Source organism: Saccopteryx leptura, chromosome 7, assembly GCF_036850995.1.
Source record: "Saccopteryx leptura isolate mSacLep1 chromosome 7, mSacLep1_pri_phased_curated, whole genome shotgun sequence".
In the NCBI taxonomy this organism is placed as follows: domain Eukaryota; kingdom Metazoa; phylum Chordata; class Mammalia; order Chiroptera; family Emballonuridae; genus Saccopteryx; species Saccopteryx leptura.
Genome location: NC_089509.1, coordinates 7,881,260 through 8,003,155, shown reverse-complemented (window position 1 = coordinate 8,003,155; position 121,896 = coordinate 7,881,260). Strand labels below are relative to the sequence as shown.

The window sequence follows — 121,896 nt, the reverse complement described above, 5'->3', positions numbered from 1 at the left end:
AGGAGTGGGTATCCACTGAGCGGCCATTAGTCACTTATTCTTGTGTCTGAATGAGTCTGTGAGACCCATTACTGAGAAGATGATGAGAGAGCAGGAAGTGGAGAGGGAACACAGGGGACTGGAGAAAGAGAATAGCAAGATGGCCACAGTGCTGAAGATGAACTCCATTTAGTTTTGCTGTTTACAGATCTTTTTCATAAACTTCAGTAGGCAAGAAAGCCCCCATCCCCCATCATCTATAGATTGGCAGCCTCCTTTATTTTCTCATCAAGTATCAAATGCCGGACTTCGTCAGATTCTTTCTAGTACCATCTACTTACGTAATACTGCCGGCTCATGGAGGGAAGTCCCTAATGCAGCTGCTGGCTGCTGTTTTAGGAAATTGGTCCGCTGTCCTCTATATACCCTCCCCCATTCCTGCCTGGCTTTTGAGCCCTCATCTCCTTGGGATCAAAACACCTCTGGGGTGGGGACAACCTCCAGCCGTGTTTCTGCTTCCTCTAGGACTGGGCAGGGGACCCCTTGGGTTAGCTGTTTCTTGTGCTCTCTCTTGTCCCTGCAATCTCCTCAAGTCTCCTGTTATCTCTCTGTGCCTGATTCTAGCTCTGGCCCTGTGGACCCCACTTTGCTTGGACCCCTGGAATAGCCTCCTAACCTCCATTCTCACATTTGCTCCTTACAGCCCACTCTCCACATGGCAGCTAGAGTGGTCTGTTTTAAAACCTAAATCAAATCACAACACCCTCTTGACTGAAAGCTCCTCAGCAACTTCACATGTAGACTAATCTCCTTATTATCACCTGGAAGCCCCTGCCTGCATAACCTGGCTCCCACTCCCTGTCCCTCTCTTGTGGCCTCTCTCCCCTAAACTGGCACTCCATCCAGGCCTCCTGTCTGTTCTCCAGAGTATCTAGGAGTTTGTACATGCTTGTTACACTGATGGGATCATTCTCCTCTCCTTCTCCTCACTCCCAACTTTTTCCAAAATTGATTCATTTTCATCCTTCAAGTTCTCGCTTATAAACGTCCCAAGAGACCTTTTTGATCACCCAGTCTCAAGTAATTTGCAATGACACAAATTTTAATTATAGAGTTGCTTGTTTACTAGTTTATTATCTGTCCTTTTGTCTGAATTGTTCACCACTGTGTCCCCAGCTTGGCACACTTTAGAGCCCTGTATCATCAGAGCAGGCTATGTGGCTGTTACAATTTCCAAATCGTAATGCCTTCAAACCACAAAGGTTTGTTTCTTAGTCATGCTAAATGTCCATCACAGGCTGGTGGTGTTGGAGGTGCCGAAGAGCACACTGTAGGTCCTGGGCTGCTGGAGCAGCCACACTCCCAAACTCTCCCCGTGGCCTTCCCATACAAAAGAGAACTCTGCAGGGTGTTGCATTGGCACTTAAATTCTCCAGTCTACAAAAGATTTACGTGTCACTTCCAGTCACAAGTCATAGGTTAGAGCTAGTCACATAGCCTCACCCAATAGCAGGGAGCTAGGAAGTTCGATCCTACCCAGTGCCCATGATCCTGTTTCTGTTCCCTGAACCACTCATTTCACTTAGATGAGCTGCTGTAGAATTTTGATCAGCTTGGCTTTGATAAAGTGGGACCACCACACCAGGTTCTTTCCACCAGGATGCACACAGCATTGGTTGCACTGTAATAGTTGCACACTCCCAGATACAATGGGCCCTGGAAGGAAATGCTGCCCCTAGGGTGGTTATAACACCCTTGATTGTGCGTCATGGGCAATCCCAATTAAAGCTAATGTGTGTTGTGCACTCTCCAGGTTCCTAGCACCGCACCACAGACAGCGTTACATGTAATTTGAATCTTCATACCTACGGTGTGGAGGTGCTGTTCCTATTGGGCAGCTGGGGAAACTGAGGGCCACTGAGGTTAGGTAACTTCCTAATTATGTAGATGCTAATTATAAGGTAGAGCCTTCCCTTAAACCTCTGCTTCCTGATCCAAACCTGTGCACTTAAGCATTACTCCATAGGAAAAAGTTTGGGTCTGATTTCTTTTCTAGGTTAATAAATATCAGAGAGCTTCCTTTTTGAGAAGCCTTCTATCTCTTCTCCCTAGCAGAGTTTCTGTCATATAATTGGCATGCAATAGAAGTCTTTAATGTATTCAAAAAGGGTAAAAACAGAATACTTAAGATAGTAGATTAATGCTAGGATAATCTGATTGCATTTTTTTGTTAAGCCTGTTAAGACTAAAGCAAAGCTTCTTTGCTTTTTGATACAGCTGTTGGTGGAGGGCCTGGATCCGTTAGTTGCTTATACATGATCTAATCAAGGCCCAAAGCCTCTCATGTAATATACATCTATTCTAACATATAATTATCATCAACAAAAGAATTAATTACATAGTGCTAGCTGCTGTGGATATCAAATTGAACAAGAACTATAGTAGTTTCCTTCCTCAGAGATTACAGAGGCGGATATTTATTTTCCTTTTTTCTTATTTTGAGAGGTGAATATTTAAACAATTAATTGCAATAGGGCGTTGTGCCATGAGGTCTGTGTAGGGGTGGGGGGTAGGGGACACAAATCCCGCGGAGGCGGTGGGGGGAGGATTCGGCTCTAGGAAGGGACGGTTAGTTGAGAATCAAGCCGAGGTGAAGCCCTATATGGATAGTCACAAGTTCCTGGGCTTTGGAGGACGAGGACAGGGGCAGGTTGTGGGAGGAAAACTTGCTGGCCTTGGGTTTTCCCACTGCACTTCCTGCCTCGAGGCTAGGGCCAGGGTTAGAATTCTTGCACTTGTGACCTGGGCAAAGTATTGCTAAGAATTGGTCAAGTAACCCCATGACTGCTCCTGGGAAGTCACTAGCCAAGCGAGCCTTGGAGGCAGGCAGTCCCTCCTCAGGACATCCCCGCAGGCATCCTGACAGCCCAGCCGCGCGCCGCATCTTACTTTTCCTAAGTTTTCTGCCTCATGACGGCCCTTCCCTTTTGCTTTCCGCGACTTTGGCTTCGCCCTTACCTAGACCCTAAACCCACTGCGGGCGCGCCCTCAACCAGTTCACACCCACAGCCCCCAGACCAACTCCAGACGCCACTTCAGCATCCGTCGCGTGCAGCACTCCCCGCTGCGGGAGGAGGAAACGGAGCGGGGGGGGGGGGGGGGGGGGGGGGCAGGCGCGCCGAGCCCGCCCCTCCAGCCTGAGGCGGCTTAGCATTGGCCAGGCGTACTCCTCGGCCTCCCGAGGCTTGGAAGCTCCGCTTCAGATTGGCTAACAGGCACTAAGTGGGCGTGGGCTCCAGTGGTGGGAGCGGAAGGGAGGGCGCGCTCTCGAGAGGCGGGGTTGCCTACGCGACGCCGGGGGCGCGCTCAGGGGTGGGGAAGTGATATTCCGCTGCTGAATGACAAATCGGCAGGGGATTGCTGGGGTCCGGCTCCGGGTGGAGGTGAAGGAGAGGGCCGCGCCGGTTTAAGAGCGGTGCGCGCGTTGCGGACCGCCGAGGCGGTGCCGGACTGTCCCAGGTGAGTGTCCGGGCCCTGGCAGGACCCCCCTGGGGCGGGGTGGGGCGCGGCTGGGGAAGTGGGGTGCCCCACCCGGCGCTCCATGGCCTCCTGCACGCGATCTCCCCGTAGGGCTGTGGCCGGCAGTGGGACACCTAGCGCCTCCCGGTAGCTGCGGCTCTGTGGGTCCTTGGGGGAAGCCTCCCGGCCTTCTAGACCCGATTGGAGCTCAGGAAATGGGGGCGGCGCCCAGCCACACTCTTTCCGCCTCTCCTAACCTTTTCCCACAAATGCTTCCACTTCCTGCCCTTTCCGATCTCCGGCCTGAGGGCAGTCCACTTCCTCAGTCCCTTAGTTGCCACTGTGGGGCAGGGATGGTCAACCCTTTTATACCTACCGCCCACTTTTGTATCTGTTAGTAGTAAAATTTTCTAACCGCCCACCAGTTCCACAGTAATGGTGATTTATAAAGTAGGGAAGTAACTTCATAAAGTTTATAAAGCAGAGTTACAGCTAGTTAAAGCATATAATAATAATTACTTACCAAGTACTTTATGTCGGATTCTCACTAAGTTTGGCAGAATAAATCTTTATAAAACAACTTACTATAGTTAAATCTGTGTTTTTATTTATTCTTTGGTTGCTCCCACACTAGTGGGCGGTAGGGACCAGGTTGACTACCACTGAGCTAACGTGTTGCAAAAACTCAAAAAGTACCTTAAGAACTTGACTGAACAGAGACCATGTTCCGAAAGTTGTTTGGTCCGGTTTCGATCTTGTTTTACAAATGAGCATGAAGTTGTTTCTCCTTCCCCTGCCCCCTCCTGAAGTTTCTTACTGATAGGGACTGGCACTGAAAGTGTCTGCTGATAGGAACAAGCTGCATGGACTCGAACTGTGCGTGGACCAGGCTTCAACATCTTTTTCTTGCCTTCTTATTGGTATATGAGTTTATCCGTGGTTTGTTCAGAACTGTTAGTGGCAGAGATAGAGGCGCCCGGGCTGCTTGTTCCAGCAGTGTCCTTTTTGTGCTAATTTTCAGGTGAATACTGGAAACATTGTAGCTTTGATGTTAATCAGGTGAGTCGACTGGGGAGAAGTTCTTGTGTTTGCGGACTGATTTAGAGTTGCCAGTGGAAGAGGCTTGGCTGATTGTTCGAGTCATCTGTGCCTTGATTTCAGCCCTTGTAGAACAGCAAACTTTCTGCTTTGTCCTAGTTTCCTAACCTCATTTCTTTCTGTTAAATTTTGGGGATAGATAGTGGGCTCTGATAATCAGAAGGGACAGCGTATCTTTTTTTTTTTATAATTTATTTATTTATTTTTATTTTTTTACAGAGACAGAGAGTCAGAAAGAGGGATAGACAGGGACAGACAGACAGGTACGGAGAGACCGCGGGCCTTCAGCAGACCGAGTAACCCTTTGCTGGAGCCAGCGACCTTGGATTCAAGCTGGCGGGCTTTTTGCTCAAACCAGATGAGCCCGCGCTCAAGCTGGCGACCTCGGGGTCTCGAACCTGGGTCCTCTGCATCCCAGTCGGATGCTCTATCCACTGTGCCACCGCCTGGTCAGGCTAGCAGCGTATCTTTTTGATGTGTAAATGAGACATGTTCTAAGCAGAGCAACAAGATTCTTGGATGTTAAAGCTTGAAACAGGTTGTCAATTTTTCTTAAACCTGGAGCAGCAGAAGTAGAATACCGAAGATCCCAGAAATGGGATGACTGTGAATGGTACCATTGAATATTGGGGAGATCTGGAGGGCAGGGTGTGAAGACCTAGGTTTGATGCTGGTTCTGAAAATGTATTAGTGAGTGATCTCGAGTATGGCTTTCACCTCTCTGGGCCACAGAGTCCATTGCTGTAAAAAAGTGATACTAGGTAACCTGCTTGCTAGGATTAAATAAGGAGTGTTTAAGGTGTTCCTTATAGTAGTGGGGGTGGGAATAAGGCCAAAAATACACATCTTTTGTGTGTGGTTTTAGTCCAGTGAGTTAGTCTACTTCCTTCTGAGTGCAACTGGGTCTTCCTTTCCTATTCACTTTATTTCTCACTGGAAAAGTGGGTACTCTAATCGAGATGTCAGCAGGGTTTCCTTATGCCTGAGGAATAGAACCTTTCCCAGGAATTTGTGTGGAAAAAGTGGGATATATTATTAGATATCTTTGGGAATATGGGACCTAGACACATGAAGGTAGGAAAACAAGAATTGGAGCCTCATCAGGATCTAAATGGGTCTTGGTAGAAGGTGGGACAAGTTGAAAAATTTTAAATTGCTGCCTTAATTCTTCAAGGTTCTTGCCTTGGCTGAAGATAGCTTGAGACTGAACATTTTAAAACCAGAATTAAGATAATCCTTTGTGCCACATCACCCAACCACACAATACCTCTTTGCATTCAGTTACTAAATTCTTATCCAGTTAAGAAATTTGGAAACATCATTGGAAATCTTTTCTGAAAGCCAATTTTGAGACACTATAACAACCTAGAGGTACAGTGTTGAAAGAGATCTTGGTGTACTCTTCTACCATTTCCAGTTTCTCTGTCACTTTTCATTGGCTCCAACTGCTACTAAACAAACCATCCTGCTCTTAGATATGCAAGACACCTGGATTTATTTATTTATTTAGTGAATTTCTGCAGCTGAGGATAAGTCTGAATCAGAGCACCAGAATACCAGAGGAAATGGAACTCACCTGGAAGAGGCATAGGGTGGGTAAGGAGGAGGGGGGGGAGCTAATGTTTATTGAGCATCAGCTGTGTGCTTGGCACAGACCTGCTGCTAATCAATACCAGATAAAAATCTGGCCTTGAAGATGGTATTTAACCTTGAGCTGTCTCCTTTAGCTCCTCAGTTCTTTTTTTTTTTTTTTTTGGATTAATTTTAATGGGGTGACATTGGTAAATCAGGGTACATATGTTCAGAGAAAACATCTCTAGGTTATTTTGACATTTGATTAAGCTGCATTCCCATCGCCCAAAGTCCAATAGTCTTCCGTCATCTTCTGATTTTCTTCGTGCCCCTCCCCTCCCCCAACCCCCTCCCTCTCCTCTCCCCCCACCCTGTAATCCGCACACTCTTATCCATGTCTCCGAGTCTCATTTTTATGACCCACTTATGTATGGAATCATATAGTTATTAGTTTTTTCTGATTTACTTATTTCTCTCACGATAATGTTATCAAGGTTCATCCATGTTGTTATAAATGAACCGATGTCATCATTTCTTATCGCTGAGTAGTATTCCATAGTATATATGTACCAAAGCTTTTTAATCCACTCGTCCACTGACGGACACTTGGGCTGTTTCCAGATCTTCGCTATTGTGAACAATGCTGCCATAAACATGGGGGTGCATTTCTTCTTTTCAAACAGTGCTATGGTGTTCTTGGCGTATACTCCTAACAGTGGTATAGCTGGGTCAAACGGCAGTTCGATTTTTAATTTCTTGAGGAATCTCCATACTGATTTCCACAGTGGCCGCACCAGTCTGCATTCCCACCAGCAGTGCAGGAGGGTTCCCTTTTCTCCACATCCTCAACAGCACTTATTCTGTGTTGTTTTGTTGATGAGCGCCATTCTGACTGGTGTGAGGTGATATCTCATTGTGGTTTTAATTTGCATTTCTCTAATAATTAGTGATGTTGAGCATTTTTATCATATGCCTATTGGCCATCTGTATGTCCTCTTTGGAGAAGTGTCTATTCTTTTCTTTTGCCCATTTTTGGGTTGGATTGTTTGTCTTCCTGGTATTAAGTTTTACAAGTTCTTCATAAATTTTGGTTATTTATTAACCCCTTATCAGACGCATTGTCAAATGTATTCTCCCATTGTGTAGTTTGTCTTTTTATTCTGTTCTTATTGTCTTTAGCTGTGCAGAAGCTTTTTAGTTTGATAAAGTCCCATTTGTTTATTCTGTCTTTTATTTCACTTGCCTGTGGAGACAAATCAGCAAATATATTGCTGCAAGAGATGTCAGAGAGCTTACTGCCTATGTTTTCTTCTAAGATGCTTATGGTTTTACGGCTTACATTTAAGTCTTTTATCCATTTTGAGTTTATTTTTGTGAGTGGTGTAAGTTGGTGGTCTAGTTTCATTTTTTTGCAGGTAGCTGTCCAATTTTCCCAACACCATTTGTTGAAGAGGCTGTCTTTACTCCAATGTGTGCTCTTACCTCCTTTGTCAAATATCAGTTGTCCATAAAAGTGTGGGTTTATTTCTGGGTTCTCTGTTCTGTTCCATTGATCTATATGCCTGTTCTTATGCGAGTACCAGGCTGTTTTGAGTACAATGGCCTTGTAGTATAACTTGATATCCGGAAGTGTGGTACCTCCCACTTTATTCTTCCTTTTCAAGATTGCTGAGGCTATTCGTGATCTCTCTTGGTTCCATATAAATTTTTGGAATGTGTGTTCTATATCTTTGAAGTAAGTCATTGGTATTTTAATCGGTATTGCATTGAATTTATAAATTGCTTTGGGTAATATAGACATTTTAATGATGTTTATTCTTCCTAACCATGAGCGCGGTATATGCTTCCACTTGTTTGTATCTTCCCTGATTTCTTTTATCAATGTCTTATAATTTTCCGAGTACAAGTCTTTAATCTCCCTGGTTAAATTTATTCCTAGGTACTTTATTTTTTTGGTTGCAATGGTAAAGAGGATTGATTCCTTAATTTCTCTTTCTGACAGTTCATTGTTAGTGTATAAAAATACCTCTGATTTCTGAGTATTAATTTTATATCCTGCCACCTTGCTGAATTCATTTATCAGGTCTAGTAGTTTTTTGACTGAGACTTTAGGGTTTTCTATATACAATATCATATCATCTGCAAATAATGATAGTTTTACTTCTTCTTTTCCAATTTGGATGCTTTTTATTTCTTTTTCTAGTCTGATTGCTGTGGCTAGGACTTCCAGAAGTATGTTGAATAAGAGGTGGTGAAAAGGGGCACCCCTGCCTTGTTCCTGATCTTATGGGGATTGCTTTTAATTTTTTCCCATTGAGTGTGATGTTGGCTGTGGGTTTGTCATAGATGGCCTTTATCATGTTGAGGTATGTTCCTTGTATTCCCACTTTGCTGAGAGTTTTGATCATGAATGGGTGCTGAATTTTATCAAATGCTTTTTCTGCATCTATTGAAATTATCATGTGGTTTTTCTCCTTCCTTTTGTTTATGTGATGAATCATATTGATTGATTTGCAAATATTGTACCAGCCTTGCCTCCCCAGAATAAATCCCACTTGATCATGGTGTATGATTTTTTTCATATATTGTGGGACCCGGTTTGCTAATATTTTGTTGAGGATTTTAGCATCTACATTCATCAGGGATATTGGCCAATAATTTTCTTTCATTGTGTTGTCTTTGCCTGGTTTTGGAATCAGAATTATGCTTGCCTCATAAAAGGAGCTTGGAAGTCTTCCTTCCTCTTGAATTTTTTGAAATACCTTGAGAAGGATAGGAGTTAGTTCTTCTTTGAATATTTGGTAGAATTCACGTGTGAAGCCATCAGGCCCCGGACTTTTCTTTGTTGGGAGTTTTTTGATAACTGTTTCGATCTCATTCGTTGTAATTGGTCTGTTTAGGTTTTCTGAATCTTCCAGATTAATTTTTGGAAGATTATATGTTTCAAGGAATTTGTCCATTTCATCTAGATTGTCTAGTTTTTTGGCGTACAGTTCCTCATAGTATTTTCTTACAATATTTTGTATTTCTGTTGTGTCAGTTGTTATTTCTCCACTCTTGTTTCTAATTGTATTTATTTGTATCTCTGTTTTTTTTTTTGGTGAGTCTGGTTAAAGGTTCATTGATCTTATTTACCTTTTCAAAGAACCAGCTTCTGGTTTCATTGATCCTCTGTATTGTTTCTTTGGCCTCTATGTCATTTATTTCTGCTCTGATCTTTATTGTTTCCCTCCTTATACTAGCTCTGGGCTTTACTTACTGTTCTTTTTCTAGTTCTTTTAGCTGTAGGGTCAAGTTGTTTATTTGAGCCTTTTCTAGCTTCTTGAGGTATGCCTGTAATGCTATGAACTTCCCTCTCAGGACTGCTTTTGCTGTGTCCCATAAATTTTGAGTTGTTGTTTGCTTATTATCGTTCGTTTCCAGGAATTTTTTAATTTCTTCTTTGATCTCATTGTTTACCCATTTGTTATTTAATAACATGCTAGTTTCCAAGTGTTTGAGTATTTTTCAGTTTTTCAGTGGTTGATTTCTAGTTTCATGCCATTGTTATCAGAGAAAGTGCTTGATATGATTTCAATCTTCTTAAATTTGTTGAGACTGCTTTTGTGCCCTAACATGTGGTCTATTCTAGAGAATGTGCCATACCATGAGAACTTGAAAAGAATGTATATTCTGCTGTTTTAGGGTGAAAGGTTCTGAAGATATCTATTAAATCGAGTTGATCTAGTGTGTCCTTTAAGTCTGCTGTTTCTTTGTTAATTTTCTTTCTTGAGGATCTATCTAGTGATGTTAGTGGGGTATTGAAATCCCCTACTATTATAGTATTGCTGTTGACCTCGCCCTTTAAATCCATCAAAGTTTGCTTTATATATTTAGGTGCTCCTATTTTAGGTGCGTAGATATTTATAACAGTTATATCTTTCTGTTGGATTACTCCCTTTATCATTATGTAGTGACCCTCTTTATCTCTAACTATAGTCTTTGTTTTAAAGTCCATTTTGTCTGATATAAGTATTGCTACCCCAGCTTTTTTTTCATTTCCATTTGCGTGAAATAGTTTTTTCCATCCTTTTATCTTTAGTCTACGTGCATCTTTTGTTTTAAGGTGTGTCTCTTATAGACAGCATATGTATGGGTTCTGTTTTCTTATCCATGTAGCTACCCTATGTCTTTTGATTGGATCATTTAATCCATTTACATTTAAGGTTATTATTGATATGTAATTGTTTATTGCTATTTTATTCTTTAAAACTGTATTCCTCTTTTGCTATATTCTTTTTCTCCTTTGATCTGTTTACAACAGGCCCCTTAGCATTTCTTCCAGCCTTGGTTTGGTTGTAGTGAATTCCTTGGGTTTTTTTTTTTTTTTTTGTCTGGAAAGCTTTTTATTTCTCCTTCAATTTTAAATGATAGCCTTGCTGGATAAAGTAGTCTTGGTTGTAGGCTCTTGTTCTGCATTACTTTGAATATTTCTTGCCATTCCCTTCTGGCCTCAAGTATTTCTGTTGAGAAGTCGGAAGTCATCCTTATGGGGGTTCCTTTGTAGGTGATAATCTTTTTTTCTCTAGCAGCTTTTAATATTTTCTCTTTATCATTTAGCTTTGGTATTTTAATTATGATGATGTGTCTTGGTGTTGATTTCTTTGGGTTTCTCTTTAATGGAGTTCTCTGTGCTTCTTGAACATGTGAGGTGCTTTCCTGCCTTTATTAAGGGAAGTTTTTAGCTATGATATGCTTGAACGAAGTCTCTATCCCTTGTTCTTTCTCTTCTTCTTCAGGAACCCCTATGATGCGGATGTTATTTCTCTTCATGTTGTCACAGAGCTCTCTTAGAGTTTCCTCAGATTTTTTGAGTCTCTTTTCTTTTTTCTGCTCTGCTTCCATGCCTTTATTTATCGTATCCTCTAACTCGCTGATTCGATTCTCAGTTTCATCCATCCTGCTTTTAATTACTTCCATTGTGTTCTTCATTTCTGATATTGTATTTGTCATTTCTGACTGATTCTTTTTTATTATTTCAATGTCCTTTTTTATATTTGCTATCTCTTTAGGTGTTTGTAATGACCATTTATTGTTGTTCTAATATCTTTGAGCATCCTAACAATCATTATTTTAAACTCTGCATCTGGTAATTTGGTTATATCTGATTCATTCAGGTCCTTTTCTGGGGATTTCTCTTGATTAATTTGTGTTGCATTTCTTTACCTTCTCATTTTCTCTGTGTAAAGGAAAGTTTTGGCCACTGGAGTTCACTGGGTGTGGCCACTGTTCCCTAGGTATGGTCTGTCTGCAGGCCCGCCACCCCCTCTGCTGTTGCTGCCTAGGGCGTTTGGGTATGGGCGTTGCTGTTGCTGTGGTTTCCGCCTCTCCTTCACGGGAGTGGCTGTGATCACGTGCTCGGGTGTATAAGCCTTGGTGGCATTGGCCTTGGCCTTTGCCCCGCCCCCGTGGGTGGCGTTATGCTCGGCCCGGAGGGCAGTGGCGAGCACCTTTGCTCAGCTGCAGGTCTCTGCCTGTTTCTGGGCTTTTGCCCTGCCCTTGCAGGAGGAGCCCGTTCATGGGACCGCTGCAAGCCTTGGCTCCACAGGCCAGGCAGGAGTGCGTGTCCATGTTCAGTAGTGGGACTCCTCCTGTTCTGGACTTTTGACTCCCCCTGCGGGAGGAGCTGGCTCCCAAGTCAAGCCACATGTCTTGGTTCCGCAGGCAGGGCAAGGCTGTGCTCCTGCACCCTTGCTCAAGGGCTGGTTTCCACCCTTTCCGGGGTTCCTGCCCTTCTCCCACAGGCTGGATTACCGGCTGCCTGCAGCTGGGCTTGACCACTTTGCACGCCCCCTCCTCCCCAGCCGGGCAAGACTGAGCTCACGCCTGGGCCCAGTGGTGGCCAGCCGGCTTCTGCTCTTGCTGACAGAACTGTTTTCGCGTCCTGCCACCGCCTGCCCTCCAGCGAGCCCTCAGCCGTGTGGGTGTGGGCCCTGCAGCTCAGACCCTAAGACTCCCTACTGTAGTCCCGAAAGCTCCCTCCTTCTAAGCAACTCTGCGCTGAGTGCTGCAGGAGAGCTTGTTTGGCTGGTGTCCTGCTTCCCTTTGCTGGTATTGCTCTTTCCAGGGGAAATATTCACTTCAGATTTGGGGAGTGACTCGGCCCAGGGGTTAGGGTGACTTTGTCTCCCAAAATGTTTCTCCCTGTGCCTCCTAGATTACACTCTCTTCCTGCTACTCCAGTCCTTTCCTCTCTCCCCATCCCCCGGAGCCCCGGGTGAGTGGTTGTGAAAGAGGTGTTCTGCGCAGTCCCTTTAAGAAGAATCCTGGGTCTGAGAGATCAGTTTCTTTCTCACAAACACCATCCTGACTTTTTTCCAGCTAAATACTGTCCATACGCCTCTTCTAGGCTCTGGGGCTGCAGGCTGGGGCTTTGTTCCTGGGGCTCAGGACCCTCCCCTCTCTGCTAAACTCACTTCCTGCCACGTGAGTCTCTCCCGGCTGCTGTTCGCTCTGGGGAGCTGGGCAGCCCTCTCCACATTTCTGCTTTTCCTACCAGTCTTGGTGTGGCTTCTTCAGTGTTTCTTGGTTGAAGAGTCCTCTTAGTTTAGTCCAAAGTTGATTTTTCCAGATGATAGTTCTTAAAAATTAGTTTGTAATCCACTTTGGTTCTGGGAGGTGGATGTTGGTACATCCGCCTACTCCAGCGCCATCTTGTTTTCTCCTAGCTCCTCAGTTCTTTTGGTACCTAGGAGTACAAGTGTGGGTGTGTTTATATTCTTAAATGCTTCAGAAGTAGAGGGGCCATTAGGCCAGAGGGTGATGAGCTTTGGATGGGTGAGAGTGGAAAGAAAGATGGAGAGTGTGGAAGCTGATTATCAAAACCACAAAGTATGTGGTTACTACAGCAACTCCAAAATGCCAACCAGGTCTCAACTTCAAGTTTGTGTTACTCTTTAAAATAGTAACTGCTGCTCTGGCTGGATAGCTTGTTGGTTAGATAGTTGCCCTGATAGGCAAATGTTGCCAGTTTGATCCCTAGTCAGGGCACATGCAGAAACAGATTGATGTTTCTGTCTCTTTCTAACCCCCAACCTAAAATCAATAAATAAATTTTAAAAAATTTAAAAAGTAAAGACTTACAAATTTCCTGAGTGTTCTTAGATGTAGGTGAATTTTTAGTGATTTCTTTTGCCGTTTTAGAAATTCAAATCTAAATGCAGAAGAAGGTGCTATTAATTGGTGATTGCTAATATATATTGCTCATAATAATTGGGATATTTTGTAGCTTCATATTTATATTTTGAAATATCCCCTAATTTTTATGAGCAGTATATTATTGTCATTGTTGCTTTTGTCATTGCTTTGTGGGCAACTTATATATAGTATCTTTTAGGTCCACTAGATTGGGAATTGACAGAAAATAATTAAGTTAGATTGCTAATCCATACCAGATAAACACCAATGAAATTAAATAACCCAAATTAAAATAACCCATTATGAACTTTTACGTAGCATATGGCATGAGTTAAAGGTATAGTAGTTTGGTCCTCTAATGTTTATCTGTCTTTTGAATGAATTTTCTATTGCCGTGTAATACATTATCCTGAATTTAGCAGCTTAAAACAACAGGCATTTATTATCTCACAATTTCAGTTCAGGAGTTTGGAGCAGTTTGGCTGGGTTCTTCTGGCTCAGCATCTGCCCGTACAAGGGGAGCTTGAGGATCATTGGCATCCTTGGATGCAAGCTCTCACAATTTCTTTTTAAAAATTTAGACCAGATATTATTGAGAAAATTTGTTTTAGAAGCTTACTAAAGTATGTACTGTAAGAGATTAAAATACAGCCAGAGTGGCCCTGGCCAGCTGGCTCAGTGGTAGAGTGTAGGCCTGGCATGTGGAAGTCCTGGATTCGATTCCTGGTCAGGGCACATAGAAGAAGCGCCCATCTGCTTCTCCACCCACCCCCACTTCTCTTTCCCTCCCTCTCTCTCTCTTTCTTTCTCTTCTCCTCCCCTCCTACAGCCATGGCTCAATTAGAGTGAGTTGACCCCAGGTGCTGAGGATGGCTTCATGGTTTCTGCCTCAGGTGCTAAAAAAATAGCTGCAGTTGCAATGGAACAAGGGCCCCAGATGGGTAGAGCATCGCTCCCTAGTGGGCTTGCTGGGTGGATCCTAGTTGGGGCACATGGGGGTGTCTGTCTCTGGCTTCTCTCCTCTCACTAAAATTTTAGAAAAACTACAGCTGGAGTTTTTGCCATTCGAGAAACTTTTAATATTATACTTGAAACTTTATGCTCTTTGTTCTGGTTCTTCATTGTCAGATGCTAGAATTAATCAGCTGAATATGCAGCAGGTATGGAAATTAGCAATTTGAATCTTGCTGGTTTCTAAACCAAATGGAATAGCTGAGTTGTTTTTTTTAATCCTAAAACAAATTGGTGAAAAATTATTGCCAAAATGAACTCCTTGATGAACAGCTTAAAATTAGTCATTAATTATCCATAATTTTAAAAAATAAAAAATAAAACTTACTGGCAAAGTAACTGAAGAAATCTTGGCAAAGTTAAATCAGAGCCCTCCACCCCCAGTTATTTTAAATCTTTGGACAATATTTATTTGCTTAGCAGTTCTTCATTTTTCTTCTGGATAGAAGGGCTTTATTCTTTTAGCTTCTCTAAGTTTCCTTCCATCACTAAAAACTCTATGCCTCTTTTTTTTTTGTATTTTTCTGAAGTGAGAAGTAGAGAGGCAGAGAGACAGACTCCTGCATGCGCCTGACCAGGGTCCACCCAGCATGCCCACTAGGGGGCCATGCTTTGCCCATCTGGGCCATTGCTCCATTGCAACCAGAGCCATTCTAGCACCTGAGGCAGAGGCCATGAAACCATCCTCAGCGCCTGCGCCAGCTTTGTTTCAGTGGAGTCTTGGCTGTGGGAGAGGAATAGAGAGACAGAGAGAAAAGAGAGGGGAAGGGTGGAGAAGCAAATGAGTGCTTTTGTGTGCCTTGGCCGGGATTCGAACCCTGGACTTCCACACGCCAGGCCGACACTCTACCACTGAGCCACTGATGGTACCTTGCTTCCTCTGGCCAGGTCTTCCTAAAGGCAATGCTACACAAGAGTAGAGCGTGTAGAAGGGGTGGAGTACTTGGCACTCTCATGGAACTGGCAGAAGACTTAGCTGGCTGGAGAATGGTCAGGGATGGCCTTGCAGGCCATGGTGAATAGAGGGCTTGGATTTTACTCATGGGAGCCATTCAAGGGCTTTCACACACTTTCTTTTGCATTTGTAGGAAAGTCACTGTTTGGCAAATAAGTTTAATGTGATTTTTTTTTTCTTTTTTCATTTTTCTGAAGCTGGAAACGGGGAGGCAGTCAGACAGACTCCCGCATGCACCCGACCGGGATCCACCCGGCATGCCCACCAGGGGGCGATGCTTTGCCCCTCTGGGGCTTCGCTCTGTTGTGTCCAGAGCCATTCTAGCGCCTGAGGCAGAGGCCACAGAGCCATCCTCAGTGCCCGGGCTATCTTTGCTCCAATGGAGCCTCGCTGCGGGAGGGGAAGAGAGAGACAGAGAGGAAGGAGAGGGGGAGGGGTAGAGAAGCAAATGGGCACCTCTCCTGTGTGCCCTGGCCGGGAATCGAACCCGGGACTCCTGCACGCCAGGCCGACGCTCTACCGCTGAGCCAACCGGCCAGGGCCAGTTTAATGTGATTTTTATGCTTACTTTTATTGTTAAAGATGGCACTGCCTGTGTGGGGCAGCTGATAACCTTCATGCTTGGGAAGGGGTTTGGCTATGCTAATGTGTGCTGGGGGAGGGCTTTTGTACCAAAAAGTTTTAAAAGGAGGAGCTAGGAGGCCTTTTTAGGAGAGACCATGTGGTTGGAGCAAAGGAGGAAGCCAGCAAAATGGAGGCGTGCAGAGGGGACTGAGTGAGACTATTGGGCCTTTGATTCTAGGAGAAAACCGGAGAAAGTCAGTGGCTTTGGGAGCCCTGAATGGAAAGGGAAGTGTTTTCCCACTGTGTGTATTTCTTGCCTGCCAGGTGCAAGCTAGGATTAAAGCTAATGGCCCACCAGTTCTTGGCTCTGTTGTTTTATTACCATCTGTCCAAATCAAATGGGAACCTGCACAGGCCAGGCAGCTGTGGTGCTGGCCGCAGCTACTGGCCATACAGTCACCATAGAGGCTATGTGGAGGGCAGATTGATGAGAAGCTGAAGTAGCACTGAGAAGTCAGTCAGGAAGCAGTAGCTGTTCAATGGCTGGTGGTTGGGACTGGGGTGTGACAGAGGGGATGAAAGAAGCAGATGGATTTAAAATGCATTTTGGAGATGGAGTTAGTAGAGTTGTCATTGGAAAGGGACCAGGAGTGAGGTGGGTCTGTCCCAGCATGATGTGGAATGACTGGGTTCTTGACTTCGTGCAGGAAAATTTTTGTGACACAAGTCCAGGTGATTTTGAGGGTGTGTGTATTAAAACAAGGGACAGTGAAACAAAGGAAGGGCTTAAGATAGAAGAGGTAAGGTCATAACGATAGAAGTGAGCCTAGGTAGAGCTGCCTTAGTCCTTTAGAAAGAAAGTCACAGAGCAGAAGAGAGGCCAAGCTCTTCGATAGGTCATCCATATGAACATAGAAGTCACTGAATAAGATGGAAGGAGTGAGTAGAAAGGAAGTCTGTGAACCAGCCATGCATCCCATCAGTAAATGAGGGAAGTGATGAGGAGGTCCACAGATGATAGCAGCAAGGTGGAGGAAAGGGTATTAACCAAACCCTAAAGGTACAGGGCTTTTGCAAAAGGAAGGAGATTATCGGACTGGGTGAGAGAAGTACTGAATTGGAAATGTCAGTGGGGAAAGAGGAAGGACTCGTATCACCTCTTGGCCCAGAGGTACATGGCACGAGAGGAAAAACAGCATTTGCTTAAGCTTTGATGTCCCCAGGGCACATCCAAGTCTCAGAGAAAGACAGAAGGTAGAGGAACATTCTTAGAGGTGGCCAGTCTTGAAGAATTTGCTGGTGTTTCCAAGGGCTTGAGGCTGGGGTGGCAGTGGAATTAGTCATTTCTGGTGATGGATGCAGTTCTGTTGGTATGAGAACTTCTCTTTGTAAGAGGATGCCTTAACTTCTGTTGGTGACTCAATAGAGGGGATGTTTCGCAGTATGTGGCCCTCTTGGGGAGTGGTGAACCCTGTTCTAGAACTGTAATAACGGAGTCTTGGCTGGATAGGTGGTGGTTTCCTCGGGCTGGGTCCTTAAGGCTTTGTACCGACACAGCAGGGAAGAGAACAAAGTTTAAGACTTTCTGTTAGAGAAATTTGTGGACCTGCTTGGTGAGATATAGGGCAGTTTATGAAATGCCCATCAATAACGACTCTGAAGGCAAGCGACATTGTCTTTTGAGGCAACAGAGAAGAAAGAAGGGTCTAAAGCAGTGTTTTTCAACCACCAGTCCATGGTGCCGGCCCATGAAAGAGTTAACCAACTCTTAAAAAACGTTTTATTAGTCTAAACGGCAATGGTAGTCAACCTGGTCCCTACTGCCCACTAGTGGGCGTTCCAGCTTTCATGGTGGGTGGTAGCAGAGCAACCAAAGTATAAATAAAAACACAGATTTAACTATAGTAAGTTGTTTTATAAAGATTTATTCTGCCAAACTTAGTGAAAATCTGACATAAAGTACTTGATAAGTAATTATTATATGCTTTAACTTGCTGTAACTCTGCTTTATAAATTTTATAAAGTAAAGTTACTTCCCTACTTTATAAATCACCATTACTGTGGAACCAGTGGGCGGTTAGAAAATTTTACTACTAACAGAGATACAAAAGTGGGTGGTAGGTATAAAAAGGTTGACTACCCCTGGTCTAAAGACTTCTGTTGATGATAATACTGTTACTCTTATTTTCATTTTGAAAATGCTGTCAAGGTTCTCAAAGCCTTTAGTACTATTGAAAAGAAACAGATTCAAAATGAAGTCACTTTTGCTAGGCTCTTCCAATACTTAATACCTAACCTAGTTGAGTTTCAGCCTCCCAGGAATGTGGAATTTTAGACCAATCAATCTAGAATTCCCTGGTAAGCAGTAGTGAGGTCATCTGCCTGCTAAGACCTCTGCCTTCCCCTAAGTGAAAGTGACTTTGGCCTGAAATAATCTACTCTTTTCACTTTCTTGCCTACCTTCTTTCTGCCTATAAAAACCTTCCATTTTGTACAGTTCTTTTGTGTGCCCTTCTAGTTGTTAGACGGGATGCTTAATGCAGCCAATTAGGTCTTCAGGTTTACTCCATTGAATTTGTTCTTGAACAGTACATTCCCATTTGCTCGTCCCCAGTTATTCTGTGAGATGAGCAGGGCAAGTACTGTCTCTGTTCTTTGGGTGCAGAATTGAGGCTCTGTGGGGTAAAGTGAGTTGCCTCGTCATTATAGTGAGAGGCGTCATCTCAGCTGTCAGGGCAAAGAAATCTCCCTTGCCTACATCTTCCATTTAAGGACTTGCAGCTCATCCTGCCTTAACATGACTTTGACTCCAATTTCTTCCTCAAGACTTTCTAAACTATCAACGTGACATTAAAAAGAAATTAAGTGCTTACTCAGAGCCCGATATTATGCTAGGTGTTTTCTTATTTCGTTTTCATTGTAGCCCTGAGGATATAGGTATCTATTTCATAGATCAGAGTGAGGCTGAGGAAAGCCACTTCAACAGGTCATTGGTTTCCTAATAAGCGGACTCTAGACTTCAAGTCAAGTGTTTTCCCTCCCGTCCCACACTACAGTGGGTATATAACTACTTTTTAAAAAATTTTGTTATACACAACATAAAATTTTCTATTTTAACCGTTTATAAGTGTACAGTTAGTTTAGTGGCATTAACCCTTGAACAGTACAAATGTTCATGTATGTCCTGTGCCTCCTGACCATTCAGAATACAATCGTAACAAAAGTTTTTATTTTAAAAATGTGTAAGACAACATTAAAAAAAGGCAAAATGTATGTTCTTCTTGTTTCCATAAATTGGTTATCAAACAAACATGATTTTAAGTTAATAAAACTGTAACTGGAACTAATTTTATTTTTTGAAAATAAACTCACTCCCGGGGGTCAGTGAGCATGACAAAAACTACTCAAAGGGTTAAGTACATTCACATTGTTATACAATCATTAACTATCCCATCTTGAAACTCTGCCCATTAAACATGAACTCCCCGTCCTCTCCTCCCCCTAGCCCTTGGCGCCCACTATTCTATTTTCCATCCCTGTGTACCTTATGTAGGTGGAGTCATGCATGGTATTTGATCTTTTGTGTCTGGCTTATTTCACTTAGCATAATGTCCTCAAGATTCATTCATGTTGTAGTATGTGTCAACATTTCATTCCTTTTTAGACTGAATAATATTGCATTGTATAGGTATTCTGTACCACAGTTTGTTTTCCATTCATCCATCAGACTCTTGGATTGCATCCGCCTTTTGACTGTTGTAAATAATGCTACCATGAGCATGGGTGTACAGATATATGTTCACGTCTCTGTTTTCATTATTTTGGGTATATAATATAACTGCTCCTCCTGCACTTTTCCTCCCAGGTCTTTGTCTGAAAACTTGTGCTTTAGTTGCCTGTGCATTTCTTTCTCTTAAATGAGCTTTCTGATTCATAGTTCTGTGTCATTGATACAAATCCCAGTATTTCACACCAAGTTTGAAGGTCTTTTCCCCTAACCCCACCACAATCCATGAAGGAGCAGCCCAGTGTGTGTGACCAGGGATCAAACCCACGACCTTTGTGTGCTGGGACAATGCTCTAACACAGGGGTCCCCAAACTTTTTACACAGGGGGCCAGTTCACTGTCCCTCAGACCGATGGAGGGCCGGACTATAAAAAAAACTGAACAAATCCCTATGCACACTGCACATATCTTATTTTAAAGTAAAAAAACAAAATGGGAACAAATACAATATTTAAAATAAAGAACAAGTAAAGTTAAATCAACAAACTGACCAGTATTTCAATGGGAATTATGCTCTTCTCACTGACCACCAATGAAAGAGGTGCCCCTTCCGGAAGTGTGGCGGGGGCTGGATAAATGGCCTCAGGGGGCCGCATGCAGCCCGCAGGCCGGGCCGTAGTTTGGGGACCCCTGCTCTAACACAACTGAGCTATCCAGCTGGGGTGATATTTACTCTTCTTTAAACATTTTTTTCCATTGAAAGAGAGAGAGAGAGAGAGAGAGAAGCATCAACTCGTTTCACTTAGTTCCATTTAGTTGTGCACTCATTGATTGCTTCTCATACGTGTCCTGACCAGGGCTCAAACCTGCAACCTCAGTGCACCAGGACAACACTTTATCCACTGAACCACCCAGCCAGAGCCTTTTGTTTTTCTTTTTAGTTAATTTAATTTGTTAATTTGTTATTTTTTTCTTTTGTTGGGAAAACAGTTAAAGAGACATTCCTTAGGGAACAGAAATGCCTAAAACAAATTTCCTTAGGCACATGGGGTCACTATTTGAAATTGTTTTGCAGATTTAATTTTAGAAAAAATATATTGGAAAGGAACCTAGACCATTTCACTCAACTTCCTGACTTTTATAGGCATGGAAACTGATTCATACATGGATAAGAATATAAAAATATTCTATTCTGGGTGCTAATGACAATAGCAGCTATACAAGGGGTGGGGAAGCTTGCCCATCCTCTTTTAAGTTAGTGTGTGCAGGAAGGGTTGAGTAAGCAGGAAGGGCTGAATATGCAGAAAGAGACACTCTGAGAACTGTTATAACTTTTTCTTGCCAGGACTGTCGCTACTGGAATGCCCCAGCTAACAAAAAGCAATAAAAATGTACAGATTTACCAAACAGAGCAGTCAAGGCCAAGTATCTCTACCTAATGGAAAGATCTACAGGTTCAGTAACAGCCCTACCAAGTTTGTGCCAAAGATTGTTTGCCAACCGTACAGTCTTCTCTAGGTGACCAGCAGGACCTGGAGCCAAGGGACTCTGAGCCACTGTCATGTATTCCCACTCAGGTCCGGCTGTCCATGGCGAGAGCCTCTGCTCTTTTATAAGCGATGGTCAGTCAGAAAAATCACTAACCATTTAATAACAACCAGATGATCTGAAATCCTCATTTAAATCAGTAGGTAAAATGATAGATTCTTAAAAAACTTGGTTGCTGTAATATTTTTTTTTCTTTTTTTTTGACAGAGAATCAGAAGGACAGACAGATGGGAAGGGAGAGAGATGAGAAGCATCAATTCTTTGTTGCGGCATCTTAGTTGTTTCGTTGATTGCTTGTTTTATCGATTGCTTTCTCATATGTCTCTTGAATGGGGCGGGGGGGGGGGGGAGGCCTCAAGCCAGTGACCTTGAGCTTCAAGCCAGCATCCATGGGGTCATGTCTATGATCCCAAGCTCAAGCTAGTGACCCCACACTCAAGCCGGTGAGCTCATGCTCAAGCTGGATGAGCCCGGCGACCTCCGGGTTTCGAACCTGGGTCCTCCAATCCTCCAAGTCCCAGTCCGACGCTCTATCCACTGCGCCACCGCCTGGTCAGGCTCAGTTGCTCTACATTTCAAAGAGTTTTTACAGTAAGACTGTAGGGACTTTGCATATTGTGTTGAAACACCAAACCACTACGGCTATAGGATTTTGTTTACTCTGAGACTTGTTTAACAAATACCCTTTACTTGATGATCTGGTAATCTCTGTTTTAAGGACCCAGGTCATAACTATTGATAACATCACAATAAGTTTAAACAAATGTTTAAGTAACAATCTTCATAAATTCAAATTATTTTTTTTAAAGACTTTATTCATTTTAGAGAGAGAAGAGAGAGAGAGGGAGAGAAGGGAGGAGGAACAAGAAGCATCAACTCTCATATGTGCCTTGACCAGGCAAGCCCAAGGTTTCGAACCGGTGACCTCAGCATTCCACGTCAATGCTTTAAATCCACTGAGCCACCACAGGTCAGGCCGAGATTCAGATTCTTTAGTGGCAAATTTTCAAAGCTTAAAAAAATAAAAATTAAGGTTATCGACTTGTCAAATTTTGGGTTTTTTTTTTTTTTTTTTTTTTTTTGTATTTTTCTGAAGTTGGAAACGGGGAGGCAGTCAGACAGACTCCCACATGCGCCCGACAGGGATCCACCTGGCACGCCCACCAGGGGGCGATGCTCTGCCCATCAGGGGCATCGCTCTGTTGCAACCAGAGCCATTCTAGCACCTGAGGCAGAGGCCACAGAACCATCCTCAGCGCCCGGGCCAACTTTGCTCCAATGGAGCCTTGGCTGCGGGAGGGGAAGAGAGAGACAGAGAGGAAGGAGAGGGAGAGGGGTGGAGAAGCAGATGGGCGCTTCTCCTATGTGCCCTGGCCGGGGATCGAACCCGGGACCCCTGCACGCCAGGCCGACGCTCTACCACTGAGCCACCTGGCCAGGGCCCCAAAATTTGTTTTTGAAGCAAGAACATAGTGGCTTAAACTTTATAGGCTTTTGACCATAAGTAATGGAAATAAGATATGGATGAATCCAAGTGTTAGTTTACACTGTATACTAGAGTTTATGATGACCAGAGTTCGGGTAACATTAATGTTCTCTAGGTTGCTGCGTGGTTTATACAGTCCTAAGGGAGAGCAGTCATGCAGGAGGGAAAAGGTGGACCTGGTGCCGGCCCTCATGGAGCTTTAATTGTAGTGGAAGAAATAAGTGAAAAGCAGAAAAAGAAAGGAATTGCAAGTAATCGCAGTGAAAGAAGCAAGGGGCTGAAGTGGAGGATGTGGACTGGGGCTTTATTGGGGTACAGGGTGCGGGGAGCTTCTGGTAAGAAGTAATGTTTAGGATGAGCCCTACAGGAGACAGCATTGTGCTTGTGAGTGTTGGCTGTGGAAAGGGGTGGGTTGGAGCGGGCAGTGGTTGGGCACAAGCAAGAGGCCCTGAGGTTAGAGAGGCGAGGACTGTGATAGATAAAATTGAGATCTGGAGACATCATCTGAGTTCCTGAAGAAGCTTTGTTCCCGGACATATGGTTACGTGAACCAATAACTACCCTTTTTTTTTTTTTTTGCTTGAGCTATTTTCAATTGGGGTTTCTTTCATTGTGGACAAAAGTCTTAACCATACAAGGAGGCAAAGTGTGTGAATTTTCTGAAAACACCTTTAGCTGGAGTTGGCTATGTAGAGTTCAAGCTTTATTCATCCATAAGGGAGTATTTTTGTGTCATATTTTCCCCCTTAGTCCTACGGGGGTCTGATTCTCTGGACTTGACTCATATGTATACTTTCAATGCCCTAAGTCAGTGTTTCCCAACTTTTTTTGTGCCATGCCCCACCTTAACCTTTCTTTTTTTTAATATGATATAACTGGTAACCAGTTTTTTTTTAAATTTTTTATTTATTCATTTTTTTTTTTATAGAGGAGAGGGAGAGACAGAGAGAGAGAGAGAGGAGAGACAGAGAGAGAAGGGGGGGAGGAGCTGGAAGCATCAACTCCCATATGTGCCTTGACCAGGCAAGCCCAGGGTTTCGAACCAGCGACCTCAGCATTTCCAGGTCGATGCTTTATCCACTGCGCCACCACAGGTCAGGCCCACCTTAACCTTTCTAAAATTTTTATGTCCCCCCCTATGTAACATACATAATTTTTAACATTAAAAAATTGATTTGTTCACTTAATAAATATAAATGATAGGTTCTAGGAAGAAATCACTATGAAATTAACAAAACACAGTAAGTAAAATTTCAAAACATATAATGAAAAACAAATTTAAATTCCAAATAATTTTAATACAGATTTTTCTATATTAATTTAGTGTGATCCTTGCGCTTGATGCTTGCTGCACAGAGATTTTATATTAGGTTCCAATTTGGTTAGCTTTAGTCTCAAGTCTCCACGTTGTGTTATATCCAGCCGATTTCTTTTTTTTACCAGTAAATCATTTACAGCACTAAATCCATATTCAGCTAAAAATGAAGATGGAAACGGTAGCAATAGTTTTCTTGCACATTTGGTTGAATTTGGGTATTTGATTTCTGTTTCCTCACAAAGCCATGCCATCGCTCCTTTGATATTAAATAAAGCTTTAACTGACTCATCATTTTGCAATTCTGCGAGTTCTTCTTGATACTGCATATTTGATATATCAGACAAATCCACTAACATTGGCTGTATCATCCATGTTGGGAAATCAATTTGTTTTAAATCAGAAAATCTTTCTTTTAAATCAGCTGATAGAATATTCAAATGATTGACAATAACAAGTAAAGCAATATCAGTTACTTCACATTTTTGGAGCCAATGAAACTGTTTAAAGTTTTTGTTGTTAATATGTTTCTGACATAACTCAATATTGGTAATGAAACCAAATATCTTTGCTTTTGCATCGACAAGAGTTTTATTTGTTCCTTGAAGTTGCTTATTTAATATATTTAATTTTTCAAAGATATCGGCTAAATAACTCACAAATGCTTTACCATCTATTGTTAACAGATACTTCATTTCAGGTTTGTCACTTAAAAAATCACTAAGAGTATCAAACAGTTCCATAAATCTTTTCAAACAGTTTCCTTTAGATAGCCATCTTACTTCAGTATGAAGTAAAAGTCTCACATGGTCTTCATTTTGTTCTTCACAAAATAGCTTGAAAAGACGCTCACATTTGGCACTAGCTTTAATAGCATTAACACACTTTATTACTGTATGTACAATAATACTTCATTCAGAACAGGCGAGATGTTTTTAGCTACCAAGTTTTCCCTATGAATAACACAGTGCACAAGAATCAGTTCTGGATTCGCATCTTTCATCAATTTTAAGCAGCCATTTTTCTTGCCCATCATATTGGGAGCACCATCTGTAGCACAAGATGTTATATTTTTCATTGTTATATCATTGACATCTAAGTAGTTTTTTAGCTTATTATATATCTTTGGAGGTAGTGGTGCTTTCTAATCTTTTACAGAACAACATTTCTTCAGCAAAATGTCCTTTATCAATATATCTTATGTAAGTTATCAATACTGCCTCACTGTCTCTCAAAGTTGATTCATCCATTTGCAAGGAGAATTTTCTTGTTTCCAGCTTTTCAATAAGTTGTTTTTCAATATCCTCACTCATGTCTAGTCTTCTGCTAACAGTATTGTCACTGAGTGGCATAGCTTTTACATCTTTGTCATCTTTTTCAAGAACCGTTTTAAGAAATGCTGATATTGACGGTTTTATTAAATTCTCTCCTATAGTGTGATTTTCTCCAGTTTTAGCGATGAATAAAGAAATTTGATAACTAGCCTCAAGAACACGATTATTAGTTGAAGTATGAGCAGTAAATAGAGACTTTAATGTTGTTCTTTTTTCAAAATTTTTCTTTAAAGTTTTAAAGTAACTCAAATCTGAATTTATATGAGCACTATGTTTTGCCTTCAAATGAGCCTCAAGACGACCTCGTTTCATTAATTCGTTGGTCAAGCATTGCTGGCATAAAAGACAAAAAGGAATCCGCTCATCATGAACAGCGGGTATGAACCCAAATTTTAAATATTCCTCCGAATATTGACGAGTTTTTTTCTTGCTTGCACCACTCATTTTACTATGGGCTATAAGAAATAAAAATAAGATCAATTAAAAACTAATATTAAAATATGTGTTAAAATATATTCAATGTGACATAGAGTAAGCGTATACTAAAAATTTATATTTATTTAAATGTATATAACACATTTACTACACTACCACCGCAAATCAAAAGGTATCTATATTTTTTCCACTTGACAAAATTTTCTGGAAAGTTATGCTTCTAAAATTAAAATTGTCGTGCATGCACTATTATAGCCCCAATAATACTTATAAAATATTAGTGCTTTCTAGCCCCGATGCAAGAAGTACTTAATAAAGAGTTTAATATTGATAAAAATAAAATCAAATACTTACCAATTATATCTTTACAATATATATATGTATATTTATTAAATCAATGAGCTTTTACAACAGTTTTGACTGACACTTATTTCAAATTAACACCAACTGAATGATGTGAAACACTACAGAAGTTGCGATGGGCCAATTAGGTGAGAATAACTGCGTTGTTTAGCGAGTTTTTAAAACGTCCGGGGTTCCCTGCGGCAGACGGCACGCTCCATGGTGAACCCAGGACGAAGTTTACTTGACGACGCCAATCACCCAGTTGATATTTTGGTCTCGTCAAACGAAATTATACTTAATAATTATTTACCGCAATTATTTAAGAATTGCATTTTTTGTTAAATTTGGCACCGATATCTAGCATTGCATTTAAATGGCCCGGGGCGAAAGAGTTAAAGTCGTGTTGAGTCCATTTTCAAATTGCCCCCCTTAACTATTGAATTGCCCCCCTGTGGGGCGTGGGCCCCACGTTGGGAAACACCGCCCTAAGTGCAGTCAGTTGGGACTCCCTTGGATGGAAGTCATGGAAACGTGGGGTAAGTGAGCTCACACCACACAGGGGGATTATTGGAAGGATACCAGTATATGTCATTGACTCAGAGGAGAAGTAAAACACCACACCAAGGAAGGGGCCGAGGATGTGGCTAGGACTCAGAAGCAGCTGGAACCGGCACCCTGAATGCTGCCAGGACTGTTGCATTGTTTCTTTTCATGTCCTGATTCTGTCTTTCTTGATGTAGATCAGCTCTTACTAGCTGGCTGAAAATATAGCTGCCAGCTTGTGAAAATGAGTGTGTTGTAGACGTGATTTGTTTGTTTACAGTGCTTTAAAAATTGGTTTAGGCCTGACCAGGCGGTGGTGCAGTGGATAGAGCATCAGACTGGGACACTGAGGACCCAGGTTCGAGACCCCGAGGTTGCCAGCTTGAGCGCGAGCTCATCTGGTTTGAGCAAGGCTCACCAGCTTGGACCCAAGGTTGCTAGCTCGAGCGAGGGGTCACTCGTTCTGCTGTAGCCCCCCAGTCAAGGCACATATGAGAAATCAATGAATGAACAACTAAGGAACCACAAAGAAGAATTGATGTTTCTCATCTCTCTCCCTTCTTGTCTGTCTGTCCCTGTCTGTGCCTCTCTCTGACTCTGTCTCTCCCACAAAAAAAAAAAAAAATTGGTTTAGTTATTTAACTTTTAGAAGGGGAGATTTCACATGAAAATCCAAATCCCTGGTGTCTCTTAACTCAAGAGTCTGACATTCCTTTCAGAAGGGCAGTGTGCTGTCTGCAGGGCCACAGCAGTCCTCATTTATTTAGGCTCCCTATTTCTGGAGACTTTCATACTGTATTGTGAATATATGGAAATGATTGTACTTGAATTCAGAGAACAGAAGATAAATAGAAGACTGTATGATGAATAAGGTTCTGTGGTAAGGAGGTCAATATGAAGAAGAAAGCATTCACTTGATGGGCTGAATGAAAAATAGACTGTCTCTAAGAATGGCATCAGGAAGTTGAGTGATGATACTCATTATCTCCATTTAGATACTAGAAAACTCACACAAGTGAGAGAGGAGAAACCAGAATAATTCAGGAGAGGGGGGCCTGCAATGTCTGTGATCTTACACTCAAGCCAGTGACCTCAGTGTTTCAGACTGAGGGAGGAACGGCTGACTGAGAAAGTTTGAAAAGTAACAAACCACAGCTGTAGTCCCTGTTATCAGTTCCCCGAAATAAACTTGCAGCACCAGTAAGAAGAATGAGATATGTGAACAGTCCAGGACAGACAGTCCAAGCCTCCTCTCTTACCCCCTCCCCTTCTGGAGACACAAAAATCATGTAGGTCTGAAGACAGAGAAGTCAAAGAAATCAGGCACTTGTCACATGAAAACTAAAACTCCGAAAAACGAACTTTGGGGAGCCTGTGCTTTGGTGCTACTAGTCTCACGTGCTCCACTGGCTACTAATAAATCCTTCTTCCTCTATCAAGTTGTCTGGACGTCTTGTTATCCTCCCTTTGTGGCTAATTCCTGCTGCACAAGTAATTTTGAGTCAGGTTGTGAAATGTGAATCAGTTCTGTTTTGTTTCTTTAACATGGCCCTTGTATTGTAGAAACAAAGGTCAGTAGGATAGTGTGAACTGTGAGACTGTCGACTGATATTTATTAGAAAATAAAAATTCTATTTGAACTTGGGTTCATGGTACCATCCAGAATGAATATTCTATCTCTTATAGAATTAAGGTGAGAAAACAGTATGGTCGCTGGGCTTGGTAGTGGGTGGAACAGCAGTAACAAAATACAGAATCTGTTCTCAAGGAGCTTCCAGTCCAAGGGAATGGTGTTCAGTCTATGTGTGAACTAAAATCATCGGGACAGCCCACGAACACGGGTGCCAGGTCACCATGTTCCTAAATTGGGATCTTCAAGAGAGTGGGACCTCAGCACCTGTATTTTTGTCATTTTTTATAACTTTTTTAGTGTAGAAAATTTCAAACATACACAGAAATACAGAGGATAGTATAATGAACTATCTTATACTCATCAGTCAGCTTCAACAATGATCAGTTTATGACTAATCTTGTTTTATTTATATCCCTACTCTCTTCTGCCTTGATAACTTTGAAGCAAATCCCATGTATCATTTTTTAAAATTATTTTTTAATTGATTTTAGAGAGAGAAACATTAATCTGTTTCTATATGTGCCCTGACTGCAGATCAAATCAGCAACCTTTGCATATCAGGATGATGCTCTAACCAACTGAGCTATCTGGCCAGGACAATTAAAAAATTTTTTTTATTGATTGATTTTAGAGAGAGATAAAGACATAAACATTAATTTATTTCTGAATGCCATGTATAATTTAACTTCATTTGTAATGAGGTTAAATTAAGTCATCTGACATTTTCTTAAATAATAGTTCCTTAATATTTTCCAGTCCAGTCATGTTCAGATTTCCCCATTTTTCTTATGTTTGTGTTTATTCAAATTAGGATCCAAATAAGGTCCATGTGTTTTAATCAGTTGATATATCTGTCTCTTAGTTCTCATAATTATAGGTTCCCTCTTCATCTCCGTTTTTGTTGAAATTTACTTGTTGAAGAAACTGGTGGCTTATTTTTAGAACTTCCTACAGTTTATATACTGCTGATGGCGTGTCTGTGTGGTCATGTTCAATGTATTGCCTCTGTCTTCTGTACCCCAGGAATTAGATTTATAAGTTTGTTGTGGGTTTTTTTTGGCAAGACTACCTCATTGTTGGTTGTGTCTTTTTCAAGATGCTCGTAATGGTCAGGTTGCCCCCCCCCCCACCCCACTTTTTATGTCGTGTTAGCAGCCCTTGATGCTCAGTGCCTGGATTTCGTAATTCTTGAGGAGTTACAGAATGGTGATAGCCCAGCTCTCATTCCTTGATGTGTTAGAACATTTTGTAAAAGGAAATTTGCTTCATCTACTATTGGGTTGCCCTACGGTTTAGTATGTACAGAAGAAGCAAGATACAGTTTTATTTTTTTCCCTTTATTTGCCAGTTTTTAAAATAATGAATTGTTTCACAAGACCTTCAAAAGTGACCAATAAAGTGCTTTTTTAAAAGTATCATTGTGGCCCTGGCCGGTTGGCTCAGCGGTAGAGCGTCGGCCTAGCGTGCGGAGGACCCGGGTTCGATTCCCGGCCAGGGCACACAGGAGAAGCGCCCATTTGCTTCTCCACCCCTCCGCCGCACTTTCCTCTCTGTCTCTCTTCCCCTCCCGCAGCCAAGGCTCCATTGGAGCAAAGATGGCCCGGGCGCTGGGGATGGCTCTGTGGCCTCTGCCCCAGGCGCTAGAGTGGCTCTGGTCGCAATATGGCGACGCCCAGGATGGGCAGAGCATCGCCCCCTGGTGGGCAGAGCGTCGCCCCATGGTGGGCGTGCCGGGTGGATCCTGGTCGGGCGCATGCGGGAGTCTGTCTGACTGTCTCTCCCCGTTTCCAGCTTCAGAAAAATGAAAAAAAAAATAAAAATAAAAAAAAAATAAAAGTATCATTGTGAACAAATGTGATGCATTTGAAGCCATTGAAGTTATTATCTTTATATATCTTTAATGTCCATCTTTGACCAGTCTCTTCAGATTGGCTCCTGAGTATGTGCATGTGTATGTGTGTGTAGTTTTTCTTTTTTTTGTTTGTTTGATTGTTTTTTTGTATTTTTCTGAAGCCGGAAACGGGGATGCAATCAGACAGACTCCCGCATGTGCCTGACCAGGATCCACCCGGCACGCCCACCAGGGGGCGATGCTCTGCCCATCTGGGGCGTCGCTCTGCTGCGATCAGAGCCACTCTAGCGCCTGGGGCAGAGGCCAAGGAGCCATCCCCAGCACCCGGGCCATCTTTTGCTCCAATGGAGCCTCGGCTGTGGGAGGGGAAGAGAGAGACAGAGAGGAAGGAGAGGGGGAGGGGTGGAGAAGCAGATGGGCGCCTCTCCTGTGTGCCCTGGCCGGGAATCGAACCCGGGACTTCTGCACGCCAGGCTGATGCTCTGCCACTGAGCCAACTGGCCAGAGCCTACTTTTTCTTTTTTTAAAAAAATTTAATTTATTGTGTTTACATAGATTCTAGTGTCCCCCCGAATACATCCTCACCTCCCCCATGTTCCTCAGTACATCTCCCCCCTCCCCCCTCCCCATAACGCTCTCCCCCTTTCCCTTCAGGATTTGCTTTTATGTTCTCATCCCATCCTATCACCCTATCACCATCTTTCCCTCTGTCCCCTTTCCTTCTGGATCCTTTGATCCCCCCTCTGTCTCTATTCCACTCCTCAGTTCATATTGTTTGTCTGATTCCTCATATGAGTGAGGTCATATGATAGTTTTTTTTCTCTGCCTGGCTTATTTCACTTAACATAATAGTTTCCAGGTCCATCCATGTTGTTGTAAAAAATAGTATTTTCTACTTTTTCATGGGCCCATAGTATTCCATTGTGTATATGTACCACTGCTTTTTTTTTTCCCCTGAAGTTGGAAACGGGGAGGCAGTCAGACTCCTGCATGCGCCCGACCAGGATCCACCCGGCATGCCCACCAGGGGGCGATGCTCTGCCCATCTGGGACGTTGCTCTGTTGCAACCAGAGCCATTCTAGCGCCTGAGGCAGAGGACACAGAGCCATCCTCAGCGCCCCGGAGCCAACTTTGATCCAATGGAGCCTTGGCTGCCAGAGGGGAAGAGAGAGACCGAGAGGAAGGAGAGGGGGAGGGGTGGAGAAGCAGATGGGCGCTTCTCCTGTGTGCCCTGGCCGGGAATCGAACCTGGGACTCCTGCACGCCAGGCCGACGCTCTACCACTGAGCCAGACGGCCAGGGCTTACCACTGCTTTTTAATCCACTCATCCACCGTTGGACACTTGGGCTGTTTCCAGATCTTGGCTATTATAAACAACGCTGCCATATACATGAGGGTGTATTTCTCCTTTTGAATCATTGATGTGGTGTTCTTGGGGTATATTCCTAAAAGTGGAATGGCTGGGTCAAAAGGCAGTTCGATTTTTAATTTCTTGAGGAATCTCCATACTGTTTTCCACAGTGGCTGCACCAGTCTGCATTCCCACCAGCAGTGCAGGAGGGTTCCATTTTCTCCACATCCTCGACAGCACTTATTCTGTGTTGTTTTGTTGATGAGCACCATTCTGATTGGTGTGAGGTGATATCTCATTGTGGTTTTAATTTGCATTTCTCTAATAATTAGAGATGTTGAGCATTTTTTCATATGCCTATTGGCCATCTGTATGTCCTCTTTGGAGAAGTGTCTATTCGTTTCTTTTTCCCATTTTTTGATTGGATTGTTTATCTTCCTGATGTTGAGTTTTACAAGTTCTTTATTAACCCCTTATCGGATATATTGTCAAATATGGTCTCTCATTGTGTGGTTTGCCTTTTTATTTTGTTCATGTTGTCTTTAGCTGTGCAAAAGCTTTTCAGTCTGATATAGTCCCATTTGTTCATACTATCCTTTATTTCTCTTGCATGTAGAGATACATCAGCAAATATATTGCTGCGAGAGATGTCAGAGAGCTTACTTGCCTGTGTTTTCTTCTAAGATGCTTATGGTTTCATGACTTACATTTAAGTCTTTTATCCATTTTGAGTTTATTTTTGTGAATGGTGTAGGTTGGTGGTCTAGTTTCATTTTTTTTGTAGGTAGCTGTCCAATTTTTCTAACATCATTTTTTAAAGAGACTGTCTTTACTCCATTGTATGCTATTACCACCCTTGTCAAATATCCATTTTCCATAAAGATGTGAGTTTCTTTCTGGGTTCTCTGTTCTGTTCCATTGATCTATATGCCTGTTCTTATGCCAGTACCAAGCTGTTTTGAGTACAATGGCCTTGCAGTATAACTTGATATCAGGAAGTGTGATACCACCCACTTTATTCTTCTTTTTCAGGATTACTGAGACTATTCATGTTCTTCTTTGGTTCCATATAAAATTTTGGAATATTTGTTCTATATCATTGGTATTTTAATAGGAATTGCATTGAATTTATAAATTGCTTTGGGTAATATGGACATTTTAATGATGTTTATTCTTCCTAACCATGAACACGGTATATGCTTCCACTTGTTTGTATCTTCCTTGATTTCTTTTATCAATGTTTTATAATTTTCTGAGTACAAGTCTTTAACCTTCTTGGTTAAATTTACTTCTAGGTACTTTATTTATTTTGTTGCAATTGTGAAGGGGATTGTTTTATTAATTTCTCTTTCAGACAGTTTATTATTAGTGTATAAAAATGCCTCTGATTTCTGAATATTAATTTTATATCCTGCCACCTTGCTGAATTCATTTATCAGGTCCAGTAGTTTTTTGACTGAGACTTTGGGGTTTTCTATGTACAGTATCATATCATCAGCAAATAATGATACTTTTACTTCTTCTTTTCCAATTTGGATGTCTTTTTTTTCTTCTTCTTGTCTGATTGCTGTGGTTAGGACTTCCAGAAGTATGTTGAATGAGAGTGGTGAAAGGAGGCACCCCTGCCTTGTTCCTGATCTTATGGGGATTGCTTTTAATTTTTGCCCATTGAGTATGATGTTGGTTGTGGGTTTGTCATAGATGGCTTTTATCATGTTGAGATATGTTCCCTGTATTCTCACTTTGCTGAGAGTTTTGATCACAAATGAGTGCTGAATTTTTTTTTTTTTTTCTGAAGCTAGAAACTGGGAGAGACAGTCAGACAGACTCCCGCATGCGCCCGACCGGGATCCACCCAGCACGCCCACCAGGGGGCGACGCTCTGCCCACCAGGGGGCGATGCTCTGCCCCTCTGGGGCGTCGCTCTGTCGCGACCAGAGCCAATCTAATGCCTGGGGCAGAAGCCAAGGAGCCATCCACAGCGCCCGGGCCATCTTTGCTCCAATGGAGCCTCGGCTGCGGGAGGGGAAGAGAGAGACAGAGAGGAAGAAGAGGGGGAGGGGTGGAGAAGCAGATGGGCGCTTCTCCTCGAACCCGGGACTTCTACACGCCAGGCCGACGCTCTACCACTGAGCCAACCGGCCAGGGCCGGGTGCTGGATTTTATCAAATGCTTTTTCTGCATCTATTGATATTATTATGTGATTTTTCTCCTTCCTTTTGTTTATGTGATGAATCACATTGATTGATTTGCAAATATTGTACCAGCCTTGCCTCCTCAGAAAAAATTTCACTTGATCATGATGTATGATTTTTTTTTCATATATTGCTGGATCTGGTTTGCTAATATTTTGTTGAGAATTTTAGCATCTAAGTTCATCAGGGATATTAGCCTATAGTTTTCTTTCTTTGTATTGTCTTTGCCTGGTTTTGGAGTCAGAATTATGCTCACATTATAAAAGAAGCTGGAAGTTTTCCCTCTTCTTGAATTTTTTTTTTTTTTTGTATTTTTCTTAAGCTGGAAACGGGGAGAGACAGTCAGACAGACTCCCGCATGCGCCCGACCGGGATCCACCCGGCACGCCCACTAGGGGCGACGCTCTGCCCACCAGGGACGATGCTCTGCCCCTCCAGGGCATCGCTCTGCTGCGACCAGAGCCACTCTAGCGCCTGGGGCAGAGGCCAAGGAGCCATCCCCAGCGCCCTGGCCATCTTTGCTCCAATGGAGCCTTGGCTGCAGGAGGGGAAGAGAGAGACAGAGAGGAAGGAGGGGGTGGGGGTGGAGAAGCAAATGGGCGCTTCTCCTATGTGCCCTGGCCGGGAATCGAACCCGGGTCCCCCGCACACCAGGCCTACGCTCTACCGCTGAGCCAACTGGCCAGGGCCCTCTTGAATTTTTTGAAATAGCTTGAGAAGGATAGGAGTTAGTTCTTCTTTGAATGTTTGGTAGAATTCGCCTGTGAAGCCATCTGGCCCAGGGCTTTTGTTTGTTGGGAGTTTTTTGATAACTGTTTCAATCTCATTTGTTGTAATTGGTCTATTTAGGTTTTCTGATTTTTCCAGAGTGATTTTTGAAAGATTATATTTTTCAAGGAATTTGTCCATTTCATCTAGGTTGTCTAACTTTTTGACGTACAGTTCTTCATAGTATTTTTTTACAATCCTATGTATTTTTGCTGTGTCCATTGTTACTTCTCCACTCTCATTTCTAATTTTATTTATTTGAATCCTTTCTCTTTTTTTCTTGGTGAGTTTGGCTAAGGGTTCATTGATCTTGTTTACCTTTACAAAGAATCAGCTCTTGGTTTCTTTGGTCCTCTGTATTGTTTTATTAGTCTCTATGTCATTTATTTCCACTCTGATCTTTATTATTTCCTTCCTTCTACTTCCTCCAGGCTTTACTTGCTATTCTTTTTCTAGTTCTTTAGGTTGCAGGGTTAAGTTGTTTATTTGAGCTTTTTCTAGCTTCTTAAGGTATGCCTGTAATGCTATGAACTTCCCTCTCAGGACTGCTTTTGCTGTGTCTTACAGATTTTGAGTTGTATGCTCATTTTCATTTGTTTCAAGGAAATTTTTGATTTCTTCCTTGATCTTATTGTTGACCCATTCATTATTTAATAACATGCTGTTTAGTTTGAGTGTTTTTCAGTTTTTCTATTGTAGTTGATTTCTAGTTTCATGCCATTTTGGTCAGAGAAAATGCTTGATATGATTTCAATCTTAAATTTGTTGAGACTCTTTATGCCCTAACATGTGGTCTATCCTAGAGAATGTACCATGCACACTTGAAAAAGAATGTATATTCTGCTGCTTTAGAGTGAAAGGTTCTGAAGATAGTTATTAAATCCAGTTGATCTAGTATGCCCCTTAATTCTGCTGTTTCTTTGTTAATTTTCTCTCTTGAGGATCTATCCAGTGATGTTAGTGGGGTATTGAAATCCCCTACTATTATAATATTGCTGTTGATCTCGCTCTTTATGTCAATCGAAGTCTGCTTTATATATTTAGGTGCTCCTATATTAGGTGCATAGATATTTATAATGGTTATCTCTTCCTGTTGGATTGCTCCCTTTATCATTTGTAGTGACCTTCTTTATCCTTTACTATAGTCTTTGTTTTGAAGTCTATTTTGTCAGATATAAGTATTGCTACTCCAGGTTTTTTTTTTCATTTCCATTTGCATGAAATATTTTTTTCCAACTTTTTACTTTCATTCTATGTCTATTTTTTGTTTTGAGGTATGTCTCTTGTAGTCAGCATATGTATGGGTCCTGTTTTCTTATTTTTTCAGCTACCCTATGTCTTTTGATTGGATCATTAATCCATTTACATTTAAGGTTATTATTGATATGTAGTTGTTTATTGTCATTTTTTTTCTTTAAATCTACATTCCTCTTTTACTAGAACCCCCCCCCCCCCCGCTTTGTTCTGTCTACGGTAGGCCCCTAAACATTTCTTGCAGCATTGGTTTGGTTGTGATGAATTCCTTGAGTTTTTGTTTTTGTCTGGGAAGCTTTTTATTTCTCCTTCAATTTTAAACAATAGTCTTGCTGGATAAAGAAGTCTTGGTTGTAGGTTCTTGTTCTGCATTACTTTGAATATTTCTTGCCATTCCCTTCTGGCCTCAAGTGTTTCTGTTGAAAAGTCAGTGTCATCCTTATGGGGGCTCCTTTGTAGGTGATTGACTGTTTTTCTCTTACAGCTTTTAGTATTCTTTCTTTATCTCTTAGCTTTGGTATTTTGATTATGTTGTGTCTTGTTGTGGGTGTCTTTGGTTCTTTCTGCTTCTTGAACCTGTGTGACTCTCCTGCATCAATTTAGGGTAATTTTCAGCTATAATTTCTTCAAACAGATTCTCTATTCCTTGTTCTTTCTCTTCTCCTTCATGAACCCCTATTATGTGGATATTGTTTCTCTTCATGTCACAGAGCTCTCTTAGAGTTTCCTCAGACTTTATGATCCTCTTCTTTTTGCTGTTCTGCTTCTGTGCTTTCGCTTATCTTGTCCTCTAAGTTACTGATTCGATCCTCTGCTTCATCAGCCTGCTTTTAATTCCTTCTAGTGTAGTCTTCATTTCTGATATTGTGTTTGTCATTTCTATCTGGTTCTTCTTTATGATTTCCGTGTCCTTTTTGATGCTTCTTATAATTTCTTTATTGAGGTGTTCATTAAGTTCATCCATTGTTGCTTTGAGATCCTTAAATATCCTAACAATCATTATTTTATACTCTGCATCCGGTAATTTGATTACTTCCATTTCATCCAGATCTTTTTCTGAGGATTTGTCTTGTTGAAGCATAAGACTTAAGTTTCTCTGTCTTCTTATTGTTTCTGTGTGTGGCTTGCAAGCTTGTTCTAGTTGTGGTCTCCTTACCTAGTAGAGCTGCTTGTAAAGTTTTGATTTGTTTGTTTTTAGTGTACTTAACTCAGTGGTGGGCTTGTTTACTGATCTCAGCAGGGGGCTTATTTGAAACTATCCAGGAAACTTTTGGGTGTGAAGGTGGGTTCTGCCAGCTGCTCTCTAGAGGCGGAGCACTTTCTCAGCTTCAGTAGGGGGAGGTGTATCTCAGATCTCCCTGGAGGCCTGAGTTATTGCCCTCCCCCCCACTTCCTGCTTTCAGCTGTGTCTTTCTTGCTGATTGGAGCTGGAGAGCTTTCTGGAGGTGGGTCATCCGGATTTACTTTAGGCTTGTGCTGTGTGGAGAGATCAACCCCTTCCCCAGCTATGGCGGCCTCCACACTGGATGAGTCAGCTTCTTAGGTCATCCCATGCATTCCTCTGCCCGTCACTATCTGTCTCGCTCTCTTCACTTTTCTTTTGGAAGACAAGCCTGTCCTCTCAGCCCTCCTCACCCCCAGGGCCTCAGGCAAGTGGCTGTGAGTGATATTTTCTGCTCTGCCCCTTTAAGGCACCCCTGCTGCTTCTTACACACAGAACTTTGCTCTTCTCCCCTCTCAATGCTTTTCGTCTGTCTCCTCCAGTCCCTGGATTTCTAGGCTGGGTCTCCGGTTCTGAGACTGAGGGCCCCAGTCTCTCAGGGTCTTTTTCCTTGTAATGAGAACCCTTCTGGGCTCTCAGCCTCAGCCTCCCCTTGCTCCTGGTGAGGGGAGCCCCCACCGCGCCCCCACACTCTCTACCAGGATCAGTGTGGATTCTTCTTTGCTCCTTGGTTTTTGAGATCTGTTCTTTTAGTCTAAAGTTGGTTTTTCATGCTGATTGTTTCTAAATTAATTTGTAATTCAGTTTGGTAATGTGAGCTGGGAGTCTGTGCATCTGCCTACTCCGCTGCCATCTTCTCTCTCTCTCTGTATTTTTTTTTTAAAGGTGACTAACTTTTATTTATTTATTTTTATTCATTTTAGAGAGGAGAGAGAAAGGGAGAGAGAGAGAGAGACAGAGAGGGAGAGAGAAAGAGAAGAGAGAGATAGAGAGAGAAGGTGGGGAGGAGCTGGAAGCATCAACTCCCATATGTGCCTTGACCAGGCAAGCCCAGGGTTTTGAACCGGCGACCTCAGCATTTCCAGGTCGACGCTTTATCCACTGCGCCACCACAGATCAGGCACTCTGTGTATTTTTTAATTATTATTTTTGTAGCTAACAAATAGCATTTATTGTTAAACCACAAAAAGAACCCCTGGGGAGGGATTCTACTTTAATGGCCTATCTTCTATAATCGTTATTCACAACAGAACATTCAAGAGACATTTCCCTTATGGAACTTTGATGAGAAATGTGGTGTAGTATGCTATGAAATGTTGTTTGATATATGTCCTCATTTTTATTTCTTAAAACTCTTCCCTCATCATTCATTCATTTCTTTATTCATTCTCTGGGCATTTCCAGGTCTCTGCTATGCAGTAGGTTGGAATTGTAGGCCCTGGAGACACACACTTAAATAAGATACTACTTCTCTGCCCAAGGAATGCATGTGAGCCTATTCACAGATAACCACAAATTTGTGTTGTGTCATTAAAATGGCAGTGGTGAGGTTGGACATTAAAGGGGAAGGGCAGGGGTCCCCAAACTACGGCCCGCGGGCCGCATGCGGCCCCCTGAGGCCATTTATCTGGCCCCCGCCACACTTCTGGAAGGGGCACCTCTTTCATTGGTGGTCAGTGAGAGGAGCGTAGTTCCCATTGAAATACTGGTCAGTTTGTTGATTTAAATTTACTTGTTCTTTATTTTAAATATTGTATTTGTTCCCGTTTTGTTTTTTTACTTTAAAATAAGATATGTGCAGTATGCATAGGGATTTGTTCATAGTTTTTTTTTTATAGTCTGGCCCTCCAACGGTCTGAGGGACAGTGAACTGGCCCCCTGTGTAAAAAGTTTGGGGACCCCTGGGGAAGGGATTAAGCAAGTAAGAAAAAACCTTAATAGACACAGCAGTGTGGGGACTGTAGGAGGGAGGAGGGTGGGGGAGGTGGAGGAAGTTAGAGGGGCATAGATGGTGATGGAGGGAGACCTGGGTGGGGTGGTGAACACACAATGCAATGTACAGATGATATATTGTAGAATTATGTGCCTGAAACCTGTGTAATCTTCTTAACCAACGTCACCCCATTAAATTTAAGGGAAAAAATTTTAAAAAATGACAGTGATATAGGGAGTCAATGCAGGAAGTAAGGTGCTGTCAACTCATTTCAGACATACACCAGCACACTCATTTATATACTTCCTCAGTTAGTTTATTTTGTCACAACTGTCGAAGAATTTGGTGTTAGATGCTAAGAAGTAAGACTCCTTGTTAATTTTCAGTATGAATGAAAATGATGTCTCCTGAATAGACAGTATTCATTGTGATTTACATTTTCATCATTCAGCATTCACCCTCTGTGATCCATCTGTTTCCTGTGCTACTTTGTAGTTGAGAGAACTGTTTTTTGGAGGGGAGTGGTCCTTCATGACTTTAATTTAGATCAGATTGTTCCTTATTTGGATTGTAATTGGAAGTGGGATGAATAGTTGGGATATACCTTGACACTTAGTATCACTATACTTAGCTGCTTGTTGAAATGCATATTCTGATTCATAAGGAATCTTTGGAGACACTTCAAGACCATGCAGATACTTTGTTCCACATCCAAATCTCCCCTTTAGATATAGCATCTATTCATGATTCTTGCCTGAACCAACCTACTATAATGCTTGCAAAGAGTTGATTTTCTGACTCAGGTGTTCCCTCTACATTTATCAGTCTGCCTGTGGGGTTCTGTAAACAAAGAGCCTCTCTTCTCCCTTGTTTATATAATACTTATAGGTATGGATTCATAAATTCCTGTTTTTAATGATTTTCTCATTACTGTCCTTAATTATTTTGGCACTTAAGTAGTCTCAGATTTGGATTGTCTTCCTTTTTTACTGTTATTTAAAGGATTGAAAATATGGATATTGTTTTGGGAGACTCCATATTGTGACTGTGGCCTATTAATAATATTCAGATTAACTTCAAGTCATAGTATAGGGAGAAAAGTGCTAAATGAAATTCTTTGTATGTGTGTAGAGTTTGTAGTGTTCCATGTGCCTTTGTGTACCGTAGTGCCCAAGACACTTGAACTTTATAGAGGGTGATTGGAGTAAGTTTTCTTCTTCATTTCTTCATTTTCAAATTCTCATTTGATTTTATTTTTCTTTTTTTGTATTTTTCTGAAGTGAGAAGCAGGGAAGCAGAGAGACAGACTCCCACATGCGCCCGACCAGGATCCACCTGGCAAATCCACCAGGGGGTGATGCTCTGCCCATCTGGGGCGTTGCTCCACTGCAACCAGAGCCATTCCAGCACCTGAGGTGGAGGCCATGGAGCCGTCCTCAGGAGCCAGGCCAACTTTGCTCCAATGGAGCCTTGGCTGCGGGAGGGGAAGAGAGAGACAGAGAGGATAGGGAGAAGGGTGGAGAAGCAGATGGGTGCTTCTTCTGTGTGCCGTGGCTGGGAATCGAACCCGGGACTTCCACATGCCGGGCCGATGTTCTACCACTGAGCCAACTGGGAAAATAAAAAATATTTGATATTCATAACAACCCGGCGATACAAAGTAGCATTTGAACTCTACCTACCAACTCATTTTCTTCTAGCTTAAGTTTAACAAAAGACTGATGACTATATTAGCCTGCGAGACTAGGTTCAACAGAGACAACCCCACTCCTCCTGACCCTCCTTGTATGGTTTATATACTGTGATTTGTTTTCAGAATTTTACTTCTCAAATGAGTATGTGTTCTGGTATTTGAATTCTAAATGGTAGAGAGCCCTATCTAGTATTAATGTATCATAGAATATAACGTAAGAAGCATTTCCCAGCTTTTGCCTCTCTGCCAAGCCAGCTAAATGAAGCTTTCTTAGTTTGAAGTGTCTTGTTTTTCTGTATGAAAGGATATGTATTTATTCTTATCAGTCCAGTGTTTTACAAGGTAAGTTGCTAGGATATATTTCTTAAAACAGCCTTGTAGGCCCCTTTGTAGATGAACGTGTCCTATCTTTTGAGATCGCCCAGTCACTGCCCCAGCTTACCTTACGCGTCAGGATTCCGTGTGCCTGGACCCACTGTGATATTCAGGCCTTTGTTGCTTTGCATGTGCTCTCTGTGATGTGTGGGAAGCTTCCTCTCACCCTACCTGCTGTGCGAACTCTTGTTTAATGTGTGCCAACCCACAGCTTGGCACAAAGTAGCATTTAAGTGTTTTGGGACAAAAATGAATCAAACTGCAGAGGTTCTCTGTTGGTAAGTAGAGACGTACTAAAGAGTGTCTGTTGGTTGGTATGTTTCTCAGTTACCCTGTAAAAGACTTCTGTGACTCTATAAGAACAATATCAGGACTTGGTCGTATGGGCTCAGGTCTGTGTTGTGGCTTTCAACTATTGGCTAAGAACCCAAATAGTTCATTGAAGAGATCAGGAGGTTTGCAAGCTTCCCTTAGAGGAGTTCTGAAATTGTTCGCTAAGGCAGTAGGGGAATTATAATTGCTTTGCCAAAAAAAAAAAAAAAGGTTATATATGCTGAAGTTAAGGATGAAATGTATTGATGTCTATAACTTACATGAAATGCATCAGAAAGTAAGACGATTGGTGAGTCAGTAGAGGGATGCCAGATGACTGGGTGTGAGAAAGCAAATGGAGAAAATGTGGATGGTAGTGCCCAGTGGTGCATTATGGGTTCACTGTGCAGTTCCTTCAACTCAGAGTTTGAAACTTTTCATAATAAAATGCTGAGGAAAAGGATACTTGTGTTATTTTTAAGAACACATATATTGGCTAGGCAGATCTATAATAAACATAAATCATCAACATGAACTTTAAGCGTTATTGATTATTGTTCTTTCTGGTGTTTCTCCTCCTCTCTTTATCTAGTCAAATTTCACTTAGTATGTTGTTGCTCCCTTAAAATGTCCCTGCCCTTCCAGCCCGATTCAGATGTTTCTCCTGCATTCCCAGAGCACCCCTTGCATATTTCTGCCATAGGATTTACAATCCTGTCCTGTAGTCATTTACTAATCTGCCTGAACCACTGACTTTGAGTTTCTTGAGTGCAAGGACTGCTTCTGCAATGCTTTCGGTACAAGTAAAAACAAAAAACAACAACAGTAAATGGACTACCGGAGTTGAAACAAATGGGGGCTGACTACCCCAGTGACAGGAGTCTGGAGGCAGCATCTCCAGTTTCCAGGACGGTTCAGGGTGCGCCCTTGGCTGGCACTTCCTCCTGTCGTGCCCTCATCATGTCAGGGTGACTGAAATGTGGGTGGGAAATATCCACTGTGGTTATTTCATTTTTTGGCAAATATCTGTGACTTTGTTGAGTAGTCTTCAGTTTGTTTATTATGGTTTCTTCTAGAAAAATTGATTTTGTGTTTTTGAAAACTTTTCAGAATTACAAGTGTTTATATAAACACTCCCACCCTAGAAAATTGTGGCTCCATTTTTATACAGCTATACTAACTCATAGAAGCAAGGTGGTCTCACAGACATTGTGCGGCAGCAGCATGGAGTCTGGGGCTGCCAGCTGAGCTCACCAGCCTCACTCGCCAGCTTTGCCCACCAGCCTCGCCCACCAGCCTCAGCTCTGTGGGAAATGAGGCCGGAAGCAGCTTCACCTTCCTCAACTACAGCCTTTCTGGGAGGCCCACTCCTTATCCCACTTATTCTATTTTAGTCACAACTCTAGTGCACTTAATTATCTAGTTAATTGCTGAGAACACTTATTAAAAAGTGCATAATTAGAAAAGGGGGGAGTGAAAAGAAGCCCAAATAGGGAAATAAATGGGTGGGAGTGGAGGGGAGGGCGGGCAGATGGTCTCCCACAGCCAGCCCGGCCACTCTCCTGATTCTCGCAGTGATGACGAGCCTGAAATCATCAAGAAAAGGTTCATTTACGCTCAGTCTGCTTTGTTCAATAAGATGGACAGATAAAAAGAGCGAAAAAACATACAAAACTGCATAAATACGATCTCATAGGTTTTAAATATAGGACTATATAGATTAAAGTACTGGCAGGAAGTATACTGTTAGGAGTGAATGTCTGTGGGTGGCAGGACCATAGGTGATTTTTTTGTTGTTTTTGAAAGATAGTTTTCTGTATTTTGTAAATTTTCTATTCACCATTGAAGGGGTTGAATATGCCACCCCACAACGGCCACTTTGGCATACAGGTCATTTTGAACTAAAGGCAATTGAGAAAGTAAACAGACACAGAAAAACTCTATTCTCCCTCTTTGCCAGGAAGGACTAGATGAGTCTTACTCACCCGAGACGACTCTAGACTCAAATGAGCGCAGAGAAGGCAGCGGAGGACTGCACAGAACTTACTCACCGGCCCTTACCTTCCATGAGTCTCCCTATTCATTTTCTGCCACCCCGACAAGTGCCAAGACCCTCTCCTGTGTCTTGTCACTTCTCTACAAAATGCATTGTTCTTATATTAAGGTGCTTCATAAGCCCAGGTTCTAACTGCCCCCTTTATGAGTCATTACTGTGTTCTCCAGTACGTGTGCAAAGTGTGCGAGAGGCCGCGTTAATGAGCTCTCTTTGTTTCTTTCTCGGTTTTCTCATCAATGTCTTCTGTTAGTCTAATTTTGGAGCCTCTGCCAGTCACCTAAGATGGGTTTGTTTTTCCCTCCCCCATGTTTTTACTACTTTTCATTTTAAATACTTGAAAAAAATATTTTGGACTTTAGACATTCAGTGTGCTTCTTGTTCAATTCCTGGTCTTTTGATAATGTAATTTTTCTCACATTTTGATTTTGTGTTTGTTAAAAATGATCAGCTTATACTTCTTTTAGAGTTGTCTGAGAAGTTCTAGTTGTTATGTACGCTGACTGGTGTGGAATGATTTTCTGAGGTGTGTGTGTGTCATAGGTTCGAACCGTGGGCTCTAGCACTGGGACCAGCCTGGGTTGCTTTTTTTTTTTTTTTTTTTAATTTTTAAAAAAAATTTTAGGCCCTGGCCGGTTGGCTCAGCGGTAGAGCGTCAGCCTAGCGTGCGGAGGACCCGGGTTCGATTCCTGGCCAGGGCACATGGGAGAAGCGCCCATTTGCTTCTCCACCCCTCCGCCGCGCTTTCCTCTCTGTCTCTCTCTTCCCCTCCAGCAGCCAAGGCTCCATTGGAGCAGAGATGGCCCGGGCGCTGGGCATGGCTCTGTGGCCTCTGCCTCAGGCACTAGAGTGGCTCTGGTCGCAATATGGCGACGCCCAGGATGGGCAGAGCATCACCCCCTGGGGGGCAGAGCACCGCCCCTGGTGGGCGTGCCAGGTGGATCCCGGTCGGGTGCATGCGGGAGTCTGTCTGACTGTCTCTCCCTGTTTCCAGCTTCAGAAAAATGAAAAAAAAAAAAAAAAAATTTTAAAAATTCTTTTTAGAGAGCCTGACCAGGCGGTGGCACAGTGGATAGAGCATTGGACTGGGATGCGGAAGGACTCAGGTTCGAGACCCCAAGGTCGCCAGTTTGAGCGCAGGCTCATCTGGTTTGAGCAAAAGCCCACCAGCTTGAACCCAAGGTCACTGGCTCCAGCAAGGGGTTACTCGGTCTGCTGAAGGCCCACGGTCAAGGCACCTATGAGAAAGCAATCAATGAACAACTAAGGTGTTACAACATGCAATGAAAAAACTAATGATTATGCTTCTCATCTCTCTCCGTTCCTGTCTGTCTGTCCCTGTCTATCCCTCTCTCTGACTCACTCCCTGTCTCTGTAAAAAATAAATAAAATTAAATTCTTTTTAGAGAGGAGAGAGGAAGAGAGAGAGACAGAGAGGGAGAGATAGGAGAGAGAGAGAAGGTGGGGAGGAGCTGGAAGCATCAACTCCCATATGTGCCTTGACCAGGCAAGCCCAGGGTTTCGAACCGGCGACCTCAGCATTTCCAGGTCAACGCTTTATCCACTGCGCCACCAGAGGTCAGGCAGCCTGGGTTGCTTCTTGTTATTTCTTGGCTTTGGAGGAGTTCTGTGCTTACAGATTTCATCGTACACTTTCCTGCTGTCAGGGCACAAGCTTTCTTGTCATCTTTTCCTATGGATAGATGTTTTTCTAGCCCATTCTCTACCTGAAGATTTCTCCTTCAAGGGTCTTGGCTTCTCAAATCTCAACTTGGAAAAGGTCTCAGTTCAGAGTGCCCCCTGGCACAGTCTGCTAACCCTGTGTGTTTTATTAAATCCTAAATTACCAAGAATAGCTGCCGTCCAGGAGTGCAGATATGTCAGCTCTTACCGCTGCTTTTCCTCGCAGTCGGGACTTCCTACTTTCTTATGAGCCTGCTGTACCTTTAAGACGATCTTCACCTTGGAGGTCTAGTGCGGTCTCTGTGCTCCCAGCCAGCCGCATCCCTGACCAGAGACATCTGCCAGCTCCCCAGCAGTCCCACCGTGTAGCCAGTGAGGCTGTTACCTAACGATGTGTGTTTGTTGGTGAGCTGCATTTATGTACTTTTCCGGTGGGGATGTTTTCAGTTACTTTGTCAGAAGTAATGGAAATACGGGAGGATATGTTGTAATTAGAAAAAAGTCCTCTTAAATTTGGGTAGGAAGGAAACAGCCCTTTATTAAGTTCCTGTTGTACTCTAGGCACGGGCTTTGGTCTTTCGCATGTGATCTCATTTTAATTCTCGGAAAAATCCTACAAGGTAGCTGGTGGTTTATGAGTTTTTGCGGATAAGAAAACTGGCGTGGAGAAATTGAATAACTAGCTCTAGGTCCCACAGCCCACAAGTGGCAGAGCCAGACGCGGGCCCACGTCCTCGTCCCTTCCTCTGTGGTCAGTGGGAAATAGAGATTTCCCCACACAAACTAATAAAATAACAGTCGGCACTTGGGTTAGAGTGAATTGTAGATAGTATCTGAGAAGTCTGCTTATTCAGAGTGCCTTACTGTTCCAAGTTCCAGGGGGACGCTCTCATTTTATCTCACTCAGATGAGGTTAAACTGATGTTGACTAATAAGATTGTTATTTTTAGAAAAATGTAACTCATTTTAGTTCCTCACTATAAATACACTTGAAGTAAATAATTTAATTCTCCTTTTACCTCTATCCTCTGTCATGAAAGGGTAGTTATTATTTAAAAATACACATACTTACCCTTTTCACATGACCTGCAGTCTCAGAGGGCTGTGTGGGGTGTAGGGAGTGTGTGACAAGAGGGAGAGGGGCAGGGAGGGTGGACAGAGGATACAGAGAGTGAGGACCCGAGTCCTGGTATGCCCTGTGGCGCCAGATGACTTGGGGTGGGTAGGACACTGGGACGCAGGGTCCCTCCCCTCGGGGAAGCAGTGCTGAGGATGCGTTGACCCTCAGGGCCAGGTTGTTGCCCCCCTACACGCCCCTGGGACACTGCCCGTCCCCTTGTCTCCTCTCCTGGCTTGCCCCTGCACAGCCCGTGCTGTGGTGAGGACTCCAGAGTTGCTGGTGGGCTCACATCTGCCTGGACCCTGGAACCTCTGCTCTCTGCAGGAGGGGTTGCATGGGGCTTTTCTGGACTCCAGCTGGGAGAAATGAACCACCTCTTAAGTTCTGTCTTTCTCATTGGCAGTACTTCAACTGGCTCTTCTGTCTGTACGTTGCAACTTCAGAAGACCAGCAGGATGGCTGCAAACAAGAGTAAGAGCCAGAGCTCCTTGGCCCTTCACAAGGTGATCATGGTTGGCAGTGGAGGGGTCGGCAAGTCGGCCCTGACACTGCAGTTCATGTATGACGAGGTAAGCCACCTAGGCCTGGGCTGCTGCCACGGGCTCCCTTCTGCGGCAGGGTGCATGGGCCCCTTCCCCGTGTACATAGAGGATCGTAACAAGAATGTGGCACGTTCTTGTTAAGGTGCTTTCTGGATAGTTTTATAAGGTGTCTCAGCAGCATAGGCTCTGGATTGCTGAGCTTTGGTAAGTAATTTCAACCCCAGCAGGGATGTGAGGGGCCCCTGCGTGCATTACTCCCATTGTTTCCTTTGAGCTGTCTTTCTGACAGGAGCAAGAGAGAAGAGTGGGTTCTTCGTACAGGTATTCTAAAGAGCAGGTTCAATACTTAGCTTTATGACAGTCAATTTGAGGAGCTATTGAAAGGGAGAGCTAAGTTGTCCTAAGACTTAATTTTTTCTCAATTGCTAGACATCAGGCTCTCCCTGCAGCGAGGCCAAGCTTGCACATCCTTGCCCAGTACTCCCTTCACTTGATGTGGGTAATGTAACTGGTGCTGAGTCCCGTGGGGCAATGCAGTCCTGATTCCTGTGGCAGCGAATGCTCCTGCCTGGTGGCCGTTGCTGACCCTGCAGACAGAGTCTTCAGGTCAGAGCTTGACCCTGGGGACCTCTCATATCCATCCCGTCTCACATGGGATGTGCTTTCCAGAATTGTGACAGGAAGCTGTCAGACCCAGTGGTTAGGGTCTTCATTCCTTTCACTAGACTTCCGTCTGTCCAGCCTCTTACACTGGGTGGTGGTGTGGTGACCTGGGCGTTTGGGGATGTAGCGAGGGGAGTTGAGTTAAGGATATGTTTAGTTAGGGATTAGTGCTATGTATGTATGAGGTTTGGAGTCACTTGGGCCCATGGTTGTTTTACCAGCCATCCAGTGTAGGAATGGCTTCCAGGGATGTTTCGACTGCCCACTGCACTGACTAACTGGCACTGTGACAGGAGGTGCCACACCAGGGGTCTGTCTTGGCAGGGCCTGTCCTATGATACTGGTGCTGAATGAGTGGGCAGTGGAGGAGAAACAAGGGTTGAGATGTGGAGCTAGACCCTGGCCTGGAAAGTTCTTCCCTGTCTTAGAGGAAAGCTCAGTAGAGGCATCTTAAATGTGATAGCAGTCCTGAAGGTTTCATTACTCGTAGTGCCAAGTAGTTGTGAGGCTGAAAAAACTTTTCTAAACTATCAATAAAAAAAGAAATTTGGGCCTGACCTGTAGTGGTACAGTGAATAAACACGTTGACCTGGAATTCTGAAGTCATCAGTTCGAAACCCTGGGCTTGCCTGGTCAAGGCACATATGGGAGTTGATGCTTCCTGCTCCTCCCCCTTCTCTATCTCTCTTTCCTCTCTAAAATGAATAAATAAAATCTTTAAAAAAAGAAAAGAAATTTGGATCAACTAGACTGTAGGAAAGACGAAATTATTTTCTTATTCTCTGTGGGACATATTTCAAGCTCATTGGCATGTGACAAGATAGTCAAAGAATGTACAGCCAGAAAGGAAGAGTATTCTAGAAGCACATCAGGCAGTTAATAAAAAAATATGTTATTTTGTGGAGTTTGTGATGTAAGTGGTATTAGTATTACTTTCCTATTGCTTTATAACAAATTACCACAAATTCAGCAGCATGAAACAACACATATTTGTCACCTGCCATTTCCAGGGGCCAGGAACCTGGCACCTTGGCTGGGAGCCCTGCTCGGAGTCCCACCAGGCTGCAGCGCAGTGGCAGCAGTGGCTGTGCACTCGGTGGAGGCTCTGGCCCTCTTCCAGCCACCCTGGCTGCTGGCAACATCAGCTGGAGAACCACAGCTCCCAGAGGGCCCTGCTGCCGGCCTTCTCCATGGGCTGTTCAGACCGCAGCCACTTGTTGCTTCAAGGCCAGGAGGAACGTCCAGTCTGGTCAGCTGAGCCAGTCTTACATAAGGAAGTATATAATCATGGCGTGATCTCTTTCACGCGCATTGCCGTATTCTGGTGCTTAGAAGCCAGGCAAAGGTTCCTCTGAATTCAAGTGGAGGGCAGGCGTGTTCACTGAGGGTCACCTGAGGGTGTGTGTGTGTTTGTCCATTTAAAATTGTATAATGGGTTTTGATTTCTCCTTCTAGATATTCATTTTGCTATCCAACATTATACATATAAATTTGTATTTTCTTAAAGAGGGGCCCCAAAATAAACTTAAGATCAATACCTTGATCTCTCCTTGATCATATTCTGCTATATCTTATAATGAGAAACTTTTTTTTCTTTTTTGGTGAAAGGAGGGCAGATAGTGAGGCAGACTTCCACATATGCCCGACTGTGGTCCACTGGGTAACCCCTTCTAGGGCCAATGCTCAAGTACCGAGCTATCCTCAGTGCCTGAGGCTGACACTCTCTGATGGAGCTATCTTCAGTGCTCAGGGCCATGCTCGAACCAACCAAGCCACTGGCTGCTGGAGGGGCTGAGAGAGGGAGTAGGGAGAAGCAGATGCTCACTTCTTTGTGCCCTGACTGGGGTCAAACCTGGGATGTCAGTTACTGGGCCAACGCTCTATCTATTGAGCCACAAGCTAGGGCCAAACATTTGATTTTGATGCTTGCTTTTCTTTGTCTTATACTAGGGGCCACAGTGGGGAAATCTAGCAGTATCTGCCTATTTTACCCATACATTGTTGCATACAAAAAGAGTTGTAAATTTTGAAGTTCGAATCTTTGTTTTTGCTTCTTAACCTGATTTTCTCAGGAAAAATTTCTTTTTTCATGGCAGAGACTGGGGAAGAAGGGAGGGTGAGGAGAAGAATTAAGAGGAAAGAGAAAGGCTTAGAGGCATAGTTTGTTAATGAACTGAGGGAAGGGGATTTTGCCCCCCCTAAAGAATGAATAACAGACAATGTCACGTCTTTTTGATTGTCACACCTAGGGCACAGGTACTGTTAGCACCTAGTGGGTTGAGAGGCCAGGGATGCTCTTAACATCCTACAGCGCGCAGGAGAGAACTGTCCCGTCCATAGTGTCCGTAGTCGCGCTGTGGGAGCCCCGGATCAGAGATGGAGCTCTGAGAGTAGGATCCTTCTGCCCAACATGGCTACACGCCATGGGGGGACCAGTAGCCTCATCTGGATTTTTCATTTTTAGGATGTATGCTTGTATGTATGGTGAGAGGGAAGGAAAAGACACATGCAGAAGAGTCCACAATGTCTTCTTTCACTTCTTCAGAGAAGCAGAGGAAAGCTGTGCTTGCTATTAGGCTATTTTTCTCATGGGCTAATGTATTTGAGGACTAGAAGGTAGTTAAGGTAAAATAAAATCAGTAAGCCCTGGCTGGTTGGCTCAGCGGTAGAGCATCGGCCTGGTGTGCAGGAGTCCCGGGTTCGATTTCAGGCCAGGGCACACAGGAGAGGCGCCCATTTGCTTCTCCACCCCTCCCCCTCTCCTTCCTCTCTGTCTCTCTCTTCCCCTCCCGCAGCAAGGCTCCATTGGAGCAAAGGTGGCCCGGGCGCTGGGGATGGCTCTGTGGCCTCTGCCTCAGGTGCTAGAATGGCTCTGGACGCAACAGAGCGACGCCCCAGATGGGCAAAGCATCACCCCCTGGTGGGCATGCCGGGTGGATCCCGGTCGGGCGCATGCGGGAGTCTGTCTGACTGCCTCCCCGTTTCCAGCTTCGGAAAAATAAAAAATGAAAAAATAAAAAAATAAAATCAGTACAGGAAGGATAGAGATGAAGTGATGTGTGTTTAAGGACATTTTAAACTGATTTCTATACAGTATTATCTAGTAGAACCTTCTGCAACAAGGACAGTTTCTATATGGCTATTGTCCAATACTGAGCTAGTGAGCACTTGAGACGTGGCTGATGGCTACTATGTTGGACAGTACAGTTCCAGAATCATAATTTTGGAGCTTGAAGACACCTAAGCAGTGATTCCCAAACCTACTTGATCATAGAATCTCCTGGGGGATCTTTTTAAAAACTATCTTCTGAATAACATTTCTGTAGTTGAGGACTAGGAATCTTTCTTTTTATAAAGCCCTTTGGCAATTGTGACGTGTGACCAGATATGGTGACTCCCACCCGAGAGAGCAGCTAGTCAAATCTGATTTCACAGTAAAGGAAACCGAGTCCAATGCTTAGGGATGCTAGTGGCCTCAAGTTTCATGGGCCATTCAAATGCTTTGTTCTTGGTCTCATGCTTTGCCCTTAGTTTAAAAGAAATTTTAGCCTCTATGTTGTAATTGCCATGAAAATTGAATTATGGAAGGACCCACAGTCCCAGAATTCTTTATTTAGTCTAAATCAGTGGTAGTCAACCTGGTCCCTACCTCCCACTACTGGGCATTCCAGCTTTCATGGTGGGCGGTAGCAGAGCAACCAAAGTATAAATAAAAAGATAGATTTAACTATAGTAAGTTGTTTTATAGAGATTTATTTTGCCAAACAGTGAAAATCCAACATAAAGTACTTGGTAAGTAATTATTATATGCTTTAACTTGCTGTAACTCTGCTTTATAAATTTTATAAAGTAAAGTTACTTCCCTACTTTATAAATCAGCATTATTGTGGAACCGGTGAGCGGTTAGAAAATTTTACTTCTAACAGATACAAAAGTGGGCGGTAGGTGTAAAAAGGTTGACTACCCCTGGTCTAAGTTCTGACCTTGAGAAAAGTTAGAGCGAGATTTTAACCTTTTTATCCTTGGCCTAACATGCTTGAAGACGTTTTTAAACTATCTGCCATTTGTGGTGAGCTGAGGTTGGGAATGGGGAGGCACTGGTGGCCACCACTGCAGACTTTCAGTGGCCGGCACAGTCAGCGTAGACGGGGCTCAGTACATGGGGTTGTGTATGAAACTAGTCTTAGATTTGGGCATCTTGGGCATCTGGCACTGACTCGCACACAGCCCTGCAAGGCTAGTGGTGTGGTTCATCTTAACAGATACCAAGACTTCAGGGATTTCCTATTTCTAGTGGGAAAATGTATACATCAAGGCTGTAATCCAGTGTTCTAGTGATAATACAATTTTCTCAAGCACAGGGAGAGAGGTATGCAGTCATATCAGGACCTTCTGACTTCTTATACCAAAGGAGTCAGTGGAACTCTCTCTCTTTAAAAAAATTTATTGACTTTTAGAGAAGGGGGTGAACAAGATCATAGTTGCTTCATTTTAGTTATTCATCAATTGCTTCTTCTATGTGCCTTGACTGGGCAAGCCTGGGGTCTCAAACTGGGGACCTCAGGCATTCTAGGTCGACGCTCTAACCACTGCACCACCATGGGTCAGGCTCAATGGGATTCGTAGTGTTAACCTTGAAAGGTCAGAATTATACAGTCGAGATGCTTTTTGGAAGTATTCAGAAATTTGCACTGTGGGTATGGGGGTTGGCCATGCATTTGTCTCTTTGAAAAGGAGTTAAAAGGAGGACACTGTTATGAAGCATAGGCAAATTTTCACATTTTCTTTATTTTAACAATTATTAGGATGAATATAAGAGAACATAATACTAAAAGTCTTAGAATTTTTATTTTTAGATATAAAGTTATTTCTTCAAAGTGCTCATAAGTTTGTGTTGATATTTACAATTAAATTTTTAAATCTTTTCTTTTTTAAGGAGAGACAGGAACGGGGGGGTGGAGGGGAGATGAGAAGCATAAACTTGTAGTTGCTTCACTTTAGTTGTTCATTGATTGCTTCTCATTTGTGCCTTGACCGGGGGTCTCAAGTTGAGCTAGTGACCTCTTGCTCAAGTCAGTGACTTTAGGCTCAAACCAGTGACCTAAGTTAGAGTTTTATTAAGATATAATTCACACACCATGAAATTCACCCTTTTAAAGTTTAATGATTTTTAGTATATTCATTCACATAGGTGTGCAGGCATCACCACTTTATAAATTTAGAGCCTTTTATCCCTCCTTCTGCCCAGAACACCCTACACATTAGCAGTCCTTCCTCATTACTGCTCCCCCTCCCACCTCAGACCCTGACAACACACTTTCTGATTTTATGGATTTGCATATTCTGGACATTTTACATGAATCGAATCACTATATATGACCTTTATTTCTGCCTTCTTTTACTTAACATAATGTTTTGAGAGTTCATTCATATTGTAGCAGTATTTTATTTTTAAAAAAGAATTGAGATATAATTCATATACCATAAAATTTACTCTTTGAAAATTTATTTTTATTTTTTAAATTGAGTTTATTGGGGTGATACTGGTTAACTAAATTATACAAATTTCAGGTGCACAGCTGTACAACACATCATCTGGGACTTGTGTGGAATAGATTCCTAGAAGCAGGAGGGCTAGGACAAGGCTAGGTGCTCCTCTAGTTCTGTTAGCTGTCGCCTTGTCTTGATCAGGATGGCATTGTTCTCCCCGTCACGGGCAATGCCCAGGAGCCTCTCCCCAGTCTGTCGTCAGGCTTTGGGAGTTTTGCCATTCTGGTAGGTAAAATGTGGTATCTCAGTGTAGCTGCAGTCATTTTCTTTATTAGTGAGGACAAACATCTTTTCATAGGTTTAATATTATATGTATTTATTTTTCTGTTAAATGTTTTTATGTCCATGGCCACTTTTTCCCATTGGATTGTTGACCTTTTATTCCCCTCCCTTTTTGTGGAGACTGTGTATAATTCTTTGTGATACGGCTTCAAATACTTTTTCCTTGTTTGTCATTTATTTTTGTTTATACTGTATTATGCCAAACAAGTTTTTTTCTATAGTCTAATTCAGTGATTTTCAACCTTTTTTGAGCCGCGGCACATTTTTTACATTTACAAAATCCTGGGGCACACCACCTACCAAAATGACACTCTAACACAGTACATATTATACATATAGTTAATAATATAGTTTCTAAATGTATTTATACTCAGTGTGAAACCTGGGCCTGTTTCAATGAACACAAAAGGGATATCCTGGCAGGAATGGTAGAAAGACACACACGAAGCTCTTCCTCAACAGTTCTCAGTCTCTCTCTGTTTTTAGTTTTTATTGCAGTCAAGCTTGAGAAGCTCAGCTCACATAGATATGTGGTTGAAAACGGGAGCAATGTCAAAATAGCTTTGTTGGCCAGAATGGGGAACTCCTTGGCATCAGATAACCAAAAACTGTCCAAAGGAAGATCAGCAAACTTTAGCTTTAAAGTTAGATAACATTGTGATGCATTGTATATCACCCTCTGCGGGGGCCTCTTTTAAAAAGAAAAAGGTCAAATATCTATATACACCATCAGGATAGACATAACCAGCTGAGGCTGAGGCTTCATCTAGTGGTGGCAACATTTACCTCCAGTCCTGACCAGGATTAGAAATCGGGACCATGGGGAGGAGTAGCAGCTTCAACTACTTGCCGCGGCCACACAATGACAAGTGCGCTGCATCCCAAGCGGGGACCTTCCTGGGTGTGGATGAGAGGCGGCCTACTATTGGTTCATCGCTAGTGGTCGGGATGAATCCTAGAAGGTGATTGGTCAATGAGCGGTCCCTGTGCCTCTGCTCTTCCTGTCGCTGATAGCTGGAGGGGTTGTGAGGGGAATGTTTATGTTAGGATGGAGGTGGCTGGCGGTGGGCCGAATAAAGAGCCTCCGCGGCCATATCCGGCACACGGGCCGTAGTTTGGGGACCCATGTTTAATTTCCCCATGGCTCACCTGACCATGTGTCACGGCACACTAGTGTGCCGCAGCACACTGGTTGAAAAACACTGGTCTAATTTATCAAATTTTTTTTTACCTAGCTTCTAGATTTTGAGTCATAGTTATAAAAATGCCTTCCCTTTGTAAAGGTAATAAAGGGATTTTACCCACATTTTCTTCTAGTAGTTGAGGTTTTTATTTTTTGCACTTAATCTTTTTTGACACATTTGGAGTTTATTATGTTGTATAGTTATTAAGCCTCTTGGTACCTCTTGTCAAATTACTTTTCAGATGAGATTTATACTTCTGTTGATTATGAATAGGAGATCCTGTTCTTCACCATTGCCAGTGTTTGTGTTATAATTTTATACTCACAGTGAGATCGCCCAGGGTTCTGTCCTATGCTTGGCTCACTTATCAGTAAGATGGGAATATATCTGCTCTTGTTTAAAAACAAAATTTAAAAATGGTGGCACTGAGCCATATAAAGAACAGAAGTGCCATACAGGAAGCCATCTTTATTTTCTAGTACCTGCACATTGTGTGATAATGACAGGCATGCAGTAACACTTGGTGGCTTATGAATAACGTGCTCATATTTTGACATTTACTTTTTGGTAGATTTTATCTTCCTTGAAACTTCATTAATCACTGATAATGTTGTTTATTTCCTCAGTTTGTAGAAGACTATGAACCCACCAAAGCTGACAGTTACAGAAAGAAAGTAGTTCTTGATGGAGAAGAAGTCCAGATAGATATTCTGGACACTGCTGGACAAGAGGACTATGCAGCCATTCGGGACAACTACTTTCGGAGCGGGGAGGGCTTTCTCCTGGTGTTCTCCATTACGGAATATGAGTCCTTCACAGCAACGGCTGAATTCAGGTGTGTTTGAAATGGCCCTCAGCCTCTGGGCAGCTTTTTTCCTTCCTCTCATATGTCTTGGACTTAGAAGGAATTTGGGGATCAGAGTACTAGTAGAGGGTTGAGCTTGTAATTAGGAAGAATCTGTCTAAAGAACTTTTTGGGGCTTTTTGCATCTTGACACATTATAATTCTCTATTTGTTATAATCTCTATGGGCTTCCCTATTTTATAGTATTTTCTAAATATAAATTATCTTAAGAATCTGTTGTCCCTAAGAGGGACAAAACCATTTCATACATTCAAGAACCTGTTGTTTTGTTTTTGTATAAATCCTGAGATACTGTGATTGATGAGAGTTAACTATATCTTTTTTAATAATTTTGCTACAAAAGTAACAAATTTGATCTGTTTTGAGGTTTGTGAAATATTGTCAACAGAGTGAAAGATGTGAGTTGGAGTGGCCATTTGCCACTACAGTAAGGACAGAGCACAGCTGAGTAGAACTCAGCTTAGAGTCAAGCAGCCGGGGTCTGACCCCCCTCACGTACCAGGTCTGTGGCCCTGGGTGCGTGTACTTAGCATCTGAGAGTCTGCTTCTTTATGTGAAGATACTCTTGCTAGTTGATGAAAGGGAATGATATATTGGACAGTAAATTCTGTAGGGCAGGAACTGTGGCCACCCTTATTGGGTTGTATCCCCAGGTTTTCTTACAGTGTGGTCATGTGGTCCTTACATAGTGAACGAAATAGTCACTGTTACAACTCATTTGAAAATGTGGTTAAGATACCCTAACTTTATTTTATTGTAAGGAAATAGTGAGCCATTAGGTATAATTCTTATGGGAATTCTGAAGGGATGGTTATCTTTCTCTTTACCCCACGCCCTTCCCATTTTTCTTACACCATTTTATTTTTTCATCTGTCCTCCTTATAAACATATCTGTCCTGATGATTCGTAAGAACCAGATCCAGAGTATAACTGGGAACTGAAAAAGAATAAAAAAGCAAGTTTGGTCAGAAATAAAGGGGAAAATGAGAAAGCTAAATATCCCTCCAAGATTTGGTAGGAAAAGCATCAGTGAGCCAGGGAGGCCTCAAAGGATGAACTCCTGTAAACCAGCTGACGGAGTGGAAAGTAGTCAGGGATTGCCTCCTGGTTGCAGACCACACAGGTTAAATATCTCCGTTCTCTGGAACTATATGGTGTGTGTGCTGTGCCGACCAGTCAAATGATGAGGACTCTTATTAATTTTTAGAATTCTGACATACCTTGAGGTTTCTGTATGCAGATGGAGCCCATGGAATCATAATTGTGTTTGCAGTTACAGAATCCTGTTTTCATGCCTCCTTGCAGTTAAACAGGACAGATGCACCCAATAGCTTATTTTCTTTTTCCTGAGCCTTTTGATTTCCTATTGCTCTTTGACTCATCATGAAAGGAAATGTTGGGCAGTAGAAGAGTCCTCTCCAGAGAATAGATGTTGCCACTCTGTCCCTCTCCCCTGGATTAACCCCCGCCCCAACCCACCACACGCACACACTCTTACAATATTTGTGTATTTTCATAGAGTTGGAGCACTCTCATCTTACCTTGGGAGAAGGGTTTTGGTTGTCATTAGAGAATAGGGACCCTTAGAAGAAAAAGGACAGATGATTATGTAAAAGAAAAAGGAAGAGAAGTCTATTCTTCTGACTTGAACTGTGACATTTAGGCACAAGTCTCAGGGCTGTCCAGGTTTCTTATCATTGAAATTCGGTAGATTATCTGAGCTTTTGTGGTTAAAGTCAGTCACTTTACTTTATGCCTGTTAGCAGTTTTAAAATAGTGTTTCTGCAGCGGTAGAGCGTCGGCCTAGCGTGCGGAGGACCCGGGTTCGATTCCCGGCCAGGGCACACAGGAGAAGCGCCCATTTGCTTCTCCACCCCTCCGCCGCACTTTCCTCTCTGTCTCTCTCTTCCCCTCCTGCAGCCAAGGCTCCATTGGAGCAAAGATGGCCCGGGCGCTGGGGATGGCTCTGTGGCCTCTGCCTCAGGCGCTAGAGTGGCTCTGGTCGCAACATGGCGACGCCCAGGATGGGCAGAGCATCGCCCCCTGGTGGGCAGAGCATCGCCCCTGGTGGGCGTGCCGGGTGGATCCCGGTCGGGCGCATGCGGGAGTCTGTCTGACTGTCTCTCCCTGTTTCCAGCTTCAGAAAAATGGAAAAAAAAAAAAAAAAAATAGTGTTTCTGTATTTACCCTCTGATGGAAAGACCCCAAAATAAAACAAAATGTTAATGTACTCTGTCTTGAAACTTTTCCAGTGCATATCTATAAACTAGAGAAATACGGGTTTGTTTCAAGAGACAAGGACTTAGTAGTCCCATTTTTGGAGCAATATGTTTATTAATGAGGTAATTTTGCATGCTGTCAGTTTTTATTGTCTATTGTTTATATTGTCATGTAACTTCTAAATACAGCACGTTCTTTGACCCCTGTTGAAATGTAGGGGATAGCAATTTGCAAGCATCTAACTTGCTTTTCTTCCTTTTCATTTTTCTTAAAATGTTTGGTACTTCAGCTGACTATGAAAAAAATTTTAAATACATATCTTTATTATGAAATGTTATCCTATATCATATACAAATCACTGTAAATCTCAAAGTAATTTGTGGAGACAAATTTGAAGGGGTCTCTCTTTGGAGTGTATTGGAATGTAGAAATAGAAATGTTCCCACTGGATCAGAATAGTGCAAATGGAATATGTAATTAAAAAAAATACTTGTTTTTTGGTTTTTTTCATATTATTCTGAAGTGAGAAGCAGGGAGGCAGAGAGACAGATTCCCTCATGCACCAACCAGGATCCACCCAGCATGCCCACTACGAGGCAATGCTTGGCCCATCTGGGGCGTTGCTCCATTGCAACGGGAGCCATTCTGGTACCTGAGGCAGAGGCCTCAGCCATCCTCAGCACCCAGGCCGACTTTGCTCCAGTGGAGCCTTGGCTGCAGGAGGGGAAGAGAGAGTGAGAGAGAAAGGAGAAGGGAAGGGTAGAGAAGCAGAATAGTGCTTCTCCTGTGTGCCCTGGCTGGGAATCGAACTCAGGGCTTCCACACGCCAGGCCGATGCTCTACCACTGAGCCAACTGGCCAGGGCCAAAAATATTTGGTTTTGATTAATAATTTTAGATAACTCATTATTTTTTAATAGAGGTAAAATTTAATGTGCTATAGGTAACAGTTCTTTCAGAGAGGATGTTTTGAAGTACTTTTTCATAGGCCTTGGAGTATTTTTTTTACTTTGTATGGAAAAATGATAGACATTAAATACAGTTACTACCTAATGTAACTCTCCATTCTGTGGCCTGTAACTTTTTTTTTTTTTTTTTGAGAGAGAGAGACAGAGAGGGATAGACAGGAAGGGAGAGAGATGAGAAGCATCAAGTCTTTGTTGCAGCTCCTTAGTTTATTGATTGCTTTCTCATATGTGCCTGGGGGGGGGAGGCTTATAGCAGCGTGAGTGACTCCTTGTTCAAGCTAGCAACCTTGGGGCCCTGGCCAGTTGGCTCAGTGGTAGAGCGTTGGCCTGGCGTGTAGAAGTCCTGGGTTCGATTCCCGGCCAGGGCACACAGGAGAAGCGCCCATCTGCTTCTCCACCCCTCCCCCTCTTCTTCCTCTCTGTCTCTCTCTTCCCCTCCCGCAGCCGAGGCTCCATTGGAGCAAAGATGGCCCGGGTGCTGGGGATGGCTCCTTGGCCTCTGCCCCAGGCGCTAGAGTGGCTCTGGTCGCAGCAGAGCGACGCCCCGGAGGGGCAGAGCATCGCCCCCTAGTGGGCGTGCCGGGTGGATCCCGGTTGGACGCATGCAGGAGTCTGTCTGACTGTCTCTCCCCGTTTCTAGCTTCAGAAAAAAAAATACAAAAAAAAATAAAAAAGAAAAAGCTAGCAACCTTGGGCTTCAAGCCAGCCTTGTTTGGGCTTAAGCCTGTGACCATGAGGTGATGTCTATGATCCCATGCTCAAGCCAGCGACCCTGTGCTCAAGCTGGTGAGCTGGCACTCAAGCCTGGATGAGCCATTACTCAAACCTGCAACCTCTGGGTTTTGAACCTGGGTCCCCTGCGTCCCTATCCAAGGCTCTATCCACTGTGCCACCATCTGGTCAGGCTGTAACATTTTCTGTGTCTAAGTAGAACTGGTAGTGGGGGGGTTGGGTATAATCACAGCAGAGCTTTCACAGAACCATGCCTACTTTACTACAAGAGGCTCCCTCTGATGTTTCTTTTCTATTTTTCACTGAGGCAAAAACATTACTGCTTATGACCCACTAAGTTGATTTCATGATCTATTGATTGCCACATTCCATAAGAAAAACACAGGATTTCATAGCTTTATTCACACAGAGAAATCATACCATTTTTTCAGGGAAATTTTGAAGCATTTTATGTATGAAGATACTTCTTTCAGCTTATTTTTAACCTAAAGGTTCCTAGGTTTTTTGTTTCTCTGTGTTTGTTTTACCTGAGCGTACATTGGGGGCACAGTTGGAAGGCAGAAGCCTGGGCCTCCATGGAGACACCTCTGAGGACCAGAAATCGCATTTGTAACGAGCACGCCAGGCCATTCTGGAGCCAGACTTGGAAAGCCCTGGTCTTGTTCATGACAGGCTCTCGGGAAGGCATCCAGATGTGCTGCAGGGACAGTGATTTCTCCTCCTGCCTCTGCAAAGTGTTTCATTTTGACAGCTTTGTTTTTGCTGTAATGCCGCAGGGAACAGATCCTTCGCGTAAAGGCTGAAGAAGATAAAATTCCATTGCTCGTGGTGGGAAACAAATCAGACCTGGAGGAGCGGAGGCAGGTGCCAGTGGAGGAGGCGCGGAGCAAGGCCGAGGAGTGGGGTGTGCAGTACGTGGAGACCTCAGCTAAGACGCGGGCAAACGTGGACAAGGTGGGTGTGCACTGCTGCTTCCTTGGAAGGAGGTTGGAGAAACAGCAGAACTTAGATGTCTCCTCTGCTTGGTTTTAAGGGATCCATTTATGGAAACTAGGGGTTTCTCCAGATGTGTACGTCATCATAATGAGAAGCACTGGGAGGGTTTGACACTGGGTTTAAAATTTTATTTATTTATTTATTTTTTACAGAGAGAGAGAGTGAGAGAGAGGGATAGACAGGGACAGACAGACAGGAACAGAGAGAGATGAGAAGCATCAATCATTAGTTTTTCATTGTGCATTGCAACACCTTATTTGTTCGTTGATTGCTTTCTCATACGTGCCTTGACCGCGGGCCTTCAGCAGACTGAGTAACCCCTTGCTGGAGTCTCGAACCTGGGTCTCTGCATCCCAGTCTGATGCTCTATCCACTGCGCCACCGCCTGGTCAGGCTGACACTGGGTTTAAAACAACCCAGAGCCCCTGCACTTTGTCGTGAGCCCTGCTAGAGTGTGCTTAATGTTGTTGGCACAGCCGTTACAGATATGGTGAGATGAGGCCATGGGTTTGTAAAGATTGTGCTGGAATGATAGACATAGTAGGGCAGGTCTTCATAAAACATCATTTTGTTCAAACCTTGTTTCGTTATAACACTGCTGAGAAGCACAGGAACTAGCTCTTGTGTATAGCAATCAGCCAGGGTGAGCTTGGCCTCTTCAGTGTGCTTCCAGCCGGGGAACAAATGCATCCGTGACGCAGGGAGCACATGACTGTGGCTTCCCTGTGCTCGCCCGCCGTCCACAGCCTGTTCTTCAGGTGCAGGGCTGGCTGCGCCCAGCGCGGGGCTCCCCAGAGAAACGCACAGGTCTTGACTTTGCTCTCACTGAGCTGTTGTTTAGACTTAGCTCTTTTCAGAGCCAAGGTGTTCTGTTTTTATAACTGAGTCTCTAAGTAGTGTTGGCCCACAGGAATCACTCTCCAGGGACTCTTGTCTCTCCCTGACCAAACTTCAGCATACTTTCAAGTCTCTGAAGCTATTGAAAGAGTGATCTTGATAGTGGTAAACAGTGACAATTTGAAAATCCACCTACCAGTGATTGCTATTGTTAAGCCTTTTAAAAAAATTAGGTTTCAAGTGGTTGTTACCCAGTTTATCAGCTCGACACTGGAACGCTGAGGCTCTCCCCATGCCTTCTCCTTGTCCATCAGCTCTTACCTCACCGTCGGGCTCTGGTGAAGGCTACACTTTCCCCCGTGGCAGCCAGACGGGGGTATGTCTGTCCTGTCTCCTGCAGCATCAGCATTTGAATCCCCCAAAGTCACTTACATTTCTTTTTCTTCTGGAGATAAAATTAACCCTGGTGGGAGAGCTCAGTTGGTTGGAGCATCGTCCTGGAGCACTGAGGTTCCCAGTTCGATTCCCTGGTTCGGGGCACATGCAGGAGCAGCTCCATGTTCTCCCTCTCTCTCTCTCCCTCTCTCTCTCTCTCTCTCTCTCTCTCCCCCTGCCTCTCAAATTAATGAATTAATTAATTAATTAATTTTCTTTTATTTCTTATCTGAGAAGGGAGAGATGTGTAACTAAGCTTTACTTTAACTTGAAAGGATGCTAAAGGATCATGGAATTTAGAATGTTGTATTAGAAGCAGTTGCCTTTAGAAGTACTTTTACATCACCTGCGACATGAATCTGTTTAGTTGTAGTCTGCAATGTGAAATATTTCACGTACTAGCCACTCTTTTCTTTGTATTATCCCAACTCTTATGTTGATTGTTGTGCTATTCCAAATCTCTATCAAATTGTTTTCTAGCTGTAGAAAACACATAGGAAATCCAGACATAGAGCTTGTTTTTTAAAAATCAGGAAGGTTTTCTCAACATGAGACTGTTGACATGTATTTCTTTGGATGGGAGAGGGTGGGGGGTGGGGGCTGTCACAGTAGCTTGTCACTGCCCTTTCTCCACGGGACCAGCTTGACCTGCCAAACAAGAACCAGCAAAAACTTCTGACTGGCAGCATTGTATTCATTTGTAAACAGTTTTCACAATTTACAGGAAGGAGGTGTTGATAAAATCAGCCATGAACAACTGTCATCATTTTAAGTTGGATCCACTCCATTCCCCTCCTCCTGCTTTTCGTTACAACAGAAAGGAAAGTCTGTAACGTGTGGAGCTCTTGTGGCTGCTGTTATGGGTGGGGTGCTTTCCTAGAGGCTGGAGAAGAGGGGTGCTTATATCAGCCTGATCCAGTTTGTGGGGAGTCCTTTTCTGTGCCCTGAGCTGGTGGTGAATGCTTGTGAAATCCCACACTCAGAAAGCTTGGTCTCACTTTCTACCCAGAAGGTGTGCCCGTGAAGATCACAGGAGCCCGTGGTCTGTGTGACTGTCCAAAGATAAAAGAAAGCTTACGCTCAGCTCCTACTTTGTCTCAGTTGTTCCCTAGGAGAAATCTCAAATGTTTCTTTTGGGGGCATATTTTGCCTGCTTGAGTATATAGTCAGTACTTTGGCACAGTTGCTGGTAGCAAAATAGAGGGCAAAACCCAAACTATTGTGACAAATAATAATTGGGATCTAAATAACACACTAGCATTCAAAATACTAGGGAAGGGGCGTGCATGGGAGGGCGGCCTGCTAGCACACTTCTCGCCCTGCCTTTCCCAGTTGCGTAGTGCACGAGCTGTCGTTTGTTTGTGACTCCCCCTGGCCCCCCATGTTCCCAAAGTGTGCTGTTGAATTATTCTGGGAACACTGTCATGCATAATAATGTTCCTACCTTTATATGGTTCTTATAAGGATTAAATAAATGACAGGTCTTTATATCATTTTCCTTTTCTGGTGGTTGGAAATGTGTAGAAAGCTACTGTCACAGTCAGTATTTGTAATGTCACAAACTGTGGTAGATTTGTGTTGTTTCATCCCTCATCATACTTACCAGAAGAAAAAGTTTTTTACCATTTTGAAATAAGCTGTTGCCCTGGCCGGTTGGCTCAGCGGTAGAGCATCAGCCTAGCGTACGGAGGACCCGGGTTTGATTCCCGGCCAGGGCACACAGGAGAAGCGCCCATTTGCTTCTCCACCCCTCCGCCGCACTTTCCTCTCTGTCTCTCTCTTCCCCTCCCGCAGCCAAGGCTCCATTGGAGCAAAGATGGCCCGGGCGCTGGGGATGGCTCTGTGGCCTCTGCCTCAGGCGCTAGAGTGGCTCTGGTCGCAACATGGCGACGCCCAGGATGGGCAGAGCATCGCCCCCTGGTGGGCAGAGCGTCGCCCCATGGTGGGCGTGCCGGGTGGATCCCGGTCGGGCCCATGCGGGAGTCTGTCTGACTGTCTCTCCCTGTTTCCAGCTTCAAAAAAATGAAAAAAAAAAAAAAAAAAAAAAAAAGAAATAAGCTGTTGAACGGTAGTAACAGTATGATGTTTCTGGCCTTGGGTTGACCAGTTATATAATATGAGCCAAGATGTATCTTTAGTGAAGTAGAACATGTTTTTAATGTTAATTATTCTTATTGGCTCTAGACTTTTTGTTTTTGGTGGCACATGGTTTATAAGAATATGTGTGGCTTTATGCTTAGTCTGTTTGCTTCATTCAGGCACTAAGTGACCTTTCTTCCATGTCCTTTTACCCCTTCCCTCCTCCTCACCCCAGGTATTCTTTGATCTGATGAGAGAAGTCAGAGCAAAGAAGATGTCAGAAAACAAGGACAAGAATGGCAAGAAAAGCAGCAAGAACAAGAAAAGTTTTAAAGAACGATGTTGCTTACTGTGAATGCCAGGATGGTGGCTGAAGCCGGTTGCCACTAAGGGCATAGGGAGGCCTATTCAGAGAAGACTAGTCTACTTCTCGATGTGTTCCCTGCTTGCCCCAACCTCATTCACATAGACTTCTTTAAATGGGGAAAATATCTGTGAGTCAGTGGCTGGCAGAAATAAGCCCTTGACCTTGCAGTGGGCCAAAGAGGTCAATACCAAACTCATAAATTCTGTCACACATGAAAAATGAAAGCTGTATTCCTTGTATTTAAGTATTGGCCACTGATAGTCTGTATTGGCTGTTTTCCTGCAGCATCCTAATTTTGGGGTAAGAGCTTCTTTTTAATTGACTAAGTGCAGATTCAAGGGTGGTATACTTTATAACTGATGCACTTTTCTAATCAGACTTTTAGAGAAATATATCTTTGACTGAATCCTCCCCTTGCCAGTCCTGTGGTTAGGCTCTTCTTCTCCACTCGTGATCAACACATTTTGTCCTGACAGCCTCTCTCTGCGTGCCGAGATGGGAGAACCTCTTCTTTCAGTGTAGCAGGAGCCCTTCTGACGACCAGGACTAGCTGACACCACGCTCTCCAGCCACGGAGCAGCCCGTGCTGACTGCTGCCTCTCCTGGAGCTGCCGAGCGACTGGCCTGGACTGGAAGATACTAGGAAGGATAAGCCATTGTTCCTTTACCTCTGAGAACTGACTGCTGTTTCTAATATATGTTTTTCTGAGACAGCCATATAGTTAGAAAAAGATTTTTGTTGGTGAAATATTGTTCATCTTTCTTCAATCTGTATTCTAAATTCAGCAAGCAGAAACTTTCCCATCAGGAAAGGAGTACTATCATAAAAACTCAGTGTTCACATTTTCCCCATTTTTCAGAAGTGATGTTTCACACATAGGTGCCAAAGTGAGTGGAGGGGGGGTGCAGGGACCTTTTGAATTTATGGTTACTGTAGAAATTGTAGAAATTATGTTCTGACTGGAAAACAGTCTTGTATAACCTCCCAAAGGATTATGGACTTTTGAATAAAAAAAAAGCAGACAAATACACTTTTTCAGATTCTAGCTTTGTTTGTATTTTATCTGTTTGTCATATGCGTGAAATGCAGCTATTAAAGGAATTGACAGTAAGTCAGTCATTATTGTTTGATGTTCTACAATATCAAATTTTATTTCATTTAATCCTTTGAACTAGACTGTTGAAAATAAAATAAGTACTAACAGTAATTTTAACTTCATCTTTTCATTGGAAAAGATGACTACTCTTCTTAAAATTTAAGAAGTTGAAATCAAATTCTGGAAACCCCTAATCGATCAATGTCACCCCATTAAAATCAATAAAAAATAAATAAGTAAATTTTAAAAATATTCTGGAAACAACCTAGTTCTCTTTATCCTTATTTGCTACCTCTTTGATATCATTTCTGGTCAAGAGTAGGTAGATTCAAATAATTGTTTCATGCTATGGAAAGTACTCCATAATTGGCATATGCTATTATATATCTAAAATTATATTTAAATAGCAATCAGAAATAGATATTCCCAACAAAATAATTTATACATACTAGATTCTTTTTCATAGAAAAATGAGGAAGCAATGTTATTTATAGTTCTGGAACATAGCTTGCAAAATGATTAGCTGTTGTGTCCATAGCCTAGTATTATTTTTCTAGGGTATCCTTTCCAGAACTATGTGAGCACCTGCTAGGTGTCAGGCCCTATTCTCAGTGCTGGGGTATGGTGTTGAATGAGACGGGCATGGTTTCTGCTCTCTTGGAGCTTGTGCTTAGTGAGGAAAGAGACGGATGAAAACATTGGGGTGTTTTGTTGAAAATAAAACTGGGTAACATGAGGGGAACTGTTTCTGGGCAGTAGAGATACCTACAGTTTGGTGGTCAACAAGCTTCTTTAAAGAGGTGATGTTTAAGCTGAGACTTCACGACTTGAAGGAGCCAGTTGGTGGGGGTGGGGAGGTTTCCTTCCAGGCTAGAGAGCAGCTGGGCCAAAGGCCCTGCAGCGTTCTGGTGTTCCAGAGAAGTCACGAAAGACCAGCATGTGGCTGGCATATGACGCAGGAAGGAAATGCCCAGCCATATATATATAATGTCCTACAGGTACCCTATCTCACTACCTGAGACACCATTAATTGTCAGGTGTCGTCATAATGTACGTACCACAAAGAAAGCGAAGCCTGCCAATTAAGTGAATCCATCCAGGTTTCAATGACATAAAAATGTGAGAAAAATGTATGTTTTAGATTAGGTGAATTATGATATATAAATTCCAGTGAAAAGACAATGTCCTACAAGTACCCTATCTCACTACCTGAGACACCATTAATTGTCAGGTGTCGTCATAATGTACGTACCACAAAGAAAGCGAAGCCTGCCAATTAAGTGAATCCATCCAGGTTACAATGACATAAAAACGTGAGAAAAATGTATGTTTTAGATTAGGTGAATTATGATATATAAATTCCAGTGAAAAGACAACTGAAATATAAAATTCACCTTTGTTGGTCTAGAAGTTACATTATAATAAAATACAGTGGATAAATATTAATAGTGGATAGGGACTAATATGTACAGTTAATGTTATGATAGTTGACTTTGGTATTTTATTTTAAAAACTCATTGAATTATTTAATCAAAATGATAAGTTCATATGCTTTAAAATTCTAATGGACTAGAAGTGCCTGTAATGGAAGCTCTTTAGTCTCGCTCTTCCTGACCCAACTCTGTTTCTCAGTCCTGTTGAACCAGCTCAGATCATTCCTTAGGTGCTCCCGTACCTCCCAATACTGTTCTCAATGCCATTATTTCTTGATTTTCATTCTCAGACATTCCTGGCACGTGATGAACTCGCTTTAGTAGATGAGGAGTTAGCTCACTGTCCCCCTCACTCCCAACCCCATTTTGACAGTCATATCACTGTCATTCCCCTCTTGGTGACAATTACACCTTTATAAAATATATCTTTAAGCTTCTATTTTTTTTTTTTTTTTACAGAGACAGAGTCATAGAGAGGGATAGATAGGGACAGACAGACAGGAACGGAGAGAGATAAGAAGCATCAATCATTAGTTTCTCGTTGCAACACCTTAGTTGTTCATTGATTGCTTTCTCATATGTGCCTTGACCGTGGGCCTTCAGCAGAGCGAGTAACCCCTTGCTCGAGCCAGCGACCTTGGGTCCAAGCTGGTGAGCTTTGCTCAAACCAGATGAGCCCGCGCCCAAGCTGGCAACCTCGGAGTCTCGAACCTGGGTCCTCTGCATCCCAGTCCGACACTCTATCCACTACGCCACCGCCTGGTCAGGCTAAGCTTCTATTTCTTAATCAAGTCTTGACAGCACCTCCTGCCTCCGCTCTGAAAAGGCAAGGGAGGACCTGCCGCTGCCGCCTGCCGTCTCTTGATCTCACCTTCCGGCTTTGGTCAGCTCTCCCTCTGTTATACCTCTTACCTTTACATCAGCGAGGATGACATGAATTTTCCATTCTGTTGCCATAAGTCAAGCTTTTCTGCTGCATCTATAGATTCATTCTAAAAGTTGAATACCAGTCAACAACAATGTGCTTATTACGACGTATGTCACTAAAACCAACGTGTTTAACGAACATAAATCACAGTCTGCGTTTACTCATTTTTACCATAGATTTAAAACAATGTTATGCATTTGTATTCATTGGATTAAATCAAATTTTTGAAAAGCTTTGCCAGTTGTAACAGCTGAAAATATATAAGGATTATTTGGTGACTTAGCCCTTAAGACGTTAACCAGTTTACCTTTTTGATTCCTGTGCTACATTCACCTTGAGAAGTATTTGATTACTATAAATAATTAAGCTTGTTTTAAGACATAAAGTTGATAAAAGCTAACTCTCCTAAGGGTTTTGGAACTTGCCATCATTCAGACACCTGGCTATTCCTCTATGCCTTGTGACCTTCCCCTAGAGGATAGACGGGATGAGTTACAAAAAGAAACTTTGCCCTGCCTCCAGCAGTGTCCTGCCGTCCTGCGTCCTGCTGGAGGCTGAGCGGACTTACCCTCAGCCCTGGCTGTGAAGTGTGCCGCCTGCTGTCTGCTTGCTGCTTCCCACTCCTGCCTGGGCAGGGCTAGGACCCCGCCCCCACACCGGGCTCCTTTGTGGCAAGTGACTCAGTGCCTCCCACAGAGAAGCCCTGTTGCCCTTTGTCATTCTTTGGAAAGGGGATACCAGTGACACAGGTTCTTTAATAGGAAACCGACTGTAAAGTTGTGACCCAGAGCCATGGGTTCCCTATCCTGTCTTTTATAAAATTTCCTAGCAATCTTTCCATCTTATGAGATAAAGGAAGTTAATACATCAAAGAGGTAAGAGACCACTCAGTCATGCCTGGAGAGCAGTTTTAAAAACAAACTGCTTTCCGAGTCCCTTGAACTGTGTATAGTGTCTGCGTTTGACTGTGAGCGTCAGCTAGCAGAGGACTTTGCAGGTACAAGGAGGACAAGAAAGACTTGCTGACTATGTGAAACTCACATCTTGTGTAAATCCAAAATTTACAATAGTTATTCTTGGGCATGGCATGCTTTATTGCTTTTATGTTGGTTGTGTGTACTGTGTGTAAGGATCAACTCCAGAGGGTAGGAAGGCTCGCTACTCTGTTCCTTGAGGACAGCCCCGGGCTCAGAGCAGTGTCCCTGAGGGTTACGTGTGGTGGGGCAGCTCGGCCCAGATCACACCAGGTCTGTTTGTTACCTGAAGATGAGTCTCTAGGGCGAGGTGAAGAGAATATTTTGGAAGCCCTGGGTTTATAGGCCTACAGTTCAGAAAACACCTAAAAGAGACCAACCTGCATTTTAATGTGACCATGCAAGATTGTTATGAACTTGACTTCTGAGCTAAAGTACGGAAGACATAATTCTGGTAGATCTTGTCTGTCTTGAAAGGAACTAAACTTTTTCTCTGTCTGTTAATCTGAAAAACAAGCATCCTCCTCCTTGTACACACAAAACCTCCCGAAACAACAACAAAATAAAAAACAACGGACAAATCAGAAAATGAACACAGACTGATTTGATCAAGTCTGAATTTCCAGTATAACAAATGTGCCCTGGGGACAGTGGTGTGCTGTGAAGTCAAAGGTTCGCAGGTAGAGAGGGTGTGGCGAGCCTGCTTGCGTCAGACGGCTTCTCTGGAGCTGCAGCCGGTTTGTTGTCCACTTGTCCTCCCGCCTCAACGCGCCTCAGCTTCTGACGCAGAGGTCTGTCTGTGCTCTGACTCACTGAAGATCAGTACCTTACACTTCTCCCCTAACCCTGCTTTTAATAGACGGTTCTTTCAAATTCTCATGTTGCAAAATAATAGTGACTCTTTGGGAGAAGGCTTTGCTAAAGATAAGATTTTAAAATGTGCCTTTTAACAAATACATACTGTGATGTACCTGTTGCCTGTACAGTGGCACCTTGAGATACGAACAGACCAACATACGATTTTTTTTTTAAGATACGCGCTGCAACTCGGTCTGTATTTTTGTTCGAGATTCGAGTGAAATTCCGAGATATGAGTCGTGATTCGGGAAGCTGCCACTTCAGCACTTTTTAATGACACTTGTTTGTCACATTTCCGTAGCATTTTAAAGACAGGCAAAAGCAAACCTCTTTGGATAGATTTTTATTTAAAAGTCCTGCAAGTGAAAGTGCTGAAAGTGCAGCCAAAAAGGCAAAAACAGGTGATGATTAAATGAAAAATACATAATATTAAGCTTAGGTTAAGTTTAAAGTTAAGAAAGTACATTTTTTTACAATTAAATTTTTGTGGTTTCATTTTAAGTAAAGAAAGTGCAGTTTTAGTTTACGTGTTTACAGTGCCTGCATCCCTTCCTCCCTCCCTCCTCCTGTGCCATTTACCTCCATTAGCCACACTCGTCTGTCTCCAAGGTAAGAACACAGTACTAAATAACACTTTTTTCTTTTATTTCATATATTTTGTTATGCATTGGTAAAGTATACATGAGTGTTTCTTAATTAAAAATGTGTTTTCATAATTTAGGATGGTTTGGGGATGTTTCACAGGGCTGGGACAGATTAAATCTATTTCAGTTATTTTATTTATTTATTTTTTAGAGACAGAGGGAGAGAGAGAGAGAATTAGACAGGAACGGAGAGATGAGAAGCATCAATCATTAGTTTTTCATTGTGCGTTGCAACACCTTAGTTGTTCATTGATTGCTTTCTCATATGTGCCTTGACCGCAGGCCTTCAGCAAACCGAGTAACCCCTTGCTCGAGCCAGTGACCTTGGGCTCAAGCTGGTGAGCTTTTTGCTCAAACCAGATGAGCCCGTGGGGTCTTCAACCTGGGTCTTCCGCATCCTAGTCCGACGCTCTATCCACTGCGCCACCGCCTGGTCAGGCATCAATTTTAAATGGGAGAAATTTGTTTGATATACGAGTTGACTGACTTACGAGCTTGGTTACAGAACGAATTAAACTTGTATCTCAAGGTACCACTGTATTTACATTATCTGCAATATTCATTCTAAGAGCATTTTTTTAATTGAAATTTTCAGACTTTAAAAACATGTATAAAATATATTTTACTTGGTGTTACCCTAGATGGGTATTGTCACCAAAAATAAAGAAATATATTTAATGTTTACTATGCAATTCTGTGGCCTTTTATTTTGTTGCAATTGCCAGAATCCATTTGTAAGTGTTCTTTCTAGACAGTAGAGTCTCTGAATTTGCTGTACTTTCCGCACTGAAAATGCTCTTCCACAGACCAACAAAGCAAGCGAGGACCACTAGAGGTCATTCTTCTGCCTCTGTCAGTGCACTCCAAGTTCTCCCAGATATGCTTCTCATATCCAGAGGCTTCTAACTGTCCACTAGGCGGGACAGCCCAACCACCAATGTGCGTGGGGTGACTGGGGCTGTCAGGGAGGACTGGACTCTCCTCCCGAAAGGAAGATGTGAGCCCAGCAAACTGGGCAGGCTAAGAGCAGCCAGCTAGAGCTCTGTAGAGGTAAGATCTGTCAGCTATTAGTAACAGTCACTCCCTCTGGTTAAGTAGGTACTTTGGATTTTGTTTAGTGACTGAAATTTACTTTTTTGGATGTTCTTTAAGCTTCTCATGTTTCATCTCCTCAAAGTTGGAAACAGCATACCTTTTTGTACTGCAGCACTCCTGCCCACTGGGAACCACCTGTGTCCTGTGGAAGAAACCTACGTAAGACACAAACTTATGTCAAGAGGAAGAGGGGAGGCCTGCCAACGGAGGCAAAGAAGACCCCTGAATTTTCTTCTTCCTTAGCTTGTATTGATCAGAAGCAGAACAGAGGTAACAGGATTACAAGGGAGGGAATCCAGGTGGTTAGGGGAAAAATGACAATGGCCATTTTGCTGACATGGAGAAAGGGCCAATTTGGGTCAGTACTTCTTTTTCTTTTGCTAATTAACAAGCACAAAGGAAGGGGCAATCTAGAATCTCTAGGCTAATTTTCTAAGGTCCCTTCACATGCATTCCTTTGTGTCTGCACAAAGGCCACTCACTCTCACTCCCACAGCTTCTTGGTGTTTGCATCCAAGAGACGTTCACTTAGGGCTTTTAACTAAGTTCTCCAATGCAAGTCATAGAGGGTTCAAGGTTAGATGGGTGATTCCCTACATTTATCAGTGTTAACAAATAATCAACAAGTTAAACGTAAAGATCTAGATTCTACTGAACATTCATACATAGGGCAGTATCCAAGCTAGTGAGTAGAGAGGTTCTCTGAGGAATTGTACCAGATGGAAGGTTTTTTTTTTTTCATTATTAAGATTTATTTATTAAAGGCAAATTACCAATAGCCAACTCTAGTTAGATATCTAGAAACAATCTAGATTTAAATTATATTTTAGCTACTTATTATAGAGTGAACCCAGTCAATCCTCTGATCTCTTTCTGTCTTATTTTACTTTTACAAAGGGTGGCACGATACTTTACACCTGGGGTTGTTGTTAAACTTAACACATCATCTGTGATGAAACACTTCACAGAAGGTAAATGGTAAATATAATTTCCCTTTTTACTGATTTCCTACTTTTCCAAGTCAAGAAAACATTTTGTAAATCACAACCTTTTATTCAGGACACTCAGTTCTCATAGATAATTATTATGTTTTCATATTTAATTGTTCTTAATCTTAAAAGTTGCTAGAAACATGACTATAACAATACTAAAGCATAAACTGGTAGTCTTATTGAAAATAAATTAAATTTAAAGCCTAACTTTTCTATCTAATCTGTTTCTTCTAGAAATGATAACCTAAATCTATTTTCTCTTCATGACTGAGACTTCTTCTTTCCAATTTTCCAGGAATCTGTTACAAATTAATTTGTGATTCCACTGCCTTGGCCTCCGGGCACTCTTTCTGCCTATAATGGAAGGTGTAGATATGCTCTCCTGCTCCCTTGTAGATGTCTACAAAATGGAGAATATTAGCAACACCTATGTCTTTTCCTCTGATTTTTTTAATTAAAAAGAAATTCAATTTACAGCCCTTATGACTCAGCTCTTCTTTTCCCTGAGTGCAAACACATACTCATAAGAGAGGGAAACTAACCATGATGTCTGTCTTCATAATAAGACCCCTCCTCTTTTTAACCTAACCTTTTTCTACCAGATTCCCCTCTAAAGTAATCAAATTAAACATTTTAAAATGCATTTCTACTTATCCCAAATGGAAGGTTTTTATAGGCAAAAACTGGGTGGGGCAAGAAAGTTACTAGCGGAAGAAATGGAAGGACTGTTTCAGGCAGGGTCCCCTTTCTTTGGGGGAAGGGCAGCAAGGTTCTTACCTGGCAGATAACTTCAGTGGTGCTGATGTGGAATGCCAGACTGATTGGTTTGAAGCTCTGCTCCTGGAAGAGGCTGAAACTGTACTTAGGTTCGATATTACATTTTGGTGGTGCCTAACAAAGGTGACTACATTTTGGGTTTGTTCTTTTTAAAATCAATGGGGTGACATTGAACAATAAGACTATATAGGTTTCAGGTGAACATCTCTATAGCACTTGAATTGTTGATTGCTTTGTGTGCCCTTCACCCAAAGACAGATCATTTTTCCATCACTGTGTATTTGTTCCTCTTTACTCCCCTGTCCCTGCCCTCCTCCCCCTTGGTAACCACTTCACTTTTATCTAGATCCATGAGTCTCAGTTTTATATCCCATCTATGTGTGAAATCATACAGTTCTTAGCTTTTTCTGATTTACTTATTTCACTTAGTATAACAAGGTCCATCCATGGGTCTGTTCTTTTTAATACATACATTAAATCTAATTTTCCAGCACTTATATTAAGTCTCATTTTCAGTCTGAAGCTATAGAATGTTTTGACATATATAATAGCTGTAAGGCCAGGAGCCGCCATCGTGGCCATTCACATGCAGGTTCCCATTGGATTCGGGCAGACGATAAAGAAATGGCGGAGTCAGAGGATGGGGGGCCATCCTATTTATTGGTGTCTCACCAAGACAGGCAAACCACAAAAGAAGACAAGGGAAAAGCAGAAAACCAGCTCTTCCCATGAAGGGCAAGGGATCAGGGAAGCCCCTGCAATCGTGATAGCAGGAACTGTGTGTCCAAGCTCCCGGTCTGTCCCACTTTATAGTGTAGAAAACCAAAATCCCTTAATCCAATATACAAACAAGGAAGTCTCCGATACAAAGTCACTTATCCAAGGCATAATTGGATTCCTCATGAGAGTGCACCACCCAGATAATACAATCAGTCAAGGGTGTGGGGAAAAGCTTAGTCCCAAAACCAAACCTCAGGCTACAACGACCTGGCCTGCTTACAGCCTGTCCCCCACACCCAATATAAGTCACAAGCGAGCAAACATATATATCATGTTTACAAACTTATTTGACCAACAATAGCCAATAGCTTGATAAAAATAATGACTACATTACATATGAGCTGCCTAATTTAAAAGGAAATATCCCTTTATGTTTGGTGTTTCGATTTTCTCATCTGGCAAATGAGGGAGGCAGTAAGTCATTTTGAAGTGTTGGTCAAATAAGTTTTTAAATATGATACATATCTTTGCTCGCTTATACTTTGTATTGGGTGTGGGGGACAGGCTGTTAGCAGGCCGGGTCGTTATAGCCTAAGGCTTAGTTTTAAGACTAAGTTTTCCCTACATCCTTGACTGATTGCATGATGTGGGTGGTGCACTCTCATGAGGAATCCCATTATGCCTCAGATAAGTGACTTTGTATCAGAGACTTCCTTATTTGTATATTGGATTAAAGGTTTTGATTTCTACACTATAAAGTGGGGTAGACCAGGAGTTTGCTCTCTCTCGGTTCCTGAGATTAGCATTAGAGAGAAGAGAAGCAGCCGAGATGGTAGAGTTCTGAAGGAGAAGTCAGTTTGTGCAGAGTCTGTGCAGAGAGAAGGAGATGGGGAACAGAGGTGAATAAGGCTGGTGAGGTACAAACCTTTGATTCTAGGAAACTTGGATAAGTCAGTGACTTTGGGAGCCCTGAATAGAAAGGGAAGTGTTTTCCCACTGTGTGTATTACTTGTCCGCCGGGTGCAAGCTAGGATTAAAGCTAATGGCCCACCAGTTCTTGGCTCCATTGTCTCATTACTGTCTGTCCAAATCAAATGCGAACCTGCATTGGCCAGGCAGCTGTGATAGTGGCCATGGCTACTGGCCATACATTTGGTGTAGTCTGTGGCAGGATTCGATACAGATTGGCATTGAGCCACCACCACCTTTGAGCAGTGAGATAGAGGACTGGCTGCTGTTATGATTCTCCATGGCTGTCCTTTTGGGGGCCATAGGCTGGCTGACTTTTACAGCCATGTGTGAGAAAATCGAGAGCTCTGTGGAAGAGGCTGCCCAGAACTTGCAAACTGAGCAGTAAAAGGAGCTGGAGCAAAGGTTGGAGAAAGAGATGCTGACCATGGAGCTGGAGCAAGCACCGGAGGAGGCCAACCAGGTTCGTGAGATTTGCCTAGAAATGGAGGAGCTGCTGGAAAAGAAATCACAGGTTCATGAGTTGGAGATTGCCCTGGATGTTATGAAGAGCCAGCAGCAGTAGGAGGCTGGGGCTGAGGCCGGGTGTAAAGCCAGTAGCTGCGGCCACTATCACAGCCGCCTGGTCCATGCAGGTTCGCATTAGATTCAGACAGACGGTAATGAAAAACAGAACCAAGAACTGATGGGCCATCATCTTTAATCCTAGCTTATGCCCAGCGGACAAGTAAAAACACACTGGGCTCCAAAACCCACTCATTCATTGCTCACAAAGCTACTGACTTGTCCAAGTTTCCTAGGATCAAAGGTTTCTACCTCACCAGCCTTATTCACCTCTGTTCCCCATCTCCTTCTCTCTGCACATACTCTGCACAAACTGGCTTCTCCTTCAGCACTCCACCATCTTGGCTCCCTCTCCTCTCCTCCACGTGACCTTTCTCTGCTCTTCTTTCTCTGTTCTCACCTCTAATGCTAATCTCAGGAACCGAGAGAACAAGCTCCTGGTCTTCCCCACTTTATAGTGTAGAAAATTAAAACTTTTAATCCAATACAAACAAGGAAGCCTCTGATACAAAGTCACTTGTCTGAGGCATAATGGGATTCCTCATGAGAGTGCTCTACCCCACATCATGCAATCAGTTCAGGGTGTGGGGAAAAGCTTAGTCTTAAAACTAAGCCTTAGGCTATAACCACCCTGCTGGCTTACAGCCTGTCCCCCACACACAGTGCAAACTATAAGCAAGCAAACATATATCGTATTTAAAAACTTATTTGACCAACACGGGCTGAGGCTGGGCTCAGGGCTTCAAGGACGGCAACAAGAGCTGATGTTTTCAGTTCCTCTATGGAGGATGAGGAGAATCAAGCTGGAGTTGCAATCTGCAGTCTCTAGAGGTAAGAGCCCAGCAGCAAGGAGTACCTGCTATGCCTCTGGTACATCTGCGATGTTGGGACATAGCAGTGAATGCCATCATGCTCTCCAGAGCAGAGATGGAAATGCTAACTGCCATTGCCATGTGCTCCTCTTTGGGACAGTGTAATACATGCCAGGACGGCAGGGTTGAGGGGGGTGGCTGAAGCCCCATGTGTGTGGACTGATTTCCTAGACCAGCGGTTCTCAACCTGTGGGTCACGACCCCGGCGGGGGTCGAACGACCAAAACACAGGGGTTGCCTAAAGCCATCAGAAAATACATATTTATTATACAATACATTTTTAAATAAAATATGTATTTCCAATATGTATTTTCCATCAGAAAATACATATTTATTATACAATACATTTTTAAATAAAATATGTATTTCCAATGGATTTAGGCGACCCCCGTGTTTTGGTCGTTCGACCCCCCGCCGGGGTCGCGACCCACAGGTTGAGAACCGCTGTCCTAGACTATGACCAGAGTGGGCACTGGCTCCTTTGTTGGATGGACTTACGAATTTTGGACAATGTGAAATACCCTGATGGGGGTGGGGTGGCTTTGATGGAGATCGTTGCCCTGCCCCGGAAAGCTTTTTTCATGGCTAGAAAGAAGGCTGAGGACATTTTGCACTTTTGGCAAAGTGCTCAGAGACTGGTGAAGTATATCTTTGTAATTGTTGAAATTATATGATTTATCATGTTGTTGTAATTTGTGTAGCTTATGCTTCATTTCCTTATGCAGGAATACCTGTGCTTTAGATTGTGAAGCTAGCAAAACGGGTGGAATGTTGGTCAAAATTTTTTTTTTTTTTTTACAGAGGCAGAGATAGACAGGGACAGACAGACAGGAATGGAGAGAGATGAGAAGCATCAATCATTAGTTTCTCGTTGTGCATTGCAACTTCTTAGTTGTTCATTGATTGCTTTCTCATATGTGCCTTGACCGTGGGACTTCAGCAGACCGAGTAACCCCTTGCTGGAGCCAGTTACCTTGGGTCCAAGCCGGTGAGCTTTTTGCTCAAACCAGATGAGCCCACGCTCAAGCTGGAGACCTTGGGGTTTTGAGCCTGGATCCTTCCGCATCCCAGTCCGACGCTCTATCCACTGCACCACCGCCTGGTCAGGCTCAAATAAGTTTTTAAACATGATATATATGTTTGCTTGCTTATAGTTTGCATTGGGTGTGGGAGACAGGCTGTAAGCAGACAGGGCCATTACAGCCTAAGTCTTAGTTTTAAGACTAAGCTATTCCCCACACTCTTGACTAATTGCATGATGTGGGGTGGTGCACTCTCATGAAGAATCCCATTATGCCTCAGATAAGTGACTTTGTATCAGAGACTTCCTTGTTTGTATATTGGATTAAAGGTTTTGATTTTCTACACTATACAGTGGGGCAGACCAGGAGCTTGCTCTCTCGGTTCCTGAGATTAGCATTAGAGCAGAGAGCAGGTTGGAGAGCAGAGTAAGGCCACGTGGAGGAGAGGAGAGGCAGCCAAGATGGTGGAGTGCTGAAAGAGAAACCAGTTAGTGCAGAGTTTGTGTAGAGAGAAGGAGATGGGGAACAAAGGAGAATGAAGCTAGTGAGCTAGAAACCTTTGATTCTAGAAAACTCGGATAAGTCAGTAGCTTTGTGAGTGCTGAATGAGTGGGTTTTAGAGCCCAGTGTGTGTTTTTACTTGCCTGCCAAGTGCAAGCTAGGATTATAGATGATGGCCCACCAGTTTTTGGCTTCGTTGCTTCATTACCATTTGTCCGAATCCAATGCAAACCCGCTTGGGCCAGGCAGCTGTGATAGATGCCGTGGCAACTGGCTTTACATTTGGAGTAGTCGGCAGGATTCAGAAATCGGTATGGGGCCGCTACCTTGACGGGTGGGGTAGAGTACTGGTTGCTGCTCTGGCTCCCCATGGCTGTTCTTTTAGGGGCCATTGGCTGTGTTTTTTACTCAAGAGGAAACCAGGAGTTCTGTGTGAGAAACTGCCCAAGGTCAAAAGCTTTAGTATGAATTGCAAATTGAACGGCAGAAAAGGCTGGAATTGGAGCAAGCACTGGAGAAGGAATTATGGGTTCGCGAGTTGCAGTTTGCCCTGGAAGCTGAATGTTTGCATCGGCAGTTGTTGGAGAAACAACTGCGGATTCAAGAGCTCGAGTCTCAGCTTCTGGCCAAAAGCCAGCAGCCACAGGAGCCTAAATGGTCACCAAAGGAGCAGCAGCATCCGTGCGAGTGGATTGGCTTTGAGTCAGCGGGAGCAGGCGCTTGCAGCTCCTCTTCTGAGGATGAGAAGGCTCAGGCTGAAGCTGCCATACACACACTGAGAGCCTGACCAATGGTCGCCAAGAATGTAAAAACCCAGTGACAAAGAGTCCCTCAGGGGCAGCCACAGCCTCCTGCCCAGGTAATGGAACACTCTGTGGTCCGGCCCTATACCCAGGCAGAGCTGATGGAGTTGGGGGCACAATTTAGGCAGAAACCTACTGAATCCCTGGTAGCCTGATTACTACGACTATGGGACATAGGGGTGGATGGCATCATGCTCTCCGGAGCTGAGATGGAAATGCTGACTGCCATTGCCATGTGCTCCTCTTTGGGACAGTGTAATACCTGCCAGGACGGCAAGGATGAGTGGGGAGGCCGAGGCCCCATGTGTGTGGACTGATTTCCTGGACTGCAACCGAGTAAGCACTGGCTCCTTTGTTGGATGGACTTACGGATTTTGGACAATGTGAAATACCCTGATGGGGGTGGGGGAGTGGCTTTGCTGGAAGCACTCCCCTGCCCCAGGAAGCTTTTCCCATGGCTAGAAAGAAGGCTGAGGACATTTTGTGCTTTTGGCAAAGTGCTCAGAGACTGGTGAAGTGTACCTTTGTAATTGTTGAAATTGTATGATTTGTCTTGTTGTTGTAATTTGTGTAATGTGCCTAATTTCCTTGCACAGGGATGCTGGTGGTGTAGATTGTGGGTAGTAAAGTGAGCATAGGGGTGGATTGTTGGGCAGATAGAATATATTATGCTCACTTTGTTAAAGATGGCGCTGCCCACGTGGAAACCTGTCACCCAGGTGATATTAATGTGTGTTGGGGGTGGGCTGTGGGCAGGCAGGATCTTTGTAGCCTGGGGCTTGGTTTTAGGACTAAGCCTTTCCCACCCTTTTTTGATGTGGGGTGGTGCAATCCCATCATGCCTCAGATAAGTGACTTACTTTGTATTAGAGACTTCTCTATTTTGTATATTGGATTAAAGGTTTTTGGTTTCTGCACTATAAAGTGGGGCAGACCGGAAGCTTGCTCTCTTAGTTCCTGAGATTAGCATTAGAGCAGAGAGCAGGTTGGAGAGCAGAGTAAGGCCACGTGGAGGAGAGAAGAGGCAGCCAAGATGGTGGAGTGCTGAAAGAGAACCAGTTAGTGCAGAGTTTGTGTAGAGAGAAGGAGATGGGGAACAAAGGAGAATGAAGCTAGTGAGCTAGAAACCTTTGATTCTAGAAAACTCGGATAAGTCAGTAGCTTTGTGAGTGCTGAATGAGTGGGTTTTGGAGCCCAGTGTGTGTTTTTACTTGCCTGCCAGGTGCAAGCTAGGATTATGGCCCACCAGTATTTGTCTTTGTTGTTTCATTACCATTTGTCCAAATCCAATGTGAACCTGCTTGGGCCAGGCAGCTGTAATAGATGCCGTGGCAACTGGCTTTACAGTGGGCTAGGCAACTGTGACGGCGTCCGTGGCTACTGGCTTTACAGTGGGCCAGGCAGCTGTGATGGTGTCCGTGGCTACTGGCTTTACAGTGGGCCAGGCAGCTGTGATGGTGTCCGTGGCTACTGGCTTTACAGTGGGCCAGGCAACTGTGACGGTGTCCGTGGCTACTGGCTTTACAGTGGGCCAGGCAGCTGTGATGGTGTCCGTGGCTACTGGCTTTACAGTGGGCCAGGCAGCTGTGATGGTGTCCGTGGCTACTGGCTTTACAGTGGGCCAGGCAGCTGTGATGGTGTCCGTGGCTACTGGCTTTACAATGGGCCAGGCAGCTGTGATGGTGTCCGTGGCTACTGGCTTTACAGTGGGCCAGGCAGCTGTGATGGTGTCCGTGGCTACTGGCTTTACAGTGGGCCAGGCAGCTGTGACGGTGTCCGTGGCTACTGGCTTTTCACAAAGGCTCTGAGTTTCCAGGCTGCCCCTCTCCCAGGCTTGTGGTGATGATGAAAGAGCTCAAGCCCGTGAGGGCTGGCTTCCAGGTGTGAGCCCAGGCCGAACTAACATCACACACGCTTTCATTGTGAGGTGGTAGCTCTTCAGCGACTTCTCTGATATTCCAGACTTACTGTTTATACTGCTTCAATTTGTACTTGCCTTTTCAGAAACCTAATCCCTAAAATGAGGTTCAAATATAACTTACTAAACCCTGGAACAGAAGCCCAGCTAGATTATTAAACCTGTCATATAACAAATTTTAGGTCTTTGCACTCTGACCACACTTTAGGTGGAATGTATGCACACATCTCCTCTTTTCCACTGTGTCTTTGACTTGTTACTGTTTCAGCCAAACTCTAGTGGGTACTTTTTACTCAAGGGCCAGTCGACACTGGCCTGAATGTTCTAGTCAATTGGGATAGTATTCCTCAAAAAATACTGCACAAAATATTGCATTTTACTTTTGACCTCCTGCAGACAGAAACCCCAGAGCGCTCTGCGGACAGAGCCATCACCCCCACCCCCCCCACCGGCTCACTCACTCACCGTGCCTTGGTCCTGGGCATGCAGCTTTCTAAACATTGGCCGTCTTGATTACCACATACTCATGCCCCTTGCCATGATTTATTTTTTAAAGTTACCTGAGAAGTAAATTTGATTGAAGAGAATATCTTTTAGGAAGGCATCAGAGAGCGTAAGTTTGAAAAGTGACCTATCTTGTACTATTTGTGTCTTATATCCTCCTCTTGTGTTTACTGGTCTGTTTTCTGATGATAAATTATAAAATAATGCTGTATGTTTTTTTAGAATGTTTTATCTTTTCAGAATACTTTCCCATTTGTTGGCTTGTGGGATCCTCCCAGCAGCCCTGCATGACAGGTGGAGTCATTGTCAGCAGCACTTATTGGCATGTGGGTACCTGGGCACAGTGACCCACAGAGCCACACAGTGCAGTTAGTGGTGGGGCTAGAACTGCACAGGCCTCTGGGGTTCCAGTAATGCTCATGCCAGGAGAAGGCTAGTGGCAAACCAGGCCCCATGGGCAGGTGAGGGTCTACAAGGGCTTCTCTACCTCTCCCTCCCATGTCTCCTCAGATAAAGTGAGAGATGGATTTCTTTCTGACCACATTGGGGGGGGGGCTTCCTCCAGTATAGTCCCCCCCTCCCGTTTATATTTATGAGCACAGAAGACTGGCATTTACTAAGTCCTGAGTGGCACCAAGGCCCACACTGCCCCTTTCTGTAAACAGTTACCTCCACCTAGTGGCCACAGGGAAGTTCTCTTTTCCCTGAGAGAACTGCAGGGCTGGTCTTCCCCGCTTTTAGTGGAGGGCAGCATCTGATAACGATGTAAACTGATTCCCTGAGGACAGCGCTTGCCTAAATCACTCCCTTGAAAAAGGTCCAAATGCAGTTGTTTAGTTTAATGACCTGCATTATTACAGGTTGGCATTTTGTGCGTGTGCCAAGGAAGAGGGTGAACAATACACAAACTTTTCAGGGAAATGTTTCTTTAGAGAGTAGAACAGACAACATAAGCTCCACTGTTTGTGAGGGCCGTGGTTTCAGTCACATTTTTAGGGCATTAATCAATTTGTATTGTGATTTGTAGGAGGCTCTTCCCACACTGAGTTTTGTTTGCTGAGAGATTTGGAAAGTAGAGGGGATTGGAAGCCCTTCACCAGAATCTAAGCCCACTCCTCCATCCTGCGACACTGTCACACAGGACTGTCGCACAGCTGGGGCGGGGCAAGCCTGCCTTGGAAAGGCGTCGCGCTCTGTGGCCCTTTCCCCCAGAGCACCAGACCGTGAGTTGAAGGAGCTTTGCTGCTGTGTCCACAGCAGCCCAGCTCAGTAGCTGCGGCGGGTCCTTTCGGCCATGATCAAATGCGAAGGCCTCTACTTCAAGGACTGCTTCACTTAGACCAAACAAGCTGACCTCAGGTCTGAGGCCACTGGTGGATGGACGCATCCTGCTGTGTGCGGGCAGGCCAAGGAGGTTCCGTGAGCTGGACCCTGCGGTGCTTGCTGTGCATTCTGCTCGGACGGCGGGGAGGTCACGGCAAACCATCCTGAGTTACGGACACTTGGTCCCTGTACAATATTAGAGCCACATAGGCATGACTTATAGGTACAATATGGGAAGCTGTCCCTGCAAGCCGCAGGGAGTTTGCCCGGGAAGGTGGGCTTACCCTGCAGACCCTGCTGTTCAGCCTTGTCTTTGGTAGTTCAGGACTTAGCAGGCAGAAGCATTTTCCAAACATACAACGAAGTTGTGACCATATGCTGCTTTAAATTTCAAAGCAGACTTTTAATAGCAGTCTCCTGTTACCTAGCTAAAAGTAGCTGTGTGCTTCTTGCCATATCCTTTCACACCTCTTCTCCCTTGCTCCCGGACCACTCCTGTGCATCCTAAATGAGAGATCCTCGCTGGGTTTGTGCATCGAAAGACATCTTTCGGCTAATCCTGTTCACTAGGCACTTCTGTCGGCCGATCGCCTGCTCTGCCCTGCTCCCTCCTTGGCCCTCCTCCTTCCCCACCTGTGTGCATGGTTCCCTGGACCCGCTCCAGAACACTTTCTTTCATCCCTTGATTGGGGTTTTATTTTTAAAAAGAAAGACAAGCATATTTTTAAGAGCCACAACCAGATGTAGCAAGATCTTCTGAGGCAACGTGGAGGTGATAAAGCAGCCGGCCGGCTAACCCTATGAAGGCCCGGGGCCGGTGCCAGCGCTCCTCGCCTGGCAGAGCACCTTTGTTGTGGTGGAGGCCAACACCCCGGGCAGTGTTTTCCTAACTTTTTCTGTTCTTAAACAACTGATCCAAGTCTGCACCTTGCCTCATCCCCACACCTTTTTCTGTCTGTCCAGAACCTTCTTCATGCCTCATGCTTCTTGGTCACTCTCTCTTCCTGGTGTTCTCCGTTGTCAGCACCCACTTCCTGCCCCCATCACGATCACGCGTGTGCAGGGCAGAGTGCAGCTTGTTTCTTTATCACTGTGCCGTTCCTCTGAGCCCTGACCTCTGGCCCAGCGACGAGAACAGTGCTCAGCGCTCAGCTCAGCGTTCTTTCCAGTGTCTGCCTTGAACAAAGCATGAGACGGTGTCATCTCTCATCCTTGTGACAACCGGCTAGGAGGCTGGGAGAGATGTAGCTTAACCCCACAGCTGGGAGAGATGTAGCTTAACCCCACAGCTGGGAGAGATGTAGCTTAACCCCACAGCTCTGTAAATGTGTGGGAAGCACCCCTGTGAGCTGGGCGCCATGCTGAGTGCTGGCGGTGCCGGGAGGACTGCCACTCATTCCTGTCCTCGGGTGTCGACTGGCCGTGCAGGCCTACGGCTCTTCCTCTCCTGCACTTTGGGCATGGGTGCTGGGACTTACTTCCATCAGCAGCTCTCACTTTGTCTCCTTTCCTCTGTTTTACATCAGATGTATCTTTCTTCTCTACTGCTAACACCCCTCCCACTTCCCATCATGAGCTTTGGAGCCTCTTATATGGCCAGGCTGCCTGGCAGGTGACCACTTCCACTGAGGGTGAAGGGCTCCTCCCAGCCCCGTCACCAAGGTCTCTTTCCCATTGACCCTAACAAGGGAGTTGACGGTTTCTCTCCTTCATCAGTGCGGTTAAAGCTTACCATCCCGATGCCCCCTGGTAAATACAATAAAAGTAATGACCATTTACCAAATACCTACTAAGTGCCAATCACCTGCAAAGCATCACCCATTTACTTCTTGCACAATCTCTGTGAAGTCAGCAGATGAGACGTTGAAGCTCATGCTGTTAAGGGGTTTGCCCAAGGAAAGGCACAGGCATGGGATTCGAATCCAGATCTTCTGAGTCTGAGCACAGTCCTTTCTGATGTCCTACCTATAATGTACAGCCTGTCTTCTGGGGCTCCGCAGCTAAACCCCCGGGGAGCAGAAAATGAGACTGCCAGGCAGACGACTCCATCAGGTGAGAGGGTATGCGGTGGTGGTAGAAAGAGGTGGAGAAGGAACTGCAGTGTAAGAAGCAGTTTTTAGGCTCACCTAGGGGGTCAGCTGCAGGGGTCCAATCCAGGGACAAGGGTCATGACCAGCAGAGAGCTGGGTTGGGAGGGACGGGGGAGGCATACGGCTCCTTGGCCTCCTCCTGCCATCTCTCTGACCTCTTGCCCGGTAACTAGGCCTGAAAGGCATGGGCTCCATGCCAAGCCCCAGTCTTGGCACATACCCTCCGCTTTGCCCTGGAGGAACTTATTATTACATTGTGCTTGAAAGTAGGCTGAGAAATCAGTGTGAAGATGGGAAACTTTGTTTTCAAATATAATGGGAGGGGTGTGTGGAAACAGAACTGGCAAAACAAAACAAAGGCTGATTGATTTTCTGTTTCTCATGGAAGTGGAGATGGGGTGGAAGCAGGTGTGAGGTAGCCTGGAGGGTGGGGCGTTGGCTCCCCAAGGGGGCAGGAGCCCGTCTCAGGAGCCAGCTCCAGTGTGAACATGGGCGGTGCGCATCTCTCAGGCCCAGCCCGTCCCTCTGGGTGACTTCTCCCCTCCCTCTGGCGGTTGGGGACATGGGGTCCCTGTCCTTTGGAACCCCTTGAGGCTGAAATCCGTCTACTCTTGTCTTCATACTCGTGTGAGGAGAGGGTGCAGTTGGAATGGACAGGAGAGGGAGTCAGACAGATGAGAACGAAGGCTTGGACGTGGCTGGTTCTCCAAGTCGCTGTGTGTTTGGTCTCACTCAGATGATGACCGGTAGCCCCGCACTTTATTGCTTTACACACAACATCCTCTCGTTGGATCCTGGCTACTCTTTCCAATGAACAGATGATGAAGACGAGCCATAGAAAAGTTAAGTAAATTGCCTCATCACAGAGATGGGGAGTGGCAGAGCCAGGCTGGGGGCTGGCAACCACGTGGCCCAGCTGGACCCACCTTCTCCGTCGCAGGCCCTCCGAGTGGCACAGTGCCTGGCTTCCTCTGGGTGCTCAGTGAATGCCTGCCAGCTTTGGCAGTGCCAGCAGGACCAGAAGCGTCTCCTGTAGTCTTTACTGATCATAATGAAATAGGGGCATTTGTATTTCAGGTCGATGTGACTGCTTCGAGCAGGTCCATGGAGTTCAAAGCCATCAGGGTAGTTAGCAGCTTCCTGCACACCTCCAGCTTGCCATTTACAGCCTCATTAGATCCCCTGGGCCTGCCAAAACTCGGGCTGCCTGAGTGCAACTTTGACCCAACCTCCCCAGTTTTCCCTTCAAAGGCCTTTGCTTGGGCTGTAGGAATGGAGGGTGGTGGCTGCTTTTGGCTGGACTCTGCCGACCACCATCAGAGAGAGCTGAGCAATGGCAGGAGGGGAGGCTCTGGGAGTGCCTCCAGGACCCCATCTTCTCTGTCCCAGGGTAAGGGTGCCTGCATCAAAAGGCGTCAGTGCTAGAGCCCACCACTCCTTGCCCCTTGCTGAGTGGTAGCCATTAACTCCAGGTACTAAAGGAGAAGGCTGAGGCTTTGGGGCCAATCGGGAATGAATAGGCTTCTGTTCTCTAACCTGACCACATGTGTTGGAAGCAAATAGACACCTCGCTCTCCTCCTGTAAACACGCCTTGTGCAGGCACACACTTGTCTGCTCACCTCTTTCTCACATGGGAGAGGTGCCCTTCTCATGCCCTGGCATCACTGCTCTCTGCGGCTCAAAGGACACTGAGACCTTGACCCAGCCATATTTCTTCCAGCAGGATGAAACGAGCCATCAGCAGGGCCTGAGCCTTTACCTGAGCCTGGCAAGGGCCCTGGGAAGGCAGGTCACCCTGAGCAACACCCAGACACAGTCTAGCACTCATTTCCAGATGCTTCTGGCCTCAGTGGTTTTAACCCTCTCTCCCCACCCCTTTCTCCCCATAGTTAGAGATTTTGCAAGATCCCCACGCACATGTGCCTGGACCCAGCTCTCCTTGGGGGTTGAGACCTCCCAGTCTGTTTCTTTTGCTCCTTTTAATGCTGTTTGGTTTTTTTTTTTTTTTTTTTTTTTTTTTTTTTTTTTTGTGTGTGTGTGTGTGTGTATTTTTCTGAAGCCGGAAACAGGGAGAGACAGTCAGACAGACTCCCGCATGCGCCCGACCGGGATCCACCCGGCACGCCCACCAGGGGGCGACACTCTGCCCACCAAGGGGCAATGCTCTGCCCCTCTGGGGCGTCGGTCTAGCGCCTGGGGCAGAGGCCAAGGAGCCATCCCCAGCGCCGGGCCATCTTTGCTCCAATGGAGCCTTGGCTGCGGGAGGGGAAGAGAGAGACAGAGAGGAAGGGGGGGGGGAAGCAAATGGGCGCTTCTCCTGTGTGCCCTGGCCGGGAATCGAACCCGGGTCCCCCGCATGCCAGGCCGACGCTCTACCGCTGAGCCAACCGGCCAGGGCTTCTTTTTTTTTTAACAGCTATGTATGACAGAGCTGCTAGAGGAAGTGACAGGATATTAACAGCACTTGCATGGTCACCCTTGTGGCGAGCAAGCGCCTATGTTTTCTTACAGTGGGGTGTGACAGAGCTGCACAAACTTCTGGGACAGGCCTGAGAAGTTTTTTTCTTAATGGTTTTACATATTAATTTTTTAGAGAGAGGAGAGAGGGAAAGAGAGAAAGGGAGGGGGGGCAGGAACAGAAAGCATCAACTCATAGAGGTTGCTTCTTGTATGTGCCTTGACCAGGTAAGCCCAGGGTTTTGAACTGGTGACCTCAGCATTTCAGGTCGTTGCCCTATCCACTGTGCCACCACAGGTCAGGCTTTTCTATCTATCTATCTTTCTTTCTTTCTTTCTTTCTTTCTTTCTTTCTTTCTTTCTTTCTTTCTTTCTTTCTTTCTTTCTTTCTTTCTTTCTTTCTTTTTAAGTGGAGGGCAATATTCTTGTTTGTGATGAAAGGAAGGCATGGGGAACATAAGTTTCCTATTGAAAAAGCCAATTCCTCAAATAAGAATCAAAGACTGCGATCTCCCTGAGATGTATTTTTTTGTAGCTGTTTTGTGGGTAATGAACCAGCAAGACTCCTCTCAATACGCCTGGTGGGGTGAAGAAGGGGGTGGATTCCCAGAGACCACTGTGGAACTCTAGACTCAAGGGAACATCTGAGATGCCATCGTTAGGTTCATCCCTTTGAACCATGATAGACGTTTTGCTGCAACCACTGCACGTTTTCAGTGCTGAGCAGCGAGAGCTGGGCAGAGAGCCCCATGCAGAGCGGCAGGGAAAAGGCTTTGCCTCAGGCATTGGAAGCACGGGACGGGCCAAGGAGAATGAAGATTTGCAAAAGATTTGCTGAGAAAACTCAAGTGTAAGGACGATTCATTTCCATCACTCCTAGCTACTACTCAGGTCACCGGAGTCCTTTTTCTTTATTTGAGCCCTCACTTGGTGGCAGAGATGGTTATGTTTCCATCAACACCTGTCTCCTCCCCTCCACCCCGGACACCCAGCTAGACTACTGTTCTCAACCTCCTCTTGGGTGTGGCTCCACGTCTGGGCCTGACCTGTGAGATGCTGAGGGAAATGTGTGCCTGGTGTGCATGCCTGCTCATACATAATGCTTCCCACCCAGCTTTCCAGTGCCCATCCTCGCCAGGGCATGCAGCAGGTGCCAGCGGGAGGGGTGCAGGGCCCTGCATGACTGTCTGGAGCAGGGAGGTGGTCTTGGACTTGAATGAGTGAGAAACTGTTGCCATGTTAAGGCCCCAAGGTGTGGGGGTGCCTGTCAGAGCAGCACAGCAGCTGGCATTGCTCACCCTAACTGTCCCGGACTGATGAAGCTCCTGCCCCGCCCCAAGCTCGCGTTCTGCAGGTGCTGCTGCTCCGGGTCTTCAGGTGCCGCTCAGTGTCCTCTCCGTGAGCTTCGGCACCTGCACCTGCGTGCTGCTGCCTCTCCGGTGTCACAGGGTGATGTGTCTGTCCTTTCCCATCTAACCTGATATGCTGGGCTCTCCATTCTGACCCCACAAAACCCTCGCTCCTCTTCAGCTTGGCCCTGTGAAGACTCTCTTTCTCCAGTTTCAATCTTTATCTTTCACTGGCTCCATTCCTTCTTGTCTGTGAATATGTTTCAACAGTACCTATCTTTAATAATAATAATTAAAAGTGCCCCTCCATCTTGTTACTCGTGTATCTATTCTTCTCAGCTCCCTCTAACTTCTCCCGTTAGGGACCAGCTTGGAGGGGACCAGCTTGCTACATTTGTCAGCACCTTCTCAGTTCCCAGGCCTTAACCTTCCTGGGGCACCGGATACCTTTCCCCGGCCTCCCTCCCATCCCTGGCCGTCCTGGCTCTCGGAGGGCCTCTGGCTCCCCAGCGCTGCTGGTCTCCATGCAGCAGGGAAGGGAGGCTACTCCTGTGTTCTGGCCCTTATTGTCTCGTCTTTGCCTAATTAGACTTTGGTCATGGCCAACCCACTGCCTCTCTATTCCTCACCTCCCTCCCACTCGCCGCGCCTCTCTACTGCGCCATCCTGGCACTGGGAGCCGACGGGCCGGGTGGTGAGGCGTGTGGGCACGTGGGGCTCCTGGACGCAGCTCCCAAAGTGGGAAGAGTGTGGGCTGTGAGCTCAGGCAGGCCTGGATTCCTGTCCTAACTCTGCCACCTAGGAGCTGTTGTCCTTGGCAAATCCTTAATCTTTCCCAGGTTCAGTTTTTACATGTAAAATGGTGATAACAACTACCTTGACAGAGTTGTAGTGAAGATTAAATAAGAGAGCTACATGAAGCCCCCAGGGCACACAGCATGTCTCCAGCGACCCCTCCCTTGCCCTTCCAAGCTCCCAGGGACTGTTGAAGGGAAAACCTGCCCCGGTGTGGGGTCCGTGCTGAGCTGTTGGGGACACGGGGCTGTGGGGGCCATATGCCTCATCAGTCCTGGGTCAGCTGCCACTTCCACTCAGCTGTGCTTCCACTTCTGATAACGAACCTCAGGCTGCTAATTGTTTTTTATCATCCCCCACTTTAAGGCACTTTTATTTCTAGAGTATTTATAAACAGTAAGCGCTCCCTCCACACCTTAGGTCATACTCTCCAGGAGAGAATCAGGCCCCTGGAAGCTCACACCCTCTTCTGTAGACGTGGAGTCTGGCGGGGGCTCTGATGAGACAGGTGCACCTCTCCCGGAATGCTGTTGGCACTGGTGACACTGCCAGGCTCACGGGAACATAGTACCTTTGGATGGGTGTCTGCCCAGAGCCGTGTCCAGACCTGTGACAGAAGAGAGGGAAACCCCACGTGGCTTTTAGGTCTCTGGCCAGTTAACCCCATGGTACCAGCTAGCCCGAGGTCTGAGAGGCATGCCCTCAAGTGGCCCCAGGAGGCCGGTGCCGGCCCAGTTGTCGTCCTGCTACCAGTGTGGACAAAGTTAGGAGGTCAGTGGGCCATGGGTTTCCAGGGCTTAGTGATAGCCTCAAGCTCTGCATTCAGGTTCATTGAAAATATAAAAATAACAAATGTAAGAAATCACAAAAGTGCCTCCTGAGGAAGGGAACACTTTTGTAGCAAGAACTACACCTGTGCAAGGCCCTCACCTGCGATGGCATGGGCCTAGCCTCCAGCTAAGCCTTGCCTTCCTCTGCCCTGCTGTCAAGGACGGTCTGCAGGGTGGCACACTCAGACCTGTGATTCTGGGCACTGCCACCAGCTGCTGGGCCCCTGACAGCTGAGCCCCAGTGAGCCTGCAGCTCCCATGAGCCGCATCAGAGCTCGTGCTGGTGGAGTGTGGCCGTGTCACCATCTGGGTCTTGTGCAGGCAGAGGGTTGGTGTGGCCCTCATTGTGCAGGTGGGCAAGCTGAGGCCTAGGAGTGGCCCACAGTGGGCGGTGCGCACTGGGGTGGGCCCTGGTGCCAAATACTTGGCTCCCAAACCCTCCCCATCTTTCCAAGGCTGGGTGAACTTCACGATGTAATTGGTACAAACCCTGGTGTTCCTGGCCGAGAGGACCCAGCCCCTGCCTGCCACAAACACCTCATGTTCTCCCTACTTTGAATTTCTATGAAAAAGTTTTCTAAAACTCCAAAAACAAACAAACAAACAAACAAAAAACCCCATGGACAGAAGGTTGAGTGGCTGTTCATCAGACAACATTTGCTCCAAATTCAGCTGTGTCCTTCCCTCACAGAGCGAGGTTCTTTCCCGCCTGGACCCATCTCCTCTTCCACACTCGCAGACTCACCCCAGACGCAGAGCCTGTCGCAGGTAACAGACGCCCGAGCATAGTGATGGCTGAGGACAGACACAGAGGAGGAGGGCTCGCTGGAAATGACAAGCACAGCGGCTTTAGGACCACATGTTTCCACGGGGAAACGGCTCCGTATGGGCAATTGTGGACATGAATTCACTTGGTGTGACCAAATATCCAAGGCTGGCTACATCTAGTTTAAAAACTGGCTTAAAAAAATCTCTAAGGTTGGTGTCACCTGTAGCTAAGTCCGAGCCACTCCATTCGCTGACCACCGCTTCTGTAAGGCAAAGACCACAACCGTGGGGCGGCTGGCCCCCGTGGGGAGAGCGTTCACAGGCTGCCCTCAGCTGTGCCCTCTGCAATGCTCAGCAGCGGCCCAGAGGAGAAAGTATAACTTAATGCTTTTTTTTATGTGAGCTTGTTTGAAAAACTTCCTGCAAACAGGTACCTTAGAGGAGTGGGTGTGGTTGATGTTCTATCAGAGACAAGTCTGAACACGGAGCTCTGTCACAGTTTTGGGTGTTGCTTCTCATTCTTATGTCAGGACAAAGTGAAGTGAGGGAACGTGTTACACTGCCCGGAAATGAGTCGGTCGGGTTGGTGTAGTCACGGGAACTCCTCATAGCTATTTCTCCCTTGGATTTCCTGTGCTGCAACTGCAGGGCTACATGTGAGATGTGAGGGTCTGGGGGCCTCTGAGGAACAGGGTCCCCACACCGGGTCACCTGAGGCTCAGGTGCTCTCTGACATTGTCACTCTGTTATGGGGAACCTCTGGGCTCTGGACCCCCCACTGCCAGCAGATCTCTGTCTGCTTGGAGAAAGGGCAGGAGGGGGATGGGAGCACAGGGAGCGGCGGCCTGCTAGTGCAAGCCACGCAGCCGTTCAGCACACAGGGTCCCTGAGAGCCTGTGCGTCATCCCGGGCAGGGCGCTGACGGGGTGGGGGTGGGGTGGGGTGGGGGTCCTGGGCAGGGCACTGACGGGGAGGGGGGGGCTGCCATCCTGGGCAGGGCGCTGACGGGGAGGGGGGGGGGTCCTGGGCAGGTGTGCTGACGGGGAGGGGGGGGTCCTGGGCAGGGCACTGACGGGGAGGGGGGGCTGCCATCCTGGGCAGGGCGCTGATGGGGAGGGGGGGGTCCTGGGCAGGGCACTGACGGGGAGGGGGGGGGTCCTGGGCAGGGCACTGACGGGGAGGGGGGGCTGCCATCCTGGGCAGGGCGCTGATGGGGAGGGGGGGGGTCCTGGGCAGGGCACTGACGGGGAGGGGGAGCTGCCATCCTGGGCAGGGCGCTGACGGGGAGGGGGGGGCTGCCATCCTGGGCAGGGCACTGACGGGGAGGGGGGGCTGCCATTCTGGGCAGGGTGCTGACGGGGAGGGGGGGGCTGCCATCCTGGGCAGGGTGCTGACGGGGAGGGGGGGGCTGCCATCCTGGGCAGGGCACTGACGGGGAGGGGGGGCTGCCATTCTGGGCAGGGTGCTGACGGGGAGGGGGGGGCTGCCATCCTGGGCAGGGTGCTGACGGGGAGGGGGGGCTGCCATCCTGGGCAGGGTGCTGATGGGGAGGGGGGGGCTGCCATCCTGGGCAGGGTGCTGACGGGGGGGGGGGGCTGCCATGCTAGGGGCAGCATGCCGGAGGTGCAGCTCTGCAGGTGGCGGCCTGAACACCCTCTCTGCTTCAGAACTAAGCGGGGTGGGATTGGGTAGGGTGCTGGCCTATCCTGAGCCTGTGCTCCTGCTTCATCTGAAGACTGTACTGCCTTCCTCCTCAGGCCCTCATAGGGACTCAGTGTTACTGAGAGGGAAGCCCTCAGACTGGTCCCTGGACAAAGCCATCCATGTTTGCTCTGCTACTGGGATGGCAGTCCAGTCCTCACCTGTGAGGAGCCCCGACACTGGGGTAAAGGCGGCGAGACAGACAAGTACAGAGGAGCGGATGGAGAAAGGAAGGAGGGCCTTTCTGAGCACTTGACATTGAGTCTGAGTTTGACCAACGAGTGGAAATGTGTCAGGAGTGGAAGGGCATGCCAGGTAGAGAGGACAGCATACTCGTGAGGCTCGGAAAGGCCATGCGTGTTTGGGAACAGCAGGACTTTTGGGGTGCTGGAGGCCAGGTGAATCCACAAGGAGCAAGGTTTGCCCACAGGCAGCTGGCCACAGAAGACTTAGACTTAAAAGAGTGGGGACTGGACTGGGGGAGACTTTAAAACATACAGACTAGAAGGACTGTAAAATATGTCAGCTGCCATGGCGCTCGTGACTCAGCTTTCAATACTCAACCAGCATGTGCAAAGTCCAGAGAAAACCCTTCTCTGAGGACAAGACCTCCTGGGTAGGATGGTGGGGGGGAGTTTGTTGTTTTGGTTTTGTCAGTGTTGTGAGAGAAAATTTCGAGCACATAGAAAAACAGCTGCCAACTTGGACAATGAGTTTTCAGGCAGGAGCAGTGTGGTTAGATGTGCATTTAGGAAACTGAATGGTGGCACCAAAAGCCCCCCATGCAAGGAGCCAGGCTGGAGATGAGAGATGTCTGGGCTTGTAGCCTTGTTTAATGAATGAGGACCTAAACCAAGGCAGAAGGGAAAGAGAGAACAGAGAGTTGGGAGAGATTTTGGTGTAGAACCAATGGGATTTCATGGACAAAAGAATCTTCAGAGTGTTCCATTACTCATGGGTGAGTATAGAGGAAGGGAAGGTTGGGGACAGGGCATAAGCCCAACCCTCATTCTTTTTTTTTTTTTTATAAATTTTTATTAATTTTAATGAGGTGACATCAATAAATCAGGGTACATATGTTCAAAGAAAACATGTCCAGGTTATCTTGTCATTCAATTATGTTGCATACCCATCACCCAAAGTCAGATTTTCCTCCATCACCTTCTATCTAGTTTTCTTTGTGCCCCTCCCCCTCCCCTTCCCCTCTCCCACCCCCCCTGTAACCACCACACTCTTGTCCAAGTCTCTTAGTCTTGTTTTTATGTCCTACCTATGTATGGAATCATGCAGTTCTTAGTTTTTTCTGATTTACTTATTTCACTCCATATAATGTTATTAAGATCTCACCATTTTGTTGTAAATGATATAATGTCATCATTTCTTATGGCTGAGTAGTATTCCATAGTGTATATGTGCCACATCTTCTTTATCCAGTCATCTTTTGAAGGGCTTTTTGGTTGTTTCCATGTCTTGGCCACTGTGAACAATGCTGCAATGAACATGGGTCTATATGTGTCTTTACGTATCAATGTCTCTGAGTTTTTGGGGTATATACCCAGTAGAGGGATTGCTGGGTCATAAGGTAGTTCTACCTTCAGTTTTTTGAGGAACCACCATATTTTCTTCCATAATGGTTGTACTACTTTACATCCCCACCAACAGTGAATGAGGGTTCCTTTTTCTCCACAGCCTCTCCAGCACTTGCTATTACCTGTCTTGTTGATAATAGCTAATCTAACAGGTGTGAGGTGGTATCTCATTGCAGTTTTGATTTGAATTTCTCTAATAACTAATGAAGATGAGCATCTTTTCATATATCTGTTCCAACCGTCATTCTTGAAGTGCCATGTGACCTATTTTAGGACCTTCATCACCATGCTCTAGCCCCGTGGCTGACTCCATGACTGCACCAAGCACTTTTCACCCAATGTCTTTGCACGTGTCACCCCCCATTTCTGGGTTCCTCCTATATTCATGTGTCTCATCCATACCTCCCACTTAACCTTTCTGTCTCAGCTTCTCCATTGGGAGAGTAACTTATTCTTGCTCTGTCTCTCATTTGTTTCCTTAACTAACTGATCAAAACATGTGATGCTTTTGCTTATTGGATTGCTCTCATGCTTATTTTCTGTTTGCCTGGACAGAGCATAGGCACCACACAGGCTCATAGTAAGACTCAACAGCTGAATGCACAGGGATGAATGAGTGACTCTGGATGAAGACACCAGCAGAAGGGATGGGCGAGGGGCTGTAGTGAGCAGGGAGCCATGGAAGGTTTCTGAGCAGAGGAAGGACCTAACAGAAGGCATGGGGAGTAGGCCAGAGACCAGAGTCAGCCACAGGACACGAGAGCAGCCTGAGCCTGTATGGCTCAAACTCCCATGTATTGTGGGAAGAAAGTAGGAAAGAATCAGCTCGTTCAACAATTGATCATAGATACAAAGACCTTTCTGAGAGGCTTAGAGGCATAGATTTTATTTTATTTTATTTATTTTTAAGTGAGAGGAGGAGAGACAGAGAGACAGACTCCTGCATGCACCTTAACTGGGATCCACCTGGCAACCCCCGTCTGGGGCCAATGCTCAAATCAGCCGAGCTATCCTCTGTGCCCGGAGCCAACGCTGGAACCAATCAAGCCACTGGCTACAGGAGGAGAAGAGAGAGAGAAGGGGAAGAACCTGGGGCGTCTGCATGCCCGGCTGATGCTCCACCACTGAGACAACAAGCCAGGGCCTGAGGCTTAGATTTTAAATACGTGATTTTAACTAAAATAAAGTCAATTAATTCATTCTTGTGTTTGTCATTCAACGAGTGTATGCGAGACTATATGTATTATGAACGTGCTGAGAAATTCCCAGGAGCTATATAACCTGAGAGTTGCGGGTTTCTGAGGAGTTCGGCTTGGGGCCCTCAGTGCTGAGGCACATGGAAAACACTGTGGGCAGATGCTGGCAGCGTCAGAAGGAGTGGGCACTGCGATGGGCAGGCCAACAGCGCGCACGCCCAGGGAAAGCCTGCTCTGTGCCTGAGGGATGACACGCATCGTCTGATCTGCACGCAGCAGTCATTCTAGAGATGCTTTTGGGAAGTTCCTCCTCTGGGCAGAAGCTTTCCACAGCGCCCTATTCACTGGGACATCTAGTCTGCAGCTTCTCTCCATAGCCTTGGAGGCACCCTGCCCAAGCCTGTGTCCCTTGGGACCCGTGGCACTTGGCCTGGGTGACAGTTCTCTGCCTGTGGCCCTGCCACACCCTTGCTTGTGGTACACTTCACCTGGAATCTCTTCTGTCTCGAACACTTCTAAATCCAAGCCTTCCCCAAGTCCTTGCACACACCCCACCTCTTCCATGAAGCTGCCCTGACTGCCCAGCCCTCCTCAGCATGCACCTCCTCTGAGCGCACAGGTCACCTCTCGCCTGTCCCTGTGCGCCACCTCACCTCATCTATTATTGTTTCCCTGGCATTCATTGGTGTTCTCCACACTGAGCCCTTTGAAGAAAGGTATCATTTCTCCCACATTGTCTGGATTGTTAGCTCAAATGTATACCCTCAAACAATGCATGGAGTTGATTAGTTGATTAACTGATCAAAAAGGTTAGTAGGTGATTGATAAAGTATTTAAAAAAGCCATCTGATTTTAGAAGTGGCTACAACAAAAAAAGTTGCTTAGAAAGGCCCAGGGTCCACAGCAGTTGTTGCCATTCCCTGGGTTTGGGGCAGCCTGGGTGCGATTTGACCATTGCTGTGTTTCTTGTCTTACTCTGTGAGACCCATAGGGTCCCCCCAACCCTTTGCTCCTTGGAGCTAAAGCTAAAGACATACAACTCTTGGGTGGAAGCTGTGATTCTCACCAGGTTTTCTGTGACCTGGGGGGAGAGACCTCCCAAGCACCTTCCCACCACTGTTGCGTGAATACGTTCTGTGTTCTGTGTACGCGTGTCTGCAACACTGGTGTGGACACACACCCACGCCGTGCTCCTTCCTCCTGGGCTGGGCAGTTCCATCCACCTCTTGCTCTGGTAAGTGGGGAAATCCTGGCAGCTGCCAGACTTGTTGCTATTTGCAACTCTACCAGTTGGTTAGCTCCAGCTGGATTGCCTAGACAGGGCCACCCTGTCACTGCTGGCTTCAGGCCATTAGGATCTCTCAGCTACTGTCATTCCCCAGATGTTAAAGTCTGCCTCAAATCCCAGGGTGGGAAGGAACCCAAAGAGGTCATCTGGTTCTCCCTCCTGCCTTCAGGCAAAACCACACCTAAATGGATCCAGATAGCTGAGGATCAGGCTTGTTGGTAAAACCTACAGAGAGGTCTCCTGCAGGTAACTGGTTTCAGCATTTAACAAGTGCTTCTGTCAGGAAGCACCTGACAATTCTTTCTTCCAGTCCTGCTACTGCTGGTCTCTAGAAGATTTTGGATGCCCACCTCTTGAACATCGGCTAGTGTGCCTGAAATCCCACATCTGCTGTTCTGATGGGTTCGGCTTGGGGCCCTGAAAGGCAGAGACAGCAGCAACTCAGAGTGTTGATGAGGTATTGGCAGTTTTGTCTCCAAGCTGACGGCTCGGCGCAGCCCAGCTCCATAGTGACCTGTCCTTGCTGATAGTTGGTGGGTCTGGTCCATAATTCTGGTCCAGAATTCTAGTCAAGTTTCAGCAGGAAAGAAATAGGGGCAGACCAGGAGGACCGAGTTAGTCAGAACTTGCAGTTATTCATTCATTCATTCAGGAAATTTTTTGTTTTTTATTAGTGTGAGAGAGAGAGAAAGAGAGAGAGAGAGAGAGAGAGAGAGAGAGAGAGAGAGAGAGAGAGAGAGAGAAGGATGAGAAGGGAGAGAGACGAGAAGCATCAACTCATAGTTGTGGCACTTTAGTTGTTCGTTGATTGTTTCTCATAAATGCCTTGACCAGGGGGCTCCAGCTGAGCCAGTGACCCCTTGCTCAAGCCAGCAACCTTGGGCTTAAGCCAGTGACCTTGAGCTTCAAGCCCGTGGCCTTTGGACTCAAGCCAGTGACCATGGGATCATGTCTATGATCCCACGCTCAAGCCAGCAGCCCTGTGCTCAAGCCAGGTGAGTCCACCCTCAAGCCAGCGACACCACGCTCAAGCTGGTGAGTCCATACTCAAGCTGGATGAGCCTGTGCTCAAGCTGGTAACTGCAGGGTTTCAAACTTGGGATCTCAGCGAACCAGGTCTATCCACTGCACCACCACTGGTCTGGCCATTCATTCAAGAACTTCTTGTTGAACCCAGACTTTGTGCTCTGCAGTGTGAGGGGAATAAATCAGAGGCGGAAGGCCCCCAGGTGCGTTTGGTTGCTGAGAGTGGTGCAGCGTAAGGTTGCAGAGCACTGGGAGGGCTTGGGAGGTCTGTGCAGAGCCTCCCTCGCATGTTCTTGGCACTCTGGGATGGTTCAGCGGACTGCCTCTCATGTCACTGTATTTTTCCTTCACGTGCTGCTCGCACAGTAACATTCAGGGCCACCTCACACCTACCATAACCTGACATGCAGTGGGCACCTAGCAAAACCTTGTGGATGGCTCTCAGAGCTGGCCACACCCATCCTCATCTCTGAGTGAGCCCACCACAGGCCATTTGCTGCTGTGGGCACTTTACCCAGCTGTGCCATCACCTCTGTTATGGGTTGAGTTGTGTCCTCCCCAAATTCATGTTGAAGTGCTAAACCCAGCACCTCAGAATGTGATTGTGTTTGGCGATAGGGTCTTGAAAGAGACTATTAAGGTAATGTGGTCTTATGTGTGGGCCTAACTCCAGTAGGACTGATGTCCTTATAGGAAGAGGAGATTAGGACACAGACGCACACAGAAAGAAGACCATGAGAAGACACAAAGGAGGAGCCATTTGCAAGCCTAAGAGAGGTCTCAGAAGGCATCAATCCTTTCGACACCTTGATCTCAGACTTCCAGCCTCCAGAGCTGTGAAACAATACATTTGTGTTGTTGAAGCCATCTGGTTGCAGTCCTTTGTTATGGCAGCCCTCACAAACAAATACACCTCTGTGGAGTGGGCTGTTATTCCCGTTTCGTAGACGAGGCCAGCGGCGCCACCATCACCACACATGGCTCCCTGGGCCAATTCCTGAACCTCCCCAAACCTCTGTTTCCTCACCTGTAAAGCAGGAATAATAATAGATTTGTGGTAAGAATTCACTGAGATATGACACAATGAATGTTTGTCCCCATGTGTGTCTCAGCCTGATTTGACCTAGGAGCCCATGGGCCTGGGGCAGAAGCTGGCTCTGAGCTCTATGCATGATTGGCACTACATTGATAGCTGGTATGTAAAAAGAAGGAGTCCCCCACCCCACCCAGGATGTGTGCATTCTAGATAGAGCCTGGAGTGGGAAGGGCTCGGACGCCCCTGGTGGGCAGATTTCTCTGGCTTAAGAATTGATTGGACACCCTTACACTGGCTTTTCCCATGGGTGTGGACAGTGCATTTCAGAGTTGCTGCTCCGTGGACAGGGAGTTGAGACACACATGACCAGGGAAACACAGAGACTGACTGTTTGCACTGGGACTGGTGATGTTTTAAAAACTATTTTTTAATTATAGCTGACATACAATAGTATGTTAGTTTCAGGTGTACAACATACTGATTAAGCATTTATATTCCTTCGACCTGTGGCTCTTTATCAAGTTCTTCAACACCAGCCTCCGACCCGGGTGTCCTTGCCTGAGCCCGTGGAAGGGAGCAAGGGAGCCAGAAGAGTGCGGGGGCCGAGCCCTCCAGGCGAGAGAGAGGGGCAGCGTGAGCTCCGTAGACTGGACTGAAGCCATGGGTGCAAAGAGTGTCCACCAAGTGGACTGTCCTCTTTAGCCGGTATCCCACTGGGCTCAGCGTGGCTGCGGGAACCAGCTGTGGTCCGTCCGTAGGTACCAAGGCTGTCATGGGGCATGAGCATCCTTCATAGCTTTCGTTTGTATTTGGAGGTGGTCTCCCAGAGTGAAGCGGCCTTTGAACCTCCTTGATCTTACCCCATTTTCTGGACAGTGATTTCCTGGAGGGCCAAGCCATTCTAAATGTCACCCTGTGGGAAGCTGGGTCTGGGAGGGGCTCCAGGGGTGTGACAGGCAGGGGATGATCATTCTAGAACCTTCTTTGTGTTGGTCCAGGGACCTGCTCTGCACCCCTCAATTATATTTTAATACATATCTATACTCTTTCACTCCACAATTACTAAAACATTGTTAATTAAGTTGCACACACACACACACACACACCCAGCTTAACAATGATAGAAAACGCCGAATTCCAGTTGACAAGAAGCCAGCAGCCCAGCCTTTCCTCTGGCTAAACAGAGGGACCCATTATGTTGGAATATTATTTTCTCATGGTTTGGAACCATTACATCAGCCTTGATGTAATAACATTGTTTAACTTCAGAGGTGTATTTATTTTGGTTTGGAGTTCAGATAGTTTAGCTGTTTGCTGGGGATTGAGCAAAACCTGGACAAAGCCACTCAAGTTGGAAATGAACCATTTGCCAACCCCTTCTCCACCCCCTACCTCCACCTAAAACCAGACTTCACATGTGTTTTCATCTCACGGCCAAGGTGCTGGTGGATTTGAATGGTGGTTTTATTTTTTTCCTCAGATGACTGGCCATTGCAGTCTTGACCAGAGGATTGTTGAGTGGGTAAACATGACCCGAACCAGTAAGGATCTAGAAATTCCACCAGCAGTCTGCCTGAAGATGGACGGGTGTCTGCTCACACCCACTGCAAACCCAGAGCGTCTGCTGAAGTCAGGGGCCTGAGTGAAGCGCCCCGCAGCTTCCCGGCTCCCTTGGAGTGCCCCACCTGTCACTCATCCTAGTGTCTGAGCCCAGGCTCGGGCCTCCAGAAAAGAGCTCTGGGTGTCCTTGGAGGGTTTACTGGCAGCTTCTAATGTTTTCTTCTGAGCCCAGTTCTTGGTGACACACACAGGTGGAGAGGGCTATGACGTTGGGGTGGCGATCTCTTCTCTCTGGAAATGCTAGCAGACAGGGGCCATTGAAGCTGGCTGACGGGTGCAAGGGAGCTCACTGTACTAGCTTCTCCAGTCTTGCCTGTCTTCAAAATTCCTGTGACTGAGTTAAAATAAATGAAAACCCTGGTCCCAGTAACCTTTGGAGAGCCATTTTCTTCCTCTAATACTTGGGGGGGGGGGTGAACAGAGGACAGACTCTCCAAGGAGAGGGTAGGGACAGGACAGGGCGGGGAGGAGTAGACTCCTGAAGGACACGTACCATCTGCTGGCCAGGAAGATGGCTCTGTTTGTAAACTTGTCTAGTGTTAGAGGGATTTCAGGGGAGCATGGCTGGGGGTGAACTGGCTCCCTGCTGATCCCTGTGTGAAGCTAGACACACTGGTTGGGTGTTTTTACTTAAAGGAGTGCAGAGAGGACTAACAACTGGGCTGACTGTGACCTTGTGGAGCACTGGCTGGGAGATGACAAGCCTTGTATCATCTTCTGTCGCACCCAGGGGAGCCAGTAGCTTTGGCAACTAAGCCACAAAGCACATCTGTCCCACTGTAGAAGGGAAGGTGATGGCTTCCAGCACCTCAGCTTCCTGAGCCAGAGCGCCATGCCGCCTTCTAGGCCAGTGATTCTCAGCCTGGGCCCCGTGTTAGAATCAACTTTAAAGCCTCCCAGGACCCAACATTCTTCCCATTCTAATTTCATCAGGATCTTTGGGAGAAACACTGTTATTTTCTGTTCTATTCCTTTTTACTGCATTAAAAAATAAAGGTCCTAATCCACTAAGTTTGGACTGATGAGCCACTCATGTTTGACAACCTGCACTTTAGGAAAAGCACGCTTCATAAAGCCCTCTGAAATCCTCCCATTGCACTTAGAACAAAACCCTTCGGCCTCTTGGCCTACCTAATCTTTATTCTGCATTTGTAACTTTCTGATTGAACCCTTAATTTATTTGGAGCTAAGCATCTATACTTCCCAGCCTCTTTTACATACAAGGGTGACCCATAAGATAAAAAGCAGAGTTATTAAGCGTGGCTTTTGGAATTAGCCTTTCAACAGACTGGCTCGGCTAAAAGAATGCAAGCTTTTGCTCTTATACTTTCTTTTTGCTCTACTGTTTGAAATGGAGTTTTGATGAATGGTGCTTTTGCAGCCATCTTGTGATTATGAGGCAACCTCAATGTTAAAAATTTCATGTTAAGAAAGATAAAGGAGCCTGACCTGTGGTGGTGCAGTGGATAAAGAGTTGACCTAAAACGTTGAGGTCGCCGGCTGGAAACCTCAGGCTTGCCTGGTCAAGGCACATATGAGCAGCAACTACTACGAGCTGATACTTCCTTCTCCTCTCCCCACCCCCTTTGTCTCTCTCCTCTAAAATTAATAAATAAAAATATATTAAAATAAAAAGAAGAAAGAAAAATAAAGGAGCATGAGTTTCTGATGCTCACACCAGGCTTGGAATTCCTAATTCTGAGCTTTTCTTCTGTGAGCAATACCTGTGTTAGGCACCGAAGGCCACATCTAATTTGAAGTAGTAGAATGTACTAAGCTCATTATAACCTGGCTTCCACTGCTCCTAGCTTCTTCAATCATCCATTCTCCCTTTGCTTCTGCCACGTTCCAGTCAGCTGGCTCTCTCTTTGTTCCTTGAGCACTCTAAGCTTCGGCCCACCTGGGAGCCCTCCCCCCACCTATCTGTGACTGCCTCCACCTCCTTGGAGGCCCTTCCTGACGCACACGACTGCTGGCCAGCCAGTTTTCCATCAATTTCCTTTTCAAAAATTCATGGCAATTTTCACTCTTTGAAATTATATTCCTTCAAAGACATATTTATTGTCTGCTTTGTCCTTAGATTGTAAGTTCTACGAGGACAGTGATTTTGACCATCTTGTTCACTGCTGTGTCTCCTGGGCCTGAGATATGATAGGTACTTAGTACGCGTTTATCAAATGAATGAGTGGGATGAGATGGCTTTGAAGAATTTTTGGGAGAACTTTATCTTGGGTGTTGCAACATCCCAGAATTCCTTCCTGCCGTACTTGAACATAGGTCGGCAGACACCTGTGGCTGTCCCGTGGCCATGGGGCTTGGTGACAGCGGTGAAGAGGACACAACACAGCCCCTATCCTCCAGAAGCTACGCCTCATGGGCCAGACAGACAATTTAGTTCCTGTGGACAGGAAAGAGCCGAGGTGCTGTGGTGGACTTTGCACGGTTTATCAGGCCTCACAGAGGACACATGATAGGCTCTCTGCTTGAATGGAGGCGGGAACTGGTTAGAAGTTCCCCAGAGGCAGTGGTGTTTGAGCCCAGGGTGGCTACAGCGGAGAGTTCCCCTGGTGGACCAGGTTGAGGGAAAGGGTGGGATGGTAGCATACATGAAGCTGGGAAGGGGCGAGGCGTGCTGCGTGGCCAACCTTCCCGTTTGTTGGGACTGTCCCAGTTTTACCATAGAAAGTTCCATGTCCCAGGAAACCCCTTTGTCTCAGGAAGGCAAGGATGATTTTATCTCAGAGATGCATGGCCTGTCAGGGTCACCAGAAGTGGTTTTCAGGGACTGGATGGGAGGGAGAGCAGCTGAGCTGAGGCTGGGGCCTCTTTATCGGAAGCTGGAGTGGAGCCAGGCTGGATGGGAGGCTCCGACTGATGAGGACTCAAGCTTTTTCCTTGACAGTGGAGAATAATTGAAGAAGATTGGAGGGTCAAAGTGAGCCGAAAAGGGTTAGCTGCTTACTGATTGGAGAATGATTCTTCCTCCCAGAACAGGTGAGGAGCCACCACCTCCCAGCTGTGTGTTCCCTGTTGCCAGCACAGCCCCCCTGCACCATGGCCAGGGGGTAGATTGCTCCTGCTGCAGAGTCAGCCTGCAGAGGTGTGATGTTCACCCAGTGTCCCTGAGGATGGCTGTTCCCAGGCAGTTCTCAGTCACCTGGTTCTTCTCAGCTGTTCTTTTGGAATCTCTGATGGAGAAAAGGCTGCTTCCCTCTTCTTGTCTGTCTCATTTTCCCGATGTTTCCAGGGAAAGTCATCCCAGGGAACTGGGGAACATTTTCTTTCTGTGGCAGTGGGGCTGCCGGGAAAGCTGGCGTGTCTGGGCAGGCCAGTAGCTTTCTAGTCCAATGGGTTTCCTGAGTGGGTGGTCTGCCTGCTGCCGATGCAAACAGCCTGTCTGTAATATTCATCGTATCCTGGGGGAAACACGAACCCAACGCCAGACACCTGCCCTTCTTGATAGTCTTTCTCTCTCTCTTCCTCATCCAACCACAAATGCCTATGAATTCTGCCTCCTAAGTGTCCTATAAAATTGGCAGTAAATTTTTGTTGGGAAGAAAAGGGCCTTAATAATCTTTCCCTTACTCTTAATCTTGTTGGCAAGAGCACCCTGAGGCTGGTCAGAGTGTTCCTGTGTTTTGATGCCTTTGTCATGAATCTATATACACACCCCATACTAACACCTGCACATTCCAGCACACACCTTAACATACATATACACATACCTAAGCACATGCATCCCAACACCCCCCCAAAAATATACCACAAACAACACATATGTCTCAATATACACTCCAACACGCACACATACCAAAACAAGCAGCAATAAACATACCCAAACACACATCCTCCCAATGCACACATTAACACACACACAGACCTATACCCTATACACATATACCTCAAAGCACACACACATGCACACATGCACGCACTCACATCCAGTCTTTTGGATTAAGTTCCTTCATTGGCCTTCTCAGGCTCACCACCATCCCATGGGCCCCAACTCATAGGCCAGGCTTTAGCTTGGGTCCCCATTTCTACCTTTCAGTCCTAGATACTCCAGGGACTGGGGCCCTTCCTGTCCCTGCAGTTGGCTTAAGGGCTGGCCTGCATGGCTTCTCATATAGTCCGCTTGCTTCTGTTCATGGATGTCAGCCACCCCTGTTCCCACTCTTGAAGGCTGCCCCTCTGAAGAAACCGTTCTAGCCCTTGCAGCTCTGCACCCCCTGGGGCTGGCTCAGGGGAAGACGGTGCCCTTTGCCTCCTCCTGTCTTCCTTCTTCCTGGGCACTCTGCTCCTTCGGAGACCACTCACTCCCTGCCTAGGCTGCCAACTGCAGCCCCTCTCCTGCCTCCTGCTGGCACCATTCTGTTGCACTGGTACCCTTGCTCAGCCTGCTCCTGCAGCCCCCCCCGGCTGTGTGACACCAGCCTGTCCTGCTCTTCTTCCACCTCCCTGACTGTCTTTTTTCCCTCCTGTTCCCTGACTAGGCAGGCACTCCATCTCAGCAGTAAGTCTACTTGATCAGTTAATATTAGGTTTCGCTGCATAAAATAGAGTCCCCAAATGATGGTGGCTTAAACTGCCTAGGTTTTCTTCTGTTGTGTAAGAGCAGAGCAGAACAGAGAACCTAGCTCTGGGTTGGTGTGGGCTGGTGTGACCCTGGGAAGTCACTGTGACCCCGCTCTGGTCTCTCTGCTCTGCCATCCTGAACGCGCTCAGGGTCGGCTGTCTGGGAGGCCCTTGCCAGACACCCCTCCCTGACCCTGATCGGCTCTGTCCTAGCTCCTCCAGGGTTGCTCCAACCCTCAGTGCCAGCCAGCCTCAGCAAGCTCTCCTCCGTGCTCCTCCCTTCCCGCCACCCACTGCAAATCCCACAGTGCTGGGAGCTCCTAACGTGCCATCTACTGTGTGGCTGACCACTTGCTGCCCGGGGGCCTGGCACTCTCTGCTGACTGAGCTGAAGGCAGGACAGTGCCACAGCCCTGTCATTGCCTGCTACGGTGCCCTGTTCCCATCAGATGCTCTGCACAAATGTATTGCACCATGGATAAATAAACACTTCTTGAACAATCAATAGAGGCATCAGAAAGGGGTGTGGGTTATGCTGAGGGGCTCTGAACCCAGAATATGCCGTTGTGGCTACAGAGGGTTCATTATCGCCAGTGTGTGCAAGATAAGTGAATATGTTAGTGTGTTCCACTTAATTAAGAAATGATTCTTGGTTATCTGAGCTCAGGTAAGTAACAGCCTGATCACTGATACACACTGTCATAAACAGGTTTTATAGTATTGCATATCCTAAGCTTATTTAGACTAGTAAATGTCAGTTGATGAGTGTCTTAGTACCTATGACTCTGATAAAAGCCAAAGTATTGGCAGCTTCTTTTGATTTTTAATGAACTTTTTTTGCTCTGTGCTGTTATTTCTGAGTCAGCAGGAAGTTGTGGGGTATGAAAAGCATCAGTCACTCTAAGGGAGATGAAGGTCCACTGAAAGGTGGACGTTTCGTAGCTCTTTATCCTAAAGATGCTTATTCTTTAGGTATCTTTCTTTTCTTTTTTTCTTCTTTTTGAAAATGTTTTTCCACCTTTTATGGGAAAATCTTTAAATCCCTGACTTGAGACCAGCTTGCATGAGAAAACTCTGGGCAGACAGGCCCTGCTGGTAGTGGCAGCCCCCAGGACACGGCCTGTTAGCCTGGGCTCTGCTCATGGTTCTGTTGGCGGGGTGATGGGGACAGACTGTGAATCTTTACTGACTTAAAGTTGAGTGCACAATCAGTACTTGACCTCCAATAGGCCAGAACTAAAACACTTTACCCCTTCACAGTGCGGTCTCTCAATTAGATATAAATACATTTTTCCATTAAGCAAAAATCTGATCCTTCCTTTTTCCTTCCTTTTTTTTCCTCCAGCATTTCAACTCATAATGTAACGTATGGGACAGGGGACCGCTGACAGAGCTGAAGGCATTTGGGCCCATGCAGGTGCTGGAACAAACTCCTCCTTTCTGGAATTAGCATGTGACTCACCAGGTCCGGGGTCTGGGGGTGGGGAACCCCCGAGGGGCACCTGACGAGAGAGAGCAGTGCAGAACAGAACATGTGCACCTGCCCACTGCCCTGTCCTGAGGTTGCCTCAGGAACTGGCCAGAGGGACGGGGTTGAAAATGGAGAAGCCTTGATATTAACGCAGCCTTATGAGCCAATCAATAGTTCTGTGCCGTGGGGAGATTAAGCTGCTAATGGCTCTGGGTTGATTTGTGTTTGTTTGTTTGTTTTTCCTACAATCACAGTGGTTCCCCCTGCAGAGTTCACTTCAATGACAGGACAGAGACTGTTTCACTGACTGCGAGGGTTCAATTAGTTTCATGTAAGGAAAAGGAGAGCTCTGGTAGAACAGAGTGTGGTGAGGGCTCTCTTCCCAGCTACATCACTGTGGGAGTCTCCCAGGTACCTGTCTGCAGGGGTGTGAGGCACATAGGTGCACTGTGGGATGCGTGGGGACTAGAGGGCCTCAGCTGTCATATACATAAATGGACTAACATGTTCAATGATTTTGTTTAAAAAGCAAAAATGACACTTTATCTATACAAGAGAAATTTCCTTGACTTTTCTGTGCTGTCCCTTATCACACAGTAGAACCTAAGAAATGTTACCTGGGGGTCAGCTGGGCATTTTTCTTTGCTGGTGGCTCATCAGATGGCCAGGTCACTTCTCACCCTCCCAGATTTAGATGTGAAGGTTAGTTCTGAAGTTTAAGGATGTCTGAGGACTGAGGAATACAATTTAAGGAGAGTTTGGTGCTTGGACCCAGGAGTTCTCAGAGTGGATACAGTTAGGTTTGGAGACCCAATGCAAAGAAACCTTCAGAATGCTCCACTTTTCCTTTGTTATTTGCAAAATAATCAGCTTACTGGGTTCTTGCCGCACATGGGCATCCCAGAGCTGCATACAGGACCACTCATGACAGACACGAGGTGGGTCCTTAACTCTTCCTACTCAGCTCTTCACCTCCTATTAGTTGCTCAGGCCTGGTGCCTGAGGGGAGGAGTGCAATCCTTGCCCTCCTTCCTGTGATTCTCACTGCTACCACATTACCTCTAGCCTTTGTCTCCTCCCCAGTGGGCTGGGTCTCTCAGCTGCTACAATATTGCCATGTCCTATAATACTCTTGCTAGGGGTCACATACCCTCCTGGCCTTAACACACCTCTGCCCTGACAAGGCCCCTCTCGACCTGGCTACACCGGACTTGCCCTTACTCCTCCCCTAGACCATATGCTCACCATGTGCATTCTTCTCTTGGATGACCTTCCCTCTCTCTTATGCATCTGAAAAATGCCTTCTGATGCTTCAAGGCTCAGTGCAAGTCCTCTGCCTTCTCTGTGGGTTCTGGCAGACGTAGGTGTTCCTTGCTTCCCCTGCCCTGCTTGGTCCCAGTTAGCTTCCTAAGCCATACCTGTTTGTGATTGGTCTTCCCAGTAGACTATAGGGAGAGTGGGCGGTACTAAGGGTCAGGACTTTGACATATGCACTGCTTTATCCCTGGCAACTGGTTCAACATGGTTATTGAGTAGATAGGAAGGAATTCTGTGCTAAGAATAGTTTGTGATTAGCAATTTGAAGTGGGACACTTAACCACTAGCCAAAAGCTATTATTTAGTGCCTTTATTGTTCTAGAAAAGATATGTGCTTGGACAGGCATCTCTATGGGACCAACTGTTGAAACCTAAGTCTTCAAGACATTAAATCTTCGTCTGCACAGCCTCCAATACTTCCTTTCCCAGTCCTTGCTCAGTGAAGTAGAGTAGAGTGTCCCCAGGCCCTCTCAGCGAGCTTCTACCCAGCACCTTGGTCTTACTGAGAATGGAGCCAGGATGACAATGACTTATATGGTTCTTGCTAACAAACAATAGGTTTTAGGGATTTGGAATAGGAGAGAATCAGCTCAAAAAATATGCCTAGATGAACAGCCCTCTGGGATTTTGTGTTGCAGCCTAGCTTAGGAAGAGCATGGGAGCACGAGAGGTGTGCTGTGCCCACATCAGCATGCACACAGCTGGTACAATAGGAGGCCAGAGGAGCACACGCGCGGCCTGCTGGGTGGGGCTGATTGGAATTCAGGAGTCTGCATTTGAACTGTAGGCCCGCTGACCAAGCTGCATGTGTGTGCCTCAGCTCCTTCCTCTGGGTGTGATAACTGACCATTTCAGAGGCGTTCCCTCAGTGGCTACCGTGCTGGGGCTTGGCAGCTACAGATGAATAGCACAGGTGGTCCCTGGAGCTCATGAGTTTCAGAGGTGACAAGCATCCTTGCTGAGGCTTTGGTGAGCCTTAAGGATGTGGGCGCTATTATCACCCTTGAAAGATGAGTACCACCCAGCTGCCCTGGTGAGAAATACAGGGTTATCAAAATAGTTCGCCTATGCCCATTCTTTCATCAAGGACTTGCCTCTGTGACCTCAAAGGACATGCTTTGCGGCATTCTGAGGGGGCTCCACTTTGGTGTCTGGCATTTTACAAAGGTCAGCTTGGCCCCTTGCCCCTGGGGGCCCTCTTGGCTGGATCTTGCTTTATGCCTGGCTTCAGGCTTGTCCTCCTGTTTCTTGGGCTGCTGAGTGGGTAGGACGTCTCCTCTCATCTGGTTCGAAGCTCCTTCCATTCAGACAAGGAGTTGCTCGGAAGAGACGTGATGGGTGGTGGCGGTGGCAACAGTGGCTTCTGGGCCAGTGGTGCAAAAGTGAACACTCACTCCCTGAGCCCAACCAATCCTGCCAGATAGGTTGTGAGTGCCCACTGCCTTGGGTGGACTTCTCTCCATCCCACACTCCACAGAGGCCATCATGTGGCCAGGAACTGAACCTCAGTTTTCAATTCTTTTAACAAATGAGCTCTAAGGCTAAATTTTATGGTTTGCTTTGTCACTTTGGACATTTTACTCATCCTCAAAGTAACACTTATCTATGGTTTATGCAAAAAAAAAAAACCCCAAAAACAAAACTTGTAAGAGCAAGTACTCTGAGCTCCCCAAGGAAGCCCTCTCCACAGTCTGTATGCCCATATCCACAATGTCATCATGTTTCTTCCTGACTTCATTGAGCCCATGCTTCTTGGTGGCAGCAAGGAACTAGCATTGTGTGTTTGCGTGTGGGTGGGGGTGGGGTGGCCTGGACCTGTAGCCTATATGAAGGCACTGACTACAGTATTGATGTGCATTACTATATTCAAAACTGACAGGTGCAGTCACATCCCTTGCTGAGATTGAAGGCTGAGGTCACCAAGACGAGGAGAACTGAGCCCAGTGCTAAATGAAGCTTCGAAGAAACAGGAACAGGTCCTTGCCCCTCAGTAGGGGATGAGTGCTCCCCCCACCAAAGTACACGGAAATCTGAAAGAACTCAATTTACACCCTGAGCTCCCACGGGCTGGGGGGATCAGCAGAGGGCGGGATAATCTCAGCTTCTCGAGCAGATGGTTTCTGACTACCGCTTGACCCAGTTACCTCCTAGCAGATGACCAGCAGCGGGGCTGACAGCTCTTCCACCAGGGGAGCAAAATGTGGACCCTCCTCTGAACCTCCTCCTTCCAGAAAAGATGTGGTCCCTTTTGCTTTTCCCCAGTGCCAGGCCAATGGACAGGATGCCCCCAAAGGCAGAGTCCTTCTTCCCTTCCCCTAACTCTGTCCAGTCCAGGTGAGACCTGCGGTAGGAAGTGTTGTAACTGGGCACACAAGGGATGCTGCCATGAGAGCCTGTGCTGGGGAGTGAGGGTGGTACATCCTTCATTGGCTTAATGACTTCTCTTGTTCATTCATTTAATCAATCAACCAGTATTCAATAGGCCCATGATCCTCTGCCAAGTCTGGTATCAGAAAGGGCCCACAAGGCCTGGTTGCTGTCTTCCAGGAGCCTGAGGTCCTACACAGGAGACAGGCAGGTGAAGAGATAACCAAGCCCTGGATTGAGGGGCCTAATATGACAAATAGCTCTTCAGGGCACAAGAAGGCCTCCCAGGTTTCATCAAGAGGGAGACATTGGGCTGAGTCTAAGACAGAATTTGCCAAGTAGCTGATGGCTATGGTGATGGAAACAGGCAGAGGACCAGAACATGTACGATTGGTGAAAGATGCGAGCAAAACCACAGAGGTGGGTCCAGCTTGGCTCAGAGCCACGGGTCAGAAGGTGCTGTTCCAGACGACCCAGGAAGCAGAAGCACCTCCTTCCTCCTCAGGGATCACAAGCTCTGGGAAAGAGCAAGGGGTGGCAACCCGAGGGCACAAAGTGCTGCGCTGTGTGTTTGGGAGCGGCAGAGAACTGGGCCCTGGAGAAAGCTCTAAGGAGACAGAAGGGCTGCCATCCCCGGGACCCTCTTGGGCCCTTGCTTCTTTCTGCCTTCCAGTTGGTAAATCCAGACCAGATCCATTTTTGCCTCGCGGGAGCAGCTGGGCATCTTCCGTCGGTTCCTCTGATTGGGAGGGAGGGGGCGCTCCGCCTCCAGATTTGTGGGCCTCGGCGGGGCTACAGTTCCCGCGGAGCTCCACAGAGGCAAGACTGGTCTGAGCAGCTCACTATAGGGGTTGGGGAGCAAGGACTCTGCCTGGATGGTCCTGGGTTGTCCAATATCCTAGAAAAGCCCGAATGACCTCCACCTTGCTTTGTCCTCCAAGTCCCGCCTGTTATGGGGCACAGCCACGTATGTGGGTCTGGATGAAGGAGGGGAGAGGGTAGGGCCATATTCCTGAGTTGCGCCCTGTGGTGCTGCTCCACCCCTTGTGGGGCCTAAGGAGGGACAGAAGAACGAATTGCATTTAGGGGTCTGGAGGCAGCTGGGAGTTTGGTTCTCCATGACAGCGCCTCTTGTCTGGCAGTCGAAGAACTGTGGCCTTGGAATTAGAGTTGATTGGGTTCTGCGAGATTGGCCCGCTTTTCCCCTTTGGGGCTCCCAACTAGCCCCTGTGATAGAGGTATTATTATCCCCCTAACCCCTTTACAGATGAGGAGGTAGAGACTAGAGAGGGTAAAGGTTGTCTCCAAGGTCACTCCTTCAAAGCTGCCAGTGGCTGAACCTCGACTGAAACCCGAGTGTGTCTGAGGCTAAGGCTTGCCAGTTGGGGGTGGGTGATGGTGATGGATCCCCGCACGACTGAGCAGTTCCTTGGGACTGGGAGCCGACGGAAGCGGCTAGGCAGGCCTCCAGCGGTCGCTCCCTCCTCTACCCCTCCAGCCTGCAGGTCCCCTGCCTTGCCCAGTGCGCCGGCAGCTCGAGGCGCAGGATAGGGCTCTGCACTGCAGCCCAGGAGCGACAGCCACCGGCTGAGCCTGCCGGCGGCCCCGAAGCCGCATCGCCGCCCCCACTTTGCCAGCTCCGCAAGGGAGTACCCCAGGGAAGGCCGGGGGCGGCCGCGGCCACCAGAGTTGCCTCTCCTGGTCTGGGAGGGTGGCGGCAGGGACCAGAGGAGGGCCTGCGCGGCCGCGGGGACGGGGCAAGTACCGGGATCCTGAGCCGGGAGCCCGTCGGTGCCTCCTGCTGCCCAACTGGGCGAGGGTCTGGGTGCCCACGTGGTGGGAAAGTTTCGAGACAGCAAAAGTGGCCGGACATTTAGGGGGTGGGAGGAAGGGATAGGGATGGCTCACCTCTCCTTCTCGCTCAGGCAGAAAGGAAAAAATCGAAGGGAAGCGGGGTGGGAGGCAGGGGTGGGGGGAAGCCAGCAGCACCGACCTGAACAGATTCCAGCTCTTGCTGCCCCTACCCGCTATCCCCCCCCCCCCCCCCCCCCACACACACACAGCCGGAAAGCCGGAGCGGGGAGACACCGACAGCCTCCTCCTCCCGCTTGGCCAGGGCGCGACTCGCCCCCGCCCTCCCCCCCACCTTTTTTTTTTTTTTTTTTTTTTCTTCTTTTTGCCAACGTCTATCTCAACGCGCGCGCACTTACGGAGATTGTGCGGCTTTTTTTTTTTTCTCCTTGAGAGAAAAAACGAGGAGAGTAAAAGAAGACAGGGCAAAGAGAAGAACTCCGCGGCGAGCTCTGCCCTCTGTGCCGCTGCCGGGCGCGGGGACGCGGCCGCCACCCGCCCGCTCTCTCTCGGCCCTGCGGCGTGCGCCAGTGGGAGAGCGAGCTAGAGCACCCGCACCCGGAGACGTGGCGAGACTTTTCGGCGCTCCAGTCGACATCACCGCCGCCGCGGTACGCAAAAGAGCCAGGGGCTAGGAGGACTCTGCCTCGCTTTCCTCGCACGGCGCCCCGCCAGCCCGTGCAGGCAGGCGGAGAGAGGGAGGCAGACGCGAGGAGGCGGGCGGAGCAGAGGCCCGGGCGAAGCGCTCAGCGGCCGGCCCGCCCGCCGGTGGATGGATGCGGCGCCCCGGGAACCTGGAAACAACTTTGCCGTGTGACGCGCCGGGAAGACTGCAGGGCCCGCGCCCGGGGGTGCCGCGTCGCCTCTGAGCGGACTCGCGCTCCCCGCACTGCGCTCGCCCCGCCGGCCGCCGGCCCGCGGCGAGGAACACCCGCCCGCTGCCGCCACCCGCGGCTCTCCCTCCGTGCGAGGCCGCGAGGGCGAGGCGCTCAGGTGCGAGTGCGGGGCTCCGCCGCAGCGCCGCGCCAAGCCGCGCCCGGCTCCGCTCCGGGGGCCCCTGTGCCCTCGCTTCCGTGTCGGCCAAGTTGCGCCGAGCAGCCTTTTCGCCACCTTCCCGGTCTCGCGGCCAAGCCGCCACTGCCTCCGCTTTCGCTTCACCCAAGCCGGGACTGCGGGGCCCCGACGCGGAGAGGATGGGGAAAAGGCTGCAGATACCGAGGCGCCCCGAGACGCCCGAAAGGCAGTGACCTCCGGCTCCCGCTTCGTCCCCCGCGCCTCCGCGGCCCTCGGCGCCCCTTCCCCACCGCGCGGAAACCCCGCGGCCCGGCCGGCTCCCTCCCCCTGCGAGCCAGCGGCGGCCCTCCCGGCGGGCGGGCGGAGGCCCGGGCGGGCGCGGGCGGGGGCGGGGAGGGGCGGCGCGCCCGGAGCCCGGAGCCCGGCCCTGCGCTCCGTTCGGCTTGCCTCGCCTCGCGGCGAGCGCCCTTGTCGCCAGCGGCGCACCATGGACGGGCTGCCCGGTCGGGCGCTGAGGGCCGCCTGCCTTTTGCTCTTGGCGGCCGGCTGGCTGGGGCCCGAGGCCTGGGGCTCGCCCACGCCCCCGCCGTCACCCGCCGCTCCGCCGCCGCCCCCGCCGCCCGGAGCTTCGGGCGGCTCGCAGGAGACCTGCACGTCGTGCGGCGGCTTCCGGCGGCCGGAGGAGCTGGGGCGGGTGGACGGCGACTTCCTGGAGGCCGTAAAGCGGCACATCTTGAGCCGCCTGCAGATGCGGGGCCGGCCCAACATCACGCACGCTGTGCCCAAGGCCGCCATGGTCACGGCTCTGCGAAAGCTGCATGCAGGCAAGGTTCGCGAGGACGGCCGTGTGGAGATCCCGCACCTCGACGGCCACGCTAGCCCGGGCGCCGACGGCCAGGAGCGCGTCTCTGAGATCATCAGCTTTGCTGAGACAGGTGGGTCGGATCTGCGGGCGGCTAGCCGTGGCCTTCGCTCCCTCCCCCACTCGCTTCTCCTTGTCCGCTCTGGCCGCTGCAGCCAGCGCACCCTCCCAGACCCAGACTCCCGGCCCGACTGCTCGCCTCTGGCCCAATGATCGCTGTCCCGTTTGCCGTCTTCCTAACGTAAGGGGCAGATTCCTCCCCGCTTCTCCTGCCCCCCGCGGCTGTACGCCTTGCCCTCCTGATCCCCAGAATCCGACCCCAGCGACTCTGAGCGCGCGTCCCCCTCCCGGCCGTTGCGTGCAGCCCTGGCTCTACGGGCACTTGCTTAGTGATTGCTTAATGTTTTTGTTTCCCACGGTCGGAGTGTAGCCTTAACACTGTGGTTGGAGATGTGTGTGCTTGTTGATATCCGTGGGCCGGAGGATTGTGTGTGTGTGTGTGTGTGTGTGTGTGTGTGTGTGTGTGAAAGAGAGAGAGTGAGAGAAAGAGAGAGAGAGAGAGAGGCCCCAGGGCCGCTTCCATCACCGGGCGGCGTGGGCTTGCCAGGATTGCTGAAGCCTCAGTAGGGAGAGCTAGGCAACCTCTCTTCCGATTGTGTGGGCACCGGAATCAGGCAGAAGGCAAGCGTCTCAACAGGTCCCATCATTTACGCAGGGAAAGACGCCGCTCAGGACAACCCCATGTCTTTGGGCTTGCCTGGCAGCGGCAGCAGCTTCCTTGCCTGAGAGCCACCGAGTTTGTATATAGTTAACAAAAAGTAGGAGCCCTTTCCTTTGGCCCTGGATTGCAAATTTCTACCACTGTCTAAATATAAAAATCAAGAAAGAGAGAAAGAAAAAAAGAAAAAAAACCCTTTCTGAACTTTAAAAGAAGGAGAAAAATGTGCCTGCGTTGCAATGCTGCAAGTGTTTGCAACTCCGCTGTCCTTTTCAGGACTTCAGTGAGCCAGACTGGCTTTTGTGCCTGGGGCTCGGCCCCTTTTGCGCGGGAGGGCACTGCGGAGTTGGTCTCAGTGGGGAAAGCCTGGATGGTCAGGGTGGGGGTGGGCAGGAAGCCTAGGGTAGGGGACAGTTGTGTCCCCAGGCCGCAAATGCCCGCCACCCTCTTAGGCAGCAGGTAGACTGGGCTGGTGCCGCCAGGGGATGAAAAGGGATGAAAAGTTTTGCATGGCCGGGTGTGGAGAAAAGCGGAGATAATCGGGGCTGGTCTGTGCTTAGAAAGAAACACGTTGCTGTTTTAGCTGTCGGAGGAGTGGGGAAGCTAGACATGCAATTAGAGCTTGGATTAAAAGGTGCTTTGGGGCCCAGAGTAGAAATGTGATTCTGGAAGGTCGAGGAGGCCTTTTGGTCCTGGTGGCACAAAATGACAGCGGGGGCTGTTATATTTCTGGTCCGTTTAGTGGAGCCAGCTCTTTGACTTATAAATAACAGATTCAGGTCACAGGCAGCTCGTCCAAGACCAGCTTTTAAGGCTGCACTTTCCCCTATTTCAAAGTCAGATGTCAGTGTTATTAGAAAGGCGGCCAGGGCCTGAGAAGGGGACTGTGGTGGGGGATACTGGTAGGAGGTTTGAGAAAACCAGCCGTGGCCATACAGTGGCTTTATTTGTTCTACCTGGAAAAAAAAAGTAGATATTGTCAGAGAGAAGAGTTGCTGAAATGTAGGATGCGAGGGTGAGAGAGAAGTCATCTCTTGGTTGGCATGGGCTCTCTTCTGTTGAGCCGAGTTATTGAGAAAACTAACAAGCCAGTTCCCCTTTTCCTTGGAGATTTTGAATGTGCCATTAATGAGGAGCCCGGGTCTCATCAAAGCACTGGACCTCAAGTTTCAGCTGAATGTCCTGTGTCTTGGAACTAACTGCTCAGAACTGAGGGCTGCATTTTGCAGTCTGCAAAGCACACTTTCCTGTGTCGGAAATATGAGTAGGGTTTGCTTGTTTGCAGTGGAGGTCCCACTGGGGGTTAGATCAGATCATGCTTAGGTAAACATGGAAAGAGGCAGTAGGTGGCTCCGCTAGATTTTGCAATGCCCTAAGTTAACCCCCCCCCCCAACAAAATACACAACACACACACACACACACACACACACTTCACTAAAACAACTCGCCCCCAAATTTTCAGTATGATGCTGGGTTTGTGTTTAGATTTCACAGATACCTATAACAATTTGTTAAGATCTTGGCCTCCTGACAAGTTCCTCTGTGGAACTTTGAGGCCTGACAGCTCGTCTCCAGGGAGCCCTGGCATGGGAGAGGTGAGGCAGAATTTTATAGGCCTGGACCATTCAGCTTCAACCTGGTCCATGTTTCTCAATTGGAAATGATTTTCTCTGCTTCTCCCAGGTTATAGTCAGAGTACTTGGCCCCAGGAACGGTATTTCTGGTCAATAACGTCTTCCAGCTGCTGGCGAGTTAGCATTCCAGCACCATGCAGCAACCTCTTTCCCCCATTGCCTCGTGTTCTCCTTGAATTAACTTGGCCTGCTCTCCCGCTTCCCCGCAGATGGCCTTGCCTCCTCCCGCATCCGCCTCTACTTCTTCATCTCCAATGAAGGCAACCAGAACCTGTTTGTGGTGCAGGCCAGCCTGTGGCTCTACCTGAAGCTGCTGCCCTATGTTCTGGAGAAGGGCAGCCGACGGAAGGTGCGGGTCAAGGTGTACTACCAGGAGCAGGGCCACGGCGACCGGTGGAATGTGGTAGAGAAGAAGGTTGACCTCAAGCGCAGCGGCTGGCACACCTTCCCCCTCAGAGAAGCCATCCAGTCTTTGTTTGAGCGGGGCGAGCGGCGACTCAGCCTGGACGTGCAGTGTGATGGCTGCCAGGAGCTGGCTGTAGTGCCCGTGTTCGTGGACCCCAGTGAGGAGTCGCACCGTCCCTTCGTGGTTGTGCAGGCGCGGCTGGGTGATAGCAGGCACCGCATCCGCAAGCGGGGCCTGGAGTGCGATGGCCGGACCAACCTCTGTTGCAGGCAACAGTTCTTCATTGACTTCCGCCTCATCGGCTGGAACGACTGGATCATCGCGCCCACCGGCTACTATGGGAACTACTGTGAGGGCAGCTGCCCAGCCTACCTGGCGGGGGTCCCAGGTTCAGCCTCCTCCTTCCACACAGCGGTGGTGAACCAGTACCGCATGCGGGGTCTGAATCCTGGCACCGTGAACTCCTGCTGCATCCCCACCAAGCTGAGTACCATGTCCATGCTCTACTTCGATGATGAGTACAACATCGTCAAGCGGGACGTGCCCAACATGATTGTGGAGGAATGTGGCTGTGCCTGACACAGCAGGACCATGGTGGTGGCATGCCAGGACAGTCCTGGATGGGCTTCTTGCAACCCTATGGGAAGGGAGTTATGTGGCAGGTTGAGTGCTGCTGTTCAGTTGCGCTGCCCACAAGGTGCCAGGGTGAAACATGAAATATTTTTCTATTACTTCATCCAGCAATCAGTCAAAAGCAGAGCAAGAACCCTCAAATGACATGAAATACTTTAAAATGCACACGTAGACACGCACAGCCAGACGCACCCTGCCGCCCACACAGCAGCCTCCTGGATACCAGCAAACGGATGCAGTGACAAGTGGCAGCTTAGCTACAAATGCCTGTCGGTTGGAGAGAAAGGGGTGGGCAGCCACCATTCCCACCAGCTAGCCTGGCCACTCTGAATTGCGCCTTTGGAGCACTTATAAAAGCACAAAGACAGCCAGACACACAGACACACAGTGACATACACACAGAAAGAGAGAGGAAGAGGAAGAGGAAGAGAGCGTGCACATGGGAGCACGCTCACCAGAGCCACCGTGAGAAAAGCAGGTTGGGGGTGGGGAGCATGCTGGCAGTGGAGTGTGTGGCCCACTGTGCTCAGCATCTCCTGGCTCTGACCTGTTGGTTTCCTCGGCTGCCTGGATCCTTCCTCCTGCAGGACCGGGAAGCCTCTCCTTTCCCTCCCAGAGGGAAAGCCCCAAAAAGCACACAACCAGCCAGAGACCATGGAGCAGTGGCAGTGACCCTTTGACTGTTGCTGGGGTCCTTGGAGTGACTTAATGTATGTGTTTGTTTTTGGGATGGGGAGGAAGGGAGAAGAGAACGGTCTTAATTTGATGCTTTAAATGGTTGCTAGCAGTTGACACGTCATTCATTCCAGCTGTATAATTGAAAAAGGGACTTTTCTACCAGGTGTGATCTTTTAAGTTAAAACCTGGATTGTTCTAAATGGGAAGAAAAATGCTGCAATCTTTGTCCTTTACTGGGGACATTCCTCTAGGACTGGTTGAGGAGGGGTGGAAATGACCCCTAGCAAAGGGATGAGCCCAGAGGGAGAAGTGGTGGAGCGAAGGCATTCTGGCGCTGCTGGATGGGGGGCGGGGAGCAGTTCAGCTGGTCTTGCTTGGAGAGGTGGGGAGGGCTTTCAGCTGCTTTGCAGAAGTTGTCAGTGTGGGCCCTGGCTATCAGGGCTGGCTGGCCATGGACACGGCCCCCGCCCGCTCGCCTGCCTGCCGGCCCTTTCTAGCACCTGCAGACTTGCCTGAATGCACATGATATAGCACTTGCCCATCTGCATGTGTCCAGAAGTGGCCCTTGGCAGGGCACTGAACTTGCTCACCCCTGAGGTATCTCAAGTGCCATATGAACTATGCAATTTAAAGGGTTGACCCACACTAGACAAAACTGGACTTGTACGACTCTTTTTATATTTTTTATACTTGAAATGAAATCCTTTGCTTCTTTTTAAAGCGAATGATTGCTTTTAATGTTTGCACTGATTTAGTTGCATGATTAGTCAGAAACTGCCATTTGAAAAAAGAAGTTATTTTTATAGCAGCAAAATACAGTTAAATGTATTATACATAATTTTGGAACCAAAGAGGCCAACAGATCAGTTTTAATTTTTATTAGATGGTAAGGCCACCTTATATGAGGTGGACGTTCTGAACAATCCCTTGAGTGGCCTGCCAGCGTTTCAGGGTATAAATAGATTTTGTTTATTCAGTTTGATGAGTCTTTTCTATCCTCACACACCCAGAAGGTAGAGTAAAAGCGACTGTGGTAGAATGCAGGTGTGTATCCTGAAATCCCCATCTTTGTGTTTATTTAATAAAGCTCCCCTTAGGTTCTGTTTCATAATAATTTAAAACCAAACAATTTCTCCCATAGACTTGCTGTTAAAGTATTTTACATTTGTGTACAGTTTAAGAAAATAAAGATTGAGTTCCACGGGCTTCCCGCCTTGTGTAATGTCTGGGGGGTGGGGGCCGGAGGGGCGGCTGGGGGGTGAGTCGGGGTCTGGCTTTGATGCCCCTTGCCTTGTGGCTTGCTCCCGGCACTCCGAGTCCTTGCCACAAGCATGGTGTCAGTCAGAGAATCGAGGGAAATGGCAGGAGATCAAAATGAAGGACAATTAGCAAAGTCATGAATTACGCATTTGTTTACCCTTCCAGTCTCGAGAATAATTATGTTTCACCAAGGCTAAGTCTATTGTCTGTCATCATTCAAAAGTGCTGGTTTAAGCCCTCATCCCTGGAAGGAAATGTATAAAACCTAGGAGGCTGCAGTCCCCCTGATTCCCATGCCCATCTCCATGTACCCAGATGGCTGGAGCCCAGAGGAGACTAACATCTTGGGGTAGAAAGCTAAACAATGCTGAGAGCGTGCCAATTGTCCTTTGCTGTAAGGGTTGTCACTGGTGGTAGGTAGCGGGTTTAGTAGTAACGACAGTTCAGTTGCAACTGCAGATGTGACATGATGCTCACAGAATGCTGTGCTTTTCTGGGAAATGGTTCTTCATTTTCCAGGGCTTGGAATCAAGCTCAGAAAGGCTCAGAGCTTGCCTGAAGTCACACAGTTGGGACAGGCACCCAGGGCATTTGAGCCCAGGTGCCATGGCTGGTCCACCTGTTCCCCTGGGGAGATGGCAGCCCTTCACCTGAGACCCTACGGAGCCAGTAGAGCTGCTTGGATTTTTTGGGTTATATGTGGTCTTTCCAGAAAATCTTAGGCAGTCAGAGCAGGTGGGCTAGGCCCTTGACCCAGCTCCTGCCCCACCCGGCTCTGGAGTGTCTGTGGGCAGCCATGGGGGAGGCAGCACAGGAGTCCCCACAGGTGCCTCTGCTGCTTGGATACCGAGAAGCTCTGGGGGCCCTTCTGGGGTTGTCCATGGGTTCTACAGTAGCCCCAGGGTGGGTCTGGGTCACAAGGCCACTGGGCTGGCAGATGTGGTCCTTGTGTGGGGCTCTGCTGCCTGGTGCTGGCATGTGTCCCTGTGGCAGCTGGGCCCCCTAGGGCGTGGTGGATGACAGTTACTCTTCCTGGGAGGCAGTGTGGGCAGATACACTCCTGTCCCGGGGCTGGGTGTTCTCCAGGAGGGTCACGACCTGTGCGTCTGTGCTCGCTGGCTTCCCCGTGCCTTCCTGCTCACTCAGTCCTCAGTCCTTTTCTTCCCGTGACTCTTTCCCGTTCTCTCCTCTTAGCTTCCCAGTGGACCTGGCCGGGGAGCCCCACCTTTCCTTGGGGACGCCCCGGGAACCCCACTGCAGGCTTTGAGAACAAGCCTCCTATGGCCCCCCCGCCCCCCTGCCACCCAGGCCCACCCGGGCCTCTAACACAGAGCCCTCCTGCTCTGGGCCTCTGTCCTTCTTCAGGCTACCAGTCCATTGGCCTCCCATAGGACTGATGGGCCAGGCAGGGCCAGGCAGAGACAGGCTGCTGCCCCACTTGCCTCACATGTCTCGACCACCCTCCCACTGTGGTTCATGAGAGCCCACCATGCCAGACTCACTGTTGGCTGACCTTCAGACATGCCCTGGGTCCTCAGAAACTCAGTGGGGGTCAGGACTGGGTAGGGAAAGAGTGCCAGGGTCTGGGGAACCCTTGATGGGCAGCACCATGCCCTCCCCTCACTTCTCCCATTTACCAGACAGGCAGACTGAGGGTCTCTATTGCAGCCCTAGCATGGGGCCTGGGGAGGGGCTCTGGCAGCTCCTGCATGAGGCTGGGCTCCTGATCTACTTGGAACTCAGTCTGGCCTAGCACACCCTCTGCAAGGCCCTGTTGGCTCCCTTGCTAGAGACCTTAAGGGGCCTGGCAGGCCATTTCACCTCATTGAGCCCTGCAGCTGCTGAGCCGACCTGCAAGGGCAGGGACAGGAGAGGAGAGTGAGGAGTGTCCGGAGGCTGTCGTCAAGCCATGGACACTGCCAGGGGTTGAGGAAAGTGCACTTTTGTCGGCAAAGAAGCAGAAACAAAACACCCTTCTTATGGGGAGAGGCCCTGGGAGCAACCCCAGCCCATTTACTAGGCTTCATTAGGATGTTCTGAGCAAAGAACAAATCACTCATGAGCTTTGCGAGAGGGGCTGGCTGCTATATGGGGCCTGGGGCACAAACAGGGGCTCTCGGTGCACTTGGCTGTGCAGGTGTGGGGATGGCTGTGCGTGGGAGTGGGGGGATTGTGGGTGAGGTTGAGTGATGCGCTATTTGTGACTGTAGGTATGACTGTATACTGAGACTCGGGAGGGGGTGTGTGTGACCGTGACTGTGGCTGTGTATGATTGGCTGTGTGTGAGTTTGGGGTGTGTGCTTGGCTGTCTCTGAGATTGTGTGAGTGAGTGTGAGACTGTGTGGGTATTGAGATGGTGAGGTTGTGCAAGGCACCTACATGGTTGGCTGCGTGTATTTCTTGCCATTTTCATTTTCTTCCTCATCAAGAGGTGATGCACTTGGCCAATTTGGACTTGGTGATTGGTATGGTTACATTTTTAAATCTAGGTACTGCTGGTGGTATCCCTGCAGTTAGAACCTGTGATTACCCTCATGCTGAGCGGGTGCTAGGTGAGCTGAGCTGGGAATGGATGGCCACAAAGACCATTTCTGTGGTCTGTGTGGTTGCCCTCAGTGCCTTGCTCTGCACAATCAATGCCAGGGGTCCCCAGGGTGTCCCTGCAGCCTCAAAGTCAAAGCACTTTGAAAGTGGTATGGTATTATCTGGTCAGTTGTTCAGTCACTCACTAAACATTTGCTATGTGCTGGGAGATCATGTATCATCTCAGTTTAGTCCTCACAGCAGCCTGGGGAATAGGTGTCATTATCCCCATTTTATAGACGAAAAAATTAAGGTCAAGGAAGCCATTCACTGAAGGTGGCATAACTGATTAATAGCAGAGCTGGGATTTATTCCCAGGACTTGTCTCTAAAGTCACTTACAGCCAGCTGGCCCCAAGCCTGTATTTTCAGTGCCTGTTCTCGATGAGGTGGTCAGTCTTCCTCCTCCACAACTACAGGTCCTAGAGGTGAGGCCATTGGCTTCTGCCCCCACTCTGCTTTGCCCGATCCATTGTCTATTTTCCCAGAACTAGAGAGGGAGTGGGGATGGCTGTCCCCGTCTCCAGAGAAAGGAGCAGCTCACTGCCCAGATGCTGTTGGTACGCCAGGCTGGAGTCAGAGAGCAATCCCCTCCCAACTAAAAGCCAAGAAAACTTGAGCCCTATCTTTTCTCTCTTTCAGGAAGGCCCCAAACAGCCACATCTGCTCTTACCCCTCTCTCCTAGGCAGCATCCAGAGGAGGTGGGTATACTCACTAGATCCCTGTGGTGGGGTGCAGGAGCAGATGGGGGTTGTGGCAGGAGGGTGGCCCATCAGCTTCCGTGGCTTTTTGCAGTGGGCTGTCGCGTTGGCTCCACGCTCCATGCAGGTTCCTGTTCTGCCCTCTCGCCTTTCCCACTGGCCTGTTCAGTCAATTTTGGCTCCCAGTAGACTCTCAGACCTGTGTTTTCCCTTCCAGCCCCAGGAATGGGGCTGAAGATACGGTGATTCCTGGGTGCTAATTCCAGCTTTTGTCCCGATGAGGAGTGTGGGTGCTGGGTTTGTGGTGCTCACT

General features: G+C 46.6%; 2 protein-coding genes across 3 annotated transcripts; both read left to right on the top strand.

Moving 5' to 3' along the window:
- The first annotated feature begins 3,318 nt into the window (after positions 1–3,318).
- Positions 3,319–65,987, top strand: RALB (RAS like proto-oncogene B). 2 transcript variants are annotated; one of them, XM_066344851.1, is made up of 6 exons: positions 3,319–3,498; positions 45,495–45,684; positions 46,457–46,622; positions 54,901–55,109; positions 59,835–60,012; positions 63,641–65,987. In XM_066344851.1, the coding sequence occupies exons 3-6, from the start codon at positions 46,509–46,511 to the stop codon at positions 63,758–63,760; spliced, it is 621 nt and encodes a 206-aa protein (XP_066200948.1). In that variant the 5' UTR covers positions 3,319–3,498; positions 45,495–45,684; positions 46,457–46,508; the 3' UTR covers positions 63,761–65,987. The 2 variants fall into 2 exon arrangements, with proteins under 2 accessions (XP_066200948.1, XP_066200947.1); XM_066344850.1 differs by lacking the exon at positions 45,495–45,684.
- Positions 65,988–112,538: 46,551 nt separating this feature from the next.
- Positions 112,539–118,218, top strand: INHBB (inhibin subunit beta B). The gene is made up of 2 exons (XM_066346098.1): positions 112,539–113,042; positions 115,532–118,218. Exons 1-2 carry the CDS (start codon positions 112,595–112,597, stop codon positions 116,305–116,307), a joined length of 1,224 nt encoding a protein of 407 aa, XP_066202195.1. The 5' UTR covers positions 112,539–112,594; the 3' UTR covers positions 116,308–118,218.
- The last annotated feature ends 3,678 nt before the right edge of the window (positions 118,219–121,896 follow it).

Bases quoted from the DNA above. Each gene is read 5' to 3' on its own strand.
- RALB (XM_066344850.1), top strand. From the start codon at position 46,509: ATGGCTGCAAACAAGAGTAAGAGCCAGAGCTCCTTGGCCCTTCACAAG. The intron at 46,623-54,900 runs GTAAGCCACCTA...TTATTTCCTCAG, and splicing joins TGCAGTTCATGTATGACGAG to TTTGTAGAAGACTATGAACC. The intron at 60,013-63,640 runs GTGGGTGTGCAC...TCCTCACCCCAG, and splicing joins CGCGGGCAAACGTGGACAAG to GTATTCTTTGATCTGATGAG.
- INHBB (XM_066346098.1), top strand. From the start codon at position 112,595: ATGGACGGGCTGCCCGGTCGGGCGCTGAGGGCCGCCTGCCTTTTGCTC. The intron at 113,043-115,531 runs GTGGGTCGGATC...GCTTCCCCGCAG, and splicing joins CATCAGCTTTGCTGAGACAG to ATGGCCTTGCCTCCTCCCGC.